The 142,230-nt window shown below is 51.1% G+C and overlaps 3 protein-coding genes across 12 annotated transcripts; 2 read left to right on the top strand and 1 right to left on the bottom strand.

The window, feature by feature from the left end:
* Positions 1–75,635: 75,635 nt before the first annotated feature.
* On the top strand, positions 75,636–78,685 carry NXT1 (nuclear transport factor 2 like export factor 1). 6 transcript variants are annotated; one of them, XM_082361052.1, is made up of 3 exons: positions 75,636–75,972; positions 76,375–76,626; positions 77,820–78,685. In XM_082361052.1, the coding sequence occupies exon 3, from the start codon at positions 77,975–77,977 to the stop codon at positions 78,503–78,505; it is 531 nt and encodes a 176-aa protein (XP_082217178.1). In that variant the 5' UTR covers positions 75,636–75,972; positions 76,375–76,626; positions 77,820–77,974; the 3' UTR covers positions 78,506–78,685. The 6 variants fall into 6 exon arrangements, with proteins under 6 accessions (XP_082217178.1, XP_082217177.1, XP_082217179.1 ...); XM_082361051.1 differs by having other exon boundaries at positions 77,166–78,685; XM_082361056.1 differs by having other exon boundaries at positions 75,637–75,972; positions 78,024–78,685.
* A 9,025-nt stretch (positions 78,686–87,710) lies between these two features.
* On the top strand, positions 87,711–96,104 carry GZF1 (GDNF inducible zinc finger protein 1). 3 transcript variants are annotated; one of them, XM_082361046.1, is made up of 6 exons: positions 87,711–87,861; positions 88,953–90,367; positions 91,518–91,612; positions 93,032–93,199; positions 93,633–93,790; positions 94,111–96,104. In XM_082361046.1, the coding sequence occupies exons 2-6, from the start codon at positions 88,974–88,976 to the stop codon at positions 94,444–94,446; spliced, it is 2,151 nt and encodes a 716-aa protein (XP_082217172.1). In that variant the 5' UTR covers positions 87,711–87,861; positions 88,953–88,973; the 3' UTR covers positions 94,447–96,104. The 3 variants fall into 3 exon arrangements, with proteins under 3 accessions (XP_082217172.1, XP_082217171.1, XP_082217173.1); XM_082361045.1 differs by having other exon boundaries at positions 87,802–88,049; XM_082361047.1 differs by lacking the exon at positions 87,711–87,861 and adding an exon at positions 88,079–88,452.
* A 1,336-nt stretch (positions 96,105–97,440) lies between these two features.
* On the bottom strand, positions 97,441–137,154 carry NAPB (NSF attachment protein beta). Of its 3 annotated transcripts, XM_082361048.1 has the most exons (11): positions 136,956–137,151; positions 120,997–121,076; positions 116,314–116,430; positions 114,632–114,678; positions 114,463–114,540; positions 109,696–109,751; positions 109,438–109,522; positions 102,480–102,584; positions 101,708–101,776; positions 101,323–101,373; positions 97,441–100,380 (listed from the first exon to the last, which is right to left on the bottom strand). In XM_082361048.1, exons 1-11 carry the CDS (start codon positions 137,051–137,053, stop codon positions 100,270–100,272), a joined length of 897 nt encoding a protein of 298 aa, XP_082217174.1. In that variant the 5' UTR covers positions 137,054–137,151; the 3' UTR covers positions 97,441–100,269. The 3 variants fall into 3 exon arrangements, with proteins under 3 accessions (XP_082217174.1, XP_082217175.1, XP_082217176.1); XM_082361049.1 differs by lacking the exon at positions 102,480–102,584 and having other exon boundaries at positions 136,956–137,154; XM_082361050.1 differs by lacking the exon at positions 114,632–114,678 and having other exon boundaries at positions 136,956–137,137.
* Between the last annotated feature and the right edge of the window lie 5,076 nt (positions 137,155–142,230).

The following is a 142,230-nucleotide window of genomic DNA, read 5'->3' as shown; positions in this document are numbered from 1 at the left end:
CCCAAACCAGCTTCTCCCTTTACGTGAAGCACTTGCTCAGGGCACATGCTGTTCTCTCCTACTGCCGTCACCGCGTGTCACCCTCTGACACAGTCCCCCATCCCAGTGCGGGGGGAGGCAGCCTGCACGGGCATCCGTGTGGCTGTCCAGCCTGGGTGGGCTCTGAGGTCACTTAGCTGAGACTGGCTGAAAACAGCAACTCTCAGTCAAAAGCACAGGCTCTTGTGTCACAGATGTCACCCTGACGCCCGTGCCTCCCCGAGGACAGAGTCTTCCTGTGGAGGACAGCCCCCTCTCTCAGCACAGTGCCATGTCAGGTGTGACTAAACGCTTCAGAATTTAGCTTTTGGAGACGTGTCTTGGTTAATAAGCATTAATCATGTCCCTCTTAAGTAAAATAGTTGAGCCAATTTGTGTTTTCAACTAGGAATAAAATTCAAGCATTGGGACATATATACACAGTATTCGGTGATGTTAGATTACTATTTGGAAAAGAAGGGAAAGGAGCTTGTACTTGGGACTTAACTCAGGGCCTTGGGGCAGTGCCTGGGATTTCTCCATGGGGGCAGCATGGAAAGAGCGTTGGGAAGAGACCTCACCAGACTAGCATTCTTACCAGAACCCTTCCAAAGATGGCATCCCAACCCCCAACCAACAGGAGATAAATTATTTGCCCATAGATAGAAAATGCCTTTTCGTGGTAAACTTAAAGTTTATATTAAAATTCAAATTATATTAAAATTTTCATGGACGACCCAAGGAAACACAATGATAATCATAACTACCTCCCAGAAATTGTCTTTTTTAAGAGGTGACATATAAATAACTAACATGGGTAGACTTGCTACCAAGTCCCAGCTCGCTCTGCTTGCTGCACGACAGGCCAATGAATCAGAGACGAGGTGCTGAGGCAAAGGAAGACGACTTTATTTGGAAAGCGGGCAGACAGAGAAGATGGCAGACTAAAGTCTCAAAATAACCATCTTATCAGTGTTTGGATGCCAGTTTCTTTTATAGCACAGAGAGGGGGAGGAGATGAGGAAGTAAAGTAAAAAGGCCCTAAGTTTTGCAAATATCACCGGAATGGCCAGCCTCGGGGAGGGGATGTGTTAGTTTCATCTTTCTTGCAGCGATCCACAGGTGGAACAGGGTCCGAATGTTTGCCTGAACAAAGGCACTTTTGTTCAACATTCAGGCAGAGCGGCAGGGTCCCCCGAGGCAAGCCATTATGTACAGACTGTATCCTTTTAGTGAAAAAAAGCAGTGGAAAGCAAAGGATAAAGTAAAAGAAACTGATCCAACATGCAGTCAGATTTGGCTCTTCCCTGGTACAGGATTTTACCTGTTGCTGCCCGGGCACCATCCGCCTCCAACACGAGCCGTCAAACCATTTTCCAGGTTAAGGGGGTTAATGGCCCTTTCTCTCAGGGAGCAGTTACGATGCAAGCCAAGATGCCTCCCTTATTCGATCACAACGTTCAGAGAAGGAAACAGAGCCCCCCAGCCCCCCAAGCCTGGGCTCCCTCGTGATGACTGGGAACAGGCTGACATCTGTGTTCAAGATAAGCCGTAGTGGACACCAGGCCTTAACCTCCTTTCTCCCTCCTGGGGCCTGAGCAAAGCCTCCCCAGAGCCCCTGCTCCCAGGGCACGGGAGGGGCTGCAGAAACAGCAGGCCGAGGCCCCTCCTCTTCCCAGGAACGAAGCCCTCTTTCCTGAGAAGCCGCTTCCCATCCATAGGCAGCTGCAGCTCTGGGTCAGGATGTACTAGGCGGAAGCTACCGCTGCAGGCAGCCCACCATAGGACCACTCTCCTAGTTAGAGGCGGTCCCATTCAGACAGCTGGGTGTAAGGAGGGGGCATCCCTATGCAGAGGCGGCTGCATGTGTGCACGGCAGTCTGAAGCCAGTGCAGGCTCAAGCACACCTTTGCTGAATTTAAAGGAACTCAGCACACTGTGTGTGGGGTACCTCCACGTCCCCTCGGGGAGAGGCTCTGACTGGGCCCTTCCAAACTCCCAGATGCTGCGAGACAATTGAGTCTAAAAACTAGTCCGTTCGTGACCCGTGGGAAAGGTTTTGGATCAGAGACTGGGTCCTCTGCTCTCCACCACCCAACAGAGGAAAGAGTGAGAAGACTTCTCTTTCCACTTTCACTTCCATCCATCTCCCTAACAGGGGGAGAGGATTTGTTTCCTCGTAAGGGGCTCTTAATACACTGATCATTTCGTCCCCATCACTGGAGTTTTCTGCTGGAGGGAGGCGGGGAAAGAGGTAGGACAGAGATCTTCCCACCACCAGCCAGGATGCGGCAAAGAAACAGCCCTGAGCAAGCAGCCCAGGGCAGGGCAGGCTCGCTGGGGCACCGCTGGTCTCTGAGGGCATGAAAGCCCCATCTGCTCGCTCAAGGGTACCATGAAGATCTCATCAAACAGCATGAGGAGAGCTCACTGCAGGGAGGGGCTCCCCGGAGTACTTTGGGATCAAGTGCCCCGTCACCCCGACCCCAGCCTGTTGCCCGATTTCGTGTCGTTGTGGCCAGGCTGAGTCTGGCAGGAGTCGTACCAAGTGCATCTCAAGGCAACTAACAGTCTGTAGTGACTGGGCACAGCTGGACAGTGTCCTCCTGCCATCACCATTTCCAGATAAACGTTGGTGACTGTTTGATTAAAATATGAAAGCCCGTGCCCCATGCCTGGACCCTAACAAAACCAGAGCAGGAGACGGGTCTAAATCAAGAAATTTCAGAGAAGTAGTTCTATAGCATCAGCAGGAGGGAAATGCAGGTCAAGGGAGCAGTAGGGAAAAGGCCACATCCGCCAAGGCCTCTGAGGACATCGGACGCAGCCGTTCAGGCGTGCACCCCGCTTCCCCGCATCACACCCAGGGAGGATCCACCTCGTACGCCTCCTCGATGGGGAAGACCAAACCCAGGGGCCAGACCCCCTGCACCATCCCCACCCCCAGCTATGTCTCTCTGGGTTTGAAATCAGCTATTGTAATTCTCTACCAGCATGGAAGCAATTCTGGAAAACTTACTTTGTACTGGTGCCAACATCTGGGGATGGTACGTAGCAGTGGTGTCCAAAAAACTGGGGACAAGCACACTGCATGAGTGTCCAAAATTTGCCTTTGGCAATATTTGTATTTTAAAGAAGAAGTGGAATCTGAAAAATGGAAATTACATTTTATTATTTTTTTGCAATGTTTCATTTTAATATCTGAAGCTGGAAGCTATTAAGCTGTCGTTGCATTAAAAGTGACTAAAGCTTGTGTTTGGGGTGATCTATGACCCCTGACTTTGCCCTGGGGACTTTGCCTTTCCGAAGACAAGTGCTGGGATGAGTTATAGGTTCATCGCACCCCATTATTTAAACACCTGAAGCCATTCTTTTCCCTATGAATCAGTGGGGGCGAAGACAAAGAAAAGGGCTTCATGTAACATTTCCCTTCCTCCGCTGGTGACCAGGAAAACAGGAAGGGGGCGAGGCCTGGCTGGAGAAGGGAAATGCAGAGGAAGTGTGGGCCGGGGAGGAGCAGGAGATCCAGGCGAAGCGGCAGCTGAGAAGGAGGCCCCTCCAGGCCCAGGAAAGGGGCGGGGGTCCTGGCCTGGGGACAAAGGGGGAGCCACTCCCAGGGTTGTTTTCCAAGGACAATTTACAGTCCCCATTGTTGGCCTTTCCTCTGGGTAATTAAGCACTAAACGGGAGCCAGGGATGCCCATCCACCTTGTCACTGGGCTTCACTTTCCCCAGCACGCCAGCTCTCAGATGCCGGACAGCTGTGCCGTCCACAAATGCCGGGGAGTTTGTCGATGCTGGTCTGCATTCACCTTGCCCAGAACTCAGCTCTGATCTCACGGGGCTATAGACTTTGGTGCTGAATGCAGCAGATGAGGGAAGGGTATCTCTTTTTATGATTTATTTCTAAAGCAGGCTTCACTGTGAAATTTAAACCAGAGAGGAGACTTCCTTCCTTGGCCTGGGCATCCTGCTTTCTGAAGGTGGCTGGGGCACAGACGTCTTTGCCTAAGAGGGGAGAATAAATGGGTCCGTAAAGGGAATAAAAATGGACCTTAATCCATCTGTTAGACAGAGATGGGTGCTTAATAGAAGACTGAACAGTCGATGAACGTACTCATGTTGTGATGGATAATCTCAGCTGTTTTCTTAAAAGTGAATTTCTGAGATGTGTTTCTGTATTGTGTGTGTGTGTGTGTGTGTGTGTGTGTGTGTGTGTGTCCCAAATATAAACTGGAGCTCCATGTGGTCCAGTCCATACGTGGAGTCACGTTCATAGAAGCACAGCACCAAAACCCAAAGAATGAAAAGTTAGTTGCTGTTTTCGCTCAAGGGTCTGGGGAAATACCAAAGGGCATCCAACTTATGGACCAGGGAAACACTTCTTAAAATTCTCTCTATTTGAGTCTCTTTTTCCTCAGGAATTCTGTAACCTCTCTCTTTTAATGGCACAAACTCTCCTTACTTCCAGCCTTTTCTATTTCAATCCCCTGGGTGCCTTCTATCAGCATTTTACACTGGCTGAAAAGTTGTGCCTCCTCTTTGTCCACTGCCTGAATTCTTCAAAACACAGGGAGGCTTGGAGGCCGACCCCAGAAGCAAGACTCTCCTCCCTTCCTATCCTCCCACCCGAGGCCCATCTTCCTCTCTCTCCTCTCATCAGTTTGGGAGACAGAAACTGGTCCCCCAAAGAGCTGAGGCTGAGATGTAATGCCCAGAATTCTCTTTCTTAGGCCTGTGTCAGGGGGAGAAGGGCAGGGGTGTACAATTTGGAAACCTCATTCCTCATGTGAATTTTTACGCACTTCCCTAGCCAAGCTCTGCAGACTCCTGCACAGAAAAGTGCCAACCAGGGGCATCTTCTACTCATGGTCAAGCCCCTCACAGGCAGAGACACTTTCCCCAGGGGTGGTGTCCCCTCTGGGGCCTCTCTGAGACCCTCTGGAGCTGTACCATCCTGGGGCTTCCTGCACTTTTTCACAGGCCTCAGAGCTGTGCGGTGGGACCCCCCCGCCAGGGTCTCTGCCTGTGAAAACTCATGCAAGAGGCTGTGCCACCGAGGAAGAACCGGCTGGTATGTCACCCCTGCCTTACGCCACCTCCGCTGGCAGGTGGGGATCAGGAAGAGGAACCAGGCGAGGCAGAGGCACAAGATTTCACGACACCCTGGGCCGAAGCAGGGAGCCTCCAAAACCCCCCACCCGCCCAGCTTTCACAATCAGGGACTTACTTTCTGTTCAGATGACAGGGATTCCGACAGAGGGTGAATCCCCCATGACTGTGCGTTTGGATGTTCTTGAGCAATCCCAGCGCACAGGAAGTGTCTGTGCTCCCGTGCGCAGGAGGACAGATCCTCGACCCTGGAGGACAGGCCTCCCTCACCCCCAGGCTGAGAGGACTGTGCCCCAGCTGCTCAGCTCTCTCCCCATTTGCTCCCACACAGGAATTTCCCCTGATAAAATCAGGACACATTGAACCCCCCCCCCCCGTGGCATCTATTTGGCTCAAAGTTGGCACATCGCGGACCCCCGCTGGGCCGGCTAGAGCAAGAGCCCGATAAGCGGACCCCGAGAAATCCTTACACCCTCCATCGTGGAGCCCTTTGCTCGAGGGGCTCACAGCCAGTGCAGAGGAAGCAGAGCAATGTATGCGATGTAATGATAAAAACAGGGAAGGAGCCTTTCTGGAACCAGCACGGCTGTGAGGGGGCTGGGGGGAAGGGGGGCAGCTTCGCAGCAGAAAAGACTTAACTCAGGCCGTGAAGGGCAGGAGGAGGAGTGAGGCCAGGCCATCCCTGCTGAAGGGACAGTTGGCACCGAGGTGTTACCCCGGGAGGAGTGGGGTCAGGCCCTGGCATCTAAACTTCCAGAGGAAGAGGGTCTCGTTGAGCAGCCCCCCAGCCCCTGGAGCTGGTAGGACCCCAACTTTCCTCTGTCTAGCACCCCTTCTTGTTTTCCGTGTACTCATCACGTTTGTAATTTGGCCTAATTGATTCAGTTGTGTGTTGAATGTCCATCTCCCCCTCCAGACAGCATAGCACGTGAGTGAGGCCCTAACATCTCGGTTCAGCCAGTGTCCGGCACTGCGGCCGGCAGGCGTGTCGGAAGGTTCTCAGCAGCATCTGTCAACAGAGACATGAAACACCTTGGCTGCTGCCTCCCTGCCCCCCACCCCGCCCCCGCAGACACGAAGAGGAGGCCGTGTCTCTCCTTGAACTGTCCCGGCCGCCAGCCCCCGAGAGACCGACTTCCAGATGGGTCCTGGCCTTTTCCAGGGACACCAGGGCCTGGGCCAGGACCGATGGTGGAAGCAGCCACAGAGGGGGCACCTGGGCACCCTCTGCTTCAGGGAGGTCTACTTGGGGGACCCCCTCGGGGAGGGATCCACTGCTGTGAATTCCCTCAGGGACCCCCGTGCCTCAGACAGCTCCCACCAGCCACTCCTTCTTTGCAGCTCTCGACAGCCCGAAAGGGTGAGCCTGGAGCAGCAAAGGCCCTGGGAGGCTGCTCTGGGCCTGACTCCCAGATGGGGGGGACCGTGCCCTCTGCTGGCCAGGCCCCGTGGAGCCTGGGAAATCAGCAGCAGGAATCTGGAGCATTCTGTAGGAGAATCTGTAAAGCCGGCTGCCCGAATGGCTTAGAATGATGGGGTTAGAACCCCCGGCTCTCGAGCAGGCATCCCCCTGCCCGGGGCCAGGGCGGGACAGCAGGACGGCCTGCCACGTGTGGACTCACAGCATACACCCCTCATCTTTTCAGTCTGGAATCGCCTCGTTCACAAGCCTCAAAGGAGAAGTGACATTGATCCTTTACGACCAAACTGCCAACCTTTTCCGCAAACAACATTACCCAGCCAGTTTGACACTGCATCATATATGGTGGTTTCCAGCAATATATCCAGCCTTCAAGGATAAAGGCTGGACATTCAAAAGAAGCCACGAATCCGACACCTGGAGCCAAGGGGGCTCTAGAAGCACGGTGACCACCCCCGGCCCCAGGTCCCCACGGACAGCATTGCGGGGAAGGCAGTGATGGTGCCCACGGCCCCAGGTCTCCAGCCTGGGTGGGAGCTGAAAGCCACATCTGTTAGACAGAGCCCCTCAGCAGAGGAGGGGTCCGCCCCCGGGATGCCTGGGGGTGGGGCAGACCACAGGGCTGGTTTGGGGTGGGGAAGCGGCAGTGAGCCTCTTGTCACCGGACCGTGTACAAGAATCTACTCTTCAGTCAACAGAGATTTACTGAGCATCTCGTGTGAGCAGGCTTCCTGCTGTGCTGGGGGTCCAGCCGCAGGCCAGGTGCCGGAGCTCACTCAGAGGAGGGTGTGCTGCACTGAGGTTGGAGGAGGGACGGCATGGCACGGGGGACGGGGCACTCACAAACCCCTGCGTGGGCAGGCGAGGCGGCACAGCCGAGGAGCGGAGAGGAAGGCACTGTGGCTGAAGGGCTGAAAGCAGGCTTAGTCCTGAAAGCCAGGGGAGGCCGTGGACGTCCATTAAGATTGAGGGGGGAATGGTGGGGGGGACATCCATGGTGGTGACGTTGCTTGCAAGCAGAGGGCAGCAGGGCAGACTATAGGTGACGTGAACAGTCCCGGGGACAGTTGGTGACCTGGAATTTGAGCCCCAGAGGCGTGCTCAGTTCTTCTTCCCTCACACCCATGAGGCCCAGCCCGTCTGCTCGTCAGAATCACCGGCAAGCTGTACAGAATGCTGATGCCCAGGTTCCACCCCAGACACTCCGGTTTCTCAGGCCTGGGGAGCAGCCTGGGCTTCTGGATTTAATCCAGACCATCCTGATGAGTAACAAGGTTTGAGGGCGCTTCCCCGAGAACCGTAAGGCTTCCTCTAACCTCCGGGGCTGGTGTAGCTGAACGGTGCAGTGCAGGGGCTGGGGGAACAGGCAGGCTGCACCTGATGGCCCTCACGGCCACGGGGACCCCGGGGCCCCACCATCCGCCATCCGCCATCCGCCATCCGCCATCCGCCATCCGCCATGCATTTGACAGGACTTAGTGTCACCTTGCTTCTCCCTCCCTCCCTCCCTCCCTCCCGCTCTCTGGAGCCTGTCTGGTGGCAGAACAGCAAGAAAGGGAGGGAAAGGAAGTTCAACCAAGCCAGTTCCCAAGTCCATCCTGGGGAGGTGATCTGGCTGGTGAGCGGGGCTCCCGTGCTGGCCCCTCTCCCCGCACAGCGAGGGCCTGGCCGCGAGCTCACACGGCTACCCCAGGGCGCCTGGCCTTACAGAAATGCCTCCTTCCCGGCCTGGTGTCACATTAGGCCAGGGTGAGAGTGCCACTTCCCCTCCCAGGCGAAGGCAGGGCTGCCCGTGGGCCACGCCCTGGGTCAGACACTGGCTGCTCTGAGAGTTTCTTCCCAGGTCTGTCCATCTGGGGCCTTTTCCAGGGAAACGGTATCAGCTGTGAGAAAGAGAGCACACATTCTGGAAATATCGAAAAACAAGTTTATGCCGTTACCCACGTGACCAAAATGCACGACAGCTGTGGTTCGTGGTTTCTCCCTGGCCTGTCCCGCTGCATCTCCCTTCCTCTGTCCCCTCTCAACCTGTGTACCCCCTAACCCACCCTTCTGCCCTGCCCCAGGCCTTTCCCCGCTCTCCTCACTGTGCTCAGCTTCTGAAATTCACGTCTCAGCTGCTTTGGCAGCGCTCTGAGGCTCTGAGGCCAAAGAGGCACAAAACTTCTCATCAGAACCAGCCTGCATGGCCCTCCCTGCGTGAAGCCGGGGCTGCGTCACCTGGCACGTTTCTCTAGCAGCTCCCATCACTCAGGGGTCCTGCACCGCCAGCTCCATCGCGCTCCTGGCACTGACACCCCCGAGGGTCTGGCGGCAAGCGGCCTAAAGCGGCAGGTGAGCTGCGTGCTCAAACCCGACGGCTCAGGAAGAGGCCTGTGTCGGTGCCGCCCACTTGTTTCCTGAAGACCCACAAGTCTGTGTTTAATATATTTTAGAACAATGTCTGGAAACTGCAGTTTACTTTTACAAACATACTTACATGTCTAAACTTCAACAGTGCGGATAATTTTACTCATAACCTAAGGATGCCAGACAGGGGACCTTGAGTGTCGTGGCCATGCCACTGCGGCTGTTCCATCTCTGGGCGCAGGGGGAGCTTTGAGAATCAGAGGCCATATACGTCCGGGCGCTCACAGCCGGCACTACGGTGGGTGCCAGGGTGGAGACACAGAGACAGATCAAGTCCCCGTGCTCAAGGGGCTTGTGTTCTGGGTGGGAGTTGCAGACATCAAACCAACAGCTAAACAGGAAGAGGTGCAGCTCCAGCGCTCACACCAAACAGTTCTGTGACCGTGGCTGGGTGGGGGGCCTCCGTGGCAGGACGACCAGGGAGAGTGGCCTCTGACCCGGCCTCAGGGTGGAGCCGCTGCAAAGACCCTGGGCGGGGCTTTCCGTAGAGTCCGATGGCCCTGGAGCCTGATGAGGCCCGAGTGTGCAAAGAGGTCAGTGTAGCCGAGCGGAGCAGGGCCAGGGCATGACGAAAAGGCCTGGGGACTATGGGCAGAGGCCAGCACAGCTTCCGTCACAGGTGATGGGGACACATCGTGTGCTGACAAGCCACGTCCAAGCAGGCGTGGCAGGACCTGAGTTATGTTGTAAAAGGCCACTCTGGGAACTCCGTGGAGAAGAGGACACAAATGCATCCTTTTGCTTTCTCTTCCTTTAGGCAGTGGGAAGTCACGGGGAGGCCCCAGCAGGGCACCACCAGGTGGGCCACCGTGACCAGGCCACCGCAGGGGTGAGAGGGCACATGGCCAGAAAAGAATGGTGTGTGCTGCCACTCGGGACTTTTGCCTCCACTCCAGTCCTCCTGGGTTTACTTTCTTTTTAAGGAATTTTACTTTAGAAAATGCTAATTGAGAAATGCAAGCAGAGGACAGCTGAACCCCACCCGAGGACCCCTGCCGAGGGCCCATCCTCAGAGGGAGTTTTCTCAGGCCGTCCTCAGTCTGTAAGAAGAGGACACATGGACTCTGGCTGCGGGGCAGCTTCAAGGGAGGTTTGGTTCGGTTTGTGTTTTGTGTTTTCGTGACTATTTCAGCATCCCCATCACTCGGCACGCTGACTCCTCTGAAGGACATGCTGATACACGTAGCCCCGTCCCCTCTCGGCAAAACTCAAGGGCAGCACCTAACAGAGGACCTTCGTGGGGGCAGACTCTCCCCGCACCCCCGGAAGAGGCATTGCAGCCGGACAAAGATCTTCCTGTGGAGCACAGAGCTCTGGACCACAGTCTGCGGTGAGACAAAGCTGACGCGCTCTTTGTGAGATCGTTGAGTCCCTAAACCACAGGAAGTGCCCCAGAAGCAGGGGTCAGAGCGGAAGACACTGAGGACACTGGCTGTCACGGCAAGGACCTCAGACAGCTGGAGGGGGCGAGTTTACTCCGCCCGGGCAGCTAGAACCACGTACCTTAGCTCAGGTGGACCATAAACACAGAAATTTAGGCCTCCCAGCTCTGGAGGCTGCAGGTCCAAGTTCAAGGCACCGCAAATCCAGTTTCTGCTGAGAACCCTCTTCCTGGTTCACAGACGGCCATCTTCTCGCTGTGTCCTCAAGTGGAGGAAGGGACAAGGGAGCTCTCGGGGGTCTCCTTTATATGGGCACTAATCCCCTTTATGACCTAATCACCTCCTAATGCCATCACGCTGGGGGAATAGGTTTCAACATAGGAACTTGGGGGCATGGTCAGCCCATAGCACCCCCATGTCAGCTGCACGAGGCCAGACCTACAAGGACCAGAGAGGGCAGAAGAAGCCAAGGTGGTACGCGCCCAGCAGCCGACCCAAGACAAGGACGTGGGTGTTCGTAGGTTATCTGATCCCAGGACACCAGAGTGGGGAGGTGGAGGTGAGACAGGGACGGGAGTGACCCACACAGCAGTCCTGCTACAGGCAACCAGGGCCCCCCACGGAGGGAGGTTGTGGGGTGCTTCTACCCTCACCCCCATGTGTCACTGGTTGGGGACTGCTCCTTGGAGGTGCTAATTCCCCCCCACTTCCGTCCTGCACACCAGCAGGCCCCATGGCCCAAGTGAGCCCTCGGGCAGAGGCAGGAGGCCCACGTGCCCTGAACGGGGAAGGGCATGGGGCCGCGGCGGACACTGACTGCTCACCAAGTGGCCCATGGATGTCTCATTTCTGATCCGCAGGGTCCCTCTCTCCACACTTACGATATGCTTCACTCTGTCCTCTGTCCGCCTGTGGCCAGGCCCACCCATGACCATGGCACCACTCTCGCTTTGCGTCCCTGCCCACCCTCCGTCGTGAGCACAGTGTCCCAGCCCCCCAGGGCCACGGACAGTGGACGTTTCATCCACGCTCAGCCATATTTTAGCAACTCAGATACTTTAGCAACTAACAAAGACCCAATGTGTCCTCCCAGGGGGGTTCGCTTTATTTTATTTTACAATTAATTTTTCAACTTTAGAGATGCATTATATACATGGAATAAAATAGACCATAAAGGGTACAATTCAATGAGTTTTGACAGACCTCTACTCCTGTGTAACCACCAGCCCAACTAAGATATTGAATATTTCCATAACACCCGAAAGTTCCGCACGTCCCTTCAAAATCACCCGTCACCCCAGACCAGGAAACCACTGATCTGCCTTTTGCCTTACACATTAGTTTCACTTACGCCAAATTTCACAGTTTTCCTTCCGGTCTGGCTCCTTTGGGTGTCGCCTCCCTCGCTAGGTCATTCCTTTTTATTGCTTTTTATTTCGTGTCCCCCTGTACAATGGACCACAGCTGGGTTGTTTGTCCAAAGGCACCCGGGGCTGGTGCAGTCCGGAGTCGTCGTGGAGGAAGCTGCTTTGGACGTTCGAGTTGGGTCTTTGTGTGGCTCTAGGTTGCCGTCTCTCTTAGGTAAGTCCCTCAGAGTGGAATTGCTGGTAAGTTAAAGTTTAACTTTATAAAAAGCTGCCTATCTATTTTCAAAGTGGATGCCCTTTCCATTTATTTTTTTTTTTAACAATTAATACATGAATGATCGTTGTAGAAAAAATAGAAAATACTGAGAACTTTAGAAAAATAAATATCTGAACTACCTCTACCCGGAAATAAGAGTCTTAACCACGTGTTCACAGAGCATTGCCTTGTCAGCAGTCATTTGGGTGCAAAGAATGGAAACTATGTCCAGCACAAAGGAATTTTCTGAGCAGGACACAGAGGCATCTATGGGTGACAAGGGGGAGGGGACACAGCTGAACTCCGTGACGGTGGCCATTCTGGAGCTCTCTCTGTCTCTCTTGCTCGCTCCCAGGGGCCACGGGCCCTCCCTCTCTAGCCCCCGGTCCAGTCTCCATGCAACAGGTGACTCCCTTGGTAGGCTTCTGACCCACATGCCTCCCTCCCCAGTGGTCACATCAACAGCACTTGAGCTCAGAGCTGTCTGCTTTCCAGGACTTGGTTTGTGTTCCCAAAAGAACGAGTCTGGTTGGCTCAGCTTGGTTCAGCCATCCTCTCCCGGTCCCTGACACAAAGCAGGCCACAGGCCACGGGCCACGGGCCATGGGAGGCTCTTCATGGGGAGTTGTGGGTAGGAAAACAGTGATCAGCGTGACTAACGTGGCCCCCCGACCCAAGACTGTTCTAAAGAAAAGGTTCGATAACCTGTATTTTTTAAATGTATAATCTCTTGTGTACACCCTTTCGCGTCATTGAAAATATACCTGCACCATCATTTGAAGAGACCACATCCTGGTACCCTATAAATGGATGAACCTCGACGGATTTAACAAATGCCCTAAACATTCAGATTGTTTCTGATTATTCCCTCTAAGAAACCACTTTTTGGTGAACATTCTTGTACATATTTTATTTTTCTCTTAGGAAGACTTTCCTAGGATATTCTAGAGCCAACATCTAGAGCCACAATTTCATTCCATCTTCACCGTGAAACAGGGAATAACGCATCCACTTTACAGATGTAGAAACGGAGGCAACATGAAAGCAGCCAAACACCCTCAGGTGAGAGAGCTGGGATTCAAAAAGCTCTATCTCCAAGGCTTCCAGGAAGGTCCTCCTCCACCCTCCCCACCTGTGGGCACGAAACCACATTCATGCCTGGATCTGGGCCGGGCGGACAGTAGGTAACAAGCCCAGCACCCTGAAAGAAATGCCTGTTCCACACAGAGCCTGCTTCTGGGAGCAGACAAGAACTTCCACGGTGGGGCTTGGGGTCAGATCTTCCCCTGCACACACCAGAGGTGTCCTCTCCAGAGTAACACCCCGCCCACAGCCAAGAGGAGCAGGGGTCTGGATGAACAACGCCACAGAGGAAGAGACGACAGCCGTGAGCCGTCGGACTCTCTCCAAGGACACAGGAGCCCTCAGAGGTGACGGCCTGAGGCTGTGAGCAGCCCAGGGATGGGAACTGTCACAAGCCAACAACAGGGGATCTGCTCCGTTTTTCCCATTTTATTCTTTCCTTTCCAGATAAAACTGCACTTGGGCTGCTCTAGAGGTGGGGTCCCCAGAGTCTCTGTCCTGGATGTTGGCAGCTGCCTGGACAAACCTTCCAAGGGAGTGGCCAGGTTACTGTGAGGGTCAGAAGACAGGAATAGGACCACAGCAGCTGTGGGAGGATGGTGTGTGGGACTCGGGGAGCGGCCGTCTCCTCCCCGCCTGGCCCCTTCCTCGGTGTCTCTCTCCAGGCCTGGACCACACACTGAGTGCAGCGGCCTCATCACTGCCTTGGAGGTTGGGGGACAGTCCTGCCAAGTGCCATCCTGAAGGTCAGCCGCCCAGGAGACCCAGACCAGGCCCTGCCCTGGACCCGGAGAGCCATCAGGCCCCCGGGAGCTGGGGCAGCCCCTTCGCCTTTTCTGGACGGGAGAGGCCCTTGTTTGCGGAGCCTATCCTGAGGGTGACGGAGGACAACCCCTCATTCCCAGAGGAGGACGATGCAGCAGCTGCAAACAGCTGATGGGGTGGAGAGCTTTCCCAGACCAAACAGGTCCCATGAGCTGTCCCCCGCGCATGTGTTAAAGGAAAAAGGAAAGAGAAAGAAAATGGGATTCCACCCGTGGTCGGTCACCAGGGCCCAGCTCAGGAGGAGGGTTAAACCCCCTCGCGTTTCAGAAGCCAGGTTTGCAGGACGGCTCGCCTCCCCTCCTGCTCGAAATGTCCCTTGAGCTGCCTACTCATGAGGCTGCCCTGACAGCTGTTCTGACCATGCCTGTGCGTCTGGGGTGGCTCGTGGTGACTTGGTGTGGCCCCTCCGCACACTGGGACATTTAAGGAACTCGCCTATTGTGCTGGGTACCAAGAGATGCTTCATGGCTTACTGCCGTTTTTGGTAGCATTGTTATCACTTATAGGGTAAGTATCCTTCACGACAGCCCCTGCTTACCATGCTGAGCTCATGCTCAGAATCTACACAGCACATCCCTTTTCAGTCAAGCTCCATCGCCGTCCTGAAGCTGGGAGGGCGTCTTGCAGGGGGTCTGTGTCTCCAGCATATGCCCGCACACTCGCTGCTTGTCGAGATCCAGCTCGTCTGTGCCACCAGGAGAAAGGACGCGCTCTGCTGCTGGGAGGGTTTCCTGGTCACTGGACTCCTGAAAGGAGCCCAGCCTGGCTGAAGGAGGACGTGAGCAAGTGTGCTCCATGACCCTCTACCAGCCCTCACACGTCCGCTGGCCCGTGTCCCCTCCCCAGGCCCTTCCTCTTCTTCAAAGCCTCCCAGACCAGAAACTCGACTTAACATGTGACTTGCTCCCTTAGTTGTGGTGAAATTATATCACTCAGAGCAGTTTTATAGGCAAAGATTCAGAATGAGGGCACGGCACGAAGAGGGAAGTGTTAGCCACTTGGGTGGGGTCACAAGGGCTATTCATGGCCAGGCTTTGAAGGCTGAACGGGAGTTCAAGCAAAGCAGGAGAGGAGGGAATGATGATGGCAGAGGAGGTAGAGGGGGTGGGAAGGTCCAGGGGAAGGAAACAACGTGGAGCTCAGGGCACTCCCACTGCCCGAGGAGGAGGTGAGGGAGGAGAGGAAGAGCTCCCAGCCTCCAGCCATGCTGGGGGGAGAGCCACGCCGGAGAGAGCCACGCTGGGGGTGCTGGCTCCAGAAGGCCCAGCGGCACCTCAAGATTATAAACCATGATTTTTCCTTCTTAAGAGAAGTGACTTGTTTGATGTATAGCCAAGATATCAGCTCCAGCCCCCAGTTCCACAAGCTCCTCAAGATTTCTGCCTATTCCCCAAGTCTATGATTATGTATACAGAATGCCTGCTGTGTACCAGGCACAGTTCAAGCAGCAACAATGAAACAATAAAGCAGGGGTCCCCAACCCCCAGGCCACGGATGGTACCAGTCTGTGTCCTGTTAGGAACTGGGCCACATAGCAGGAGGTGAGTGGTGGGCAAGCAAGCGAAGCTTCATCTGTATTTACAGCTGCTCCGCATCGCTCACATTACCATCTGAGCTCCGCCTCCTGTCAGTTCAGCGGTGACATTAGATTCTCTCAGGAGCGTGAACCCTACTGTGAACTGCGCATGAGAGGGATCTAGGTTGAGTGCTCCTTATGAGAATCTAATGTCTGATCATCTGAGGTGGTGAGGCTAGCGCTGGGGAGCGGCTGCAAATACAGATAATCATTAGCAGAGAGGTTTGACTGCACAGAAACCATAAGAAATCAATTGCTTGCAGACTCATATCAAAACCCTATCAGTGAGTGGCAAGTGACAAACTGCATCTGGTGGCAGGCTTTATAGTGGCAAGTGAGTTGATGTACTTCAATTGCACAGCTGCATCTGGTGGCAGGCGTTAAGTCAGAATCCAGCACTTATTTTAGTCCGCGAGTAGCCGGCCCATTATTTTATTTACCACTTCCGTCTGCGCCGCTTTCCCGCACTGCGCACTTGTCTCAGTCACAGTTTTGGTAAGCCCACAGGCTAACCCTAGACAAAATGAATAAAAAACAAACGTTGCTGGAGAGCTTCTTTGAAAAAGGGAAATGACCCAATGATGAGATAGCAGAAGACTCTAAGACTGCCAACAAAAAGAAAGCTGCATTTAAAAGAAAATACCAAGAGTCCTACTTAAATTACAGGTTCAATGCAACAGGTGATTCACATTCTCCAAGCCTGCTTTGTGTAATACATGGCGACCAGCTATCCAATGAAGCCATGAAACCTTCAAAACTGCTTGGCCACATGGAGACCAAGCACCCTGCATTAAAAGACAAGTTTTCGGCGTTTTTCAAAAGAAAAAAAACATGAACACAAAGAACAGAAGCAATTATTGAAGGCCACCACTTCATCAAATGTGTCTGCACTGAGAACATCATTCTTAGTGGCTAACCGCATTGCTAAAGCTAAGAAGTCCTTTACTATGGGTGAAGAGTTGATCCTGCCTGCCGCTAAGGACATTTGTCGTGAACTTTTAGGAGAGGCTGCAGTTCAAAAGGTGGCACGTGTTCCTCTTTCGGCTAACACCATAACTAGACAAATTGACGAAATAGCAGAGGATATTGAGGCACAATTGTTAGAGAGTATTAATGAGTCACTGTGGTACGCAATCCAGGTTGACGAGTCTACCGATGTTGACAATGAGGCAACAATGCTTGTTTTTGTGCGATGTATTTTTCAGGAGGATGTGCATGAGGATATGTTATGTGCAATTTTGTTGCCAACCAACAACACAACTGCAGAACTATTCAAGTCTTTGAATGATTACATATCAGGAAACCTGAATTGGTCACTTTGTGTCGGTATATGCATGGACGGAGCGGCTGCTGTGACTGGACGGCTTTCTGGTTTCACTACTTGAGTCAAAGAGTCGCTTCTGAATGAGTCTACGCACTGTGTCATCCATAGAGAAATGCTGGCTAGCCAAAAAATGTCGCCTGAATTTAACAGTGTTTTGCAGGATGTGATTAAAATTATCAGCCACATTAAAGTACATGCCCTTAACTCACATCTGTTCGCTCAGCTCTGTGAGGAGATGGGCACAGAGCACACACGTCTTCTCTCATACACGGAAGTGAGATGGCTTTCTAAAGGTAGATCACTGGCCAGAGTTTTTGAGTTACAAGAGCCACTCCAGAGATTTCTTTTAGAAAAACAGTCACCACTGGCAGCACATTTCAGTGACACAGAATGGGTCGCAAAACTTGCTTACTTGTGTGACACATGCAACCTGCTCAACAAACTCAATCTGTCACTTCAAGGGAGAACAACAACTGTATTCAAGTCGGCAGATAAAGTGGCTGCATTCAAAGACAAACTGGAATTATGGGGGCGACGAGTGAACATTGGGATTTTTGACCTGTTTCAAACATTAGCAGAGATTTTGAAAGAGACTGAGCCAGGGCCTTCTTTCTCCCAGCTGGTGCATGCTCACCTATCTCAGCTTTCAAAAGAGTTTGAGCATTACTTCCCAACCGCAAAAGGCCCCCAAACTGGGAAAGAATGGATCCACGACCCATTTGTGAATAAGCCAGGTGAATCGACTTTGTCTATGCTAGAAGACGATCAAGTGATTGAGATGGCAAATGACGGTGCCCTTAAAAGTATGTTTGAGACAACTTCAAATCGCCATACGTTCTGGATTAAAGTCAAGCCGGAATATCCTGAGATGGCCACAAAAGCACTGAAAAGCCTGCTCTCATTTCCAACATCCTATCTTTGTGAAGCAGGGTTTTCTGCAGTGACAGCAACCAAAGCAAGATTACGGAGGAGACTGGACATAAACAACATACTTTGGGTGTCACTGTCTCCCATCACCCCCAGATGGGACCGTCTAGTTTAGGAAAACAAGCTCAGGGCTCCCACTGATTCTGCATTATGGTGAGTTGTATAATTATTTCATTATATATTACAATGTAATAATAATAGAAATAAAGTGCACAATAAAAGTAATGCACTTGAATCATCCCGAAACCATCACCCACCCACCCCAGTCCGTGGAAAAACTGTCTTCCACGAAACTGGTCCCTGGTGCCGAAAAGGTTGGGGACCACTGCAATAAAGAACATCTGCCCTCATGGGGCTTCAATTCCACTTGGGGCAAAGGAGGTGAGGAGAAACAGATAACAAACAAACAAAGCAGAATGTATTGAAGGTCCCATGGAGATAATTGCCACGAAGAAAAACCAGTGTGAGGCTGAGTAAGAGATGAAGCTCAAAGCCATCCTTCTTCCTCCCTCCCTTCCCCCTCCTCCTTCCTCTCTGTGGATTATGATGCAAAGCTTGTGTTCTCACTTCTCCTTTGCTGCCTTTGTTTCCTCTGGAGATAATGAGCCTACACGCATGTCTTTCCATACCTGGTAGAGCGTTGAGCTCAGCTACTCAGGGGAGCACTCTTGTCTCCCGTTAATTTCCCAAAAATCACCTTCTCTATAAATAACTTGGGCAGTTAAACTGTTTAGAAAACCTAAGGGTTTGCCGAGAACAAACAACATATTGTCCACATGTTAACTGGAAAGTTACCAAATGATTCTTGTTTTCCAATCTGATTGTTAAAACCTGATAAGTCAGCTTATTTTTGTTAACAAAATCGCTGGATTCCTCCTGCTACGTGATGTTCAAGTGAATTAACAGAGATTGGAGGCAAAAATTGGACACGAGGAGTAGCCAGGTTCACAGTGAGTTTCTATTCACAGACTAATTAGAGTGAGCTGTGATGATGTTAGGAAACGTGGGCTCATCTAGGTGTGCAAACAAGGCCTCCTGGCTCATGGAAGAACTAAGAATAGCATGGCAGCCCTTCTCATCACATTGGGCTACTGAGACCTTGTATTGTTCTGCCCTCAGGAGAATATTTTTGTTTTGAAGATTTCTAACCTGCTTTGTCTCTGGGGGGTAATCTTAATAGAAACAGGCTCTTTTCCCCTCTTAACACTTCAAAGTTTCCCCAAATGGTCCGTGTGGAAAATACAATGGCACCAAAGAAGAAAATAACTTTATCACCTCCCTGCCATCTGTGGGCATAAAAAGATCGGTCCCCAAAACTCTGTCCTCTGTGTTGAAAAGCTTGCCTGGAACAAGGTCATGGTGTGGACATGCTTTGGACCGGTCAGCTCCGGAGCAGGCCCTCTATAAATTCTTGGAGATGTTAGGAAAAGTATTTAAAATGTGTTAAAAGGGCCAAAAAGTGGGTGGCACGACCTTCTATGACCACACTGGGTGATGTTTAACAAGACCACCCAAGGATTCTTCAATTATCTGGGGGAACGGAGCCGTACTTGACCTGCCATTTCCTATGATTTGAGGTTAGACACTGTGAAATTACACAGTACATTAGAGACCAAATCTAGAACAGATGCATATAATTTCTGCCCTGTAGGAAAATAATCCCAAATATTACAGTTTTATTGCCCTGTAGGGCATTAACCAGCCATTGTTGGTCCTGAGGCAGTGAACTTATCTCAGGATGGTGTTGGGGAGGCGGGAGGCTGGAACCCTGATCCCATACTCCATTCTGAATTAGCTCCTCCACCTTACTGACTCCCTCACTGATGAGCTAAATGCAATACTGGGCTTGTATTCCTTCTGCATTTGGGTGAGTCTCATTTTTAACTCTTTTAAGACCGGACCTTGACGGGAAGGACAAATTACCAAGGTGATGCTGTCCTGGGTGTTGACTGTGTCGAGCTCCCCTGAGACTGGCAACTCTTTTAAGAACTTGCCCTCCCTCTGTTCCTGGCAGGGGCTCGCTGCAAAGAACCACCCCCCAAGGAACTTAGATGAGACGCACAGATGACCTCCCTGGTCACCTATGACAGGGCCACATACACCACCCAGATGCCCAGGCGTGGCCTCGTAAATGATTAGCTGAGTTGCCTGTCGCCTCTGGACCAACTTGGACAAACACCCGCTCACCTGACTCACCTGAACTACCCAAATTTTACTGTAGCTTCTCCTCATCCCCCACCAGGCCCTTGGACTTTGGCCCAATGCAGCCTGAGCTCATCGGAATGTGGACACCCTTCCCCAACACCCCCCTTTAAGCCCCCTCCTGAGAACTGTGCTGTCAGGATACCTCCCTGTCAGCCCCCCGCCCCTCCCCACTCATAGGTCCTTGCTGGCCTCGCTGACCCACCGTTTCAAAGAAGATGCTCCCCCCCAAGCCTGTCATCAGGGCCCCTTGCAGACCTCATGGTCTGACCATCTCCCTGCTGCAACGGCCCCTCCCTTACTGAGCAGAATGCCCTCCTCGCCTACATGGGGATCTGTTTTGATTCAACCCCACTCTGACCCTGTGAAGAGGAAGGGCCGAGCCTGAGTCTCCCTCACAGCCTATTTGTCCTACCCTACCTGCCTCTCCTCAGGACCCAGATCTAGGGCCGCCCGCTGTCCACACTGCTAGCCATGCGCCTGACCCTGAAGGGGACCAGGCATTTCTAATATTCAGTGGTTTTCTCCAGAATCTTGTTACCCAACATGTGCGCACATCTCCAAGGCATTCAAGCAGCTTGAATTGGTGGACACAAGGGTCAGGGGTCAGGGAGCAGAGGCTGCCCTGGGCCGGGGGGACTTCCTTCCACCTCCACCACTGTTGGGGTCCCTCCTCACAGTAGCTCTCTGTTCAGGTAGAAACTGGGCCACACCTTTGTGTGGTACCGTCACAATAACGTACAGACTCACTTATGTCCGCTACAGGTGAGCAGGGGTCTCTCACCTGTAGTGGGTCTTTTTAGCCCCAGGAAAAGGGGAGAACAGGTGCCACTTGGAAGAAGCAGAGTGCGTGACTCAGAGCTCCGGACCATCATCGAGAGGGCGTGATGTCACCTCCATGCCGGCCACCGGGGGTGGAGGGAGCCAGGTCAGCGGCCGCCTGCCTCTCCAGGCCACCGTCCAGGCTGAGGGTGAGGCCTGGAGCAGGAGGGCAGCTGCCTTGCTCCTTCCAAGCCCTGCAAGCAGCAGACCACCCCAGCCTCAGGGCATCGCCTGACCACGAAGACCCTGGGGCCAGCCTCAGGCCAGGGCCACAAGGCTGGTCAGATACACCCCATAAATTCCCACATTTCTGGAGAGGAAGGCAAGGGGTGCCTGAGGACCAACTCGGGAAGGCGGGCCATCTCAGAGCATCCTGGTCAGTCTGCAGAGGCCCCCGGCAGCATCGCAGGGGCTCCCAGGGCGGGTGATGGCCACACGCTTGGCCCACTGTCCTGCTGACTCAGAACAAAGCAGCGTGTCTTCATGAACCCAAGGGCCTGGCACCCAAAGAATAGATTGTAGAGACTTACTTCAGCTGTCTCAGAATCCTCTGTGGAACAAAGAGAGAGACGAGGAGGGAAAGAGGGCGAGAGGGGCAGAGAGGATGGGGGGGATGGAAGGAGGAAGGAAAGGGAGGGGAGGGGAGGAAAAGACAAGGAGGGAAGAGGATAGCCCCCTTCCTCCCCTCCACCCCCACCACTCCCTCTCAAGTTCAGGAAACATGATGGAAGGATGCAGGGATGCAGGGTTAGGGTGGCCCATGCACGTCCCCTTTCCCTGCGCCCTCCTGCCGGCCGCTCTGCTCTTGTGTTCTTGTCCCTGGTCCCGGCAGGAAGGTGAAATGACCCACTTGCCTGAGGTGCCTGTTGAGCTAACCCGTCATCAGGGCCACCGTGAGACGGATTTCCTGACAGCACACTCTTGTGCAAGCAGGTCCCTGCTCGGCACTTCTCTACAAGGCAAAGACCCTACGGTAGGTGGGAGGTTACATTCCAGCCACAGGCTGAGCTTCCCCGGAAAAAAGGACGTGGTAGGGAGGGGGGCTCAGGACTTGCTGGAAGGGGTCATCTGTCCTGATCGTGAGGCTGCTGAACGTAGCACATAACGGCTTGTTCTGAACCTACTCAGCCTCACCAAACCCTGCCTTTCCCTCCCGGGCCAGGCCCTGCAGGGAGCAGGCCGCCCCAGGCTCTGTGCTGGGTGTGCGGGGTGCAAGCCAGACGCCCCGTGACCATGGCCCTGGGGAGGTGCGGCTGAAGTGATGCGCTGAGCGCCCTTCTGGCTGCAACGCTTTGTGAGTTAGTTTCCTATCGCAGTGGTGATGACAACAGAACACAATAGCAGGACCCCTGAGAGTTTGTGCAAGTTAACTGAGATAATGCACAGTAAGTCCTTTGACCAGTGCCAGGGTTGAAATCAATGAGGAGTTGCTGCTGGATTAACTGCTGTTGTTTGAAATACACGTTTCTCCAAAGAAAGAAGGGCGGGGGGGGGGGGCGGGGGTGTACTTCGGAGGCGTATAAATAAAGCTGTGGACACCAAACCAACATGAGAGTCTGGTGGGGGGTTTTGGGGCCATGGCACCTGCCAAGGGGGCAGCAAGAGGAGTGGGGAGGTTGCCCCGGGGTGGGGGAAGGGCACCGCACCGGACCCGGAAGGTGACTCGGCCTTGAGAGCGGAACCCTGTCAGTGATGGTTGGCAGAAGGGAGGCCCCAGACCTGCCCACTCCACGCTGCCTGGAGAAACCCCAGCCTCTTCCCAGGAAATCTCCTCTCCATTTCAACCGACTCAAGCCGGTCTCCTCTGCCTGCAGGAGAGAAAGGGGTCTGAGGCAAGCTGCCAGCTGCTCTTGTGTGTTTAGGTGCTTCCCTCTCCGTGCCCAATGGCTGACGTGCCGCAGAGACCCTGGTGGTGGTTCCAGCAGAAGCTTCTACACCCCGAACAAGTTTGGAGACCGTCTCCGGGCAACCAGTCTTCACTTGGGAAATCAGGAAGTGGCCCTGCCCTCCCACCAGCTCTAGCGGGCCTGGGTTCTGGGGCTGATGCCAAGTTCTGCCAGCAGTGGACACAGACCCTGTGGGGGATGGAGGACGGGGGCCGGGGCAGGGGGGCCAGAGATGGGGGATGATGGGGCAGAGATCTTGCAGCGCGGACCTCCCTCTAATACCAGCCCCAGAAATTGTATTTAGCCGCTATAATTAACCAATTAACCACTGGAAAAAAATATTTGTAATTTTTCCAGATCTTCTTCCTCTCAGCAGAAATCTAGGATGTGTTTTTCTAGTTCCCTTTCCTTGAAACATGTGTGTTTTGAAGGAAACATAGCCCATATGTTGCTTATTCATGTTTCACACAAAATGCTCTTAGGGAATATTTACTCAAGGTCCAAAACATCTTCCATTTGTTTGTGTTTTTAAAGAAATCTCCTGAACTTAAAAACAGGAAGTCCTTGCTGGCGGAGTATATGAACATAAACTCTACGGGTTTCGTTGGTTTGGGATTAGGGTCCACGATAGGTCAGAGGAGCTCTCAAACCAGAGGAGCTGCATAGGCCCCCGGGGCCTGGTGGAGAAGCCCAGAGCCGACGAGCAGAGACCAGCTCCACGAACTAGCGGCCGAGCCTGCGGATGGCAGTTCTCAGGGGAGGACGAGGAAGGGCCAGGGCCAGGCCTTGTGAAAAATCAGCTCTGACCCACAGCCCCAAAAGGCTTTGGCCCCAAATGCCCGTCGTCCTCCCCCGGCCTTGAGAGGGAAGGGACAGGGCATCTTGGAACCAGCTCCAGCAAGAAGGGCAATGTTTCATTGCAGAAAGAGTTAGAAAACTCTGCCTTGGTAGAGGTGCCCCTCCCACTGCCAAAGGTAAGAGGAGCCAGGCCGCTGACGGGAGGAGGTGAGATGGAGGCCGGGGACTAGTGGACGGGGCATGGGGCGGGGCCACCCTGCCGTTCTCCGCCCTGTGGTCTCAGTCCTACCATCTCTAAGATGGGAATAAATGCACCCACCTAACAAACTCACACGCATCATAAACATGCATCAGAAACACACATCTACGGTTCCCAGCACGTACCTGGTGACCCATCAGCAGACAGCACAGCAGAGTCTGGTGGGAGGATCTGCCCTGACCAGTGTGCCAGGAAGGTTTGGGGTCAGTTTCCAGAGGACACCTGTGCAGGTGCTGGCTCAGGCAATAGAACCTGAAGTTCTTTCCCATCAGCACTAAGCCTAGATCAGGGGTCCCCAGTGTGGACCGTGTGACCCTAAGAGTGTGCGAGACAGTCCAGCGAGACCTGGAAAGGACACCAGGGCTTTCTTTACATTAATGTCACCAGAATGTAAGAAAGAGCGCCTCCCAGTACTTAGTGTAAGGACTGATGCTTGTAGACAAGTGCTACCATCACAAACGTCCACTAGCCATTGGGAAGCCTGGGCAGCCTCAGTGGGGAGAGGCTGGCCTGCGGCCTCTGCCCGATGTGGTGGTTTTCATGTATCTGGTGTGTGGATACAGACACGGGAGGATCTTGGCAGTACTATGACATGAGACGGGGGTGACCTTGTAAAGCTTTACTCCCCTCGGCTGGCGTGGATCTGTGCACTCGGACAAGCAATTCTAGAGACCAGGTGGGCAATTCTCTTTTACAAAAAGGTGGACACTTCTTTAGCTGCACTGTCCTCTGTGGACAAAAGCTAGTCACTGAGAGCAGCCTGGCAAAGTTTCTGAAAAAATAAACCCACTGAAGCTGTCTTTTCAAGGAAAAAGTGGCGTTTTCGCAGAGGAGAAAAAAGGGACTGCTTTCAATAGAAGCTCATCCCACGGAGAGATTGAAAAATGTAGAATGTTTTCCATCCTCATGCGATTTTGTTACTAGAAACGTATAAACACATTGCTTATAAAAACCGTCATATCTGTACACTGAGAAAACTTGCAAACATAATCTGGTGCCTGTGTCTTCAGCCAGAACAGCCAGGGCAGGGTTCTGTAGAACCAGGTCCCAAAGTGCCCTAAACCCAGAAGCTTGAATCACTGCTTCAGAAAGTGTGGTCAGGATTTATAAAACTAATAGTGTATGTTCAATCATTCAATCATATTTATGTTTTCAATACCATTTAGTTAAAAAAAAAAAAAAGAGAGAGAGAGATTGTGTCCACAATAAAAAATAATACAAATTATTTTAAATGTTGTTTATTTCATCTTTGTTCTATTATCTTTTTATTTTGATGGATAGTCTATTATCCAGATAATATACCACTTCAGTGTCATGGGTATAGAATATGTGTGTGTGCACATATACACACGTAATGTGTTAGTATTTTGGGGATGAGTTTTTAGATTTGGGGGGATCGCCCTGGTCCGGATGGTCCCACTGAGTGGAGACCCCACAGAGCCGGGTGATACCAGCCCCAGCCCAAAATCCGACAAAGCCCACCTCTGTCCACCAGCCTTCACCTCACCTGAGAGCTGGCCTTTCTGTTCCTTGTCTGCTCCTGCCCGGCCCCAAAACACCCAGAGCCTGTTTCTTGGCCAATGTAGAAACGGCACCCAAGTGAGATCCTCGGATATGAGCCAAAGCAAACTAGTGCCCGTCCCCAGAAACGTGGCCTGGAAGCGTGACTGCTCTGATGTCTGCGGAGAAAGCACGCCCTGCTGTCGCCTCCCCTCTGTCTCCCCCATACGCTCTCCTGGCTGGGATAGACATTCCATGTGCATGCACCCAGGTGCACGTGCACACCCGTGCACACACGCACACGCATGCAACACTTACCAAGTCTGTTGGCCTCTGATGAGCAGATACTTTTCATAATAGTTTTAATTGCCCAGAGAATTGGCAATGGGATGACCAAGTCATAGAAGAAAAGCAAGAAAAAAACTTGAAACCTGAAAGTTTAAGACTCCAAATGGAGGGAAGAACGCTTTTAGACATCAGGGGCAGCGAGAAGAGGATAAATACTTCTTGGATGAATAAAATAAAATAAAACTGAAACGCAGGCGTACCCCCAGAGCCAGGCCCCAGCAGGCATGTGGTTCAGACCAAAGAATGATGATCCAGGGAACAGGTGACGGGGAGCAGACGCCTGGCTTCCCGCCCCGCTGGGCACTGCTCTGCCAGCCCCACCAGCCCCAGCGGGCCCGGCTCATGAGCACCCCCTCCCCCAGCCCCTCTCACTTCCCCACTTCCTGCTTCCTGGGACCCCCAAGTACACCCCCTGCCCCCATGTCCTGCCATGGCTCTGCTTTCAGGGACCAGATTAGACACAGGGCATCCGTCCAGCGGGCACGGCCTCCCGCCCAGTGGCACCTGCAGTGTGGTCTGAACGACATGTGCATTTCTCATTGTTCAGAAAATCAAAAATCATGCTACCTGTGGCTTCACAGTCACTGGCTCTGCATCTCCTGGGAGCGTGTGCACCAGCGCTGGGGGACCAGGGTTGCCTCCCTGCCACCAGCTCCAGAATGTGCTGGGCGGAAGACGGGTCTGGCCTCGGCAGGAAATGGTCCACCTTCTCCGACAGACGAGCTTCCTGAGCCGGGCACCTACCAAGGCCTGTGGTCTTGGTACCAGGGTTCGTTGCCAGCTGCTGGCACAGAGCCACTCTCCAATCCTGTGAACTACCTCTGACCAGTCCACCCCAGAGGGAGGAGGCCAGGTGGGCGAGCTCTAAGATTCCCGAGCCCCGGGCATCAGCATGTTCGGAGCCTGGACCCCCTGGGTTTGTTCGGTCCACAGCCCAGACACCCTCCATGGCCCCCACTCCCCATTGGTCACCTTCGCCCTTGTGCAGAATCGAAAGGAGGCCTCGGTTGTCATCCTGCGGACTCCGTCCCCATCCCCCCTCTGCTGTTCTTTCCCACCTCGCTCTCCATGACTTGTGACAAGGCCATGAGGCGGTCTGTGTCTGCAGATTCTAACTCCAGAATCTCCACCAGAGCTTCCCCGGAGCCCCCTCCTCCGCACCCTCCCTCACACTCCATGCCAAGGCCTCTCCCTGGTCCCCCCACCCCCCTTTGTGCCAGCGCCCAATCTGCCCATTCCTCCTAAAACAGTGACCCGACAGGCTGCGGAAGGGCCCACACCCTTGTTCTCATAGCACTTTGCTCCTGATGCAAGTAGAGAATTCCCCAGATAGCATGAAGGATTCTGGGCCCAAGCCTAACATAGACTCCCAAGCCTTCCCTGAGGAAGCAAGGGCAGCCTGGGGGTCCTGGAGGCCTTTGAGAGGGTCGCTTTCCCAGCAGTTATCCACACATATGCCTAGCCAAAGGGGAAAGATGGAGACCCAGCTGGGAGGAAGACGTGGCTGTAAACTTGAGACTGGCTTGTTTGTCAGAAGTAAATGAGAGAGAAGTTCGCCAGCCAGACGGCCAGGGTGGTCGGTGGGGTGGGCACCTGGAATTGTGCAGAGGGGTGGATGGGGGCGTGGCAAGGCCAGGTCCCTCGGGAAAGTTGGCCGAAGCCCTTACATGGAAAGCCCTGCACATGGTCAAGCCGGGCAGCTCTTGCAGGAGTTGCCCTGGTCGGGGCAACAGTGATTTCCATGAGGGCACAGAGAATGTCTCACTTCCCACCCCAGGACATGGTGTATAAGTGCTTGTTAATTAATCAATTCACAAGTAAATGAATGACGTCAAGATGGTCATTTAGGTAATTTAGAAAAAAAAAAAAGTGTCTTGTAAAACATTTCCATCAGAATGTCTGGGAAACATTACTTTTTGGTGCCTCTCGGTGCACCCCCTTCCCATCCAGGTCAGTACCATCCCTTTCCTCTCTTTCTCATTGTAAAGCATCCAGAAGAGTACGGGAATGTACATGTATCCGTTAGCTTTTGCCGCATAACAAACTGCCCCAAAGTTTGGAGGCTGTATAAGCTCCCTATTGCTGCTGTAACAAATGACCAGAGATTTAATGGTTAAAATATCACAGATTTATTCTCTTTCAGTTCTGGAAGTCAGAAGTCCAAGATGAGTTGTTATGGGGCTAACATCCAGCCTGGGGTTGGTTCCTTCTGGAGGCTCTGGGGACAATGCATTCCTCACCTCTTCCAGATTCTAGAAGTGCCTGACATTCCTTGCTGTGGCTGCATCCCTCCAATCTCCATGTCTGTTGTCATTGTTATCACACCTCCTCCTCTCTGTCTGACCTTCCTGTATCCCTCTTAAAAGGGCCCTTCTGATTACATCATGTTCACCTGGAGGATCCAGCATAATCTCCCATCTCAAGATCCTTCTCCCTTTGTGGAAGGTAACGTATTCACAGGTTCCAGGGATTAGGACGTGGACATCTTTTTTTGGCAGGTGGGGGGGGTACATGATTCAGAGACCACAGTGGCTCAGAACAACAGGTTGTGCTCTTCTCACCAGCTGGCCAAGCTCACCTGGGCAGTTATCTGATCCCAGCTGGGCCCCCGCCCTGTCTGGGTGAGCCGCTGGCTCAGCTAGAGGCTGGCTGGCCCGGACGGCCTGAGCCTGGACAGTTCACCTCTGCCATAATAGCCTCTCACCCTCCAGAAGGCCAGGATGGACCTGTTTACGTGACTGGTCAGCATTCAGACAGGGAGGGCAGGAGCATGTGAGGCCTCTGGGGGCCTCGTCTCAGAACCGCTCCAGCATTACTTCTGCCTGTTTTATCGGCCAAAGCAAGTCAGTTCAGCTTCAAGAGGAAACAAGTGAACTGCAAAGTCAAATTGCAGAGGTCTGGATACAGGACGGATGCAGGGCTTCAGCCCTTTCTGCAGCAGTAGATGTCTAACCACTGCGGAATCTGTAATTCCCTGTGTACTCATCAAGCACCTACCGTGGGCTCTGCTCACACACAGGCAGGCAGCACCACCCTGGTCCCAGACTGTCAAACACTCCGTGAGAACTCTCTGCTCCTAACTATCACGTGCTCCGAGTGCATTGCACACCCACACCCCTGCCCACCCAGGCGCGCCCACCTGCCTGCCCTCCCCAGTCCTTACTCCCCACCAAACCCAGCCCCCATCGAGGCCAGAGCTATGCCAACATCATGAAGTCCTGTCACGTCCCCGGGGACATTGGCCACCCCCATGACACCTCATAGTCACAGGTCAGCCTTCCCTCCAAGTCCAAGGAGCCCAGCAGGTGTCAGGCAGCTCGGGGCCCACTCCGCACAACTGCAGGTGGACGCGCTGTCTGCAACAGCACCACCGTGTGGCAGGAGGGGAAGGGCAGCGCGGTCCAGGCAGGTGCGGGCCTTGGCCCCCGGGGGTGGGGAGGAAGGAACTCTGTGCCTCCCCCACTTGTCTCTAAGGCCTTCCTGCCTTTAAGGCATTAAGGCAAACAGGACAAGAAGCAGGTCGTGATTGAAAGATAAGTGGCAGGACCCTCCTTGCTCCCCATGTGCTGCAGCCGGTCCTCTGGTTATAGCCTTTGTCCACAGCACACTTCTTTTTTGTAATTTTTACTTTGAAATAATTTCAAACTTAAAAAAAAAGTTTCAAGAATAGTACAAGGAACTCCTCTTCACCTTTTACCCAGATTCATCAGTTATTTATATATTGCCCCATTTCCTTAATCATTCTCTCTCTCTGATACATATAGGTATATATATATGAATTTATATTTTTTTCTGAGCTGTTTGAGAGTTATTAGGAGAAACTGTCTTCTAATTTACTGTTAATTTCAGTGCGTAGTTCCTAAAAACAAGGACAATTTCTTACATACCCATAAAGTTACTATCAAAAGCAGAAAATTTTACATTGATGCAATTCTATTACCTAAAGCATAGTCCATATTTAAATTCCATCAATGGTCCCTATAATACCCTTTAGAGCAATATTTTTTCCAGTCGACTTTTTTAAATCCTTAATGACTAAATACATAAATTCAGTTAAGAGAATGTTAAACGCAGTTGACTAACAAGTCAAACTCGTCCACACTTTTCACTTAGCAGCTCAGGTAGCAGAGACCTTGCCGTGTGATATGGATATGGTCAGGGATAGTGGCAGGTGATTGACCTGCAGGTAAGTCACACGGAGAAAGACTGTGAACTATTTTTTCGGTGTTAAACCCTTCTGCAAGCCTGAAATACCCCCCACCCCCCGCCCCGGAGGGTGTCCCAGGCGGAGGAGGATTCCAGGTAAACTTATGAGAGACACTGTTCCAGATAAACTATACCAGGTAGTGGGGACTATGGGGCCTGAACAAATAGAACTGAGGATGCACCACAATGGAGAGAAAGCAGAGACGGGGGTGACGGCTGCCAGGCTGTGTTTCCAGGACACCTCGGGGGCTGGAGAGCCGGCTTCCCACTCAGTCCAAATTTTACCATTTGCCTTATGATATGAAGTCATTGTTCAGAACAAAAAAAGAGGATGAGTGGGTAGGGTCATGTTTGGCCAGGATGGTGCTGATACCTGGTCGTGACATTCCATCAATTATCCCGCTGATCATGGAAGAATTCAGAAGGCATCTTAGGTGAGATCTTCCAGAAGCTGATTCTAGATTAAGGATCCAAGTGCGAGTTTATTTGGAAGGTGAGCCCAGGAACTCAGGTAGGGGACTGAGAAATTGATTCAAAGAAGGGAAGGCAGCAAATAAAAGTGTCCCATCAAGCAAGATACCATGTGGGCAACTGCAGTGCAGCCTTTGTGGGGAGACAGTGTAGAGCACGCTCTGCAACGGCCCTGAGACGAGAGAGCTGGGGTATTAACACACCCACCCCTCCCTCCAGCCCTGGGTCGAGAGCCCTCCTGGGCTTTTAATTCCCTGGCACTTCCAGCCTGCCATGGGCAACAAAGCTGCATCAGGTGACCGGAGACCAGAGAAAGTGACCAGAGAAAGTCCTCAGACAAAGAAATGTCCAGACAGGCAGCTGGAGACGGTGTGCCCTGACAAGTTAATGGTGAGGTGATTTGGGCACAGCAGCAACAGACTCTGTCACAGTGACATTACCACATGTGACCCGATGCACCATTAAGTCACGAAGTGCAATTAAATCCCAGCACAGACACTAAGTTGCTAATGATGTGTCAAGTAGAAAAGTACATGAAAAGTTAGGGAAATGAAAAGACAGCACCACCAACAGTTATCAGACAGAGTTCCCTGCAGGAGGTGGGTTCAAAACAGGTGTTTGGAGGGAGTTGGAACTGCCCACCCTGCTCATCAGCGGGTCTCCCGTGTTCTCTGTTAGCCTGGTCAGTCCAGGGTCCCTGAGCCAGGTAGAGAGCTCCGTGGGCTGGAACGCCAGGTGAGCCAGCCTTTGCCAGCGGGGTCAGTGTGGACGCAGAGCAGGATGTGGTGCTTCTGAGCTCGTGGGGCAGTGCTGCCTCCCCCAGCGTCCTCTACACGTGCCCATAAGGCTGACCTCAGAAGGTTTCTTCAGGACGCTGAGCAAAAGATGGCCACCTTGTAAAGCTGCTAAAGCCCTGCCAGCCGGATCCCTGGGGAGCAGCCCACACACAACGTCCAAGGGGTGACTGCCAGGCTGTGGCCCACCGAGAGGATCCCTGCCCTCCCCGAGGAAGAAAGAGCCTGGACGAGACCTAAGATTCCCATCCACCCACTGGGAAGGAAACGACGAGCTCTCCACCATCTTCGCTGTTACTAGTCTTACTATTATTATAATGACCATGACTATGTATGCGACATGTGCTCCATGCTGCCTGTTGGTTCCTTTTCTTCTCAAAATGTCATCTCATTTATTCCTTAAGACAAATTCTTTGGGTGTGTCCTATTGATACCCAGCTCAACCAATGCAGAAACTACAGCTTCGGGAACATGGGTTCCCCACTTACAGACACACAGCTGTGACGATTCCAGAATTCCAACCCGTCACCAATCACCCATCGCTGTCTGCCTATGAAATCACCCTCTCATTATGCCATCCTGCCTCCCCCATACCTTATGTGCTCCCCCCCAGGAACGTACATGCTCCCCACCTGAAACACTGCCTGGAACCAGGAAGAAAATTCACCCCCTTCATTTTTCCAAATAAATGTGGGTCAGTTAAGTGACCAACCCGCTTGTTGGAAAGAGCTCCCTGAGTTAAGATTTTCCCAAAGGGTCCCGGGAGCTGCGGGTGAACATTCCCAGAGGCTGGGACGGCAGGGAGGCATCGCCACTGCTGTTGGGCCACCAGACCTGGGATCTCTGACCACGAGCTGCCCACGTCACTCCAGGCGCCTTGTCCCCCGCATCCCCAAGCTTCTCTTGAGTGCCGTCCACCCTTGGCTTCCAGACGGGTTATCATGGCAGTGGAAAGGAAAAGCCAAGTTACGTCAGGAGGTCCCTGCTGGTGAAACAGGCACAGAGGGTGGCCGCACCCTTGCTGACACTCGGGCTGACCTGGCTTCCTTGCCAGGAAGTCCTGTCGGCCACGGTCGCCTTCTGCAAGGAGCAGACATAAGTGGTCAGCCTTCGAGAGCCATTCAGTCTCTGTCACACTGGTCACCAGCAGCCGAGGCGTGAACACAGACGGAAGCAAACACAAGCAGGTGGGCATCTCAGTATACCAAGTAAACGGGGTTTGTGGGCACAGGACTTTGAATTTTCCCATGTCATGCATGCAATATTAATATCCTCTTGTTTTTTTTCCCAACCACCTAAAAATGTAAAAACTGGGAATTCCCTGGCAGTCCAGTAGTTAGGACTCCATGCTTCCACTGCCGGGGGTCAAGTACAATCTCTGGCCGGGGAACTAAGATCCCACAAGCTGCATGACATGGCCAAAAAAAAAAAAAAAAAACTAAAAATGTAAAAACTGTAACCAAGCAGGACCCTGTGGGACCTTCCCCGGGACAGCTCCCACCCCCATATCTTCTGCCTGCCTCTCATTTGTAGAAAAGCTGAAGTCTCCCAGGCCCCCCCGAGTCACAAAAGAGCAGCCTCAAGCAGTTAATAATCAGGACGATAGAATCACAGGACTGCTAGTTCCTCCCTGAAGGACACAGATAACAGTATCTGAGACACATTCCTAAACTGTTTTGCAGATACTATAACCGCCACCAGAGGAAAAAGCTAACTTCATGATGACCAGACTGCAGCCATGACACCAGCTGCCCCACCCTGTGCAGCCCTGAGTTTGTGACCTGCATAATTCCGAGAAGTGGTCTCAAGGAAACGGGGAAAAAACCGACCCTGGAACTGAAGATTAACTGTGCTGAAAACAATCAAGATGACACTGACCAGAACACCACACGACCGAGATGACAATCAAGATGATTGCATAGTTTGGCGTGCTGTTTTGCACGTAGCCCCCGTCATACACCCCTGAAATGTCCCGGTTTTTCCCTATAAAACCCCTTTCCCTCTAACTGACAAAGGGGAGACGGTTTGCGGGATGCTAGTCCGCCATCCCCCCAGGTTTCCGACTTCCTGGATAAAACATCCTTCTCTTTCTACCAGCCCTTGTCTCTAGAACATTGACTTTTGAGCGACGAACAGCCTGAGTTCGGTTTCGGGTCTGGCCAGTAACGAAACCCCTGGCTGTGCACGACCAGGTGGAACCACATTTGTGCCAAAGGTCATAGGCTGCTGACCCCTGTTCTAAATGCCCAGAAAGGTTCTTGGAGCTGACATCACGAGATGCCTCCACGAGGGCTGTGAGTATGAGAGGACCAGCCCTGTAGGAGGAAGAGAAGGAAGAGAGGGAGAAGGTGCAGACTCTCCCCATAGACACCGCCCACCCCTCTGTGGTCAGGCTGGTCATTCGCTGTCCACTCGGTTACAGCGGCTGAAGCTGAAGCATCAGCTCCAACAGCAATGCCTCTCCTGGCTCCTGTGTGGGGGCGCCTCACTGGTCCCCACAAAGGCTGAAGCCACTGCTGTTATCCCATCGTTTGGAGGAGAAAACTGGGGCATGGACGCCAGAAGGAAGCTGCCCAGGACCACACGGACAGCGGGGTGAGCTCAGTGTTGGGCCTGGGCATCTGGTCTCAGCCTTGGTGCCCATTGGTCCCACATCCGGGGTTCTCGTTCAGAATGTGTCGGTGCCCCCTCCTCCACCCAGGGTCCCGAGGTCGGTCCTGTTTCTGCTCTTCTAAGTTCTGCACTCCTCCACCCCCTTCTCCACATCCACAGACCCAGTGAAGCACTTGGAATCCATGCCCAGGCTGTACGGGACTGGAAACCACGGCTGTGGCCTGCTGTCCGAGTGACCACGTGCGCCTACATCCCTGTCCCCTGGTCCCCTTCAGGCTGGGTTGAGCTCCATCTGGGAGATGAGTAGGATGGATGGATGGGGGGATTAGGGGCCTGGCTGGGGCAGCCCTGGGATAGAGGGCGGGGCCGTGGTGCGGACCCTGGAATGCCCCATTCACCACCTCGGCAGCTGCAGCCCCGGTTCTCACCTGCGATCGCCCCTGCCTTCCAGCCGAGCCCGTTTCTATTCCCATCGGTGGAGTCTGAGAATTCCCAGTTCCCCACCTGGTCCCCAAGGCTTGGATTCTTGGACTTTTAACTTTTGTCGCTTTGCCAGCAGTGAACTTGTATCTCATTGTTTTAATTTGCATTGTGCCTCTACCCCCAACCCAGAGGCCCCATCAGCTGTTCTCCCTGCCCCAGGGCCTTTGCACCTGCCATTCCCCCAAGCCTGAGTGCTCCCCCCAGGTGTCCACATGGCGCCTCCCTCTCATCCCTGCCCTCCCCTCACACATCACTTCTGCCCTTGTCCTTATGATAACTGACATGGGAACACAGGGTTTCCCTCCCTGTGGCACCAAGGAAGCCCTCCGGGGCACAGCTTGGCCTCATTTCCCCCTGTCGCACTGCAATGCTTCTGTGAAAACAAAGCACGGTGCTCTCAGCCACAGAGCTACAGGTGGAAGACGAGCCTCATGACCAAGAGACCATTAAGTTAAATTTATGTAGAACCAGGCCAGTCTGTACCAACAGTGACAATAAACACAGGACACGGGATCTCACTTGAGGATCAAAGAGAATGGCCAGAATGCATCTTTCTCTTAGAAGGCACCTCCATGGAAGTTGGAATTCTGATGTATTTGAGTCTTTATTTTGTTGAACTTGGCATTGACCATTTAGACTATGTGTCATTGTTTACAGCTTTCAAAAAATAAGAGTTTTATGCTCCATGGAATTGTTTGGAGTGAAGCAATAGCCAAGTGACCCGGAGGCATAAACCGCCCACGTCTGGGGGGCCAGGAAGGGAGGGGGGCTGAGCCGTCTCTTCACAAAGATAGTCACCCACTTCCCCATCGCTGCCACCTCCCCCCTCGATCAGCCCCGAGGCCTCAATTCTCAGCCTAAATATGTCCCCGACCCGCTCACATTCCCTTTCCCTCAGTCCCAGCCCGAGCCACTGTCTTGCCAGACTTCTGCAGAATCTCCCTCCAGGCTCCCAGGCAGCACGGCCCCCCGAGACCAGACCCCACACCTGCCCGTGGTGTCCAGCTCAGGGACGGGCCCCGAGATGGCCCCGTGGGAGGGAGGGTGGCAACTGATTTCTCTGAATGCCTGTGGTCACTGCTGGTGTGAGTTGGTGGGGCATCCCCCTTACCCGCTGGCCCCTCAGTGGTCAGCCTTAGGTCCTGGGGAGACGCCCACAGTCCCCATTCTCCATCCTGCCCTCGATGTGTGCCCACTGCCCCCTGTCCAGCCCCCGCCCAGGTCACACGTGGCAGAACCAGACTGCAGCAGACCACCAGTCGGCCAAGCCGCCTTGTCCCTATGGAGACCCAGCGTCCTCCCCAAATCCTAACGGGCTTTGAATTAATCAAATGAGAGACAGTGGAATTTGTCCAACAGTGTATATAAGGAGAACTTCTACAATAAGTGATATTAACAGTAGCACGTCTGAGAGATGGGCCGCTACTTTACAGTCCAGAGACAGAGGCCCTTGCCCGTGACCCTGGCACCATGCTGTTAGGTCATTGGTTTTGGGGGTCACCGCTCACGAAGAATTGGAGGAAAGGAATCTTTTCGAAAAGATGAATATGAGAATGAGGAATGTTCCCACACTCCGAGGAGAGTGGACGGTGGCGGAGGACCCACGGCAGGGGCTCCCGCGTAACAGAATCACCAGTTCTCCAGAGCCCTCGGGGAGGGGGCGGGGCTTGGTACGTGGCCCAGTGGCCGGGGCGTGAGCAGTGGGGGCACTCTTGCGGCTGCCTCGTGGCTTGAGGGGCCAGACGACTTTCCGCGAGGCGTCTAGGCAGGGCGGGTCCTTTGAACCATCACTCGCGCTGGAGCTCCGCCAGGACCCTTCAACCCCGCTCCCCTGCCTGCCGCCCCGCATTCGCCCTGAGTCAGTTTGGCTGGTGTTTGCAAAATCAGTCCCAGGGTCACGACCTTCAGCTCGGTCTGGAATTTGGGCTCCACCTTTTGGAAGAGGACTACGGAGGTGGCTTTTGTTCCACCCGCAGGGCGTTCTGCCTCCATGTTTTGAGAAGGATCTGCTGACTCTGCGATGGCCCTCTCCCGCTGACAGCGGCCGCTGCACCAGCGACACTTGGTGCAATCCGTCACGTTCACCGCGACCCACGTACACCCTTTTCCCCAATTTGCTCCAATGCTTATGAGAAACATTTTCTCTCTACGGTTTGCGTTGCAAAGGGTTTTGTTTCCTCAGTCGCTGGAACCACTGGATTCTCAGTGATGGTCACGCTTCTCGTGATGCAGAAGGATGCACAGTGACATGAACCTCGTGTCCCGACCAGACACCTAGCGCGAGGTTCTGGTTTTCAGTAAATCTCCTTGAGCCTGGAAACAAAAGCAGAAATCCTGTCCTACCACCAATATTTCTTTTTTTTTTTTTTTTTAACACTGTTGATTTTTATTATTTATTTATTTATTATTTTTGGCTGTGTTGGGTCTTCGTTTCTGTGCGAGGGCTTTCTCTAGTTGTGGCAAGCGGGGGCCACTCTTCATCGCGGTGCGCGGGCCTCTCACTGTCGTGGCCTCTCTTGTTGCGGAGCACAGGCTCCAGACGCGCAGGCTCAGTAGTTGTGGCTCACGGGCCCAGTTGCTCCGCGGCATGTGGGATCTTCCCAGACCAGGGCTCGAACCCGTGTCCCCTGCATTGGCAGGCAGACTCTCAACCACTGCGCCACCAGGGAAGCCCACCACCAATATTTCTAACACAGCCCGCCTGCATGGAGACCCTACAGGACTTGGGGGTCTCAAGCATAATACTTATAATTTAGCCAAGGCCCCAAAGCAACGTGTCCTTTTATCAGGGCTTTAGTGGTGGATCTGATCCCTGGGAAACCTGGAGTCTGGAGACCTGTGTTTCCTCCAGTGCCGGCCGGTTAAGCAAGAGCAGATTCCTGGGCCAGTTCCTCCTCAGAGGGCGTGACTGTGACCCCGGCCTGGCGGGCTATGGATGCCCAGGGAAGGTTCAGATTTCGAGAAAGTGGATGCCGCTTGGAACCACAGCCGAGTCCAGGGCCCTCACTCTGGACTCAGGCCCGGAGTCCCCTTGGAGTGGCTAAAGCTCCTCATACAGCTTTGTCCAGACTCCTAGCAAGGGACCTACTGGTCTTGGAAACTGTTCCTTCTCACTGCAGCCTGTGGGTCATTGAGTGCCTTTTAAACACGACCGTCCAGCTCTGCTTTGTCCCATCCCCATCTGAGAGGCTTCCGCACACAGAAACTCCAGGCCCCCTGCAATGACCCCAGGAGGCGGGGCAATGAGTGAGGGGGCGATGACCTCCTGGTTCAAACTGTCCACAGGGGGCAGCAGGGGTGGTCATGGTACCCTGTGCACTGCCACGTCCGCCTGGGTCCTGTCAACCTCAGGACGGTCCACCCTGGAGTAACGCGTCTGGCTTGCTCTATTTAAGACCTGCTCAAACCACATGAAGAGTCCAAGCAAATGGCAGAATCTGCAGGGGGTCTGGGTAACGCACAGGCACGTGGTCCCCACCCAGCCCCCAGGCTCATGGCGAGGGTGTGAGAGGGGCGCCCTGACCTCAGGGGAGACAGGGCACCTCCGGTCAGGGATGTGGGGTCTGGATATCCCACAGGTCCCCACAGCCCGTGACACTCCCCCTCTTGCCTGGCCCCGGCCCCTCCCAATGGGCCAGCTTGAGGTCTGCCTAGAACGCGGCCACTCCCAAGGCTCACGGTGCTCGGAAATCAGCCCAGGGTGCTGGTGGTTCCCCGGGCAGCGGCCTCCTTTAAAAATATATTACAGAGAAAATCTATGCCTTTGTAGAAAAATCAGGAAATGAAGAGAAGTGAAACCAAAAAGTGTCTCAGATTATGTACGATCCCACTGTGCACCACTAATGTTTTGATGTTTTCTTTCCCTTATGTATTATACATATGACCACGCATAATTTTTGTTCAAATTTTTGTTCAATAAATTGCTAGGTGAGAAAAATAGATTACAGAATAAACTTGTTCAAAAACAAGTTTATTCTGTAATCTATTTTTCTCACCTAGCAATTTATTGTTTTAAATCAGTACCTGAATACATTACAGAAGAGTCAAGCAATGTGAAAATACAGAGAGTCCCTCCTCGTGAGTCCCCTCCCCATGAACCAGCCCCCCCATTCAGCCCCTGCGACCTGAGCTCCTGTCTGGTGACAACACCGCCCTGATCATCTTCCTCCACTGCCAACGTGCACTTGTTTCTCTAGAGTGACACGGAGCAGTGGAATCGCTGAGTCAAAATCCGTGCTTATTCTTTATTGTAATAAATACATCAAATTGTTCTCAAAATAGCTGTACGGATTTGCTCTCCCCAAATCAGAACAGCTGTCTTCCCACCTCTGCTAACATTTGAAATCATCACACACATCTTAATGTTTGCCAGTCTGATAGGTGAAAAGTATTATCTCATGGTTGTTTTAGTTTGGATTTCCCTGAACAGTGGTGATGTTTACATTGGCTGGTGAGCTTCCTCTGAATAACCTGGTCATATCCTGGCCTCAACGTTGTTAGCCTTTTAAAATGATTTTAGAACTTCTTTCTGTGGTCTGGTATTAAATCTTTATATGTATATATGATACATATATAATATGTATGATGTTTTTCTCCCAGGTTTTTCCTGTGCCTTAAAACTTTGCTTATGATGTCTTTTATCGTAGAGAAGATTTTGAAACTTATTTTTATGTAATCCAACCTTTCAATTTTTTATAATAATTTTGTAGATTTTGCCTTATTACATGAATGTTATATGCATACCAACTACAGATTGGTTTTTATATTTACTTCTTTCTCAAAAATACATTCTACAAATACTAATGATATTAGAAAGGGATCTAATTTTGTTCCAAAGTTATATCCAAGTATCATAATTGAATCCAAGTATCATTATTGAATATACCAAAATTCCCCTCATAATTGGAAAGCTGCTTCCTCATACGGGGTTATCACTGGTACCACTTTGCACCTGTGCTGAAATCACATTCTGTTTGCTGTGTTTTCTCGAGTGTCATTTCCATTTGTTGAGTCCAATGCCTGTCTTCTGTGGCTCTGACTTGTCATCTGTGTATTTGAGAATCCTTCCCAGCTGCTTTGAGGAGGTATGAAGCTTCTGAGGGTCACAGTGGGCCAGACAAGGGAGCACTAAACTCAGGTGGTTCCTTCTGACTTCTTGGGCCTAGAGGGCTTATTTTTGTCACCTGGGACATCCTTCTAGCCCACTAAAAACTTTCAGAAGGGCCTAGGGTGCCGTGTCTGGCTTGTCCTGGTCACACCTCGGGCACTTGTTCAGTGAATGACACCGCCTTGGGGGCATCGTAAGGACGTTGCAGAGCCATCAATTTCTCATCACCAATGTTGTATTTGAATTTCTGACAACTTCTATATTTGCTAGTAGAGCGTGCCCAGGGGAATAGCTACTGATCAAAGGGAAGGGACATGTATTTACTGGGGAAGAGCTATGCGATCCAGGTGCAACTTTGTGAGGATGTGTAGAGAATGGATCCAGTAATGTGATGTGTTTTGACGACTCAAAGTGAGAGAAACATAATCTGAGATAATAAAAATCCTCACTGAGGAATTGCTCTTTACGATTCCATCCTGAATTGGTGGTCAGGGGGGATATTTTTTAGCTGATCTATTTGTTTCTTGATAAATTCCATTCTCTGCAAAAACAGACACTGTGTTGGCAAAGGAGCCTTGCTTTTTACCATAAATAGATGTCTAACATTTTGCTAAATAAATTCTATTCTGAGTGTCCCAAGAAAGGTTGCTCTTTGAAGGTCTCATCCCATAAAACATGTATATGGTGTCTGGATGAGGTGGTTGACCTGTAACTGGGAATAAAAGGTAATAGGTCTGTGAACAGAATCAGTACCACGTAAGTCTCAACAGACTAAAAAGATGGGCCAAAGCAACTTGACAGTATTTAACAGGAACTTAGCAGTGGATGCGGGAGGGCTTGAAGCAGCAGGAAGCGTACCTTGGAGAAGAGAAAATGCAAGGAGGGGGCGGGTTGGGGGCAGCCCTTTCTCTGAATGGTCTCTGGGAGCTTTAGCATCTGTCCCCAGGGGCGACAAGGCCTCATGAAGGGAGGGTCTGAAAATAACCTTATGCCAAGAAGGTAACTTTAATTTCATGTGGGCAACGAGAGAAAACTGAAAGGAAGGCTGGGATCTGAGAGCAGGTGGCAGGACAAAGGTGCAGGAGGACAGCGTCCGATCTGCACGCTGCCCAGACCCTGCACGGAGACCGGTGGGCTGGCAGGGAGCGTGGAATGGATGGAAGAGAGAGACACCGGGGAATGAGGGAGGGAGGGAGAGAGGGAGGGAGAAAGGGAGGGAAGGAAATACCTCCTTTGAGGGGAATCAGTATATTATGAGACATAAGACTAAATCAGCTTTGCCCTAAAGAAAAAGAATCTTTGAAGAAATGCTCCAACACCCACTGGTTCGAAACCCGTTCCTTACTTTCTCATTCATCCTTCACAAACCCCTAAAAGCACAGTCTCATCACCCCAGTTCTTCAATGTGGCCCCAGAAACACTTCACAGGCTGCCCAGGTCACACACCCAGCTCCCCCTCCCAGCCCCACCCCCGGAGCTGAGTCCAGTGGGGAGACACAGGGAACCTCAACTCAGCAGCCATCTGTGAATGCTAAGCCCTTGGGGTAAAATAAGCAAACAGGAAAGGGGAGGGGAGTGGGGTGGTGCAATTTAAAGTAGGAGGACAGGATAATACATGCAGATATTTCCCTGGGGGGTGGGGGGCGGTGAGGACCCCCTTCTCCCTGTTGAGGCTGAGGTGGACTCAGTATGGAAAGGGAAGCCTGGTCACTTGACAGTAGGAACCTGGCAGATGCCACCTCCACCAACACAGTCAGGGGGTGTCACATGACCCCAAGTTCTCTGATGAGAAGGCACTAAACCCCTGTGGAGTTCTCCCCAGCAAGTAGTCAGGAGGAAACATCAGAGAAGCCAGATTGGGGTATTCTATGGAGTTCAGAATGGACTTGGGGTCTGGAGCTGGCACGGGCTGCCCTCAGATATTAAATCACAGATGCTGGTGACCTGGCTCCCACCCGGCCTGGGATGGGTTGAGTGGGATCCCGGGACCTGGAGTCCCTCAGAGAACAGGCTCACAGACCTCCCCCCGCCACCTGTCTGAAGAAGGTGGCACCCTCGGGAGAAGCGGCTGCGGGGCTGGTCCCAGCTCTGCCCCTCGAAGGCCGCACGCAGGCCCCCCGGGATGACACTCAGAGCCTCTGACACCGGGTCCAGGAAGCTCCCTCCCTTCCGAGGAAGGGGCGGAAGGCCTCACCCTCCCAGCCTCGCAGGAAAGGCAGCCAAGCAGCAACCAGAGCCAAAGGCAGGTGTCGCTGGAAGGAAAGAGTCCATCCGATGTGACCCCACAGGCAGGCGGTCTGACAGGTCATCTCCAGAGAGTGCTGAGTGTATGGGTTCGTGTCCCAGGGCTGCCGTGAGAAGTCACCACGAATGTATTGATAGATAGGGCCTAAAACAACAGAAATCATTCTCTCAGAGTCCTGAGGCCACAAGTCCAAGCCAAGGCCACGCTCCCTCCCACGCCCCCTCCGAGGCTCCAGGGAGGGTCCTTCCTGTCTCTTCCAGCTTCTACCCCAGTGGTCTTGGGCTGGTGGCATCATCTCTCCAACCTCTGCCCCATCATCCCACGGTCTCCTCTCTGCACGTCTCTCTCTGTGTCTCTTCTTATGAAGACACCAGCCATACTGGATTCAGGGTCAGCCCTCCCCCGGGATGGCACCCTCTTAACTAATTACAGGGCAGTGACTCTGAGATGTGACCTTCTTTTTTAGTCACAGTCACAGAGGTTCCGAGGTTCCAGGGGCGGGAGGGAGGGTGGGGACATGAATCGGGAGGGATGCTGTCAGCCCAGGAGAGCCTGGAACTCAGTCCGATGTGAAAGCAGCACACGAGGTCACACAAGGTCACAAAAGGAGCCATGGCTCTCAGTGGGAGGTGACCGAGAAGTCTCTGCTCAAAGTGAAACAGTGAGGACCCTGGGTCCGACCCCCAGCTTCCAACCTCAGTCCGGCCACTTGGCAACTACTGTCTGACTTTGTCAACTCCCCTTCAATCCCTCTAAACCTTGGTTTCCTCACCTTGAAATGAAGACGCCATTCGTCATGCATAGAAAACGGTGAGCACGGTAAGTGCTCGATCCCTGGTGACGGACTGTCCTCTCCAGGCCCAGCACGGGGAAGGGTTTTGCAGAAAATTCCCAGGAACCTGTACCTTATTCTGCATTTGCCATTAGTAACAGCAACTTGGGAAAACGAATTTGAGAGTTTAAGCCTGGAAGGCTTATTCCAGACATTTCCAGCCTACTCCTTCAAACTGTTCTCTGTCCGTGCGCCCCCCACCCCCCGCCGTCTCCCATTGTCACTCATCGCTGATGGTACCTGGAAGGCATTGCTGACCCTGGGGGCACAGACTTCGTGGATACAGAAACAGAGGTCTCTGCCACCAGTGAAACGGGGCAGCGATGGAAGAGGACATGGGTCCAGCCCCTCCTGTTTCCTCCAGACCCGGCCCTCCCTCCTGGCCAGAGCAAAGTGCACACCACGCCCACTCCCGGGGGAAGAAGCTCGTTTCCACACTGGGCTCCAAGACATGCCTTTCTCCCTTCCCCACGAGGCAAGGGTCCCAGTGTCAGTCCCAGGAAATGCTGGGCACTCCTTCCCAACAGCAAAAGTGAAAAGTCCTGTCACTTAACGTGGGCAGAAAACGCACCTGGCTACCTAAGTGAACAGGCTTCCCATGGGGACAGCCATCCTCGTGTCCACGTGGCCACCAGCAAGGGTTGCTTCACAGTTTCTAAAATGCTTAGCAGACACCATACTCCCCCTTGGTTCTCACAGAGCTCCGTGACCCTAAATAGGCCACATTTTCACCCCTGACCTACAGATGGAAAATCTGAGGCTCGGAGCAGCTGACCAGGGAGGCCCCACTAAGTGCCGGAGCCTGGACTCAGATCCATCCCTTCATCTGGGCTCGGCACCCCTTCAAGTGGCCCATGCCACCTAAGGAGCAGTTTCTATGCTGCGGGGTTTGGTCTGAAGTGGACATGGCCCTTCTTCCCTGCAGAAATGTCCCACCAGCATGCTCCCCTCCTAAGGATCACCTCACAGGTTCCCATAGCTTTTCTCATATGTCAGCACATACATTTGCATCTGAGGATCGGGGGCAGTGTGGCCCAGTGGTGAGAGATGGGGGATTGGATCGAAAAAGACCCGGACGTGAGTCTGATCTCTGCTGGGTTGCGGTGATGTGGCTCCGTTCATCTTAGCTGGGGTGGAGGGGCGGGTAGTGTCCAGCATCCTGGTGCAGGGGGGAAAGTACAACACTGCTGCGGCCCCACGCCATTCCTCTCGGTAAGCAGCAGCCTTATTACCCATCAAACACCAAAAGCCTTTCTTCAGAGCAGAAAAGACCACATCCTTGATGAGACAAAGGTTGGCCTGAATTCAAGGCAACTCTCCATCTGTGAGAAGCTGCAGTGCCTGATGACTGATGAATCCAAGATGCCAGCTGACAGAATCCCATCCAGCCAGCCTGTTCCTGACTCCACTGCTCAGTCCGGAGCCCTCGCTTAGGCTGCGAGGATGGAGCTGGGCCAGCCCGGAGTAGATCCCCACCAGCCTGCCCGTCTTTCAGCAGCTCCTCCGTCAGCACAATTGAGTGTCATCGGAGCCTGGGTGTTGTCTTGGCTTCTGTGAAGCCATTATTACTATAAATACGTGGAAAGTTCAGTTGCAAGCACAGCATTTTTGACAGTTTGTGATTTGCACCGGGAAGTGACTCAACTTCCTCAAGGACCCAGGCGGTCACCGCGCAAAGGTGACAACTCAATCAGCCAGGAGCGGGGCAGCGGCCAGCTGCATCACAGGCACATACTCGTGGAACAAGCGCTGCTGGTCTGGCTCAGACACGGCCACAGGACAGGGAATTCCAGACCCAGGGAGCGCTCGCTCCATCCGAGAGACTGACATGGAGGACGGACGCGGACCCACGCCAAAAGCCCCTGCACATCCTGGGGAGAAACCATAAGGGTTTACACCACAACCAGGGTCACGTGGCATCCACTGCTCCACCACCACTCCAGAAGCTGGAGCGGAAATCAACACCTTCTCAATTCTGAAAGTAAATAGTTTCCAACTGAGAATTCTATACCTAGCCAATTGCTTAAGGATGAGGGTAGAGTACAGACATTTTCAAATGTGCACAACCTCAGTAATTTCCTTCCCTTCTCTCTTTCCCAAAAGCTACTGAAGTCTGTGCTTCACAGCATGGAATCAAAGAAATGGAGCCTGGAATCCAAGAAGCAGAAAGTCCAACACGGGGTGGGTGTCCCAGGAGAAATGTCAGATGAAGGTGCTGGGTGGAGCTTTGCACCAGATCCAGACCTCAGTCTGGGTTGGGGGGTTGGGGGGGAAATTTTAGCATCTAAAATGGATAGGTAATCTGGGATGCATTTGGACAATGGAACATTATTCAGTGACAAAAAGAAATGAGCTATCAAGCCACGAAATTCATGGACGGACCTTAAATGCAGATTTCTAACTGAAAGAAGCCAGTCTGAAAAGGCTACTGTGATTGCGACTCTATGGCACTCTGAATGAGGCGGACTCACGGAGACAGAAAAGAGATTGGTGGTTGCCAGGGGTTAAGAGGGAGGGAGGGATGAACAGCAGAGAACAGAGGATTTTTAGGGCACGTGGTAGGTAGAACAAGCAGTTAAGACAGGTAGCAGGTAGGGCACGTAGTAAACAGAGGGTAATAGATATGGCAGGTGGTAGGTAGGACAAGTAGCGGGTAGAGCAGATAATAGGACAGGTAGCTGATATGGCAGGTAGGAGGTAAGATAGATTGCAGGTAGGGCAGGTTACAGGTAGGGGAGGTTGCAGGTAGGGCAGGTTACAGGTAGGGGAGGTTGCAGGTAGGGCAGGTTGCAGGTAGGGCAGGTTGCAGGTAGGGCAGGTTACAGGTAGGGGAGGTTGCAGGTAGGGCAGGTAGTAGACAAAGCAGGTGGCTGGTAGGGCAAGAAGCCCCGCCTACATTTTAAGATGGTAAGTGACTCGCCAGTCCCCCAACCTGGGAGTGATGAGGCCCAGAGGTAAACTCTGCCCTTCTGACCTTTGATCCTGTAGCATCGCGCTCACACTTGTCAAAGGTTTCCCTGCCCACCCCACCCTTACCCCGCCACCATTTCATCCTGTTGGTGAAATCAGAGACACCCTACTTTCTAAAACCCGACACATTCCTTCGGACTCTGTTTACAGGAAGGAAATTCTACTTTTTCGTTTCCTGTGAGTTTCCTGGGTTGCAGTGGGCTTGGACTGAGCTTTGTTCTATTCCTGTCTGTGTCTCCAGGGTTTATCTCTTCACACAACACGCGTGCCTGCTCATGGGTTAACCACCGCCCAGCGCCAGGCTGTTCTGGAAGGCTCTCCTTCCCGGCAGCCCCCCGAACCTTGGAGGTGAGGGTGTGTGAGCGAGATGGGCCTGACTCAGCCACCATGGCAGGCGCTCTCTGCAGACGGGGGCTTGGTGGCCGCACCCGACGGCAGGACCGGCGTCAGGAACACCCCCAGGGGTATAGTGAGCGTAGCCGCTGCATCTGCCCTGAAAGTGCGAGAACTCACCCACGGCCACCGCCGGCCGAGGGGCTCCAATCAGGCCCGCTTCCTCTCCCCCAGCCCCCCTCCTACCTCAAGTGGCCAGTCGCCCACGTTTGGGGAAGAGTTCCTACCCACAGGCTCCGGCCGCCCGGACCCTTTCAAGGCCACCGACTCCGGGACAGAAGGGAGGTGTCCTGCCTGTGTAGACGGCATCTGGACGTCCAGGGGTCCCGGAGCCAGGCCGGCCCCCACCCAGGGAGCAGCCTCCCCCTCTGGGCTCACCTCCTGCTTCCCTGGGCAGCAACCATGGCCAGGGGACCAAGTGGTCCTCAGAGATCTGCAGTCGCTTTGCAGCCGGGACCCAGACCGGCACAAGTGACGCGTGTAGGAGGCTGGTGTCTTCAGTACTCCACGGCAGAACTGCCCAGCAGGAGCAGCTGTGCACCTGTCGCGGCCCGGCTGGTTCCACCCAGGTGTCAGTGAGTGTCCAGCCTCACGTCGTCCACGGTCTCGGCTCTGACCTCGCCGACCTTTGGCGGAGGGGACAAGTCACACCAGCAGGCCTGTTGCAGAGCAGCCCTGAGCTGTCCCTGAGCAGGACTGCGGCTTCTCGAAAAGCTGGGCCTGAGACGTGCCTGAGCTGAGGTCGTGCCGTCCAGGGCAAGGGACGACGTGATGGGCTGGAGGGCAGGGTACCCTGCTCAGCGGGACGGGTGAGGCGATGAGGACGCTGGCCCGGGCTGGGCTGGGTGAGCTGCCCCTTGGGTGCTCACTATCTAAGCACTGCAAACCCTGAGCGCTCTGGAAGCGCTCAGGCGCCCCCGGCCCAGCCCCCTGTAGCATACGCGCAGGCACTGGGGCTGGGGGGGACTCCTGATCTGTCCCCGACGGGGTCCCCAAGCACCGGTCAGCAGCCCGCACGCCTGACACAATGAACAAGGGGCAGAACACCCATTAAGGGACCACAGTGCGGTTACATCCCAAATCCAGTTTACTTAAAATCTGTTCTTAAATGTTTGTAAGAGAAAGAGGCGGAGGCCTGCTACGAAAATGGTGTGTGTGAAAATAAAATCAGGGGAAAGTGATTAGGAAAGTAATCCTCCGGGAGGGGCTGGGACGGGGCCCAGGGTCAGGGGCAGAGGTGCCTGAAGCTCTGGGATGGGGGGAGGGGTCGAGGGACCATCGGGGAGGAGACCAGGTAATGGGCCTCGAGCAGGGGGAGGGCAGGCCTTGTGTGGCGCTAACCAGCCTGCCTTGGGGTCCCTCAGAGGCTGTGTTTGGAGTAAGAAAGCCATGTGTGTTTTCCACCCTTGCTTTTCTCTTCCTCCTGAGGCGGATTGAGAAAACATCTCCCCACTCTCCAGCTGAGGGGTAACTGTGGGGTTGAGAGAGGGTGGGAAGGAGGGACACCGTGTATTCTGTGCCGTTTCCAGGCTGCAGACCTTCTGCTAATACTGTCAAGAGATTTAGGGAAACAAAACACACCAACCTGGAAGCCTGGGATACACAGCAGGGGCCCCGGGGCTCCATCCTGAAGCCTAACCCTGTTCCCAGATGTTTCCCACGCAGTGTGGCACTGCTTGGAGAAGGGGCCCTGGAGAGAGTGGGCACCCAGGGGTTCATTCTCGGGTTTGCTTTGAAGCATCACGTGCTTCCCTGATATCAGGACTGAGCACCTTTATCAGCAGGAAAACATTTCTGCAACAACAGCAGGGTCGGGTGACATCATGTCTTCATTCCAGAGGCGTGAGGTGCTGGGTGACCCCCCGCCCCCCCTGGTGCCCTGGGACGTTCTTCCAGGCCCGGCAGCCACTCGAAGTCACTGATGGTGGTGCCCAGCTGTCAGCTCTGCCCAACGTGGCGTCATCACCATGGGAGCATCAGGAAGGGCGCGGAGCAGGCCACCAAGATGAGACACAACTGTCTCACTGGACCAACCTATCCCGGACGGAGAGATGGATTCAACAGGATACGGGCCTACACACTGGGATTCAGGCTTTCTGCTTCTTTCGACCTGTTTCCTCCCTTCACAGATGTCTCATCACTTAATTCCTATCCCGAATCTCTCTCCCCGGCTACCAACTCAGTTTTTAATACATGAAGTGTCAGCAGTAAAGCCTAATGCGGCAGAGCTTTTCTTTGCGGAAGATGTTTGATTACAGATTCAATCATCTTACTATTTATAGGTCTATTCAAATGTTCTGTGTCTTGGGTTCATGCCTGGTAGGTTTGTTTTTCCAGAGTTTGTCCATCTCATCTAGATTATCCAATTTGTTGATGTTCAAATGTTCATAATACTGTCTTATAATCCTTTTCATGCCATAGAATCAGTAGTAATGTCCCCACATTAACTTCGATTTTAGTAATTTGAGTCTTGTCTTTTTCTTAATCAATCCAGGTAAATGTTTGTCAATTTTGTTGATCTTTTCAAAGAACCAGCTCTTGGTTTTGTTGATTTTCTCCATTGTTTTTCTTTGCTTTGCTTCATTTCTCTCTACTCTAATTTTTATCAGAACTGAGAGACAATACCTTTCTGTTGTTTGAGTGCCAGTCTGCAGTCTTTTGTTTCCACAGCCCCAGCAGACACACACTGATACATTTACTTCCAAGGAGAGTTACCCGGGCAGGGTATCGGGATGTCGGGATGTCGGCAAGGGCAGGGAGCAGCTGGCGGGTACCTGGTCTCATGAACCCAACAGCGGAGTGTGGACAACGAGCCTCCTGTACCCCACGTGAGGGACCCAAGGCATACAGAGGTTAGAAAGTCCCCAAGGTCACAGGTGGTCCAAGGTCACAGGGTGGTGAGCAGAGTAATGTCTCAGACCTGCGCTGGGCAGTTGCAGGGCTCGTGCTGAGCTGTGAGAGGAACTTTTCAACATCTTCATCCCATCCAAACGTGCTTGCACGTTTCCCGCTGAAATGAAGAAAAAAAAAAGATGAGACGTTTCATTGAAGCTGGAGGAGGATCTGGAAATCTCCACTCCCCATCCTCACCACTAGCAGAGATCGGGCGTTCACACATGCGGTCCCCTCTGAGGGCCTGTTGGGATTTTCGACGGACTCTTCTGGCATGACTGATCCAGAGTCCAAGATCTTAGAGAGTCTGAGTAAGATGCCCAAACTCCTATGGAGGTGAACCCTCCAGAGGGGAGTAGCGTGAGCACCTTAGGGAGGGCGGACAGGACAGAAGTGGGAGGAGCCCCGCACACTGGGCGTGGTCCCGCTTCAGCTGACCCGCAGGGGACCGCTCTCAGAGTTCCGAGCACTCGGCAACGGCACCGGAGGCAGCGGGAGGGCTGGGAACCAGGGAACAGAGTGAACCTGCAGGCGGAGGTTCTGAACATCGGGGCAGGGGGAGCCCCGGCTGGGGGAGGGGAGGGGGAGCCCGGGCTGGGGGAGGGGAGGGGAGCCCGGCCTGAGGGAGGGGAGGGGAGGGGAGGGGAGGGGGAGCCCGGGCTGGGGGAGGGGAGGCCTCCAGGGATCCCAGCGCTGCTCACAGCCTCTTAGTTTGAACCCTTGTTCCAAAGAAGGAATTCCGACTCCATCAAAAGATGGTGAATGGGGCTGGCTCCCCACCACTGCACCCAAGCCCCAGGTCAATAGGACACGGTGACCCCCCCAGCCAGGCTCAGCCCCAAAGCCCCAGCCAGAGAAGCCAGGACCGACAAGAGTCCCACCTGGTGTCCCAGAGCTGAGACCCCTGGCAGGACGCCTCCGACTCACCCTTGAACCCATCTTGCTGCCGACATGCCTGCACCCCGCCCTGTCTCGGGGGTCCCTCCCTGGAAAGGCAGCTTGGAATGGAAGAAAGGGACCCACATTAATTATTCTCCCCGCCAAGTGGCCTTTCTCTTATGAGCAAAATAGATAATTTCCCTACTTCACAGGGATGTGTGACTACAGGAGATGGCACAGGGAAAGCACCTAGCCCACAGGAAACACCATTATGAATTCTAGTCCTTACCATCACTCCCCTGTCCTGGGAGAGAAAGCCTCGCAGGCCAGGCCTGGTACCAGTCACTGATGGGTGGAGCCCCACCTGCCTTCCCCCATTCTTCTCCGGATCCCAGCACAACCTGCTGCAAACTGGTCCCCAGGCCCAGACCCCCTGCCGCTGCCTCCCTACCAGACCCAGACCTCTGCCCTCTCCCCGCTCCCAGGCCCTCTGGCCTCTTCATCCCCGACCCTCCTCAGCGAGGACTGATTCAGATTATCCAGCAGGCCTTGACAGCCCTCTGCTTTCTTGGTTCTGTTGCCTCTGATCAGGACCATTTTGTTGCCTTCACAGCCCTGGGCTGTCTCTCAACTTGCAACCAAAGAACAGCAATGCTGTCTGTGGAAAAGGAAGTTGAATGGCAGGGGCCTGTGGAGCTGGGAGGGACGCTGGCCCCAGTAGGGTGGTTTCCATCAGTGTTAGGGGAGGACAAGTTTAAGCCATGAGGCAGAGACAAATGCCCCAGACCCCAGGGCCTCACACGGAGGGCACGTACCTCCAGCTGCTCCTCCCACAGCCTTGCGGGTGGCTGTCCTCCAGCAGTGAGCCGACGACTCAGGGGAGTGTTTCTGTGGCCCCGCTATCCACAGCCTCCCTCGTGGTTGCCATGGCTGCAGCAAAAGATGGGAAGGTGGGGACTTCCCTGGCGGTCCAGTAGTTAAGACTCCGCGCTTCCACTGCAGGGGTTGCGGGTTTGATCCCTGGTCAGGGAACTAAGATCCTGCATGCCACGCGGCACTGTCAACAAATTAAAAAAAAAAAAAAAAAAAAAAAGATGGGAGGGTGGGGCAGGATTCAACAACCGGGGATAACTTGCCTCTACACCCACACGCTGTTACCTGGAAGAAAAGGAGAACTGGCTGTCAAACGATGAAGCATTTGCTTTCCCCCAAATTAACCTTTGCATAGAACCCAAAACTGGGTGCTTCTCTGTTTTAAGGGGGAAGGGGGAGAGGCCTCTTGAGAGCCCACCCCCTCCATGAAGGACCAGCCTCAGCCTTCTGTCCATGGAGTAGACGGGGCAACCCGGTGACAGGGTCTACATCCCACCCCCGTTTGGCACATTCAGAAAAGACCAGCAAAGCCAGGGGTTCCTGGCCAACACACAGCTTGTCATTGGCAGGGAGCCATCCCAGAGACTTCTTGCTCTCGGACTGACCAGACTGACCGACAGCACTTCTTAAAGGACAACACAGTGGATGAAGTCGCCCCCATCATGGACTTGGAACAAAATCCTACCCAGTGTAATTGCACAATCCTATTTAAACCATGATGCAGGTGAGGAAAGGGAATATTGCAATACACCCACATCTGGAGAAGACTTTGCACTACCCGAGAAAGTTTAGAAATTCATCTGACCTTAGAAAATGTCAGAGGAAGGTGCCTGATAGCAAAGGCCAGGATGTTAAGTAAAGAGACAGGAATTAATCTCCATTCATTAATAGGAATCTAACGTGACCTTTAAATTAAATCGAAGTTGCATCATTGAGGAGAAGTTCAGGCGAAGTTCCCTCCCACCCACGGCACCCGCCCTCTCCTTTGCTGATGGGGCCTAACTGACGTCTTCCCTCTGCCTCCGTCCCTCCTCCAGCTGAGGACGTGGTACGTATCTGGAGGAAGCCACTCATCTGTGCCGACTGGGTCACCCTCCACGGAGCCAAATCGAGACCCACCCCCACCCTCTCAATGGTCTGCTTCCAGGAAAAGCACCGCGTCCCCCATGCACCTGTCTCTCCAACGCTGCCCTGCCCCTCCCGGCCCACCTGCTCTGCGCCTGCCCCTTGATCAGACCTATCCTGCCCCCTCCTCCCCGAGGTCTCGAGACCTGGGCTGGCTGGGTTGCCCAGGAGCCTCCAGCGTGGTCTCCCAGCACCAGCCTCAACCTGCACACACAGCTGCTGCCGGATCCGGGGCTCCCTCTCACTTCTGTAGCCCCGCGGCCCTGCCCACCCTTCCCGTTAGGCCCCGCGCCTCAGGTTGTGTTTTATGAGCATTCCTTCCACTCCGCTTTGTATCCTGGTAACTCCCTGGGCTCAGGGATTTGTCCTCATAATCCTGCCTCCTACGGAGATGGTTGCTAAATACTCACACACATGCACATATTATATATACGTACACGCACATACATACACAGGTGCATGCACACGCCCACATACACATGCATGTACCCACATATACGCACACGCACATACACACACACAGAACCCCACCCCAGCACATCCCCTTGGCCCTCCACGTGGAGAAGCCTCTAGCAATGTGTTTCCAACCAGGAAAGAAGCAGAAAGCTGATGGGAGACTCGGCCAGCAGAGATGAACCTCACATCATTGTGAAGTGTCCTCTCCAAGGCTGGGCTGTGCTGTCCAGCATGGTCCCCTGGACACACATTCTACCTGTAGACACTACTCCAGCATGAGATGTGCCTTCCTGTAAAGCACACGCCAGGTTTTGAGGACTGTGCTGGAGAAGGGTGTGAGATATCTCATTTTCAGTGACTACGTGTTGAAATGATAATACTTGAGGTGTACTGGGTTAAGTAAAATACATTATTAGAATTAATTCCACTTCTTTCTTTTTGCTTTTAAAGTGCCTACTGGAAAGGGTACCATTACATGGATGGCTCGTATTATCTTCCTACTGAATAGCACCTCCCTAGGAGCAGGAGACAGCAATACAGCCATGACCGGAAGCCCCTTGCTGGACCACAGCCCTGGCCTCGCACTTGCTGCAGGTCCGAAGATGTATCACCCAGAGCGGAGCTGAGTCCTTGTGATGAGACCAGCAGCCTGCAAAGCCGAAAATACTGACTTCCAGCTTTTTAAGAAACAGCTGACCTGCTCTAGAGTTAGACAGTGGATGAGTGGGCTGTGCTGCTTGGGGGAACATAACAAAACTTCATCTATCCGCCATCCACGAGGCTGCGACAAATTCAATCTAGTTAACCGAAAACTCTAGAAAATCTGGGTAAAATTTGTTAGAACTGCCCCAGTAATTCAAAAGTACATTTCTCAGAGTCTGAAAAATAATGTGCGTGTGTGTATAACTGAATCGCCGTGCTCTACACCGGAAACTAACACAACACTGTAAATCAACTATACTTCAATAAAAAAACATATATAAAATAAAAAAAAATGTTTTAAAGTACACTTCCCTGATAAGTCAATTATCAAATACGAGAATAATTCAATTATGGATGATCGCTGTTAGAAAGTGTGAGATCCTGGGTGGACTCCGCTTCTAACTTTGGGAGAATTTTGTTTCTGGCAGCGTTTTGGTAACTGACAAAGAGGGGGCGCTGGCATTTCGTGGCACCTGCAGCAGGCAGGACTCTGAGTCAGGGGCTGGACAGATATTCTTTCTCTTCTTCGAATTTCTGGTTTTTGAAATCGAGTGGCTTCGACTTAGTCTCGGTTTTTACTAATAGGCAGCATAACTCCTTTGGGTCCTGTTATAGGCTCCGTGAGACTCCAGGATGGGCTGCACCTTGGGGGAGGAAGGCAGTGTGGGTCCTCCTGGCCTCCTCTCAGGAGAGACCCTGAAACCAGCCACAAGGTCCCCCTCATCAAGGAGAACTGGTCACCCCCCAGCCAGAAGGTTCTTTGGTGAGGTAGCTCCACGGACTGAGACCTGTCAGGTCTGTGTCCCCTCAGGCTCCTCCCGGGCCGAAGGAGCACTGTGGGAACTTAGGGAAGGTGGGGACGGACCGTGACGAGAGGGAACGCCACCAGGCCAGCAGGGAGACCAGGGACCCTTGGCCTTACAGGTCGCTCACTTCCAGAAAGTCCTTGGCGAGAGACGGTGCCGCGTGCTAAACACTGCTGCAGGCTAGTGTTGAGCTGAGGAAACTCTCTGTTCCTGACTCTGGCCAACAAGTGCTGACATGAAAGTGAGACACGGCCGCCCCCGGTGTCAGGCTGGCTGCAAGCACCCACCCGCCCAACCCCAGGTCCAGCCAGCCGCTCGACCTCCTGTCTCCCGACTGTGGGAGGGGAAGGCTTGTCATGAAGCCACATTGCGTCTTCTGCACATTTCTCCCCACCCTGCTCCGCACCCCATAGAACACTTCCCAACCCACAGGGTTAGCTGTGACCCACAAAAAAAAAAAAAAAAAGAAGAAGAAGAAGAAGTCTGTTCTTTGGCAAATGTCTAGGGAGCGTGGGGTGGGAGGGACACTCATGTGTCCCAGAGGGACGCGGCCTGGGCAGTGTGCCCAAGCGTCCCCTCCGCCCCGTGGACACATAATGCTGTGTTGGAAGCAAACAAGCTCCTTTTGCCCTGGCCTCCCCAGCCTCATCCCAGCCGCCACCACCGTCCCCGTCCCCCTACAGAGCTGCCCCCACCGGAGGTGGCATCCTTGCTCCCGTGAGATTTCTAATGTCTGATGGTCTCCAGGACCTCAGCCAGGAGGCTGGGGCCTCCAGGGCTGAGCGGATGGAAGGCAGCAGGATGTTCTCCAAACCACCAACAAATGACTTGACTTTCCCAAGAAGAGGAAGCTGACAAGTCCTGGAAAGGCCTCATCCTGGGCAGAATCCCAGCCTTTCCTAGGAAGTGGTGAGGAGGGGCCATTCTGGCCCCAGCCAGACAACTCACGTGGCCCAGCAGCCCTCGTGGAGTTCTTCTACTTCCCTTCAGCTCCGAACAACCCAAAGGTGGACAAGCTGAGTGGGCACGCGGGCCTCCTCCTGCAGCCCATGGCCAACCTGCCCCTCCCAGCGCCCTCGCCGTTGCTGTGTGCCCACCGCCCTCTCACTCTCCCTGCGTCACGGCCCAGGCTCAGGCTCCAGGCCTCTGTGTCCACCCTCCCGCCCAGACAGCTCCCCAATGCCCCCTGTGCCCGGTGAGCTCTGCATAGCTTCCACCTGCCCCTCGGTGTCTGTGTCCCTGAGTGGCTCACACACGCCTCGCCTACGTCCCTCTTTGTTGTCTGTCCCTCCTCCCCGCCTGCACTCAGATGTTAGCACCCAGCTCCACACCGGCAGATGGGGGCCGGGGACCAGTGTGGAGAGTCATTCAACAAGACGTTTCCTCCCGGGTTCCTGCAGGAACCCTCCTGCTAAGGGGTTCTGCCCCCAAGGAGCTGAGAGACACTTGGATTTTATGTACACCCCATAACTATGATTGAATGTTGCCCATTTTGTGTGTAAGGCACAGTGTCATGTGCTGCAAACACAAAAAAGGAAAGGAAAGGGCTTCCCAAAGGTGCTCTGGTAGCTGCTTCCAGCAGGCATTTGAAAGGCCCAGCCTTCGTGTGGTTGGTTCACATCTTACGCCCAGAAACTTGCACGTGAAAAAAAGTCATATTTCTTTATTTTCGTTTTAACTTTAATTGCATTGATCTTTTCATAGGTGATGCATTTATATGGCAGAACATTCAAAAAGCTACACAGTGAAAATTCCCTCTCCAGCTCCCCAACACCCAAGTCCTTTCCTTGGAGACGACCTGTTTTCTGTCTGTCCTCTGAGGTATTTCTACTCAGCTACAAACTAATACAGAGGCTTTATTTTCTCAAATATTTATAAGTCTGACTCCAGCCCCCACCTCTCTTAGCCAGGCACAAAGTTCCCTTCAATGGTACTAGGCTCACCGGCCACTCCGGGGTCACAGGAAAACCAGGTGGCTCAGGCTTCCCTGCTGGCGCAGTGGTTAAGAATCCGCCTGCCAATGCAGGGGACACAGGTTCGAGCCCCTGTCCGGGAAGATCCCACATGCCGCGGAGCAACTAAGCCCGTGCACCACAACTACTGAGCCTGCGCTCTAGAGCCTGGAAGCCACAACTACTGAGCCCATGTGCCACAACTACTGAAACCCGCGTGCCTAGAGCCCATGCTCCGCAACAAGAGAAGCCACCGCAATGAGAAGCCCGCGCACCGCAACGAAGAGCAGCCCCCGCTCGCCACAACTAGAGAAAGCCTGCACGCAGCAACGAAGACCCAACGCAGCCATAAATAAATAAATAAATAAATAAATAAATAAATAAATAAATAAAAATAAAGTTCCCTTTAAAAAAAGAAAAAAAAAAAAAAAACAGGTGGCTCACGCTAGGCCCAAAACATGGACCTGGCCGACCCTCATCTGCACTGTGGCCATGTCTCCCGGTCCTGGGGCACCACGGCCACCTTTCTTCTCTGAGGAGCTCTTCCCAGCTGGGGAAGTGTGGAGAGTGGGGTGCTACTGATCATCAGAGCCAGGCTGGGCCGAGGGTGCAAAGTGGGAGGAGGCCCCCCTGCGGTGGTGCCGTGGCCCGGCCTGTGAGCTGGAGCTGTCTCAGCGGGCATGTGGAGGAACTTCATTGCGGTTTAACTGCATTTCCCCAAGGTCTGAGGAAAGCAAGCACCTCTTCATGTGCTTGTGGACCATTTCTGTAGTCTTTGGACAAAATTTTAGAGGACTCTGAAACGGTTTGGGGCCTAAGCGCTCGCACCCAGGGGTTGTCTCCCAGGCCCTCCCACCTGGCCCTCCCTTTACCCCCTCATCCCACCCTCCCAGACTCCTTTCCCTTGCTGAGAAGTCTTAGAACCAGCAGACCCCCAGGCCTTGGGGAAGGGGACTAATATCCTGCACCCAATTCCAGCGTGCGGGTTTCTTCCTAACACACCCCAGCGATTCTCTGATGTCAGCTGGGTGTCCTACAATTCAACTCCATTCTGACGCCACCTACCTCGAGATGGCATCAGATCCCACAGAGTAGGTCAGTCCCCCAGGACGCTCCCCACTCCCCACCATCCGCCCCTGCTTCTACCTCAGGTCCTCACCTGTGCTTCTCACCAACCAGCTATAGATAACAGGTTCCCACAACCCCCTCCTGTGTTTGATTAATTTGTTAGAGTGGCTCACAGAAGTCAGGGAAGCATTTCACCTACTAGGTGACCAGTTTATTATAAAAGGGTGTAACTCAGGAACAGCCGGTGGACAAGATGCACAGGGCCGGGGGTTGGGAAGGGGTGCCGAGCCCCCGTGACCCCTCCAGGCTCAACACCCTCCCCAAATCTCCACGTGTTCACCAACCCAGAAACCCTCTGAGCCTGTCCTTCTGGGTTTTTATGGAGGATTCATTATGTAGTCATGATTGGTTAAGTCACTGGGCATCAGTGATGGATTCAACCTCCAGCCCCTCTTCCCTCCCTGAGGTCAGAGGTCAGGACCCAATCACGTGGTTGGGTCCCCATCCTTAGGTGTTTCCAAAAATCACCTCATTAACATGGCGAGACACCTGTATCTCTCTCATCTCTTAGGAAATTCCAGGGGTTTAGGAGCTCTGGGCCAGGAGGGGGATGAAGAGCAAACGTGTATTTCTTATGATAAATCACAGTACCACAGGGCCAGAGGTGGTTTCAGCCTTGATTCAAGCATTTCCTCCACAAAGAACATTCTTCCCTACAGGGACTCTGCTGCCAACCACGAGGACCCATCATGGCCACGATGTCACGTGTCACTGTGTCACGTGTCCCCCTCACTCCTCGGAGGAACCTGGTGAAACAGGATCTGAGAGCCCAAGTCCCCTTCCCAGGGGACCCTGGAGGACAAGGCAAGGTTCCCTGTTTCTGGGACAGGTTAGGGCTGGGCCTGCTGTCAGCCAGCTTCCCTTCCTGATTGTACATCCATCCAGCCCCGAATCCCACCAGCCCCCTGCTCCCTGCTGGGCGCTGCCTCCCGCCTTGGACCCTAACCCAGCCCGGCCCAGCCCTATAGCAGCGAGAGCAGTAGAACAGCTTCCCCACTGGCGCTCTGCACCCAGGACAGCACACGTTGTAGAGGAGAAGCCACTCTACAAAACAAGAACTCTCTCTCTCTCTCTCTGTCGCTTTCAATCCTTCTCCCAGAACCTCCCTGCCAGCAAACTGGCAGACTTGTGGCGTTGCCTCCATCGTTGGAGCTGGATCTTTGGGCAACGATTCACCCACACGATGAAAGGAGCCGGACCAGGTGAGGAGAGGCCAGGCCTGGTCTCCGTGTGCCGCTAAGGGGCCACCCTGGGCAGGAAGGGCCCCACCAGGACGGGGAGGCCCCCTCGATCAGGGCCCAACTGGAGAAGTCAGGGCAGCCACAGGGGGTTGTCAGAGCCCCAGAGGAGGAACAGCAAGGAGGGGCCGGGAGCGGTCCGGTTTCCGGCCCCTGCACATCTTTTCGGATGGGTCATGCAGCCAGGAGACGGGCCCCAACCTGGGTGACCATCCCTGAGGCTGTCCTGGAACGCTTGGCTTGAATCCTCCAGCAGCTCTGCCCCTGAGTCAGATTGGCCTCCATGCGGGGTCACCAAGGTTCTACCCGCTCCCTTCCCACCACCCCTCAGAGAAACTCCCCAGCAAAGAATCAGAGGGGGCAAGCCTGGGGCAGCTGTTGGCCTGGTGGACGAGGAAGCTGGGAGTGATGGCAGCCAGAGGAAAGGCTCTTTGTTCTGGGAGAGCTGGAGCTGGGCTGCCCACACACAGGCCTCAGCCCGGCCCTTCCACCCTGGGCTGCAGGGCAGTGGAGACAGAAGGAAGGGGGGCCCCTGAGCCGTGCAGAGAGGATCCAGGTGTCGGGGCGCCGGCGCAGAGGGAGTTCTCTTGGTGGAGACAGACATGGTGGTGACGGGGCTCGGAGGCCAGCCAGGCTCCGAGGAAATAATGATTTCTTCCTTCAGAAGCAGGTAGCTTTTGGAAGCATATACTGGAAAAAAAAAAAAAAAATCTGTGATGAAACCCACTTTTTAAGTCCCTGAAAGATGAGGTGTGTTTAAGCTAACGCAGACCTGCAATGAGCCCCCAGTCAGATGTGGAGGGCGTGACCTCTGGACCACTCATGCCCCGGGAGTCACGGAGCTTCCCCTGACAGGTAGCATCTGAACAGGAACTTTCCAGAGTTCCACTCTCTTCCCTGGAAAAGGACCCCAGTGTCTGTCCAATGCGCCCCACCAAATGACGTCTGAGTCCCTGGGGACCACTGGGAGGGTGGGGGAAGGAGCCCTCCATTGTGCTTTACTTTGAGGGAAGCTGTGTAAACCCTATTTCTCTGAATCAAAAATACCTGCCCGATTATGATTTCAAGTGGTTTCTGTCACTTTCTCTGACACGTTTCCATAGCAAGAGGCCTGTCTTGGATGCCAACTGCCTCTCATTCTAATCATGCAAAATGTGCATAATGTACCTAAAGCCTGCCTAAAACGTACTTAAATGCATGCCGCCGTCTGTGGGTCCAGCAGCCCAGAGTCCAGGGAGGGGGACCAGACCCCACTTCTCACTGGAAAGAGCAGCAGAGTGTCCAGCCGTCTCTAATCAGCCACACGAGCTTTGCATGTTCTGTGCGTCTGTGCTGTGTCGTAAGTGTTGCTGTTGGCAGAAAACGACAGAAAGACAGCGAGGTCAGAGGAGACGGGAGGAATCCACTCCCACCACGAGGACAGGCTCTCCACGCTCGGGACCTAAAAGGGGCCGGCCCCCAGGGGCACAGAGGGACAGCTATTTTAAGGGAAAGGTCCAGGGACATGAACTACGCTTGAAGAAACTTGATGAGCTAAGATATAGCCTCATGGAAACACTGTTAAACAGGAATGGACCACAGAAGTGGTGGAAGAGCCAGAAACCCCTACAGTCTGGCCGCGTCCAGGAACTCTCACTAACAAGAACTGCACCACCTCCAGGCGTGTCCAGGGATTCCGGTGCCTTGCTCAGTCCATGTGTTTTGCACACTCTTGCCTTCATGAAAGACAACAGCGAGGTGGGCGCTCACCCACCTGCTCTGCCTGAACCGGCCCACCCTCGTGTGGGCAAGGCTGCCACACTGGGTCCTGCCTGTCTCAGAGCCAAGGTGTTGGTGTGACAATCAGCTGGCCAGAGCCTTCCCGGCGAGCAAACACCACCATGACCCTGGGGCTCATCTTCCAACAGACGTTAAGGCCCTTCCTCCCAAGATTAGGGCTGGGAGTCAGCACACTCCAGCGAGCTGACCCACCCGGGCAGCAGCACCACGTTTGGACAAAATACCTGGAGGACCTCTGATTCCTTACCCTACAGATTTTACCTTAAAAGAACAAAATAGCACAAATCATGTGGCGGATGATGCAGAGTTTGAAGGGAGAAGGAAGGAGGAGAGTTTTCCCAACAGGAAGTGGCAGCTAAGACCTCAGGGTCCCTGCAAAGGCCATCTCCCGGGGGCCACGTCTGCAGTCCAACAGGGTGAGGAGAAGCCGTGTTTACGGCTCTGCTGAGAAGCAGGTTTGCAGGACTGTGAGGACCTCAAGGCGAGGCAAGGAAAGGGGTCCATGTCCCCAAGCCTCCCGCCTTTCATGGGTGTCAGAGCCACGTTGCACAGGCCCCCTCAGTCCCGTCTCCTCTACAGACAAGTTGCTCCCCAATCTTGGCATCTGCTTCCTGAGCTGACGCACGACCCATGTTCACCTTGAGCATCTCTAACTGCAGAAGCTCACAAGGAAGCCTGTTCCGCTTTGACGTGATGAAAAGAGCTTTCTTATCGCCTGATTGCAGTGCTGGCAGAAAGCAGACTTCCACATGGACGGTTCAGATGGAACCTTTAGTGGAGGGAGACGCATGTAGGGGTGAGGAAACAAACTAGGGCCGATGAGGCACCTGATGCTCCCCCAACCAACCTGAAGCTCTTTACGCCCTAAGCCTGAAGGAGGGACTGTGGTCCTGCAGCCCCATGGGACTGGAGCCACAAGGGTGCAGCCACTATGCAGCGTGGTACCAGGCAGGGAGGGGGCATGGGCTGCAGTCTGCTGGGCACTGGGCAGGACGGGGATGGACAGCAGGGGCGAGCAGAGAGCAGCATCCAAGCACCAAATTGCCACGTCCCTTCCTTGGTGCCCACTTGTGGGTTCCCTGGCGTCTCCCTTGCTGCCGTTCTCATTCTGTATCCGACCCATGATTCCCCCAATAGCTCCTCTCACGTTTCAGCCTAATACTCACTATCACACTTTCCCCGTCGGCTCTGGGTTCACGCTCCAGTTCTCGTGACGGAGCACAGGGGTCTCCACCTAACACTCCTCACCGGGGCCCCTCATGCCATCAGCTGAAGCCAGACGGAGGGTGTGGCACCAACGGGGACCCTGAACTCATGTCCCTACACACACACTTTATCTTGAGTGGAAACCCTTGGCCGCCTGAAAATGTTTACCAAACCACAGAACCCTGTGGACTCTTGTTGACAGCTGCTGATTCCAGAAGTCAGGGACCACCCGAGCCCGCCTCATTCTACTGACTGTTTGCGGTTAAAACTAGTTTTCCAGCTGACCGTGGCCCTCCCCACGCCAAGCCTCCAGATCCCTGGCGATCACTGCATATCCACTCAATGCCTTGAAACCAGAGCCAGAGTCCAAGGAAATTTCACCACCACTGCAAAATATATTAAAAATATGCAAAATATCTGAAACATACAAAGATCTAAATTTACTCAACAAATCCCAAGGGAGTCGGTTGCTTCACTATTGTATTTTATGCGGGGTAGCCACGTGACCCATCAGGCCTGGATTTTTATCGGCAGTAGCAGCTTCACTGATGCACACTGATCCAAACACGGTGCCCTAGCTCTGTCACGTAAAAGCCAAGGAGCTGTGATACAGGGTAGAAAAAGGGACCCCCTTTATCAGCACGACACCCCAGACTGTGTGACTCTTACACGGGAGAATCTGGGCTTAAAAGTACGGCAAGCTTTTTATTCTGAAAACCGTATAACCACAACATTACAGAAAGTATTGAAAAATGACAAAAGACTTTGCTTTTTAGCGGTATCCTCTGACAGGTCTTTTCCAGACACGCATTTGCTACAGAAGGAAAGAACACTCCAAATCAGCCATCTAACCCCACCCTGAGAGTGACATGGGTTTTCCAGGAGCCGAGGACCAGTGAGTGAAAATCCAAGTGTCCCCACCCCAGGCAACACATACCCGAAACTCCCATGGACCCTGCAGAGATGCATGCTCTCTCTCTCGTTCTCGCTCTCACTCTTTCTGTGTCTCTGTCTCTCTACCTCTTTCTGTCTCTCTTTCTCTCCCTCTCAATCTCTCTCCCCACCCAACTTCCTGGGTGGAGGGCAGACGATCAGCAAGCATCTCCGAGCTCCAACCCCACCCACCGCCCCTCCAGCCTCCTCCCTGTGCCCCCTCACTGCCCCGCCCTTCCCTGCCCTCTCTGCCAGAAGGCCCCGCTTCCCAGGCCCAGCGCTGTCCCCCTCAGTCTGCAGGTCCGTCTGCAGCTGGTTATGTCGTTTCCAGACTCGGCATCCCTGCAGCCGTGGTCCCACAGCCGGATGTGGTCCAGCATCCCAATCAGAGACAACACCTCGGATGGGAGGCCTGAGGGGGCCTCTGCCTCTTCACCCATCTCCCTGGGGGTCATTATGATGACAAGGAAGTGACTTCTAGAAAGAAGTCTCCCCCTGGGATGCTCTCCATGCCACAACTTCAACCGCATCTGAGTCTAATTCGGGTCCCCCAGCCTGGACGGCCACCCCTCTCCTCCAGCTTATTTGCTCCATCAGTTGGAGCTTCAGCCAGATGCCAGCCGCCCTTCACCCTCCTCGCCCCGAACACTCTTTCTTACCCCTTGAAATTCCCACTACAGACAAGCTAGTCTACTTCTGTGAATGGGAATAACCCTGTTAACCATGAGAACTCAGGGCCGATTTCTCCCCCAACCTCCAGTTTTCATTGTCTGACTGCCTCGGGACCGCCCACCTGGGCGCCCCGTGGACCTCACGCTCCAAACGGGCTCAGATGGGGCTCCCGCTTCCTCCAAAGCAGAGACCCTGAGTCCTCCCTATTCTGGCCCATCAGGAAGTCCTGATCCCCAAATGCACCTCATCCATGGCCCCTTGTCCCTGTTTTCACTGCCACGGACTCCCCCAGACACTGTGACCTCTTTCCTCAGCTACTTCAAACGTCTCCAAGTTGGGTCACCTGCCTTGGGTCAAGCATTGAGCTCCAGCCTGAGAAACAGGAGTGACCAAGACACACCGCTGCTCTCCAAGAACTTGCCTGTACGTGGAGTTGGCATTGCCCGCAGGGTTGGCAAGGGCAACGAGGGTGGAGGCGGAGGGGAGGGCTTCAGAAAACTCCATCTGGGGTGGAGGTTCGTGACGTCAGGGTTGGGCAGACGGGGAATAGGGTTAAGCGGACCACCCAGCCTCTCGGCACCAGGACTGACATCTGCAGGAACCCTCGCCTCTGTCAGGGTCTCTCACCTTCTCTCTGCAGAGCACTCAGCGGAGACGCAGTCTTATTTGTTGTTATGTCCCCTCTTCACAAGAACCTGGGGAGAGCTTTCCTCCAGCACGGTCCCCCAAGCATCTGTGAGGAGAAACCCAGCCGGGACCCGGGGCAGGTGTGAGGGCACGAAGGTGAGGATGCCACCACCTCGCAGGTCCAAGAACCGAGCAGCCCTGGAGGCTAAGGCCTCCTTCACGCAGAGTTTAGTGGGAACGCCAGAGTGGTTGTTGGGTGAGTTTCTCTTCTACCTTTGTCCTTCCTCCTAAACTCCAGCCTACGGCACCTTCACAGGGCACACACTCCCAGGAGATGGAGAGGACATTCGGGGAGTGTAGCCCCCAAATCACAATAACCTTCTCATCATCATCACGTTTAGCAGATGTTCACAAACTCTTGAAAAACGATTTTAATGATTGTGATAACTGTAGAATATGCAGTGGAGTCTTTTCTTAAATAATTGCTAAATATATAAAGCAACGCCCAGATGTCATGATATGTCACCCCCAAATACTTGGCATGAAGACATGTCAACAACTGATTCCGGTAAAAATAAATTCTTCATTGTCATCCTTGGTTCAGAAAGAACATGTGAAAGGAACTGGAGTTTTGGTCCAAAACTTTTAAGTTTAAAAAAACTAAAAACTATCGAGTGTTGATATGGAGAGTGAATTTCACAAGTTGGGTAATTCTGTTTAAAGGTAGACTGTGGTTTATTCACCTGTGATCAATATACAACAACTGATGCCACATTCAAAGTACAAAAAATGACCACATGGAACCTTCCAGCTTCTCTCCAGAAAGACAGTCAAGTGTGTATCTTTTTCTGCTGTGTAACAAACCAAGCCAGTACTTTGTGGCTTAAAATAACAGTGCTTTGTTATTTCTCCCAACGCGTGGACTCACCTGCGAGGCTCCATCCAGCTGACACTTGACTGGTCGGCACATGGTGCTGGCCGTCGGCCGGGGCAACTCAGCCTCCTCGACACGGCCTCTCTGGACCAGGCGTCCTCCCACCCTGGAGGCCTCAGGGCTCCAGGAGAGCAACAGCCAGAGCTGTCAGGGTCCTTGAGGCTCCAGAACTTACCCAGTGTCACGTCCTCCACGTTCGACTGGTCCAAGCAGATCACAGCGACCCAGACTGAGGGGACAGAGAAACAGGGCCCTACCTTGAGGGGAGGAGGAGCAGTGCCACATCCCAAAGGGGCGTGGACGCAAGGCGGCAACTCACCGAGATTGACTGGGCCCTCATCGTAACCACCTCTCTCGTGTCAAGCAGAGCACAGAGCACATGTGGCGCTCTGCTGGAGGTTTATAGGAAGGCAGATGTCCCCAGAGAGGGTTCCAGTGCCCAGGGGATGGGCTGCTACACCTTGGAGGGGAGCCTGGCCCAATGTCAAAGCCACACCTTTGCCCCACGTCTCACAGGCGTGTTAGCGGCTCCTTCAAACTCCTGAGCAAAGGGCCAGAGGGGCACCTCCCGTGGCTTCGCCCAAGACTCCATAGCTCAGAAGTGCGCTTGCAAACGCATTGGTCCAGGAGACTCGGCCCAGCCAGGGGGTGTCAGGCCCCTGCCCAGTGAACGGGTCTATGAGAAAGCGCGCTTTCCTGGCCTGGCTCTGGGGTGAAGGTCAGATCATTCCCTGCTATTTGGGGGGAGAACGGGGCCGCCCCAGGCTCCTGCGGACCCTGGCTGATCCACTCAAACACGCTGTTCTTGGCGCACCAAAAACTCCTACCTCTGCAGATTATTCTCTATAGTGAGCGTTTTCACGCTCTGGTTCCAGGCTCGGTCCACTGGAGAAATTGCTCAAGATTCTTGAGCAAACTTGCAGAAGAGCCCGAGGTCTGACCAGCACAGACTCGCCCCTCCTGACCACTCGTGCCACCTGGCGAGGCAGTGAGAAGCAGCATCCATCGCCACCTCTGAGCCCCAGCCAGACAGTTCTATGGGATCGGGGACCTCGCCCCGCTTCCCAGGGAGGCTTGCCAAAGCCCGCAGCACCCTGCGAGTCACAGATGGACTCCTCATTCACTGCGGTTCCCCGGCCGGACCTCCGCGCCGCCAGCCCCTGGTCCCACGCCAGCCGAGCCCGCGCACCCCCGCTCCCTCCCGGGCCCTCCCTGCCACTGGAAACAGTCAGGGGTCTGGTTTGCAAGCAACAGAATCTGAAGCCGGACAAATTAGGCGAAAGGGGAGATTTTGTGGAAGGCTACCAGAGCTCAAGGAACAGATGGGAAGCGGAGAACGGCGGTCTCACCCGCTACTCTCAGGACCACCTGGCGGCTGAGAGGCTCAGGGAAGCTTCCCAGTTAATGATCCCAGAACCGAGACCTGAGGATGAACCTGAGTGGCCTGCCCACTAGCCCTGCCCACTAGCGCCCCGAAACTGGACTTTGTAACAAGAGAAAACCAGCCTGCAGGCCTAAAAGTGACTTCGGTGGCCTAGTTTGCTCTCATTGGGGGGGAGAGTGGACGGGGGTGGGTGCGGGGAAGAGCTCCCTTTGGGGCCAGGAGGTGGGGATTTTTGTCTGGGTTGCCCGGGAATGACACCACGTAGCTCTGGGCCCCAGTTCCCTCCGTGTAAGGGAGCAACTCTTCCTGACGACTCTGAAGGTCCTGTCTTACGTCCTATTTGGCTGCAGAGAATCCAGGCTCTCCGAGCTCTGATGTCAGCTTCGTAGGATCACGGCCAGGTTTTGCAGAGCAGTCGTCATGGCAGCTCCTGTTTCCCGAGCATTTACAAGGCCCGGCTCCTGCCTAATGATCTCAACACTGAGGCTCTGAGTCCCCCAGCGATCATGAGCCAGTAGCCCCGGACTCCCATTAACCTGTCCCCAAAGTCTCTGGGCTTCGAAGCTCTCAGGGTACCAACGTACCAATGTGCCAGTAGAAGGGCTCAACTACCCCGCAACACACACACAAACACACACACACACACAGCAGACAGCCCCACGTGGCCCACAGGCCATGGGGCACAGCATCTGCCCACTATGCCCCTCGTCCCCTCTGTGGCTATTCCTGGTCTCTTTCTGCTGTTCACAAACCACCTGCCACTCGGGAAGAGCCCTGGCCAGCACCCCACAGTCCACTCCAGGTCTCCCGCACTATTTGGATGCCGGAGCAGCCCTGGGCGCCCGTGCTGTGAGGCGCCCCTCTCTCCAACCATATCCCACATGCGGTCACTTGGCCCCCGAAGCAGCTGGGCCTTTGCCCACAGTCCGTACAGGTTCCTCTCTTGAAGAGCATCCCTGGCCTCTGGCTTTGCTCAAGCCCATCCACGGCGCTGAGTTCAGATGCCATGCCCTTCTCTCTCCGGGCCCCAGGCCCAATCCAATCCCTTCTTCCTCCACTGGTAGGAAAACCAAAGCCCCAGGCAGAATGGTTACGTGATCTGCTGGGTCCAGTGCAGGCTGAAAACCCGGGGTCCCCTGCTCAGAAGTTGTTAAGATTCTAAGACACAACCACAAAGCATGGAACCAAGCTCAGGGCCCTTCTGAGCACAGGGCCCTGTGTGACAGCCCAGGTCACACACCAGGAAGCTGACCGTAGCCCCAGCACCTGGATGGGCGTCCACTGGTGGCGAAGAGGCCACCCGGGCAGCGTCGGGTGCCACCCAGATGGGGAAACCAAGGCCCTACCTGTCTGTGCACCTGCCTGCTTTCTTCCACTCACCCCTCAAAAGTGCTCAGGAAGTAGAATTGACATTTGAAGGAGGGAGGGAGGGAGGAGTCAAGAGATAAAGAATCAGAACTGGGGCTGGGCTTTTCTGGCTCCTTCTGCGTTTCTACTCTTCCCAATGCAAAGCCGCATTGCGGGCATTGTTTTCCCCAAGGAAAATGTTCCATACTTATCATATAACGAAGCTGGAGGCACCCTCCTCTCCTAGCCTTGCCAGGAGCTCGGGCCCCACCCTCTCGACTGACCTTCCGAAAATACTTTGCGAGTGTCCCCGGGTTCCCCAGACCTCCCTGTGCTCGCTGGATGCCGGACAGGCCTTGGGCAGGTCTGGAGCAGACCAGGCTCTCGGGGGCCAGGCCCTGCCTGCAGATGAGGACCTAAAGCAAACCTGCACGTCTGTCCCTGCACCCGACCTGAACGGTGTCTCTGGACGGCCTGTGACGGCCCTACAGTGTTTCTGCTTGTGTTCCGAGCCCAGTGTGAAAACCCGCTTACATCACCTGCCCGAGCCTCCCTGGGAAGCCGCGAAAGCCCATCGCACGGGCGCCTGGCAGGGGCCACTCACAGTGGGCTTGTTCTGCAAACTGCTTGTATCTGAACTCACTCCACTCCCATCCTCTCCTCTCTTTCGTCTGCCCCATTCCTCTAAACGCACGACTCGTAAGCTAACAACGAGGGGGAGAATGGAACCAAAGAAGATGCTTTATATTTTATATAAATTATAAATTTATTTAAATGTAAATAATATTCATATATTATTCAACCATAAAAAAAGAAGGACATCCTGCCATTTTCCACAACATGGCTGAACCCTGAGAGCATTACGCTGTCAGGCAAAGACCAATATCGTATAATGCCACTTACATATGGAATTTCAAAAAGCCAAACTCACCTCTATGGTAATAGAATCTTAAAAAGAGTGGATATATGGATATGGATAACTGATTCACTTTGCTGTACAGCAGAAGCTAACACAACATTGTAAAGCAACTCTACTCCAATAAAAATTAATTTAAAAATAAATAAAATAAAAGAATTCAAAGACTTTTTAAAGAAAAATAGATAAATAAATAAAAAGCCAAACTCACGGAAACAGAGAGTGAATGATGATGAACCAGAGATTGGACGTGGGGCAGGGATGGGGAGACGCTGGCCTAGGGCACCAATTTCCAGTTGTAAGTTGGATAAGTTCTGGGGATCTAATGTGTAGCGTGGCGACCGTAGTTAATACTGTGTTGTGCACTGGAAAATTGCTAAAAGAGTAGCTCTTAAGTGGTCTCAGCCATCCCTCCACAACTGGGAGAAATAGATTTCTGTTGTTTAAGTCCATCCAGCCCATGGTACTTTGTTACAGCGGCCAAGCTGACTGGTACCTCACCCTCCCAGCCTGCGTTTCCTCCTCTATAAAATGGAAATAGTCATGAAACCTCCCTCACAGAACTGTTGCGGAGCTTTCTGGATAAAGTCATACACAGATGGAAGTAGTTATTCTTTGGGACAGTAAAAACAGCTTCTCACTCAGAATCTTGAAAATCAGTTTTCGGTGTGGAGCACCCGTTTGCCTCCCCCCTCTACCCCTCCCACCCCACCACCCCCAAAATCTCTGCAATTTGGGAGCAGTGAGTGACGATAAGTTTGCAATCCTTCTGCACAGCTCTTTAAAGTAAAGCATCATCTGATCTGACTTCCAAATTGCAAGGTTCGTTCCTAAGCAACGAGCACAGGTTTCAAGAAAAACTGACGAGAACAGAGAGAATCCCGGGCTGTGGGAAGATCTCTGGCGCAGGGCTTGTGCCGGTGACAATAAGCCGTGGCCCAGTGTGCCGGCCACTGTCTACCATCAGGCCCTCTCCCTTGGGGACACCTTTTCCTCTTTCTCTGGGAGGCAGCAGACCCCAGCCCTGGTGGACCACTTGCTTGATCTCACCTCATGGGACCGGCTCTGCAGCTCCAGGAGGGCACAGGGCATCCGCTTTCCCAAAGGCTCTCAACACTTCCTCCCCGTAAAGAAAAACCCAAAGCCCCTCGGCACACCCACTGCCAAGCCACAAGAGATAGTCTTGGGCTTTGCCACATTTTCCCGGGTTTGATCTGGGAAAAACAGAGCTGCTTTGTCCTCGCAGCCCTGGAGCAGCTGAGCTGAGCAGACGTGCGTGCAGAAGCTCTTTCCAAAGTCTGGACCACACTCTTGTGGCCATTGCTTGAATAGCAGCTCAGAATCCAAGGGCAGGAAAGTCCAGACAGCGTCAAAGGTGGGGAAACCACGTACGTAGTCAGGTCTGAACTAACTGCCAGGGGAGTGGAAAGTAATGCCCGATTTAAGATGCTAAAATCACGAGAATCCCAGGTGTGGGCTGCAGGGTTACTTCCATCAGCAGAATCTAGGAAGCCTCCACTTCAAGGGGCTTTTCTCCCAGCCCTCACCCTGCAGCCCCTCAGAGCCCATCCCCAGACACTGTCCTCTGGTCAGGGCTGTGGTTCTCCCTGTGGTCCTGGACCAGCACTGGCGGCTCCAGCGAGCCCTGGGACTTAGTTAGAAATGCAACCCCTAGAAATGCAACCCCAGGCCTCACTCCGTCCTCCTGAGGCAGAAACCGAGGCAAAGGCTCCAGCCTCTGTGAGTTAACAAGCCCTCCAGAGGGTCCTGATGCTTGTGGTCTGTTAGGTATGTTTGGGTTTATTTCTGTTTATTGCTGTTGCTGCAACATACCTGGTAGCCAAGGTACTGACCCTGCAAGGTGCCAGGAGGACCCCCTGGAGACTCCCCAGGACATCTGATGTTGAGACAGTCTTGTCTTCTCTCTCACTGCTGAGGCTGGGTTCCCCCAGCAGTGACCCCAACAATCATTCCCATGCGAGTGGGGCAATGCGGAGGTGGCCTCAGGACGCACGTGCTGGGCGTGGGAAGGTTGAGGGCAGGCCGGCTCCAAGGGCGACTGGGGACGGTGCGGGCATCCTCAGAGACGCCCCTCCCGGGGCTCAGGAGCTGGGCTATCTATCCTCCAGCCCCCATCTGTCACTGTTGAGGGCAGCTCTGGGGTGTTGACCCCCGGGGTGTCCTGCTTCGCCCTGGGTGAGGCTGGGTTCTGTGGCCAGAGGACCCTCATCCAGGAAGGAGAGCGTGGAGACCCCTACTGTCGGCTCTATGTAGCTTCCCCAGGTTGCCAGGGGGAAGGAAAGTTCTAAGACTCTGGTTCCTTATTCACTTCCTCGGCATTGGTCCCGTCTTCCCTGGACACCTCGGCCTCTCGAGGTGGAGCGCTGCCTCTCTAGACACACGTCTCCGTGGACTCTGGGCCATGCTGTGGGTGCGGGTGTGAAGTGGGGCCCCAGGGGACAGGCAGTTTTACGAGGCCACCTCTCCCTGAGGACCTCACGCTGACGGTCAGCTCACTGAAGGCAGGGACCAGGAAATGCTCTGCTCTTCCCAGGGTGGTCAGCTCGGAGCAGTCATGGCTTAAGGAGGGACACAGCACACTCGGCTGGGCGTTTGGGGGCGATAACACTGGCACCAGTCACCCCACAGGTCCACCCCGTGCCCGCAAGGGGTGGCCAATGAGGGACACTGGGCATGGGGGTCCCCATCCCTTACAACGCCTGCCTTAGCCCGTGGTACCAGGAAATGATGCCCTCCCCGCAGCCCTTGACCCTCAGGAGTTGGGTGCAGACAACTCAACTCTATCTCCCTCTCTGGCCTCCAGGTGGGATTGTTACCTGAAAAACTGGGTCCGCCTCTTGGTGGGTATCAAGCCAAAAGACACAACCAAGCCAAAGGGCAGGAGAAAGGGGGATGTATTGCTTGCAGGAAGTAAAGAGAACACGGAGGATCTTTCCCAAAGGAGTGTCTCCCCATCAGCAAGACTGGGGAAGTGTTAAGCTAAGGGTATATGCATGTTCATGAAGGGGCCTGGGCAGGAGACCTCGGCATAGAATTAGGGCAAAGGTGGACAGACTCCAAGCTTTAGCTGATTGAAGTCACAAGGGTCAGAAAAGGTCAACATTATCATCCCTGAGGTTCACTGAAGTGGGAGTCTTCACAACTGGCGTCCGACAGTTCAACACAATTCTATCTACCTGGAGATGGTGTCGGGTCCCGCAGGCTGAGGGCTCAGTCCCACAAGACCCCCCCCCCCCCACTTCAGATGCCAGTCACAAGTCCAGGTCGTCACCTGGGCTTCTGGCCAACTGGCTGTAGATCAGAGGTTCCCATGACCCCCTCCTCAGGTTTGATTCACTGGAGCGGCTCACAGAACTCCGGGAAGCACTTTACTTACTAGATCACTGGTTTGTTATAAAAGGTTGTAACTCAGGAACAGTCAGATGGAAGAGATGCACAGGGCAGGGTGTGGAGAAAGGGCGTGGAGTTTCCATGCCCCCTCCAGGCTCACCACCCTCCCAGCCTCCTCCTTCTGGGTGTTCTTCAACCCAGAAGCTCTCAGAACCCCCTCCTTTTGGGTTGTTTTTTTAAAAATTTAATTAATTAATTAATTAATTTATTTATTTATTTTTTAACTTTGGTGTATAGATTTTTATAGTTTCTAATTTTTTTTTTTTTTTTTTTGGCTGTGTTGGGTCTTCGTTTCTGTGCGAGGGCTTTCTCTAGTTGCAGCAAGCGGGGGCCACTCTTCATCGCGATGCACGGGCCTCTCACTATCGCGGCCTCTCTTGTCGCGAAGCACAGGCTCCAGAAGCGCAGGCTCAGTAGTTGTGGCTCACGGGCGTAGTTGCTCCGCGGCATGTGGGATCTTCCCAGACCAGGGCTCGAACCCGTGTCCCCTGCATCGGCAGGCAGACTCTCAACCACTGCGCCACCAGGGAAGCCCTAATTTATTTATTTTTACACAGTAGGTTCTTATTAGTTATCTATTTTATACATATTAGTGTATATATGTCAATCCCAATCTCTCAATTCATCCCACCACCACCACCCCCCGTTTCCCCCCTTGGTGTCCATACGTTTGTTCTCTACATCTGTGTCTCTATTTCTGCCTTGCAAACTGGTTCATCTGTACCATTTTTCTAGGTTCCACATACATGCGTTACCTTTTGGGTTTTTCTGGAGGCTTCATTACACAGGCACAATTGGTTAATCTTTGGTCATTGGTGATTGAACTCAACCTCCAAGCCCCTCGCCTCCTCAGAGATCCAGGCATGGGTCTGAAAGTTCTACCTTTAATCCTCTCATCACCCGGTTGGTTCTTCTGCAAACCAGCCCCACCCTTAGGTGTGGTCCCCAAAGTCACCTCATTAACACAACAAAAGACAACTTTATTGCTCTTATCACTTAGGAAATTCCAAGGGTTTTCGGAGTTCTATGCCAGGAAGGGGATGAAGAGCAAATCTGTACCTTTTATTGTAAATCGCAGTATCATACCCGCCCTGTCTCAATGCCCCTCTTCCCCAGCAGTGCTCCCACACCTCCCAAACCTACAGTCTGCATTGAATCCCTGCTCTGGATCTACCACACAACAGCAATTCATACGCAACATTCAGGAGTGCTGCCGAGAAGGAGAGAAATCAGACAGCCCTGAGAGTTCGGTCAGCGAGACACTGACTGGAGCAGACAGGGGCCACGTCATCCTGAAGAGAAACGAGGCTCGGGCCAGCCGGCTATGATCTATCAGCCAAGTGGGAAACACTGAAGCAGGGTGGGAAGCTCACAGGGCAAATGTGGGTGGTGCTGCTGGAAGGAGCTGTGCTCACGGGACTCTGTCTGGTCCCCCTGGTGACACTTTCCCTGCTGGGAACGCAGACCCCTGGGATCATATCATCCACTGCCTCTTCTTGTTCTAGTCACTGCTCCAGAGCCAGCGCACCCCACCCACACCATCCACGTTGCCGTGGCTCCCACCTACCCTGCTCACACGGAGAACGTGCTAGTCTCAAAGGGGGGAGGGGTGCTCCAGTCCCCGGGACGCTAGTTCTGGCTGCAGATGAACAAACCTCCCTCTCAGGGCTTGATTTTAGAGATGAGGAGGGAGCCGGCCTCGGACTGTGGGCAGCTCCGCGAGGCCGTGTCGCCATGGAAGACCTGGTGGGGTCTTCAGGGTCCCTTTAACAGCAAGTGGCCCACCCAGGCCATACAGGTGTAAGTTAAAAAGGGAGGTGCTGGGCTGGAGGCTCTCCTGGGGCCTTAGGACAGGGCCTCAGCGGGGCTCCGAGGGTGCTGCACAACAGACCACACGAGCCTCGGTGCATAACCAGGTAACGACCATTTATTTGCTCGGGAATCTGAGATCCATCGGGGCAGGGCTTGGCAGGGAGGCTCATTTCTGCCCTGAGCCACACCAGCACGGGCAGCCCGACCAGGACTGGAGGGTCTATTTCCAAGGCAGCCCCTCCCCCACTGCTGGCTATTGGGGAAGCTCAGCTGCTTCCTCTCTGGGGTGTGTGTACGTGCATGTGTGAGTGTGTGTGTGTGAGTGTGTAGGTGTGTGCACACGTACCTCACTCCAGCTGCCCTTCTCCGTCCCTCCCTCTCTCTTGCTCACATCTCCCCTCTGGGCTCCGGCCACAGCTCAGCTCCTAAGCTAATGAGCCTCCATTCTCCCTGCCTTCCCAGAATCTCCCTAAAAGTCTCATCCCAAGTGACCTTCCAGAAATGCAGCCCCAGCTCACCCTGGTCCAGCAGCAGCTCAGATGATTTCTCTAAGGCAGGGGAAAAAACAACACATGATTATTTTGGAGGCAACGTGTTGGAGGGACAACTGCCCAGCCATCACCGTAGACCCCCGGAGATCAGCTCCAAGTCACGCAGCCTCTCGCAGCAAACAAATGTCATCAGATCCTGCACCAGAGAACTACGCTGACAACTCGGAAAGCTCGGCCCTGTGTTTACAGACCCAAAGATCCCAGCCTGTCTTCAGAGCTGCCAGCAGCTCAGCGTGTCTGACCAGCTGTGTCCTTCCTCCCTGGACAGACTCCACGAGGCAAATGGGCCATTGGTTCCACGGCTGCTCAAGCCAGGCTCATCTTCCAGAAGGCGCCCATGTGATTTGGTGACAAATCCTACCACTTTGTCAGTACACTTGTCCCAAGTTTAAAAGCCATTTGTTGGAAGGATTGCTGGCAAATAAGGAAGTTGCTGCCGATGCAAAATGTCAAAATACACCAACGTTTCCTGGATGCTTGCTTTGTGCTCGGCCCTGGGCTAAGCGCTGACCACAGCCTCCTCCATTAGCTCCTCACATCAACCCGAGGAAATGATGGCATTACTGTCCCTCTTCTACAGGTGAGGCACTGAGCCTCAGGTAGGTTAACTCATTTGCACAATCACTCTGCTAGTACACTAATTAACTTACAAATACGTTTGTTAATGCCCAATTTTTAATAGTATTAAAAAATAAAGGGAGGGCTTCCCTGGTGGCGCAGTGGTTGAGAATCTGCCTGCTAATGCAGGGGACACGGTTTCGAGCCCTGGTCTGGGAAGATCCCACATGCCGCGGAGCAACTAGGCCCGTGAGCCACAACTACTGAGCCTGCGCGTCTGGAGCCTGTGCTCCGTAACAAAAGAGGCCACGATAGTGAGGCCCGCGCACCGCGATGAAGAGCGGCCCCCGCTTGCCGCAACTGGAGAAAGCCCTCGCACAGAAACGAAGACCCAACACAGCCAAAAAATAAATTAAAAAAAAAAATAAATAAATAAAAATAAAGGGAATTTACTGGCTCTTGAAATTAGAAAGTCTAAACTTCAGAGTTGATTTGGTTCCCAACAGTCATCAAACTCTTGATTTCTCCCCATCTCTCCGGTCTGCCTCATGATACAAGGGCGCCCCCCTCAGCGTGGCAAGATGGCTGCAGCAGCACACATCACATGTCCGGAAGGAGAAGGACAAACATCATCTTTTCCAAAATCCCCTGGCAAACTCCTTCTCTAGGCTCAGTGGCCCTAACCAGGCATCCCACCACTCCAGAATTGTGCCCTTGGAGCCAGCGGTGTCTCTAACCTCCCAAACTCAAGGACCACAGGGGGAGTAAAAAACAGGCTTGCTTCCAAGAGCAACGGATTAAATGTTAGAGAGGAGTCATCACAACTAGAATGTTGTGGAGCAATGAATCGAACCCAGCCCTGTCTGTTCATTCAAACAGTATTTATCGCGCCCTTGCTGTGGGTCAGGCACAATTTAGATGCTGGAGACACAAATCTGAAAGCTTCCTGCCCTCCCATCCTCCCGCTGCTGGCTCTGCTGCCTCTCAGGCTTAAAGCCTTGTGTTTTCACCAGAACTTAGTGCTGGATTAATGTCCTCCTAACCAGCTTTTCGAGGACTGAAGTGGCTCTGTGACTCCAGGCTGTCATTTAATTTCTGTCTCTCGGCCTCCTCGTCTATAAAATCAGGAATAATGATACCTCCCCCGAAACTATGAGAATGAAATGACAGGAGCTTACATGGGAAACATAAGGAAACTTAAAAGCAGTGCGACATCCAACCCAGTGGACATGCAGGTCAACTCTCATTTTCATTCTAGGGATTCGGAGTTTTGTACATTAAACTCCAATTTCACTGGCTCGGGCTTTGTGAAGTGTGAATACGGCTCCAAAGATGCGAGTTCAATTCACCTTTCTACTTAGCCTGCAACTTATTTGTTTATAATCCACACTTTTCATTGGGGGCGGAGGGGTCGCCTATATGGAAGAGCCCACCCAGTTTCTAAACTTGTCCTGAACACTGAGAGCAAGCTTCCCCTTAGGAAAGCAGGCAAAGGTGCGCCCTAGCGTAGCCAAGGTGGGGGGTACGCACACACTCTGAAAACGCAGCGGCATCAATAAACTTCTCATGCCCGGCGGCTTTCGCGCAGCCGCGAGACAGCCCCGCCCCGAGAGTCGGGGACGGGACTTGCGGAGCTTCGTCCAATCAGAGGCCCCACCTAAAGTCGGGCCGGAGTCTGTGACCCAGATTGACCAATGAAGACTCGAGCGCGGATTTGCCGTGGTCTTCTGGGAAAGTGTCTCTCCCGGAAGCCCCTCCTCGCCTCTGCCACACCTGGGCGGGGCTAGCCTGCGGTCCGCCGTCCCACTGGCTGGCACAGCTGCCCGTCACGGGGCGGGGGCGGAGGCCGGGGACTCGCGTCTGCGCGGAGCTGGCGGGCCGCGCGCGGGAACCCGCGGAGGCGCCGACCGGACCAGGCGGGTCCTGGAAGGAAGGGGTTCGTTGGAGGCCGCTCTTCCTGCGCCGCCTCGGGCGAGCAGCGGAGGAGCGCGGAGCCTCGGCGGACCCGGCCCAAAAGTCCGTTGTGCCGCGGCCCGCGTGACCGGAGCCGCCCACGCCGGCCTTCGCCTACCCGGCTCGTTTCGCCCACGCCTACCCGGCTGACTGAGGCCCACGCTGTCCGGCGCTGACTAGGGCTGCCACCCCGCTGTCACTCCCGCGAAGGTAGGTGCCCCACGCAGGTCGGTGCCCCCCACTCAGGTAGGTGCCGCCCACCCAGCGCAGGTAGGTGCCGTCCGGGCAGGTAGGTAATCCCGTGCAGGTGAGTACCTCCTGCTCAAGTAGGTGATCACCGCGCAGATGGATGACCCCCGCGTAGGTAGGTGACCCCCGCAGGTCGGTGCCCCCGACTCAGTTAAGTGATCCCCTCCCAGCGCAGGTAGGTGATCTCTGCGCAGGTAGGTGACCCCGTGCAGGTAAGTGCCCCCTGCTCAAGTAGGTGACCCCCGCGTAGGTCGGTACCCCTCAGCTCAGGTAGGTGGCCCCCGCGTGGTGGGGATGCCGGCTGGTCCCGCAGCGGGTCTTGGGCCGGTCGCAGCCCCGCAGGAACGACCTCCCTCCCTGCAGACGCCCGGGCGGGCAGCTGGGTGAGCTGCGTTTGCAAGGCGGAGGCCCGAGGTGCTGGGGAATCGAGTGGACGCCGGTTGATGGGGAGTCCAGCGAGGGAGACAGGCCCGCAGGGGGAAATGACAAACTGGCTGTCCCGGAACCTTGAGCCCCAGACTGGACCCCAGAAGGGCAGGAGCCAGTGAGAGGACCGCGTCGTCCCGGCAACAAGTTCTTGTAGTGACAGATCAGGGGTGTGACCTCCGTCCACACGTGAGTTTTCTTTTCTCATTAGCGAAGTTGTTACAGTAACACCCTCATTTGGTCTCGGTGACCATTAAAGGACGTGGTGTACGAATGTAAAGCGCTAGGAAATAGGAGCTTGGAGTGAGTGTTTGCGAGGCTGGACTTGAGGTCCCCGAGGGGGTGGCAGGACCCCGCATCAGCGCTCGGTACCCAGCGCTGCTTTCTAGGTGGGAGCTCCTGCCCAGCCTGGCTAGTTCTCTCCTGGAGGCTCAGGCCTACACCTTCCTCCGCCCTGAAAAGAGTGCCTGACTCCTTCCCAACCCTGCCTGGGATTTTTTATCTCTTTCATAAGATTTTTTTTTTTTTAAGGTTGTTGAAATTTAAAAAAATATTCAGTATTTAAGTTTGTAAATCTAAACCTATCCACTGTTTTAGTAATGTTGTCCTCTGTTGGATTTTTGTTAAGTGAAATATTTTAATCGTGCAAAAAAGAATACAGCTATAATAGTTGTACCATACCCTGAAAAAAGATAATTTTTCTTTGTGCTTTTGGACCTTTTTTTAAGGAAATGTGACATTTCGGCTACAGCTGAAATTCTTCCTTGCTGCCACAATCCTGCACCCCATAGAAATTCTTCCATCTGGCCTGTCTTTCCGCGGCTCACGGGGCTCCCCTGTGCTCCCAGGAGCTTGGCACCAGCTTAGCTTCTTAGAGCCCGTCATGAGGACTGTGGCCACCATGTTGGTCCCGTCCTGTCCTCATGGCATTTGTTCTCTTACTCTCTTAGGAAACCTGCCTTCTCCCTCCCAGACCCTGTAGGTGAGCGGAGGATAGACTGATTGGCCTTTGTTGGGCCACTGTTCCCTTCCCCAGGGTGCAGCATCTTTACCTGCTTCTACTAATTTTTTTTTTTGGCCGTACCACGCAGCATGTGGGATTTTAGTTCCCCGACCGGGGATTGAACCCGTGCCCCCTGCAGTGGAAGCTTGGAGCCCTAACCACTGGACCGCCAGGAAGGTCCCTTTACCCCCTTCTCTAGGGCAGTCACAGCTGTTCCATGCTTCCAGGAAAAAGCGGCCTCCCACTATCAGATGTACTACAGCTTATAAAACGAAACCGTTAAAATTCATAGTAATAGCTACCATTGCGGACCATGTGGGTCTCAGGCTTTTTAACTAAGCACGTGGTGTACACGGCTTCTTTTCATCCAACATTGCAGTTATGCACAGCTGGGGATGGTCCCGTTTAAAGTGAGCGAACTGAGGCCTAGTCAGACCAGGCGTCAGCAACAGTGTGCGCCTAGAATCATCTCTCCACCATGTGTAGTCGTTCTGCCACCAACAGAGGAGGAGGAGTATTCATTTGTCCGGCAGGATGGACAATGGCATTCACACAGGGTCTCTTCCACCTTGCCGCCCCACAGCCCAGCTCCCCCAGGTACAGGAAGCACCTGGGTGGAGGCCTTCCTCAGCGGGGCCAGAGATGGCGTCCGTGGACTTCAAGACCTATGTGGACCAGGCCTGCCGCGCCGCTGAGGAGTTCGTGAACGTGTACTACACCACCATGGACAAGAGGCGGCGGCTGCTGTCCCGCCTGTACATGGGCACGGCCACCTTGGTGTGGAACGGCAACGCCGTTTCGGGACAAGAGTCCTTGAGTGAGTTTTTTGAGATGCTGCCTTCTAGTGAGTTCCAAATCAACGTGGTAGACTGCCAGCCTGTTCACGATGAAGCCACCCCGAGCCAGACCACGGTCCTCGTGGTGATCTGTGGGACGGTGAAGTTTGAGGGCAACAAACAGCGGGACTTCAACCAGAACTTCATCCTGACAGCCCAGGCCTCGCCCAGCAACACAGTGTGGAAGATTGCCAGCGACTGCTTCCGCTTCCAGGACTGGGCCTGCTAGTGGCATGGGGAGACACCCCCAGACTGAACTCTGTGCTCCCTCGAGTCCCAGGGGCCCTTTTCGCGGCGTACACTTGTCATAGCTGCCTTTTCAAAGTAGTAAAATTCTCTATTTTTCTACTTGCCCAGTAGAGACCCTGTCTCTGGAAATTCTGATGAATAAAATGATAATATGAATGTTGCTTCTTTTCCCTCACCTGATGTGTTTGGTAGGTTTTGGAGAGGGGGAGCAAGAGAAGGAGGGTTAAAGGCAACAAGCTCAGCAGAAGGCACTGCAGGGGCTGAGGTCCAGGGCCGAGCACCTGCCCCAGGCACAGGTGTGCACACAGGTGTACGGGAGCCGGGCTCACAGCCTGTGCACACAGGAATCCGTTGGGACACTTCGAAAACTCACCAGGCTGCACATCCCGGACCAACTACTTCTGAATATCTGAGGGTGGGGCTGGCATTGGCATTTTACAAAAACAACCTAGCTGTCCATTAAGACACTTTACAGCACATCAGAATCCCCTAACGAGGTGCTGGGCCCTCCCTTAGCACCTGTGCTGGGAGTTACATGGATGAGAACAGGTGAGATACCTGGAGTTGCTTGTAAATGAAGCAGCTACATTGACCTACTCCCTTACAAAGAGAAGGAGGAGAACTGCTTTTAAGAGGAAGAAGTACTGAGGTGGGGCTGGGGGGGCATCAGAATTGGATGCTGGTTTTATTGACCCTGAGGACCAACTCTAACTGCATTTCTCCAAGTAAAGAGAAGAAAACTAGACGTTTCCATCATCCTTTGATTAATAGATGAGATCTTGTGGACACGTGGCTTCCCCAGGTAAATCTGTGACAAAAGGTCTGGCTAGGGGTGTGGGTCAGGATTAGGAAAGGGGGAATTTGATGTGTAGGCTGCACAGGTAGCAGGGACCTCTAGCCTGGGGCTGTGGCGTCCACTGGGGATGGCTGGGCAAGGCGGGCATTGCTGCTGTGTCGGGAAGGATCTCACTCCCCTCTGATAGAGCAAAGGGGCCTGACCCTGGGGATTGGACGGAGAGCTGGTGGGACAGGAACAGGGCAGGAGGCAGGACAGAGGCTGCTGTACGGGGGGCAGCTTGTACTTAAGGGCAAGCCCTGGTCAGTTTCCCTGGCTGAGATGCAGGCCTGAGCCCGGAGCCCTGCCTGGGGATTGTCTCGGGCACTGGGTGATTGGGCCCCTGGGAGAGGCCAAGAGGAAGGCGGACATGGTCCTCAGGGTTCATAGAGTTGCTAGGGGAGCAAAAGCCCCCCAGAGCAGGAGGTCCGTTCTCCAAGGCCAGATCTCGGCAGTGTTGGGGGCCTCAGAAAACCCACTCAAGTGCCCCAGGAGAGAAGAGATCCCAGGTTCAGAGACAGCCAACTCCTCTTACAGAATGCTCCCCTCCAAAGGCTCATGACTGAGAAACTCAGGGGTGATGGAGGTGGGCACAGGGGGCCAGAGGGGCTCCAGCCCGGCTGAGGGGGCGCAGGCACAGAGCCTTCTAACACTTGAGGCCTCGGGGGGATTTAGGTGAATGCAGGACCGTCCTATCTACAAGTGAGCACCACGTGTCATCAGGGTGTCCCCACCGAAGGGCACGAACTGCCCTCTGACCCCATCCCACTGAGAGCTCGGTCGGACATCACTTGCTCTGTGGGTGGACCGAGCACCCTGGTTTGCCCAGGACTGGGGCTTCCCAGATGAGGCTGTCAATGCTATGATCAGGAAAGTCCCAGGAAAACTGGAACTAGTTGGTTACCCTACCCTCAGCCCAATTTCTGCCACAGACTAGTAAACTCTAAACAGTACGGTGGCCTCTAGAAATAGGCGAGGAGTGGAGTGGGGTGGCCCCATTAGTGCTGGGAGCAGGAGGGCGTCAGGCTGTCCCACTGGGCCTGGTGAGCGGACATGTCCCCCAGCCACTCGAAATGTGGCTCGTGTGACTGGGGCACTGGGTTTATACTTTATTCCAGTTAATTTCAACTTGGATAGCCATGGTGCTTGGTCCCTACTGTACCGGTGCAGAGATAAAGAGGAATGCTGGTCCGGAGACAGGTGGCTGAGAACCCGGAAATGAGTGTGGCCGGGGCCTAGGCACAGGCCCAGGCGACAGAGGGGACATGTGCCCCTTCTTAGCTGGAATGGGCCTCAGAACTGACCAGGTTGATATGAAGCACAGACCCTCGCTGCTGTCTCCTAAGGAGAGAATTTTGTCCTGCCCATCAGGAGGCGAGGCCAGAAAGACCTTGTTCCTCGACTTCCCAAGCACATCAGTGCTACTGAACTCAGCTCCAGATGCTCAATGCTTCAAAATCAATACTCGAGAGGGAAGTGTTGGGAGAAATGGAAAATGTTGTTTTGATCAGAAAGATGGCAATCTTGGGAGAAGGCAGACTTGTGTCCTTGAAATCCACCTCTAAAGATGCTGCTCTGCCATGAAAGGTTTTTTTTTTTAATTCTTTTTTAAAAATTAATTTATTTTTTATTTACTTATTTTGTTGGCTGCGTTGGGTCTTCGTTGCTGTGCGTGGGCTTTCTCTAGTTGCAGCGAGCGGGGGCTACTCTTCGTTGCGGTGCACGGGCTTCTCATCACGGTGGCTTCTCTTGTTGCGGAGCACGGGCTCTACGTGCACGGGCTTCAGTAGTTGTGGCACGTGGGCTCAGTAGTTGTATCACGCCAGCTCTAGAGTGCAGGCTCAGTAGTTGTGGCACATGGGCTTAGTTGCTCTGCAGCATGTGGGATCTTCCTGGACCAGGGATCAAACCCGTGTCCCCTGCATTGGCAGGCGGATTCTTAACCACTGCACCACCAGGGAATTCCCTGCCATGAAAGTTTTAAAGGGAAAAGGGGAAGTAATGTCAGTTAATCTTGGAGCTAGGGTATCAGGCTCGTAGCCATCTCCCACAGTGTGCAGGCTTGTCAACTCCTCATGATCTTTTTTATTTAAAAAAATTTTTTTGGCTGCACCATGCAGCTGGCAGGATCTTAGCTCCTCGACCAGGGATGTAACCCAGGCCCCGGCAGTGAAAGTGCTAAGTCCTAACCACTGGACCACCAGGGAATTCCCAATGTGATCTTTTCTTTAGATGTTGTCTTGTTCACAGTTTATTTGTGCCATTACTGAGGGGAAGTTAGGGAATAGATCTGTACACCTGTTAATTATTCTTCATTTTTATTTCTTTGATCTACGGAAAGAACCAACAGGTTAGGCAAGGTACTGTGTGATCAAAATTCGATAGGTGTGCTAGAGCAGGAGATGAGTAGAGCATGGGGGCGCCTAGTTTAAGGTTAGTGACAATATAGCTTTGCTAAAGTGACAAGACAAAAGGGTGCCCCTTCGGAGAGCTCTTTCCTGCCAAAAGCTGCTTACATCAGGATCTCACCTGTTTCCTCCTTGAAATGAGGCACAAGATGGGCTTGAAACTTCTCCCGGAAAACCACCCTGAAGTAAATATAGATGCAACTTGGATCCAGACATGAAGACACTCTCTGCCTGTCCTCTGCCGCCGTCCTGCTTGCAGCCTCGCAATTACTGTTGAGTTGTCGCCTCCCGGTTCGGAGAGGCAGGTGTGACAGGGGATGGGTCAGTCGGCTTATTTACCGTGACTTGTATGAAGTGTGAACATTGCCTTCTAACTAAGGCCAGGTGGGAGGGGAAAGGACAAGGCTTTAACCTGAATCTCCTGCTTTAACCTGAAGATGAGCTATTTCACGGTCTCTCTAAGGAATGGTGTGCACGTATGTGTGTGTGCACGCCTGCTGCAGCTCTTCTTGCTCTCCTCTCCTGCAGGCCCAGCCAAGGCAACTCGGCCCTCCCCTCCCACCAGGTGTCCCCTCCCTCAAACACTCCCCGAGCCAACCCCAAACACACAAGCCTGTTGTGGCTTTATTCAGAATTTCAGAACCAGGGCCTTCTATAGGGCAAAGAAAAAGATTGTTAAAAGCTAGCATTCAGGCCTGCACTTCAACACAGCGGGGGCTCGCAGCCCCTCAGAAGGGGGCTTGAAAAGAAGAGGCAAACCTGTCCGTGATACGAATATGAAACAATCTTTGAGTTTCTTTGGTAGTCAGAAAACGAAGTTCAAACACTTTGTGGAATATTGACAACAGTTGTCACAGGCAGCTTCGTGGAATATTGACAACAGTTGTCACAGGCAGGGAGAACAACATCCCAAGAACTGCTCAAGGTACTTCGCACCATTTTCAATCTCATTTTACAGATGAGGAAACTGCTTTGTGTTTAAAAAAAAAAAAAAAAAATTCCATATAGGCTTGCTCTGTTTGCACGGACCTTCTGGAAGGATTGGCAAAAACGTAAGGACAGCTGTCCTTAAGGATTGGGTTCTAGAGTTTTAACGTGGAGACAAGGCATTTGCTGCCGAATGTCCTTGGACTTCATTTTTTATACAGTGCGCCCATCTTATTTTTTAAATTAAAAGCTCACTTAAGAATCAGGACTCTGTTTCCGCAGCCAGAAGTAAGGGGTATTCAAGTTGCGGGCACCTCGAGGAGTGGCCTTTTCCCCCCCGAGAGCGGCCGACCTGTTCCTGACCTGACCAGTGAAGTCTCCAAGTAGATGCTGCTTTGAAACATCCTGAGTTCTCGCAAAAATGGATGTTTTAAACATTTAAAAATCCCCACCTAGGCCTGTGAGAAGTTAGTGTGAAGTCCGGATATTTGCCCAAATTGAAGGCAGGTGAAGACGTGCCCAAACTCAGACTCTTGATGGAGCCCCAGCTGCCCTAATACGCTTGGCCTGACCCACCGGAACCTGACCTCGCAGTGGACCGCACAGCCGAGACCGCGCAAGAAAACCTCGCCCGACCTGCCGCCGCGACGCCGCCCAGAGGGCTGGAGGGAAGCCCGAGCTGACCTACCCAAATCGCGCGACCACCAGCCCGAGGCCTGGACGCAGGAGCTGCCTCCGCGCGTCCGCCGGCCACCAAGGCACGCTTCCGGGCACACGCAAGGCGGCCGACATCATCATCAGGCGACGGCCCAGGACCAATCGGAAGATTGACTGTGACAATCTGAGATTATGACAGCCAGTGGGCGGTGAGTGCCTCGGAATCTCAGGCCCCAGCCCCGCCTCTCCTCAGCGTCGGGTGGGCGGCCGCACAGCTTCTCCGCCCCTCCCTGGGCAGTTTAGAATTTGATGTGGCGAGTTCCTTCCGGTCTGGTTCTATAGATTTGCTTTTAAATCAGATCATTTCCTGGGTAAAATAGCGTACCTTCTTTATTCATTATAACATAGTGAGCATTGCATCAAACAATTCAACATTTTTTCAGCTTTAAGTATAATTGACAAATTATCTTTAAAGTGTACATGATGATTTGATAAACATACATTGTGGAATGATTACCACAAGTTCCATTAAACATTTTTTAAAATGTGCATGGATATATTATAAATTATTCAGTTGTCTCCTTTTGGGCGAGTAGATGGTTTCCAAATTTTCACTAACGTAATTACCTGAAAGTTGTTCACTCCACTTCCTCAGGATGGCTACAGGGCGTTACTTGGAGATAAACATCTATTCCAACTGCCCCTGAGATTGCATTTCCCATGCAAACTTATGCGACATCACAGGTTATGTTTAACTTCCGGTCAATTTGTTGTATTCATTGGTTTATCATTGCTTTTTATAGTATTCTCTTGTCTCTGCCATGGTTGTCTTTGTTAGTTTTGCATTGGGCTGTTGGTGTTTTTTTCCTTGTTTTCCAAAGCTTCTTTGAATAGCCTGATGTACTTCCTACCTTGGAACCTGATCAGGTAGCATTTCTAAAGGGAACTGAAGATAAAACTTATAATAATCATATCCAGTTCCTTCACTTGGTCAATCACTAAAGCTATTATGACCCTAAATAAAGAAGTCCTTTCAGCACTGAACGCTAACTAACTTGGGCAGAACACAGAATCCTGGCTGCTCTTTTCCACATATGCTGCTTCTACGTCTACTTGGACTTCTAACACATTCTAAATACTTCATGTGCTCTTTTAAACACTTAGACAGGATCCTTGTTAGTGACAAAGTAAGACTGCAGTGGTGTTACGTTTTATATGAAATTGTCCTATAAAAAGCGGTGCATCACCTATTTTGACATTCTGTGTTGAAGCAAAGTTGATTTCAAAGCATTTGTGGCCAGATTAAGTTTATCCAAATGTGATGCTCATGATAAGAGGATATATGTATTTTTAAAACATATATGTTTTAGTGGAATTTGAACTCTTTCCAAAAATAAGGTGCTATTTGTTCGTATGTTTCCCATCTCCTATCATGAATTATCATATAGGCTTTTCTTAGAGGAGACATTTTATTTGGGCTCACATCCTGAAGACTGAGGACCATTTTTTGAAACTATTTAGGGTTTTAATAAATAGAATATCATGCTGAAGACACCGTGTATGTGTAAAAATCCCTTGCTTAAAATTGTTTCAGTCCATCTGTGAGGACGTGGAGAAGTTGGAACCCTTGTGCACTGCTGGTGGGAATGGAAAATGGTGCAGCTGCCATGGAAAACAGATATGGTAAACACAGAATTACCATATGATCCAGCAATTTTACTTCTAGATACATATCCAAAAGAAATGAAAGCAGGGACTCAGATACTTGTACACCAGTATTCATAGCGGCCACTGGCAGACCCATGCCCAGGCCCAGGCCCCGGAGAGCTCGGAGGTGAGAGATGGAAGTGATGCGGCCAGGCAGGCAGTAGGCCTAGATCCCTGGGCTTTTGTGAGAAGTTCTCCCATGTCCCCCCAGCATCTTAGAGCATAGTGCCCTCTCTCCCCAGGTCTGAGAGTATGGGGCTCTGCTTCAGTACTGCCCCACGGCAGCCACGGCCTCTTTTTTCTGTTTTTGTTGTTTTGTTTTTAACAACTGTACTTTGCACACATGAAAAAAAAAAAAAAACACATCTTCTCAGTGTTCACTTTTGGACTCATGCAAACCAGACATGGAATTTCTAGGATGCTATTTAATCACACCCTCTCTAGTTCCCTTTTGACGTTTACCTGATCTGACAGGAGACAGCTCTGTTTTGCTGTAGCTGCAGAGGCATGTGGTCTGCGCAGAGCTGAGCTGTGGAGGTTGTACCCTGGCTCTGTCTTGCTCTCTGTGTGATCTTGGGTAAGTTGGCTAACATCCCTGTGCCTCAGTCTCCTCATCTGTATAATGGGGGTAATAATACTAACCCCCCTCACAGAGTTTTGTGAGAAGTGACTAATACCAGTAACTGGGGGTGGGTAGTAGTGACCCACCTTCTGTAACCATCAAGCACATTCTGTTCTTATTATCCTGAGACTTGGGACCAGTTTGGGGGAAGTTGCAGGGAGGAGATCCATTTGCAGGAGGAAGTCGGGGCCCCAAGTGAGGGAGGGCAGGAGAGTCCTAGGCTGGAGAAAGACTAAACTCAGCGTGTGCACCTGGAGCTGAGCCCGGCCTCCAGGAACTGGGATGGCTTCTGGAAATCCTCCTGAGATGGGGAGCGACAGCAGGATCCACTTCTGGGTGCACCTGGAGGTAGGAAGAGCCCGTAGGTGTGTGAGGAGGGCAGGGCTGTTCTGGAACCAGCAGAGTTCTGCCGTGTTTTTTAGCTGCAGCAGAAAGTAGAGATTGTATGGGTTTGTACAAATCAGAAGCTAGAAAGTAGGGCGGGAAAGATGGTAGAACTGCTTTGTCCTGTTTGGGCTCCACTGTGAACAGCGGCCGACCCACTTCCCCAAGGTCTGGCTTGTGCGCTGACTACACCCAGGGAGGTCAGGTGGGCACAGTGCCAGGTGTCACCGTAGGTGGCAGGGAGGGCGGGTGGCATGTGACCTGCGTGGAGGAGGAGCCAGGCCCAGGCAAGCTGAGCACCATCCTCTGCCACACGGCCTCCAGGCTTCCTGGCCCCGGGCTCCTTCTACCAGTGACACTGGGTCCATCAGGGCAAGGCCTCCCACTCTGTGGAAGCGCTTATAGCCCTAAACACAGACGCTGAAGGATGGTAAGTACAGTTATTTTCAAATGCTCCCTTTCCTCCCCTCCTGACAGCATGGAAAAGAGGCTGCTGTCCGAGACCTCCTTCCCTGGACCCTCTCACCCCGGCCCTGCTCCCCGTGTCCACACTGCATTCCAGCCGCTTCAGGCAGATGCTTTGCAGGCTATGACAGAGATAGTAAGAGAGGGGTTGTTCTAGATCAGGGGTCCCTAACCCCCGGGCCGTGGACCACTACCGGTCCACGGCCTGTTAGGAACCTGGCCGCACAGCAGGTGAGTGGCGGGCAAAGCTTCATATGCAGCTCCCCATCGCTCACATTACTGCCTGAACCGTCACCCCCCCCACCACCAAAAAAAACTGTCTTCCACGAAACCGGTCCCTGGTGCCAAAAGGGTTGGGGACCGCTGTTCCAGATGATGACTGCGCAGAGGATCTGTCTCATTTCTGGATGTTGTCTACACTGCATAAACTGAACCGGAAGACACCGGATGAGAGATCGGCCCAGGGTTCGCTGGGCGTTTGGGAGAAATGAGGACAAACGGAGGCTCGGAGTAGCGGCGTGAAGCCTCTGGGACGCGAGGGCTGGTACCCTGGGGTCGCCGGCGAACGGCCGACGGCGTGCACACACCCGGGAGTGGCGGCCGGAGCCCGAGGCTCGGAGGCTCTCGGAGCACAGACGGCCTCTGGTTCAGCTCCTGACTGCCCGCCCGCCTGCCGCGTGCCCAGAACGAACTCAGCCGCCCACTCTGCAAGGCTCCGCTGGGGATCCAACAACCGCTTCTTGCGGCACGTGGAGGCGCCGCGCCCTCTCCCCAAGCCGCGCCCACTCCTGCAACCTCCTCCCGCCGCCCCGCCCCCTCCTGCCTCCTCCAGCGCCCCGCCCCTCCACCTCCCTGCCCTCTCTCTCCGCCCGGCTCCTCCAGGGGCTCCACCCAATCCGGCGGACCCGCCTACCTGCTGTACTGCCCATGGGCTGGAGCCGGGGAGGGACCCACGCGAGACGGCGTGCGTGCCCCGCAGGTCACGTGACTTTCGGGGTGGGCCGGCCCTGCCCCCGCCGCGTAGCGAGAAGCGCAGAGCCGCCGGCACAGTGTTCTGCGCAGGCGCAGACCGTGGTTCGCGGCGGGTGACGCAATCCTGCGAAGCCGGCCGGGCGTACGGCGGCAGCGTGAGTCGAATCACGTAATTTCCCGAATGGGCTCCGCAGTGGGACGTGCATGCGCAGGTCCTCCTCTACCCGCGACGGACGGGGCCAGGCCCACCACGGCCAATCGACGTCGCCCTCGCCGGCGCCGCGCCCCGCCCCCGTCCGTCGGGCAGTCTGCTGGTCCCGGGGCCTAGTCCTCGGAAGCTCGTCGGCGGCGGCCGGTCGGTACGTGCGCGGCCCGCGGGGCGGAGGGCGCTAGGCCTGGGCTCCGAGTCGGGCTCGGGGGCCAGGCGCGGGCCGGGAGGCCGCCGGGGAGTCGGGGCTGGCCTGGCTGTCGGCGGACGAGGGCAGAGGCGGCCACCTGCGGCCATTGCCCCGCCGACCGGCGGGCGCTGAGGAGCTGGACCGGGCAGGTGAGGCCGGCCTCAGGGACCCGGACGAGCCTGGAGGCGGGCGGCAGATGCGGGAGCTAAAGGCGGGTGCGCCGGGGGGAGCGTCCGCGCCGGGTCCGGGAGGACGGATCCCCGGGCGGTCCGGGCCTGGCGGCGGGAAGGTGGTGCACCGGGAGGCCCGAGTCCGCCCCGGCCGCCCTGTGACCTTGTCAGGGCCTCCCCCGTGACGCCTGCTCGAGGGTCGCCGGGACGGCCGGCGCGGCTGCAGCCCTCACGACGGCCTGTCAGTCTCCAGCACGGGAGCCACTGCGGCTCGGAGGGGTTGAGGGCCCTGCTCGGGGTAGCGCAGCTGTGCCCCCCCGGCGCAGTGCCCCGCATCGCTTCTGTGCAGTGACGGTGACTCCACTAGGAGAGACTTAACGAGGTTGGAGAATGACTGTGAATTGTGGGCTACTTTCCATGAAATTTTCTTCTTATAAAGTAGTTTAGTTGGTTGTTTTCAAAGGTAGACAAGGTTTGCTCTCAGACCGTGGCCGCCATGTATTATATTTTGTTTTATTTGGTTTCCTGATCAAAGTAGTAGACATTATTTATTGTTGCTATAAATTCTGTTAGTTTGGGGGTCTGGGTCTGTAAGTAAATTACAAAATGACCTAGAGAAGCCAATTACTGCTTTAATGTGTTTCATTAATCATCACTTTAGGGCAGTCTTAGTCTGTTTTCATGCAAATATCTCATGAAGGTGCATCAGGGCTTCAGAAAAATGCTAAGAAGTGGCGCGTGACTTGAATCTGTACATGAAAAAAGTTAGGTTTAGGTCATTAATCAGTTTATTTCCTCTAAAGAACTGATATAATCCTCATAATTTTTAATCCTTCTACTTCAGAGGTTCATGCATGAATAATTCTTGATTTGTTTTCAAAGCTGTTCCTGGGAAGAAGAAACATGGAGAGTGGTGCAGTTCTGCTGGAATCCAAGTCCTCCCCGCTTAACCTTCTGCATGAAATGCACCAGCTCCGCCTGCTGGGTCACCTGTGCGACGTGACTGTCAGCGTGGAGTACCAGGGCGTCCGGGAGGAATTCATGGCCCACAAGGCGGTGCTGGCAGCCACCAGCAAGTTTTTTAAGGAAGTGTTTCTTAATGAGAAGACTGCGGACGGCACGAGGACTAATGTCTACTTAGACGAAGTGCAGGTGGCTGACTTCGCTTCTTTTCTTGAGTTCGTCTACACTGCAAAGGTCCAGGTGGAGGAAGATCGGGTGCAGCGAATGCTGGAAATGGCAGAAAAGCTGAAATGTTTGGACTTATCTGAAACCTGTTTTCAGTTGAAGAAACAGATGTTAGAGTCGGTACTTTTGGAGTTGCAGAATTTCTCGGAGTCTCAGGAGGCAGAAGGGAGCAGCGGCTCCCAGGTCGCTGCTGCTGTCACCCCTGATGCTCGGGCAGGTGTGGCCGCAGACAGCCCTCTGGCCAACGGCGTCGCGGGTTCCTTGGATCCCCCAGCGGCAAGAATCGGCAACAGCCTGTTGCCAGATCTGCCCTCGAGGAAGTCCAGGGAGAAGCCAGAAAAGAGAAAAGAGACCGCTAAGTCCCCCTACCCCAAGTTCAGAAGGGCTAGCGGGAGGCTGGCTGGGCGGAAGGTGTTCGTGGAAATCCCTAAAAAGAAGTACACTCGACGACTCCGAGAGCAGCAGAAGAGTGCCGAGCAGGACACCGGGGACCGTGGGGGCCCCCGGGAGCCCAGCCCAGACGCCGGGGGAACGGTGAAGGAGCTGGTCACAGTCGCAAAAGACGAGGAGGACGGCGGGGCTGGGGCCGAGGCGGAGGCAGTGCTGCCGAAGGCGGGGCAGGGGGAGGAGGAGGAGGAGGACGAGGACGAGGGGGAGGAGGGGGAGGAGGGGGCGGGGAGGCGGAGGAGCAACTTCCAGTGCACGCGCTGCGAGAAGGCCTTTCTGTACGAGAAGAGCTTCCTGAAGCACGTCCGGCACCACCACGGCGTGGCCACCGAGGTGGTCCACCGCTGCGACACCTGCGGCCAGACTTTTGCCAACCGCTGCAACCTGAAGGGCCACCAGCGCCATGTGCACAGCAGCGAGCGCCACTTCCCGTGCGAGTTGTGCGGCAAGAAGTTCAAGAGGAAGAAGGACGTGAAGCGGCACGTGGTGCAGGTGCACGAGGGCGGCGGCGAGCGGCACCAGTGCCAGCAGTGCGGCAAGGGCCTGAGCTCCAAAACGGCGCTGCGGCTGCACGAGCGCACGCACACGGGCCACAAGCCCTACGGCTGCACCGAGTGCCCGGCCACCTTCTCGCAGCCCTCGGCCCTCAAGACCCACCTGAGGTAGGCACGGGCCGCCTCGAACCCCAGAGCGCACGTGGAGACGTGGGGGGCGTGCCAGGAGGCGGCCGGTGTGGCTGCCTCGCGGGATGGGTCACTTCAGTTCGCTCCCTCGCAAAGTCGGGGGCTGCTTTGAGCCTCTGGATTCTCTCTCGAGGCAGAGATGCGGGCATGGCGCTCCCTGGGCGCGGGCCCGGCTGATGGGGACCCACGCCTCCCGTTCAGGCGCAGGGGCCTCTCCCACTCCTGGTGCTGAGGCCTCCCACCACCCTTGCCGAATGGGGCCAACGACCCCATCCCCCTTCCTGACCCTTCATTTGGGACTCAGTCCTGTGACCGGCTGGGTGGCGAGTCCCACTGAAGACCTCAGCAGGGCGACACTTCTCTGGGCTTGGAGAGTGCCTGCCACCAGTCAGTCTAAGCTCCAGGATTAGGACGGACAGGGATTCCAGTTACTGATTTTTGAAATGTAGGTGGGTGACATTCAGTTTTTAAATAAATTCCCTTCCAGTGCTCAGTACTTATGCTTGAAATCCAGACATAGCAGTTTTCTACTCTCCCCAGATCTGCCGTCATCCTGGGCCAGTCTAGGGGTGGGAGCTGCGTGTTCCTTGTCCTTTTACTGTCATTTATAGCCTGGCTCGGGAAGGGCTCAGTAAACATGGTGACAGCCACTCCATCCTTGCCCTGAAATGCAGTGCTTACGCATGCGCCCCAGGGACCGGCTGGCTTCATGTGTTGATAACAGTTCTTCCTAGACTGTTACGTCAAACTAGGAAAGGATGGTAAACATTTTGATCGCGTGGTACTTTTGTCAGCCATGGTTCCTAAGGTGTCTGTGGGTGACTATTTTCAATGAGGGAGCTTTATAAATACCACACGGTGCTGTTTGGTGTCATAAACAGCCTGCAGAGGCACAGCCTGTGCCTGCACCTGGGGGCAGCACGTGGGGGGACTCGGCGTCTGGCGGGGATGTGGCGGTCTTGACTCGGGCAGAGACTGACTTGGGGGTGAGAGTCCTGGGCCTCGCCACCTTTCAGTCCTTCGCATTCGGGCTCCTGGAGCGAAGTGTCTCCCCAGGTGAGGGAGGAGATGGTAATGCAGAGTGAGCTTTGATACATCCTGAGTTACCCTCTGAATGTTGTGCTTTCAGAATTCACACGGGGGAAAAACCTTTCGTCTGTGATGAATGTGGTGCAAGATTCACTCAGAACCACATGCTGATTTATCATAAAAGGTGTCACACAGGTAAATACTCCGTCATGATTGAATGTCTTTCCTGGCTGTAGGAGGAAAACTGCAGTTTTCTTAATTTAGAAGTTGGCATCTGCCAAGTGGTTTAGGTTAAAGCCCTGATACGCTCTTCCGTCTCATAAGTGAGCATAAGTAAATGCATAAAATACGCCCGCTGCCTCCAGTGCTGTGTGCTTGTGGCCATGACCTCTGAAAGAAATTGCTCAGAATATGGGAAAAGCTATATGCTTATTATCCCGCTTCCTGCCATTTCTAAGAACAGAGCATTAGAAAAAACCTGACTGTCCAACCCCAGGGAAGTGGTTCAGTAAATGGGTACATCCACCCTGTCCCGTCCCAGGCCCTTTTGACTAAGGTCTCTGAATATTAGGAAAAACGCCTGTTTGGCTGTCGACTTGAAAAATGCACAACTGAGCATACAGTGAATCCCAGCTTTATTGAAAACCTGCAGAAATATAAAGTAGTTACATGATGTGTTAAGGTGGTGGAATTATGGGGTTTTCAGAATTTTTGTGGTACGATTTCATCAGGTGAGGGAGAACATTTAAGCTCTTTATTCTGATTCTGTGCAGTGCTCCTGGGGTTCAGAGCCCTGGGGCGCGTGGAGTCTAGCTGTCGGGTACTGGGCTTATCACGCTAACCCAGTTCTTTCCTACTCCCGTTTAAAAATTTTTACTTCTTTGACTGTCCTGTGAGCCTCAAGTTCAAATGGTGCGATAGGTGAACCACTTAATGACGTGAATTAATAGACTAAAATGAGCAGAATTGGTGTCTGATGGAAGACTGGGGTCGGGGGAGGTCAGACCACACCGAAGGATTAAGTTAGAATCGGTCATTTGATTGAACATGCTAATATATTTGGATTTTATTAAAGCCAGTAGTTTTGTTTTGATGTTTGAGAAATCGGGGCACACCTGACAGGAGTCTGGTTTGTGGGCCCTGAGGGCCCCAACTGCGCAGCGTGAAGGGTGGACGCCCTCCTTGCCCTGACCCCACCCCGGGCGGCTGGGAGCTGCTCCAGGACCGCCCCACGTGTCCACCGCACAATCCTCTCCCTTCACGAGGGGCTTCTGTTCTGATAGAGACCCACAGAAGCCCTGTGAACAAGTCCAGCTGTTCCACCAAACCCGTTGTCGAACTGTTTTTCTTGTTTGGGATGACTGAATTTCCAAAACGTGAGCTGGTTGAATACGCTCTTTAATTCTAATCTACTGGAATCTTTCTTGGGATTTCCAGGGACATTTTACACCAACTTTCAGCAGGTAGCGAGCACTGGACACAAAGAGATTTTATGACAGTTTTAACTAGAAAAGAACGCGCTGCCTGCCAGGGCACTTGGGAGGGTGGACCCCATCCTCTGCGTGTTCTAGCGCCCGTGTCACTTCTAACTTCGTGTCTCATGTCTCCGTGTAGGTGAGAGGCCTTTCATGTGTGAAACGTGTGGCAAGAGTTTCGCTTCCAAGGAGTATTTAAAACATCACAACAGGATCCACACTGGGTCCAAACCCTTTAAATGTGAAGTTTGTTTCAGGACTTTTGCTCAGCGGAATTCGCTTTACCAGCATATCAAAGTCCACACAGGTATGGCCGGAATGTCGCCAGAGAAGGGAGGTCAGTGTGGCAAGAAAATATCCCGAAGGTTTTAGATTTTCTGGAAAATTATTTGGAATTTAGCTTTAAGTCGTGCGTCCTAATAGCATTTAAACATTTTTGAGTGTCTAGTTTCTGGCTCTGACAAACTGGAAAGGTATGAATGTGTGAACCTGGATGTGGACGTGTGAACCTTTGAACACCTTGAGATTAGAATTAGGGGTGATGATCTGCACATGCTAGTGAACACCCCCACCAGCGCAGGGTCACTTACGACTGGAAAGCTGTGGGTGAGGTCACGGACCCCTGGGGCTCCTGCACGGTCAGCTGCTCGTGCCCGTGTCGCCCTCCCCGTGGCGGCTCGGGACGCGGGGCGGCCCAGAGCAGCCGGTAGCTCTCGTGTCCTCCGTCCCTTCCCTCCCAGGGGAGCGGCCCTACTGTTGCGACCAGTGTGGCAAGCAGTTCACGCAGCTCAACGCGCTCCAGCGCCATCACCGGATCCACACGGGGGAGAAGCCGTTCATGTGCAACGCGTGCGGGCGGACGTTCACCGACAAGTCCACGCTCCGGCGGCACACCTCGGTGAGCGGCCAGGGTGGCCCCCAGGGACGGTCGCTGGACGGCATAGCCGCCCACCCTCCCTTCCCTGAGGCCCTCGATCCGGAAGGGGGTCCCAGGGGAAGGCGGGGCTCTCCCTCCCCTGCAGCAAGAGCAGCCAAGCGGGGTGAAGCAGGGCCCGGGGCATGCTGAGTCCTTTCTGGCAGGGACCGCAGTGGCAGACACGTGTCTGACGGTTGGAGAAGGCTGTTGTACCTGGTAACCAGTGGCTGCGAATTGGGGGCTCTGCAGATCCTGGTTAGGGACATAGTGGGTGATCTCTCTGTTCTGCGTTTGGTCCGCAGATCCACGATAAGACAACTCCATGGAAGTCTTTCCTCGTCATCGTGGACGGCTCTCCCAAGAATGGCGATGGGCACAAGACTGAGCAGCCCGATGAAGAGTACACGCCGTCCAAACTCTCTGATAAATTGCTGTCTTTCGCAGAAAATGGCCATTTTCACAACCTGGCCACCGTGCAGGGCAGCATGCCTGCCGTGCACGATGACAGTCCTGCGGACCCGGCCTGTAAGTCGGACGGCCCAGTGGGGTCCCAGGACACGCTGCTGGCCACCACCATCAACGAGCTGAGCGAGCTGACGCCGCAGACGGACCCGGGCCCACACAGCTCCACTCTCTGACTCACGCAGACTAGAGCGCGGGGTCACCTGCCCCGCGGTCCCAGCCTTGCACCCGCGCCTGCGTGCGTGAGGGCTGGACGCGAGCGTTCGTCAGGGGTCAAGAACTGTGGGCAAAGAAGTGGGCAAGGATGGCTTCCGCAGTTTCTTGAATTTCTGCTAACTTGCACGTCTCTGTCAAACCATTTCTCATGCTTTCCCTTAGAAATCCTGATCCGCGTGGTCTCAGCCACGCTTCATCAGCAAACAAGGCAGTTAACATAACCTCACTTAATTCTGGTGGAATCATCCTAATGCTTGATGACCTTGACATTCCTGAGGCTCCTGAGGCTGGGGTTACTGCTCAGCTTCCTCATGGAAGTTTATTTCTGATACTTTAAAGCTATTTTTCTGCCAAGCTGAAATAAAACTGGGAGCATGTATTTATTTTCAGCTGTTTCTTTGCTGTTGAACTGAAGCCAGTCAGAGGTGCTCTGGGACCCTGGAATGGGGCTAAAGAGACAGATGACTGCACTTGTCCCCGTCTGCCCCCCCCCCCCCGTTCGTAGGCACTAAACTGAACACTTGTAAAGTAGCTGCTCACAGCACACATGCAGCTAGGAAGTTTGTCATAAAATGACCTGAGATGTGGCTACAGGTTTCATTTCTAAAAATCCAATTTAAAAAAGCTGTCCTACCAAAGACTAGCAGAAAACAGCGTAGTAGTTTTTGCAAAGAGGTGTGAAAAATTAAGCCAGGGGCTTGAGATCACTTGAAACATAGTGTAGTTACTTTATCCACAAGTAGCAGTGAGGTGGTGGTAGCCAATCTAAGAACACAGAGTACTGGTAGTTTTGCTAGGTTTTTTTGACGATTTCTGTGATTTTCAGAAACCCAGCATTTCTCATTAACATGTCTAGACGCTGACACAGGCAAGTCACTGGCACGCACGTTCCCCTGGGAGCATGAGCGAATTGGGCAAAAGGGACCAAAAGCCTCTGTACACTCCTCTGATTAGCCTCAAGAGTGGACCATGGAACCGCCAACCTTGTCTTAAATGCACCTCTGTCTCATGCTGGCCTTTGGTAATTCCGCTGTCCTTACCCAGCCTGGCTCTTGATCCAGTGGTGAGGGCAGGTCGCCACGTGCACAGTGCTTTGACTCACGTGTGACCCAGGTAAAAAGAGAAAGGGAATTGTCACTAGTTGCTCTTTTTCTTACATTTAATTTATTACGCTTGCTGTGAAAACAGTCATTTTCTAAGAGGAAGGGTACTTTATGCAAGTCCGGGATGAAGACACAGCTGCACGAGATGCCAGAAAAAGACCGAGGATGCTTTCTTCCCCGTGAGACGGTGACGTCAACACTGAAGGTGCCGAAGGCGTCCCAGGTGCTGACACAGGCTGCAGGCAGCAGTACCGAATCCACCTCCAGCTGTGACAGCGTCGCCCACTTGTGTTCACAGAGCAAAACAGTGACTCTCACACACATTTTACTCTCGAAAGGAGAACGAACCTGCCCGGCTAATGAACTGTTTCTTGGGGTAAAGTCATCTTAATGATGAGAAGAAATTTAAGTAATAGATTATTTTGTTACCTCTCGGAATAATTTTTGTCTTGAATTTGTTTCTTTAGAAATTCTACAGAAAACTTTAATGTGTTAATAAATGTTTTGTAAAAATAGTTTTGCAAGTCTAAGTTTATTTCCATTATTAGAATTTAGGTTCTACAGAAATAAGATTCCTGATTCATACAGGCAGCTTCCTTAATTCCCTGGTCCTTGGAGTCTCGCCACCTCCGTGCACCGCACGTGTGTTCCTGACACGTGACAGGCCTGGCCCCGCATGCGCTCGGCCTCGGTAGCTGGTGCCAGGCGGCGCGGAGGGGCCCAGCCTCATCGCGGCCATGGTGACTGCGCCTCAGAGGCTCCTCCATCTACGGTCACTTCCCTGCTTCCCGGGAGGGGACAGGAGGGCTGCCGCCCCAAACCCTGCCGAAGATGCATCTCATCTCGGGGGTTTGTGGGGCGTCTCCGTTTCTCCCCATCCAGGTGCTGTGCTGCCACGTGACTGTCAGCCCCAGACGCTCAGGTCAGGCCACCAAGGCGGCGATTTCGCGCCTTCCAACCATTGTGTGGGAGACGCTCTCAGCCCAGACTCCAAAGCTCCCTTGCCTCTGCTTTTAACCAAAATTTGTTGTACAGAGTTTGAAAACAAAATTGGCCAGGTGGTGGGGTAAAACCTTTATTAAAGGTGATCTTCACAGAAATGTGGTTTTGCCAAAGGTGATCATCTAAACTGACCAATTTGAGTGTAAGTTATCATTTAATTCTAACCTGTTGTATATCTTGCCACAGCAGGGACATTTTTTGAGACCAAGCAAGTGTCTTCTGTCCCCTTAACTGAACTTGATGGTGTTCCTGTCACTCTAAGTAACATTATTTCAGGCGAAAGTCCATTTGTCCACAGGCACCAAGACGGGCAGATGAATGCGGGCACAGGGCCGCCTGGCACATCCGTCACCCCCCAGCTGAGCCCCAGGAACTGCCCACTTCCCTCCACCAGTTTGCACGGGCCTCTGGGACCCTCACCGAGGCTGGCAAAACCCACCACGGGAGCTTCTGTTAGGAAGCAGAAGAGACATTTGAATGAGAAAGTAACCTTGAATATCAACAACTTGGCAGAATTCCTAGATGGGACGGCCTGTTCGACCATTCATTTTGAATTTGCCTCAAATGATCTTTGAGGGACCTGAACAAGGCCCTCTGACAGCGCCAAGTCAATGTGGCTCCACCAAGGGAGACGGGGCTTCGGGCCCCCGGCCTCCCCCTCCGAGGTCTCCTAGGGGCCATTCCTCCTTCAAGCCTGCCAGTGAGATCCCTGACCAGGCAGCAGGAGGGATGGGAACGGGGAGCCTGCAGAGCCCGGACGGCTGCTGCCCACTGCCCTGAACCCCGGGGGCCACCTTCCAGGACAGGAAGCCACTCCCGACCTGTGCAAACCAACCAGGAAACTCACCATACCGTTCACAACTTCGACTTTATTTACTGTACAGGTTCACATGAAACACACGGACTCTTTGCGAAGGTGGATTTATCATCACAGGATGAGTTCTCATAATACACCCTCCCCAACAGCGCGGGGGAGGAGGGGCCATGCCAGGCCGGGGCCCCGGGAGGCAGGCTGCGTGCCACAGGCCCCGAGAAAGCCATGGGGGTTGCCTCTGGGCATCTTAAATGCACGGTATCAGAGGAAACAATAAATGTTTACAGGGACATCATCACACAGGGTCACGACTGCAAGAATACTGCTTTCAAATCATTAAATAAAAAAGGAATTCACATAAGCTATAAAAACGCTGCCACAAAAAGCAAAGCTTTCCTGTAAGAAATTTTAACTCATTCTGACAATGAACTAAACACCATCTGCTAAAACACAAGGACTGTAACATAAATAGTCATTATACTTTGTTCATAAATAACGATCTATAAATCCTGGAAACCTGACCCGGGCTCTGAGTTACAGCACTGCCCACTTTGATGGAACATTTCAAGGGAGAAAGTCTGGATACTGTTAATGGGACTTTTTTCTGCTCCTTTTCCTGTTACGTTCTGGCAGGTCTGCTCTAGCCATTACAATTACAGTTTACTCTTTTTCACGTGAAATATTAAAAACAAAAACATCTTAACCCAGGCACTGATCCCAGTGTTCATTTCAACACAAACAACTCTGATGTGACAAAACACTGCCAATACTATTTCTCAAAACCACAGGTCTTCTGTCAGGGGTGCAGTATGAAAAGCTAATAAACAAACTGCCTTAAAAGACATCATTTGCTTTTTACTTTACGTGGTCAGACCAGGTTCCTTTAACAAGTGGGAACAAACCTTCCAGACTAACGACAGAGCGCACACGCTGGCGGCGAGGTTTACAGCCCCTCAGGTGGGACAGACCTGCAGCTGGAGGACACAGGCCCCACGCTCATCTCACCCAAGTGCTTCTGGCCGGTTGGCACTGGATTAGGTAGAGCAACAAAACCCCACTTTTCTCTCTCAGCGTTTTTTCATAGTTCCAACAGGAAGTGAAGAAGTACCAAGCGGCTCCATCCCAAAATGTCCCGAAACTGACAGCCAGCTTTCTTTTGAGAATCCCAGACCTCTGAAGGAAGGAAGGAATCCTCATCGGATGCCAGGGCCCAAGGTCAGAGCGCCCGCATCTCCTGGTCCGTTCCCGCTGCCCTCAGCCAACACTGTGACATCACTGCCCTGCCTCTCCACCAGCACAGCCTGCACAAGCGACCCCGCAACTACGGCCACCGAATCCTCACGGCCGCCCACAGGGCTGCTCCGTGACCGGGTCCCAGCCGGCCCTTCTCAGCCTCCTTTCCTGCCACTTTCTGCTTCATCCCAGACGGACCTGTTCCCCATCCCCAAGCCTTCCTCCCCGCTCAGCCCTCAGCCTGGGCACACGCTCTATTTCTGCCCAACAGCAGCTACCAATCCCAGTCGAGGACCGTCCAAAAATGCAAACACCATTCAAATACCAGCTAACACTGACAGGACACAGGAAATTCCACTTACCTGTCAACACTGTCATTACCTGGCAATTAACACACATCAAACATAAATCATTTGTGCCTAAAAATATGCACACAGGAGATTCAGGAAACAAGACCACGTCTAAAGTACGATGTCGGCACATAACATTATGCGCAGGGATCAAGTTCACAAGTCAAAAGAGCACATATATAAGCCAAAATAATAGGACAGAATTCAAACACACAAGTTAAAACAACTCCATCAGCTAAGCGCAAGGTCCCCTCAGAAGCTAGTTGGGGTTCTTTTCCCAACTGAGCACAGTAAACCTCTGTACCGTATTCAGCCTACCAAGCCCATCACATCCAATTAATGGATAAAATGAATATGACACACAATTAAAAATTAAAATTAATGACACACAAGCTTCGACTGAGATAACCTCCCAGCCCTGATAAGCATGTACATGAGAGGGCACACGAGGTGCCCTCTCAACGTGGAAAAGTGTGTGAACACGGAAGTAAAGGGATGTGCCAGTTCAAACACCTTTCTATGAAGATGAAGCAAGGGTCCTGCCCAACTAAAAGTGGACACCATCTCCAGGAAAGGAAAACGCCCAAGGCTTCCAGATCCTGTATGTGTGTGCACTTGTACGTGAGATCAGGCCCACCTCCACACGCGTCCACACACATTACCAGGCAGTGCCGGGAAGCTCCCTCTTTTCCCACTGTAAGCGGCTGGCAGGCCCGGCTGATCTGAATTCTCACATGCATATTAGCTACAGAACGATATAAAAAGCAAAGAAACTGGTCACTAGCACCATCAAAAGAATCACAAGATAACAAAAAGGATAAATAATTTCTCACAAGGAAAGTCATAAACGCATTCCTAACAACGATCCTACACTAAACACACACATTTAGAGAATCCATCCGGGTGCAAGTTCACGGAGAACGTGCAAAGCATCTGTTAGAACTGGGTTGGGTACTCAAGTCCAGGAAAAAGGACATAAAAATATGTGGCAAAATTAAACAGGAGCTCTGCACGTATCAAAATAACAGGAGTAAGATTCGGAAGCAGTTCTCGGAAAACTCTGGGGACTGACAAGCGGGAAACAGCCTGTCACGCGCGCAGTACACACAGGAGCCGCCCACCCGTCCGCTGCATGGTGACACACATGGCGGCTTAAACACACACACATCATCAGGCTCACGTGCAACAAAATGAAGCCACTGAATGGGCATCCCATAATGATCACTGGCCCTAACACGAAACTAAAGAGGACTCAGCGGCATGCCACAGAGACACAGCGCTTCACTTGAGGTCTCCGTCTCCTTCCCCGTCCCCCTGGATGGACTTCTTGATGCGCAGCAGCATGGTGGTGAGCCACTGGTCCAGGCGGGATATCGAGTCAAATTCCTTCACCTGGTTTAAGGAAAGAGGAACAGGAATCATTCCATGGAAATACAATCAAACACAGAACTACACTGCCCCACACTGCTTAAACATTTACAGATCCACTAACTTTCTTCATTTAAAATCATTCATTCCAGTTTACAACTTTCTTCATTAGAAACTTTTTTTATATTGCTCTTATGCTAACAGGCAATGGCAAAACTCCATAACAGCCTTTATAACTGGACGAAGAGCACGTTTAGCGTGACAAAGGACACGAGACCCTGCATAAGAACAAGGGGACATGGAAAATTAATGTGGCTCCAGTATCCACTGAACACAAACAAACGTATTTGCAGCGAGGGAACATGTGGAAGCAGAATTCCTTTAACTCATTTCCACAAGTTATCGAAGAATGGACTTTCATAGGATGAAAAGGGTTTGGCAACAAAAGTTAAAGGGGAAACCTCGCCTTCCCACTATTGCTTCAAAGCCAGGATGAATGAATTAATGAAGGACACTAAGAAATTCGCTTGATTATAAACATAAGATGGAAAAAGATGGGAAAACAGGAAATTGATGAATGTAAAAATAATTTTCCCATTTACTTTATGCCAAGAATAACAAACTCTCATTGCTTTGTTTTTATGTTTTAAATTTAAGTGATTAGATTTCACTGATTTTACTTGACACTTATTTATGGATCAGATTATTTTCCATAGAAAACATCCAAACAACAAGTCATAACATCATGTGATATGTATTTGCCTCATAGCTAAATTCAGCACAGCTCATAGAACTGTCTAATTGTGAAGGCTGGTGGGATCTAAAAACATGCCTTTTGGAAAACACAACGTAGGTGTAGTGCAATAATGTCCAAATAAATGTTCAGCATTTACACGATGAAAAGGAGAAGTTGTTTCTGTAATGTAAACTTTCAGAGAACATGCTAAATCCCAAAACCGAACGTACTGCTTCCGTGTAAGCTTCACTGTTCTGCTCTTCGTGAGCTTCTAGAAGTTTCTGGGAACATAAATACAGAAAAATTAGTTTGGTAAGCTAAAAAGTTCCATCTATGAATGGATACTTTAAATATGAAATAGCCTTCGCATCACACTAACTGATGTTGCCAAATGACTTACAAAAATGGGGAAATTTTCAAATACAAGTCAAGAGTTACCCCGAGTCAGGGATCCAGCCTTGTGCTAACGTGCCTGACCCGCCAGGTTAAGAGCAGTGCGCGCCTGACCCTAACGGCACCTGAGGCCTAGTGTGCAAGAGCAGGAAGGCACGGGGCTGCTCAGTGAGCAGATTCACTGGATGAAAACGTCACTGTATCCCAGCCCCACCTACTTACTTTCAATAACTTGCATTCTCTCGAATCAGTGAACGCCGGAAACATTTCCTCGTATTTCTCCAGAGCAAGCTGGGAAAGAAAACCACTCGTTAACATCTGAGTCACTGAACCAGGAAACGAAGCTTTGACATTCTACTAACTTCAGTACGATTTATTTACATCCTACTTAATTATCAGACTCAACATCAAAATCAACCTGTGTTGATCAAACCTGTTTATTGTGAATTTCAATTTCAGTTAAGAATAAACTTATAAACCAGTTTTTCCAAATGAGGTTGCTGTGGGGAAGACCACGTGAGCCAGATCCAATGTTCGGACCTCCCAGAGCAGGCATCTTATTTTCACGCGCTGGAGGAGGCTCTGCCCAGAGCCCGGGGCCCTAACCCCGACCCCGAGGACACCAAGGCTGCCCTGTCCCTGCCTCCACCTCCAGCTCTCTCTTTGCTTTTCTCCCAACCCTCACCCCAACTCCATTTCTGAGTTTAAAAAAAGACACGATTCTGCTTTTACTGTCTCCCCTCAGCCCCTAATTTCTTTAAACCAAAACTACTGAAGGAAGTGTGGCCCCCAGGGGGCGTTCACTTAAGAGAAGAGCCTCAGCAGCTGTCACTCCAGCTGCGGTACTACAGCCAGGACAGGTCAGAGTGTCACCCTCCATGTTGCTTTTCAAGTACGCAGCACAGTCTTGCTCCGAGCGGGTATCACAGACAGCGGCTGAGCACCTGTGCTTAGGGGTGAAGCACATCAGAACCCACGCCGCAGGGGCCCTCACCTTGGCATTCAGCTCATCCACTATGAAGTGACAGAGGGCAGCTTTAAAGAAGTAATCCTTTGCACTGTACTTCAACAAAGGGTTATCCATGGTGTTGGCCCCAACCTAGGCACAGAAAGTGGGGTCAGAGTGAAAAGGTTTGCCCTCCTACACTAGGCATGCTGACCCTCATCTACTCTTTAGCAAGTACTCTGCATCTTACGTTAGTTAAGCTATGAAATCCATTCTTTTAACAACCCAAAGCCATGTACCAGAAATGTTACTAGACAAAAAACCAGTATTTAAGACATAAAGTGCTGACCTGTTAAAAAAGACTCAGCAGAATTCCACATCCAGGAGGATAGAACAGACGTGCTGTCCTCTGTCCCTCCTGCTAAGTACAACTAAAAGCCCTGGATCTTTTATATGAAACTAACGTAGGGAGACTGAAAGGTGGAGAGAGGAGCAGACCAGCCAGGGACACAGGGCAAACACGGCAGGGAGTTCCCTGGTTTTTCTTTTTCTTGCATAAATCCCTGACTTGGAACAGAAAAAGCCAGCAACCCATAAATGCCGGTGGGTGCAGCAAAAGAAAGAGAGAATAGATGAAAGCCTGCTTTCTCCAGCCAGAGGACCAGGAGAGGGGCAGCTAGCAAGACAGAAAATGTTTAGATGACACCTGCTCTGATCCACCCCACTCACAGCAGCAAAAGCCAAAGAGGAAGACAAGATGCCCATCCTCCTGGGAGAGCCCCACTCTCCTGCCAAGGAGGCCAGAGCAGGAGCCAGCCTGCGCCCCCATCACAGAGGCACTGGAGACCACGTGGGGCCTGCGTCACCTCCTCCCAGTGGGAAAGAGGCCCCCTCATCTCCCAGCTGGCATGGATTCACCTTTACCTGCTGGTAACCAGGCGGTCGGGTGGGGAGCTTGAACCCTACCTCCACCTGGCAGGAGTGAGGCCACACCCCTTCAGTGCCAAAGAAAACCAGCTGAGAGAGGAGGTATAACACAATGTAAGAATATTCAGTTTTTAATTAAAACTCACTTGCAATACTGAGAAAAGGGAACATCTCAAGTTGAATGAAAAAAAGACAACGAATCAGAGTGAAGTAAGTCAGAAAGAGAAAAATAAATATCGCATATTAACGCATATATGTGGAACCTAGAAAAATGGTACAGATGAACTGGTTTGCAGGGCAGAAATTGAGACACAGATGTAGAGAACAAACGTATGGACACTAAGTGGGGAAAGCGGTGGGGGGTGGTGGTGTGATGAATTGGGCGATTGGGATTGACATGTATACACTGATGTGTATAAAATGGATGACTAATAAGGACCTGCTGTATAAAAAAATTAAATTCAAAAAACCAAAAAGACAACTAATAAACGACAGCTCTCACATAGCAGAGATGTGAGACTTATCTAACAGATTTTAAAGGGGCCTTCCTAAAATGCTTCCACAAGCCATTAGAAAATTCCTTGAGACCAGAGGAAAACCAAAGCATCAACGAAGAAAAATTCTCAGCAAGAAACCCCAGAAGATACAAAGAAGAAATGAGTGGACACTTCAGAACTGAAATACACAATAACTGACATAAAAAGTGGATGGGTTCAACAGCAGATCCCATGGAACAGAGGAAGGACTCAGTGAACTGATGGTAGAACATTAGAAATTACTCAGTCTGAACAACAGAGAGCAGACAGACCCAGAAAAGAGGAGCAGAGCATCGGGACATATAGGATGATAAAACAAGGCATAATATCTGGGCTGTCTGAGCCACAGAAGGGGAGAGAAAGAGGGAGTGGCTAAAAAAGCACTTGAAGAAATAACAGCTGAAAATTTCCTAAATTTGGCAAGAAACAAACATAAACCTACAGATTCCAGAATTTTACTGAAATCCAAACAGCATAAAAGCAAAGATACCCATGCTAAGCCACATAAACTTCTGAAAACTGAAGACAAAGGAAAAACTTTTTGAAAGTAGCAGAAAGAAACACCACCTCACCTACAGGGAAAACAGCTTGAATGACAGCAAACTTCTCATTAGAAATCACGCTGGTCATAAGGGCACATTTTTCAAGCACTGAAAGAAAAGAGCTGTCAACCCAGAATTGTATACCCAGGGAAGATATGCTTTAGGAATGAAGGGGAAATCAAAACATTCCCAGATGAACGAACACCAAGAGAATGTTTCGCCAGCAGACCTACCCTAAAAGATTAGCAAAAGGTTGTTCTCTAAGTAGAACAAAATACAGGAAGGAATCCTGGAACATCAGGAAGAAAGAACACATTAAGCAAAATATGGGAAAATACAATGGGCTTTTCTCCTCCTCCTGAGTTTTCTAAATTAAGTTGGATGATTGAAGTAAAAATTGTAACAGTGACTGATGTGTTTCTAAAAGTGTGTAGAGGAATTAAAGACAATTATATATTGGATGGGGGAGGATAAAGGAACAGAAAGTAAGGTAAGATTTCTGTATTTCACTGGAACTGAAAAAATGATGACATCATTAGCCTGTGATACTTTATGTAAATATAATACCTATAGCAATCACTACAAAAGCTATTTAAAGAGATACACCCAAAAACACTATAGGTAATCAAAAACCCCCTGGAAGGTAGGAAAAAGGAAACAGAAAAACAAAAAGCAGAGGATAAATAGAAAACAAAAAAATAAAATGGCAGACTTTAGTTCTAATACATCAATAATTACATTAAATGTGAATGGTCTAAACATACCAATTAAAAGACAGAAACTGGCAGAGTAGATTAAAAATATGACCTAACTCTATGCTGTTTACAAAAAACGTACTTCAATTATAACAATATAGGCAGGCTGAAAGAAAAAGGATGTATAAAGATATATCATGTAAACATCAATCAAAAGAAAGCTGGAGAGGCTATATTAGTATCAGATAGACTTCAGAGCAAAGAAAATAACCAGAGACAGAGGGGGACACTATATAATGATAAAAGGGTCAGCCCAACAAGAAGACACAGCAATCCTAAATATATATGCACCAAACAGAGCTGCAAAATATTGTGAAGCAAAGACTGACAGAAATGAGAAATAAACAAATCCACAGTGATAGTTAGAGACTGTAACACTCCACTCTCAACAACAGAAATGGACAGAAAATCAGCAAGTATACAGAAGAACTCAACAACACCATCAACCAAGAGGAGCTAATCAACATTTATAGAACATATCACCCAGCAACAGCAGAACCACAGAATATATGCCAAGACCATATTCTGGGCCATAAAACAAACTTCTAAGAATTGAAATCACACAGAGTGTATTTTCCAGCCACAACAGAATCGAACTAGAAATCAACAACAGACAGATAACAGGAACACCTCCAAACACTTGGGAATTAAACAAAACACTGATAAATAATCCATGGAAATCAATAAATAAAATAAATAAAAATAAAACAATGTAACAGAACTGTGAGACACAGTAAAAGCAGCACTTAGAGGGAAATTGAGAGCACTAAAAATGCCCACACAACAAAGAGGAAAATCAATTAGCTAAGCTTCTACCCTCAGTGCCGTAAAAAAGAAGAGCAAAATAAATCTGAAAATAGGATAGAAATCAGGATAACAATAGGAATCAATGAAACTGAAAACAGAACGATAGAGCAAAATCACTGAATTCTACCAAATGTCTAAAGAATTAACACCAATCCTTTACAAACGCTTCCAGAAAAGGAAGAGGAAGGAACACTTTCTAACTCATTCTGAGGCCAGTATTACCTGGCTACCAAAGCCAGACAGACATTACAAGGGAAAATTAAAGGTCAATATCCCTTACGAATACAGATGCAAAATCCTGAACAAAACACTAGCAAACTAATTCCAGCAACTTACAAAAAGGATTACACACCATAACTATGTAGTAAAGGATTAATTTTGTCCAAAGTGCCTTTGCCCATGATTCCTGGTAGAAAATCCCTAAGCCTCTGGAATGTCCTGCCTGAAAGAGTGTTTTTGTTTACCCAGGGGTCTTAGACCATGTAGTTTAGCTCAACCTATGGAGGGACTGCAGAATAAGGCCAACCATGTTCAGGTGAGTTTCTTCCCCGGTGGCAATACCCTACACACGCTTTCACACATCGCTGTTGGGAGAGGTCAGTGCTGTCTGCACAGTTGCACAGTTCCACAGTCCCAGTCTGGGCAGGACAACAGGAAGCTCACACTCAGGGCTCTGCTGACCTCCTCTCTGCACCTCTTCCTTTGGCTGATTTGGGTCAGCATCCTTCAGCTATAATAAACCATAACTGCGATATAGCAGCTTTCACTGCGTTCTGTGAGTCCTTCCAAAGAATTATCAAACCTGAAGGTGCTCTTGGAGACCCTGAAACTTTTCAACAACCAAGCAGGATCTATCCCAGGGATGGAAGGTTGGGCCAACAGATAAAAATCAAGCAATGAAAGACACCATGCTAACAGAATAAAGGACAAAAACCACATGATCATCTCAAAAGATGCAGAAAAAGCACCTGACAAAAACCAATATGCTTTGATGATAAAAACAACAAACTGGGAGAAGGAAACTTCCTCAAACTGATAAAAGGCATCTGCAAAAACCCACAGCTGACATACACTCAATGGTGGAAGACTGAATGCATTCCTTCTAAGACAGGAACAAAACAAGGATGTCTGCTCTTACTACTTCTACTGATCATCGTTCTGGAGGATCAAGCCAGAGCAAATGACAGGAAAATGAAGTAAAAGGCACGCAGATCAGAGAAGTAAAACTATCGCTACTTGCAGAGGACATGATTTTGTATAAAGAAAATTTAAGGAATCCATAAAAACTCATTAGAGCTAGTAAACAAGTTCAGCAAAGTTGCAGTAAATAAAATTAGCAATTAAAATCAGAAAAGAAAATTGAGAAAACAATTTCATTTACATAGCATCAAAAAGAATAAAATACTTAAGAGGAGTACATTTAACCAAAGATATGCCAGACTTGCACACTATAAAACTCTAAAACATTGTTGAACAAAATTAAAGTTGATCTAAATAAATGCAAAAGCACCCTGAGTTCACAAATTATAAGACTTAATGTTAAAATGACAATACTTTCATCAAAATCCCAGCTGACTTTTTAGCAGAGATTGACAAGCTGATCCTAAAATTCATGTGGAAATGCAAGGGACCCCAAATAGCCAAAACAATCTTGAAAAAGAAGGACCAAGTTGAGGACTCACATCTCCTGATTTTAAAACCTACCACACAAAGCCACAGTAATCAAAACAGTGTGGTACTGGCATAAAGACAGAAAACCAGTAGAATAGAATAGAGAGCACAGAAATAAACCCTCATTTATATGGCCACATGACTTTCAACAAGGGTGCCAAGACCCTTCAACGGCAAAAGGACAGTGTATTCAACAAACAGCGCTGGGAAAACTGGACGTGCACACACAAAAGAATGAAGTTGGACCTTTTACCTTCACCACGTACAAAAATTAACTCAAAATGGATGAAAAACATAAACCTAAGAACTAAAATTATAAAACTCTTAAAATGAAACATGGGGAAACGCTTCAGGACATTGGATTTGGTAATGATTTCTTGGATCTGACATGAAAAACACAGGCAACAAAAGAAAAAGCAGACAAATTGGACTTCATCAGGACTTAAAACTTTATGCATCAAGGGACATTAATAACAGAGTAAAAAGGCAACCCACAGAATGGGAGAAAGTATTTGCAAATCACATATCTAATAAGAAATTAATATCCAGAATATATGAAGAACTTCTAAAACTCAACAGAAAAAAACAACCCAATTCAAAAAGGGACAAAGAGGGACTTCCCTGGTGGCACAGTGGTTAAGAATCCGTCTGCCAATGCAGGGGACACGGGTTCGAGCCCTGGTCCGGGAAGATCCCACATGCCGCGGAGCAGCTGAGCCCGTGCGTCACAACTACTGAAGCCCGTGTGCCTAGAGCCCGTGCTCTGCTACAAGAGAAGCCACCACAATGAGAAGCCCGTGCACCACAACAAAGAGCAGCCCCCACTCGCCGCAGCTAGAGAAAGCCTGAGTGCAGCAATGAAGATCCAATGCAGCCAAAAATAAATAAATAAATAAATTTTAAAAAAAGGACAAAGAAACTCAACAAATATTTCTACAATGAAGGTATACAAATGACCAATAAGCACATGAAAAGATTCCCAACATCACTAATCACTAGAGAAATAGATATCGAAAACACAGTGGGATATCACTTCACACATTAGGGTAGCTATTGTTAAAACAGAAAACAAGTGTTTGTGAAGCGTGGAGAGCTGGAACATGTGCACACTGACAGAGGGAATGTAAAATGGTGCAATCTGGCAGTTCCTCAGATAGTTAAAAAGGGACTTGCCGCATGACCCAACAATCCCAATTCTAGGTATATAAACTAGAGAACCGCAAACATGCCCCCCAAACCTGAACACAAATATTCTTAGCTGCATTATTCATAATACCCCCAAATGCAAACAGCCCAGATGTCCATTAACTGACAAATGGTTAAACAAACTATGGAGTATTACAGTCACCCCTCGGTATCCAGTTTGGAGTGACCCCTCCAAACTGTGGAGTATTACTGTTCCCCCTCGGTATCCAAGGGGGACTGGTTCCAGGACCACTGAGATACCAGTGTCCACGGATGCTCAAATCCCACAGTCGGCCCCCCATATCCGAGGTTCCACGTCCACGGACTCACACACCACGGGACTGGGAGGAGGGGAGGATGGGATTTTTTTGTGCGATGATGGAAGTATTCTAGAACCAGGCAGTGGTGCTGACTACACAACTTTGTGAATATATGCAAACTCACTGATGCGTACTCTTTAAGAGGCTGAATTACATGATACGTGAATTATATCTCAATAAAAATCATTACTAAATAAAAAGCTGAATTTAAAAAGAAGATTCAGAATGCCTTCTGCCGGAAGCTGCGCAGACTGCAGCCTCACCTGCTCGAAGATCTCGATGGCCTTCTGGTACTGCTCCAGCTGGGCGGCGTACGCGGCCACTTTCAGCAGACATTTGTTAGCCGAGCTGAAACCGAGAACCAGAGCAGAAAGAAAACACTCCCGAAGAGAAATGACAAAAGACATCTCAGTGCACCTTCACGTGGTATGATGCAAGGGGCTCCCAGAGCAGAGTGAAGGTCTGTCTTTTATTACATGTAACAAAACCCACTGAATTATATCAAGAAAAATAATACTTGCCTATTGGATTCTTCCCCTTTGTAATAATCAGCTGATTGTTCGTAATGGGCGATAGCCTGCAAACACACACACGTTTTATTCAAACTATTTGTTTGAAGAGTTGCATTTAAAAACTACATTTGCACAGATATTTTTCCTATAAATAAACCTTTTCCAGCAACAAATCTTTCACAACCCGGCCTGCTTTATTTTGGGAACACAAGAAAGCATGCGCTTCCCAGCAGATGGCTTGCTGTCCATCAAAATCTCTTCTTCCCTACCTCCCACCCGACAAATGCCCTGCCACCCCGTCTCCCCAGGCCTGCTGCAGTTAGGCGCAGCCAGGTGACCTGTCCTTCCCAATGGGATGTAAGCAGACACGCTGTGGGCCACCTCCAGACGTGGCCCACACATCTGACTCTGCAGCCTTCTCCGGGCCTGTCCCCTTCCCGTGAGCTGGAAAGGCAAGGGCCACGTCTAGTGATGCTGGAAGCCGCAAACTGAACATGGCAGCCCTTCTGTCAGCCTGGTTCCCAAGTGATGTCCCCACCACCGCCAAACCCCAAGCAGTGACAGTGGACTGTTATTTCAGAGACGTGTGAGGCCCTATTCCATTCAGATCTATGGCTTGCTGCAGCAGCACAGACGTTCCTCACGGATACCTAAGGGTCATCCAGAATAAAGGTGTTGCCTTCCACCTAAGATGGGGGGAGCTGTGAACAATCAAGTGGAGAGGAAACAGGCTGCAGCCTGGAAAGCTAGAAGCCCTGGTCATGCTGCGGCTTAAGACTTAGTAAAATCGGGCTTCCCTGGTGGCGCAGTGGTTGCGAATCTGCCTGCCAATGCAGGGAACACGGGTTCGAGCCCTGGTCTGGGAGGATCCCACATGCCGCGGAACAGCTAGGCCCGTGAGCCACAACTACTGAGCCTGCGCGTCTGGAGCCTGTGCTCCGCAACAAGAGAGGCCGCGACAGTGAGAGGCCCGCGCACTGCGATGAAGAGTGGCCCCCGCTCGCCACAACTAGAGAAAGGCCTCGCACAGAAACGAAGACCCAACACAGCCAAAAATAAAAATTAATTAATTAATTAATTAATTTTTTAAAAAAATCACATTCTAAAGTATTTAGGAAAAAAAAAAAAAAGACTTAGTAAAATCAAGCACCTGACAGCTCAGAAAGCAGAACCGTGCCTGCTGGAGCAGTGACCCCATGGTTAAACATAATGGGCTACCCGGCTAAGATGAAGAATAACGATACAAAGTATCAGTACGAAAGTTCTTCATGAAATGGTAAATAAAAACAGTCAGAAAAGAGTATATACAAATACAGACACGTGGAGGAAACACCTGGAATCCACCCTTCTGGAGCACAGTCAGAGCCCTCTCTCTCTCTCTCACACACACACACACACACACACACACACACACACACACACGCACACACACGTGCGCGCATGCTTTACTCTCCCACTACACCATTAGCTCTGAGGGCAGGCAGGCCCACGCGGCTTTGCTCTCAAGCCCAGTGCGACGCCTGTCACACAGCGGGTGCTCAGCAAACGGGTGCTGAGGGGACGTGGGCAGCTGCATTTCACAGGCGGTCCGGATTACACTACCAGCACCATCATGACCGATGGGAATGCCTACCAAAGAAAGGTTTCCCATGAATTTCTGATTAATCAAACATTATCTCTGAACTGTCCTCATTCTCTGAAATACTTTGCACCCTTTCCCATCGTAATAATGGGGTAAGTATGGGAAACAATACCAAATCACTGTGTAAAGAGTATCAGGCTGTATAACCTCTTCCCAGGGAGGGAGCATACGTACTACTCACCTTCCTGGCTCTTACCGCCCAGAACTCAGGGAACAGTGCTGGGCTGAACCATGTGGAACTGCTGTTTTGGAGGGTAAAAAAAAAGGCCAAGTGCAGATGACATGGTTTAACCTGACACTTAGTAAATAATGACACTGGTTCATCAAGATGTTATAGCTCTAAACTACAGCTAGATTTATCATAGTAAAAGAAAAATTCTGTTTGGTTTCTAATAATTAATAATGCTAATTAAACCACTAATCAAATTTCATGGTATTCCCAAGTTTTGACAGAAACTAGTTGAAAAAAAACTTACCTAGCGCTTAACAGAGAAGTTTCAGAGAAAAGAGGTTGGGCACGGGTTATCTTTGGATGTTCACACTAGTGTGGAATTTTAACATGTAGTGACATTAATCAGGCACAAGTCGACCCTTACACGTTAGAAATCAGCCCAGAGTATCTTACAATCTCAAGGATGATAATAAATATCAAAAGTAGAACACAGCCGCCAATAACAACAGCACACATTAACAATAAATCCAGACACAAAAATCAGTTATTATCCTGTAATTTGGGCAGCATGCCAAAGGAATCACAATACTCCTCCTTGGGGAGTCTGGTAAGCGTCACGGTGCTGGAGAACACTGGGCCCTGAAGGCAGAGACTGGGCTCTAGGACTGCGGTCACCACCAGAGTCTTAAGGCAAACGCAACAGCTAAGGGTCAAGCTCAAGAGTCCACTTCGTAGGTGAAACAGCCTTAAACAGCCTTCAGATGGGATCATTCTTTCAGAACCTACGCCCTGAGAACCTGCCATAGACACTTACCCTACACTGTAACAGACAACACGAAATCACCTTCTCCAGGGGCTGAGACGGACACGAGCCAGAGCTCCTCTGGGTCACTGATTATTACTGATTATTATTATATTAATGTTTTACTTGGAAGTCAAAGGAGTAACGTGAGTTTATGGAACTTCACATTTCCTTGTTCACCAGCTAAAATCTGAGTGAACCAGGGAACACATCGTGGCCACATTAACAGGGAAGAAACATAATGAATCAGACGTAAGATGCCTCAGTGTAACTGATTTTTCAAACAAACATCATGCGCCTCCAACACAACCTGGGGAGTCCCGCCATGGAGGCGAGGGTGAGGACATTTCTAGACACAGGAGCCCAAACATGAGGGAACAAGACGAGCTGACCCCACGCGTGCGCTGAGTGGTGTGGTCCTTACGACGCACCGTGACACGCCCCACGTAAGTGCCAGGAGGTGCTGCCCATGGGCAACCTGCAGAATGGCAGGAACACCCTGGGTGACAGGCTGCAGAAGCTCCCGTGACAAGCTGTCAACTTTGTTCAAGAAGAAGGAAAACAAGAGTTCGCCACAGGTCGTTTAACCGCCCTGAATCTTCTGGAGACGCATGTAGTAAAGAGGCTGCCCAAGACCACCCCGGAAGACAGAGGACTGACCACCGAGGACAGGAGCGGACGCAGCGGCCTCGGCTGCAGAAACACTCTGCCCCCCAGCGCTCATCCCCTCAAGGTGGTTCAGCTCAGTAAAGACGTGGAGCCCACCCCAGCCACCCAGACTCAGCTCCTCCTGCTCTGCCATCGACTCTGCACCAGGGAACAAAGGAGGGCGCAGGTCTGGGGCTCATCACCTCCTCCTGGGTCTGCAGAAGACCTCCCCCCAGAGACGGGGCATATGGCCCTGACGTAGTCAAGGTCTAAGGGCAGCCTCAGAAGAGCATGGCACAGCAGGACAAAAATGGCTCAAAGCGAAGTCCATGAAACGAGCCAGAGAGTTCTGAGCTGCGTGACCACAAGGGGCATCAGCATGAAGTCAAAGGGCGACGTTAACAAGGCCTGTCTGACTGCAGCACTGAGAGGGCCTCCCCACCCGAGACTCCGGCTGCTCTGGCAGGTGCAGCCTGACAGTGAGGGCATCCTCTGCTCACTCATCAGAGCCTGGGCTCTCGGACACACCGGTAAACCACAGGAAGGTTCGGGCTGACGTGGGGCACCCACTCCAGTGGAGGGAGACGGCAACACAGGGATGGTGAGCAGGCCATCACAGCGCCTGTAAGGGGGCCACCGAGGTGGGGGAGGCGTCCGGGTGTGTCCCCGTGAGGGCTGAGGTCCCTGTGTTAACTAGGTGGCTGTGATAGTGCTCATCCCAGTTACAAATGAGCAAAGCTCTGAAGGACAACTGACGTGCGGGAGAAGAGCTCAGGGCAAAGGGACAAGCAGCGCCAAGACCCTGAGGCGGAGCACACCTGTGCGAGAGTCAGCAGAGGTCAGGGTGGCTGCTGCAGGGGGAGCAGGAGAGCAAGGCGGGAGGAGGAGGAGGGGAGCCTGAAAGGCGCTGGGTGAGGGGCCAATCCGTGGGGCGCAGGAGGCCACCTGCAAGGCTGGAAGCAGCGGAGAAACAATCTGATCTCCTGCGAACGAGGATGGCGAGTTACCAGTGTACACGGGACACTTCAAGCTGCGATGCTGCGTGAGCACAGACAGGACCACGGGAGCGAGCACAGTGAGAGCGGATGAGGGCCCAGCCCCGAGGGGAGAGAGGAGGAACCAGCCAAGGGTGGGGGGCAAAGAACCAAGCAGGGGCCGTGCTCCAGAGGCCGAGGGAAGAGGTAAAACAGGAGAGGAAGAGAGACAAGAGTGACAACGGTCCAGCGCGAGCAGCAAGCACGGGGTGAAGGGTGACCTCTGAGAGCTCAGCGTCCGCCCCAGACAGTGCAAGCCGTTCCTCCCCGACTCGCGCCTGCTTCCCACGGCGCTCGGTTTTATATAAACGCCGTCCCCAGTTGGAGGGAGGCAGCCTGGGGAGCTGGCAGGGCTTTCCCTCCCGCCCCAGCCCAAGGTCTCCACATGACCCTGTCTGCGCGCGCACCCCTCTGCCCTCACGAGTCCACTGCAGGGGGGCCTGGGGTCCCTGCCCGCCCCCCACCCCCGTCCGCACACCTTCTCGATGTCCACCAGCTCCGTCTCGTAGATCTCCGCGATGGTGATGTGGTGCTTGGCCGCGATCGTGAACCTTCCCTGGGGAGGAAACAAAGCAGTCACATCCCGGTTAACCGTGAGCTATCTCGAGGGTTCCACCCCACGGCCGCTCAAGCAAGGCATGTCTTACCATGTCTGTGTAAATGTCGATGGCTGCATTTAAGCAGTTGATAGCCTCTGAAGCGAAGGCATTCAAGAAAAACAATGAAAAATCCATTCAGTCAGAGGGTTTGCTGAGCCTGTCTTCCTGGCTGCTTCTACACGGCTAAGGGGCCCCGCTGGGGCGGGGCGGGGCGGGGCAGGGTGGTTGGCGAGAAGCAAACACACGTCCAGCCCCTCGGGGAGCCTGTCCACGGAGTGTCATCGCCACCTGTCAATCTATCCACTAAAGCCTAAGTGCAGCGCACCCCTCGCTGGCATCACGTGTACGTATTAATTTTGAAAGACAGTACTTTTTGTACAGTGTTAAAAGACGCTAACTTTCGGTGTACTAACAAATACCAATAGGAAGAAAAAATCTAATAAACGAGAGTGCTAATGACACTCATTTTCTGAAACAGTGAGCCGACAGCTCCCCACCACACGGTGGCATTTACAACGCTGGCAAGCGGTTGGCGGCTCCAAGTTTACTGCTTTTGCTCTAAAGAGGCAGCAGAGCAAAAAGGCCTGACCGAAGGATCAGAAAGATAAGTAGATGAGTGTAAATAAAAGCAATTTCCCCCTAAGCTGCATAAGAAATGTGGATTGTTATGCCTTTAAAAATACAGAAAAATAGAAAAGCTACCCACAAAACCCACTCAAACCCCCCTCTAGGAATTTGATGCACTTTTCCTCCCTGTGTTTTCTGGATGCATTTCTATGAGCACTGACGTATTGTGAATTTCAGATTTCAGCTCTCCATGGTTCCTCAGCTGCCGTGAGAACATTTCCCAGGTCCGTGAGACACCCTGAAGCCAGGGGTTCAGTGCCTGCAGCACACTCTGAAATACTGATGTGAGGTGATTCTACTGTGCACTTAGGCTGTGCCCAGTTTTTCCCCTTTGGAAAATAAACTGTGGCTAATCCTTATACCACAGCCCTTGAAATAGCTTATTTCAGTGTGATATATTCACAAGAGCTGGGATTTCTGTGTTAAACGGGCTGCTGAAACAAGGAGGGAGGTTCCACAGCCCTTGAAGTAGCTTATTTCAGTGTGATATATTCACAAGAGCTGGGATTTCTGTGTTAAACGGGCTGCTGAAACAAGGAGGGAGGTTCCACAACCACCAGTGCACGTGTGGAGGGAGGAGATGAGGCCTTCAGGCGCTAAGTGTGCACTCCTCTAACTGAAAAAGAAAGAACGTCTGCAAAACTTCACCTCTTCGAATACCCAAGATCATTCTTTCCTCAAAACCTGAAGTGTCTGAAAAACACTTTTTAAAGAAGTCACATGAATGCCGTGTGAATAAGCTGTTTTCAACTACAGGATTTTACGACCTCCCATTAACTGGATCTCCACACACACTATTCGGGAGCGAGGGAACACTCGTTTGCTTTAGTGAGCGATGTACACACTCACACAATTAAGATAAGACTTAGATAAAATTAACGCTAATTTCCAAAAAACTGTCCACAATGCAACTCCACAATGGAGTTCAAGAAAATGGTGTTGAGCACTAAGCTGGATAAATTTAACAGATTTTCTCCTCATAAAAGCTTCAGATGATTGCAGTTAAAAATCCCCAAATCTCCACCATCCTGAAGCGCGAGCATCTCGCTCTAGCAGCACAACCTGCGGGAGGTCCGGCGGGCACGGGACAGAGCGCGGCTCACCTTGGGGGTCTGCCTTCTTGTAGGCGTTCCCAGCATCCACAAAGCTGGTGGCGGAGTCGTGTTTGCTCTGCAGCTGCATATGGAGCTTGGCTGCCTGACAAAACGCATTTCCTGCAGCTGAAGAAGACAAATGACTAAGTTAACACAGAGGAGCAAGCACCCTGCAGAGCGGCCCTGCTCCAGGAGCCGGGCCCACGCCTGCCTGGGGAAGGCCCCATCCCTGACAGCAGCACACGGGCCTGTGACCCAGTGCACCTCGGGTGGCCACAAAGACGCCCAGGACCCAGGGGGACAGCAACAAGGGCGCCTCTCAGCCCCAGGCCTCCTTCCACACTGACCGCCCGGCGGCGAGTGTTCAGCTCTGTCCCCGGCACAGGCCCCGCACCAACAGGGCGTCTCCGCGGAGGCGTGAGGCTGGGAGGGCCCGCAGGCGAGGATGCGCACCGCCCATCTCTCTGTGTCCACTGGCTCTGCTGGCATCACCGGAGAAACAGCGACAAAGGCTCCCAGATAGAGCAGGCTCTCAAGGAGTGAGGATGAGGCCCACAATTTCGAAAGTCAAAGCTCTTTCCTAAGTTTACGACAAAGTCTGACAGAGACCCATGAGGTTGAACTGTGCATGTCCCACTTGGTGTGGAACTGGCACACTTCCCCGCAGTCACACGGGTACTGCCCGGGGGCACAGCGTGAGAGGTTCACGCAGTCAGCTTTTCCAGAAAAGGTTCTGGATCAGGAAACGTGGCTTCTGGTGGGGCTGAAATGGAGGAACAAAGGAGGAAGGACCGGGCTGGGGCGGAAGAGGTCAGGCCCGCCCAGGAGGCTGTGAAGGTCAGCATGGGACCTGGACGAGGATGAACCCACTTCACCATGAGGTCCTCAAGCGCAGGGGAGAACCAGGACTGGGGGCGGCTCGTGAGGGTCTGGAGTCGGAAGTCAGGACTAGCAGGGATGGAGAAAGAGCTCGCCCCGTTAGGAGAGGCACCACCAAGAGTATCACAAAACCTCCTGGTACTTAAAAAAAATTTTCAGTCGTAAACGTTTCAAAGACATTCAGAAAAGTATAAAAAATAGTGACAGACGCCTAAGAACCCTGATGGTATTAAACATTTACTTTAAATTTCTTTTCAGAAACAGAACAGTCAATTCCACTGAAGCTTCAGTGGCTCTCCGTGTCCCAACCACACTCCCAGAGGAAACTACATAATTCCCACTGGGGTTTCTGGACCGTCACCCAAGGGAGAAGAGGCAGCACAACCCCTGAGCCAGGCTGCCCAGATTCAAGTCTTGCTCTGTGCAAGACAGAAGAGCGCCCAGGCACTTCTGAAAATATTTACCCACCAGCGTGGCCTGGGTCCTGCCAGTCCAAGCAGACACTGGCCTGAGGCTGGAGCTGGGACTGCAGAAGCCTGCCTGCCAGGCCTTGACCCCTACCTTGGTGGACCGTGAACTCAGAGGCCCAGAGGAGGGGCCAAGCCACTGCCAGGGTGGTGGGCAGGCACCCAGGTCCTCCGGGCAGCTGTGAACTTCCCGGTGGCAGTTCAGGAACGTAGCGGCCAAACAGTGGCTCTGATGGGCTCAGCCTCAGAAGCGTGTAGCCATCACTCGGACCTTCTAGGCAAAACGCTCAGAACAGCCTGGCCCCAGGCACGTGCACGCGTGTTGGCCACTGTCATTATCACACGTAAATCTGTCCTTAGAGAACACCTGTGCTTTGCTGTGTTTAAATGTCATCGCTTCTTTTACAACCGAATCCTCCCTCTCCCACCAATAATTTAATTTTTCACAGTTTATTTGTGCTGGCCGTCCCAGAACCAATCGTGGTCCATCCTTCCCAGGCTGAGGGTAACAGCACGGCATCCAGGCTCTGCCGTGTTGGCTCCACTTCCCCGGATGATTTTTTTTCTTTTAATAAATTTACTGATTGATTGATTGATTTTTTGGCCGCGTTGGGTCTTCGTTGTTGCGCGCGGGCTTTTCTCTAGTTGCGGTGAGCAGGGGCTACTCTTCGTTGCGGTGTGCGGGCTTCTCATTGTGGTGGCTTCTCTTTGTTGCGGAGCACGGGCTCTAGGCGTGCGAGCTTCAGTAGTTGTGGCACGCAGGCTCAGGAGTTGTGGCGCACAGGCTTAGTTGCTCTGCGGTACGTGGGATCTTCCCGGACCAGGGCTCGAACCCGTGTTCCCTGCACTGGCAGGCGGATTCTTAACCACTGCGTCACCAGGGAAGTCCTCCCCAGACAATATTAAGAACTTTGATTTTACAATTTCACGCTCCCACCTTCCAAGACTAGATGCTGGCTCACTTTTTCAGTCTGAGTACTCACTCCAACCACCGCTAACAAACGCCAGCTCCATCTCTCCAAACTCGGAAGTGGTTTAATACATGCTCCTTTAAAGACAAAGTTACACACTTTCTCAGGCCCAATTTCCTCAACTGTAAACATCTAACACCTGCCAGGATGACCTCTCAAAACTGGAGTAGCAGATGAATTAGTTTACAAAAGAACTTCTAAAACTATAAACAAATGCAGTGGTGTCACGATCACCACCACTAGGACATGGAAGTAATTTCAAAGAACCAGATTTTTTTTCAGTTTCTTATTTCATTTTTTAACCATTTTTTAAATTGAAGTAGAGTTGATTTACAATGCTCTGTTAGTTTCAGGTGTACAGCAAAGTGTTTCAGTTATATATATATATATATTCATTTTCAGATTCTTTTCCATTATAGGTTATTACAAAAGATTGAGTATAGTTTCCTGTGCTATACAATAGGTCCTTGTTGTTTATCTATTTCATGTATAGTGGTGTGTATCTGTTAATCCCAAATTCAAAGAACCTAATACTTATTAATTCACTACACAAATATGCTGAGTATCTATCATGTTGCACATACTGGTCCAGGGCCTGTAGGTAGAGCAGAGATAAAGCCCAGAAACACCCTGGCTTTCTAAGGTTTATGTTCTAGTGAGGGACAGCTCACTAGAACATAATCAAAGCACGGACAATACAACTGAACAAATGTACTTCATTTATTTTTGCTAGATGGTGGTAAGGGCATCGGAGAAAAGGGAACAGGGCTTCCCCGAAGAGAGGACTGCTATCTTTAAAAGCGACGGCCAGGGAAGACCTCACTAAGACGACGATGACATTTGTAGAAGGACCTGGAAAAAACAGGGACTGGCCACGCCCTACTGTAGGGAAGAGGGTGCCAGAGGGAGGGCACAGCACAGGCAGAGGCTCAGAGGAAAGAGCCGGGGAAGGAGGGAGTGGGCAGGAGAAGCGTCCAGAGTCGGGAGGGGATGGGAGATCGAGTAGATCCTGAAGGGCACCATGAAGGACTGTAGCTCTGATGTGAAATAACATGACCTGACTTAAGATTTAACGGGATTACTTTGTTTTCTTCATTAAAACACACTAGGAAAGTAAAGAAGCAGGGAGGTAACAGTCCAGGCAAGAGATCACTGGGGTCGGGGTGAGGAGTGCACACACGTCCCCCTCGGTTACATAACCCGTAATGCCCCTCTGAAAGGAATTTCCAAAGTTTAGAACATCTGGTCACCAGATAAAATAAATAAAGGGTCTTTTTAGATAAGATCACTTTTTACGTATGATTACAGGACCTGAACCAAACAGAAGATGTGAATACTAATACTCTTTTCTCCTCCATTTTAACATACATTACAATTCAGGTGTAAATGCACTTTGGAAACAGAACATACGTTTTTAACCTACAACTAAACCTATAAAAAGAATTTTACAGCCAGAAAGGACCTTTTAGGGTCATCTACTTCAACAGCATTTTCTTCACTGAAATGATTTTAAAGTGTCAGCCTTAGAAGCAAGGGGGAAAATCGTCACACCGCACACCTCACGCTTACATGATGCGATGTGTCACTGACATCTCGATCAAGCTGGGAAAGCACACGGGGAAACACACTTAGAGAGGGCAAGGCCCCGCCTCAGGTCATCCGCAGGTGCGAGGGGGCTGGAGACCCACGTCCTGCCCCGTCAAAGGCTCTCTCCACCTGCACTACAGAAAAACCCCAGCACAGAACTTCTTTCTCCAGGGGTAGAGGATAAATTTGTTTCTCAAATCAGTGTTAGAAAGAGCCATCCCCTCTCAGAACAATGAAAAGAATTCTGATTTTATTTTGTGTCATTTCCCCCGGTAGAAAGCATTATGTTAGAAACTGACGAGTCTGTCAGGGTTTATAGAAATAACACCTCCCACTGCTGCATTTCTCAGTGGACCACAATCAGTTATCAGAGTAAGGAACGGTTAGAAATTCTCCACCAAGGTTTAGGTAAACAAAAGCAGACTCTCCTGTTTATCCTACTTGTTTTCAATATGTTTTACTACAGCTTTCATTCCTTGTGGTACTGAATTTATTTAAGCACATTAATAAAAAGCAAAGATTACTATTCTTAACTCCAAGTAACTTTAAGTCTTTTTAATCACCACATGCCCACTGTATGAAGTGGTTTATAGACACTAAAACAGACACAGCCTCTATGCTTAAACTTCAGCCAGGATTTCAAGCTTTGTTCCCTCAGATCAAGGCCCCCCTCTCCCGGTCCACAGCCAGCAGTTTTTCTAAGGGGAAGGCAGACAGTCATTTCCTCCTTCAAAGTGATTTTAAAGTTATTTGCCTAAAAAGCAAACAAACAAAAACTTTATACATACCACTCCAATTCTTAGCCATCTTGAACATATTTGCAGCTCTGGTATACATTTCACAAGCTTCTTCTATTCTTGTGTTTCCTCTGAGAAAAATTTTAAAATGAGGTTAAGTTTTACTATAACAACCATCCACATCCCTAATCCTCCCCTCCTCCTTCAAATAATAAACATTTAATGAGCAGTTACTATGCGCCAGACCAGCATCAGAGAACCTTAACAGCTGTTCAAAGGAGTTACTCTAATTATCCCTCTTGTCCAGATGAGGAAACTGAGGCATTAAGAAAGTAGCCACACAGCAAGGATGTCACAGAACTGAGACTCAAATACAGATGTGGCAGGACCCAGGGCTTACACCCTCAACCAGAGTCTTTTCCATGCATGAAAACTGAAGTTTTACTCATTCTGAGAAATGAGAAGTATAGTTTTCAAAGGAAATTAGGATAAAGACATCTTGACACTTTTAACATCGAAGAGTTCAGCACTATGTTTATTCAGACTTAAAAGTAAAAAGAAAACCCAGGGCTTCCCTGGTGGCCCAGTGGTTAAGAATCCGCCTGCCAATGCAGGGGACACGGGCTCGAGCCCTGGTCCGGGAAGATCCCACGTGCCGCAGAACAACTAAGCCCATGCGCCACAACTACTGAACCTGCGCTCTAGAGCCCATGCTCTGCAACAAGAGAAGCCACCGCAATGAGACGCCCGTGCACCACAACAAAGAGTAGCCCCCGCTTGCCACAACTAGAGAAAGTCAGCACGTGGCAACGAAGACTCAACGCAGCCAAAAATATAAATAAATAAATGAATGAATGAATGAATGATACTCAACATCATCAGCCATCAGAGAAATGCAAATCAAACCACAAACGAGATATCACTTCACTCCCACTAGGCTGGCTAGAATCAAAAGACAGATCTAACAAGTGTTAGGGAGGATGTATGGAAACTGGAACCCTCATAAACTGCCGGTCCAAGTGGCAAATTGTATAAAAAGCCACTTTGGATAACAGTTTGGCAGCTGCTCAAAAGGTTAAACATAGTTACTATATGACCCAGAAATTCTACTCCTAGGTACATACCCAAGAGAAATGAAAACATTAGTCCACACAAAGACTTGTACACAAATGTTCACAGCAGCATTATTCATGACAGACAAAAATGGAAACAACCCAAACATCCATCAAATGATAAAGGAGGTACACACACAATGGAGGAGACCAGACAATAAAAAGGAATGAAGTACTGATCATACTACAACGTAGACGAGCCTCCAAAAAACATCATGTGAAGTGAAGAGCCAGTCCCAGAGGAGCACACCATTCACATGAAAGGTCTACAACAGGCCAGTCTACAAAGACAGAAAGCAGACTGGTGGTTGCCGAGAGCTGGAAGTGCTAGAGAGAAATGAGGGGGGGAGGGTAAAGAGTTTCTTTCTGGGGTGATGAAAATGTTCTAAAACTGCTTGTTGTGATAGTTGCAAAGCTTGGTGAATATGCTTAAAACTACTCAACTGGACACTTTAAACGGGTGAATTGTATGGTATGTGCATTATATCTCAATAAAGCTGTTCCCCTTCCCTCTAAAAAAAAACCCTTTGGAAGCTATGTCACACAGCCAATGATAGGATGGCAACAAACCACACCAAAAATGAAGCGTCAGAATAGGCAAAGCCTTCTCTCACTCACACTTTCATGTTCCTTTTTCTCTACTTCAAAGCTACATTAAAAAAAAAAAAAAAAAAAAAAGCTAATTATCCCAGTGGAAAATTCCCAACTTGAGAAAGCTTTCAATCTTGGCCACAGCTCCTTGGAGCTAACAAAGGCTTGCCACTTTCTGTGTCTTATTTTTCTAACATGTACCAGGAATCACGAACTGTAATTATAGTGCAATCATTCTTTTTTTTTTTTTTTAATTTATTTTTGGCTGTGTTGGGTCTTCGTTGCTACTCGCAGGCTTTCTCTAGTTGTGGCGAGCAGGGGCTACTCTTCATTGCGGTGCGCGGGCTTCTCATTGCAGTGGCTTCTCTTGTTGCAGAGCACGGGCTCTAGGCACGTGGGCTGCAGGAGTTGTGGCACGTGGGCTCAGTACTTGTGGCACGTGGGCTCAGTAGTTGTGGCTCACGGGCTCTAGAGCGCAGGCTCAGTAGTTGTGGCTCATGGGCTTAGTTGCTCCCCAGCACGTGGGATCTTCCTGGACCAGGGCTCAAACCCGTGTCCCCTGCACTGGCAGGCAGATTCTTAACCACTGCACCACCAGGGAAGTCCAGTGCAATCGTTCTTATTAAAGGTTTCCAAATAAAACTAGCTTAATTAAAATGTACTTTATCCTATTATTTTCAGAAGCAGGTTCAGCTAGGAATAATAGAACACCTACATTATGCTAGGTTTTATGCTGCATATTTCCACATGCCTTACGTCATCTTCATTATTACAACGACCACAAAAGATCTCCATGTTACAGAAGAGAAAACTGTACCTGGAGGTCAATGGCTTGCCCAAGGTCATCCAGCCAAGGTCAGTGGTGGAGCTGACACCTGATAACAGGTTCAGCGATGTTTATAAAAATAATGAATGAACCCTGCCTCACCTCTCCTAAAACAGAATCACCAGAAAAAATCTCATGTTAAAAGCACCAGAGAACTCATGTGTCATAAACAGACATAACTTAAAGAATTCATGAAAAAAATATACTTTTAAGTCACTCCAAATGCCTACTGTGTTCTACACCCATGAACGTTGATTTTTATAAGTTTTAAGGACAAATATTCAGAATTCACATTCAAATAATTCAACTGATCATTACCCAGAGCCCCTATAAGTGAGGTAGAAGATCCTCAAAAACAGAAACAAGTTTCATTGAGGGAGTCTACATTATAAAGTGATATAGTACAGTACATGGCACTGACCTGCCAGAAATCACGAAGAAAACAAAGTCCTTACCCAGGAGGAGGTGAGAATGCCAAGAAGAGTATTTAACTTCAGTGCTGGAGAAGTCTGAGAGCGTCTAACATCCCCACCCCAGGTTCCAAGGAGATGGGGTGAGAGTCACACGCCTCCCCCAGCCCCCAGGAGCGGCAGAGCTGGGCCCGAGCCTGCCTCCAAGCCCCTGCCTCTCTTCACTACCTCCCCCCGGCCCCCACCTGTTCCCATTTTAATGTTTAGGAGGAAAAAAAATCAGCCTGGGAAAAATCACAGCCCGTTATTCCAAAGAGCTCCGATGACATCTACATGCAGACAAGCCTATTAATCCTCCACTCATCCGAAGTCTTGCATTTTCCTCACGGTGAGTGAGAGCTACCTGGGGGCAGCGGGAAACTGCAACTGAGCACGTGCGCAGGTGGGGGCCAGAGACACCAAATCAAGAGCCATGGGGACCAACGACACACACCAAGAGATATGCCCCAGAGAAGCGGGGCAACTGCTGAGGCGGAAAGAACGCTGCTCTTAACCCACGAGATCTGGAGCAGAAGTGTCCTACCGCGTGACAATCACAGAGCTGTAATGATGCCAAAGCAGGACTAGAGACAAAATTCAGCTTCATCACCAGAACACCCTGAAGGGCTGTCAAACCGTGTGGAAAGACTGAACACAGGGATCACTTTGAGTTTCCCGGGCCTGGGAGAGGCTCCTCCTCCTCGTTCACTAGTGACACCACTCCAGCCACCAGGCCGATGCCGGGACAGGGTCCAGCACAGGGCCTGGCTCACAGGCCTCAGTCACGAGGCTGAAGACCCAGCGTCTGCATGGAAGAAACAGCCCACATCACAGATTTGCAAGTTTTCCCACGTGTCCCTCAAAACAACAAGCAAATACAGAAAGCCTCCCGAAAAGAAGTGAAAAATTCAAAGTCTGTTTAAAATATCTCTACCATTAAAGGAAACAGTTTCTCTATTCACAACACTTCTGACACCAAACGTGGGTTTTCTATGCCAAGCAACTCTCCAATTCCCTGCGGCCACCAGCGGGATGTCCTGTGATTCAATTCAGTTCTGCACAGACCTCACAGGTTGAGCACCCGCACTTCAGATGCCCGTTGCAAGTGCTGGGCCCCCCGTTCTTCTGACCGACCAGCTACAATCAGGGGTTCCCACAACCTCCTCCTCAAATTCGATAGTTTGCTGGAAGGGTTCACAGAACTCAGAGAAACACATTCCTATCGCTGGTTTCTTATCAAGGACACAGCTGAGAAACAGCAAAACGGGAGAGAGGCACAGGGCAGGCGTGTTGGGAGGGTGCCCGGAGCCCCCTCTCCCCGGGAGCCCCCCTCCCCCCAGGAGCACCCTCTCCCCTGGAGCAGCACCTCCACGTGTCTCCAACCCGGAAGCTCTCTGAGCCCTGTCGTGTAGGGTTTTTACAAGGCTCATGGCAGAGAGACTGACTACCCTGGTGACTGACTCAATCCCCTCGGGGGTGGGACTGAAAGTTCCAGCCCTCTAATCACTGGCTGCTTCCTCTGACAACCAGCCCCCATCCTGAAGCCATCAAGGACCCACCCTGAGTCACCTCGTTAGCATAACCCAGGTAGGGTTGAAAGGGGCTTATTATGAATAACAAGACGCCCCTCTCACCCTCACCACTTAGGGTCTTGCAAGCCTTTACCAGCTCTGTCCCAGGAACCCAGGGTGGAGAACAAATATATATTTCATGTATCACAACATCACAGCCATATACAACTATTTATTCTACTTTTTACCCTCCAACAAGCAATTTACTTTCATCTGATACTTCATATCTGTTATCTCCACAGATTCTAAAACTTGGGAGTTTTCCTACATAAACTTAACCCTTTCAGGGTTATTTTAGTTCTGGGTTTAATATGACTGTAAACAGTCCAGCTTCCTCCATGTGATGAGGAAGCAGAGTGCCTGCAGCAGGTGGAATGCAGAGGCCCCAGGGAGATACTTTTCTTAGAGCTCATTTGAATTCTTATACCAAACTCCTGTACCTGCTTGACTGAAGTCCTCTGCTTTTTCACAAACCAGTAACAGGAGGAGTAGTGGCAAGCACGCAGGCTTTGGAGTGGACTGCCTACCAACAAACGCAGGCATCTATCTGCTTCCCTCCCTCCCCCCACAAGAGCAGACACAGCTCCAAGCCCCAGAGCACCGCCCCCAGAGCAGCTGGCAGAAGACAAGCTGGGGCCTCAAACTTGACAGGTGGCCTCAGTGCTTTGCCCTGGACCCTGGGATTCCATCTTCTGAGAACATCTCACTTTATTTCCATTTATGTAAGAAAAAATAATCACAGATTCTCAGACACAGGAAACAATCTGAGACATTTAAAGACTGTCTGACAAAAGTATCTGCATTTAAGCATAACTTGCTAAAATAAAGTTACAAGAACAGGTACAGCAAAGAAAGCTACTTGGACTTTCTTTGGTAATAGTCCCAATGCCTTGACTTGATATGAGGAGTCATCTCCCTTGAAGAGGGGAGATATGTATAGACTGGACCTTTTAGTAAAACAAACCAAGATACTTAAATATTACAAGGAAGCCAAAAATAGGAATTACTGGATAAACTCAGAAATGACACACACAACATGACTTGCCAAGAGAAGTTTTTATATTTAATTTCAATCTTTATAAAAATTCAATTTTTAAACTGAATTTAATCTTTCAGACTTGTGATTCCCATAGGACAATGATGGCTGCCTAAATACAAGCACGTCCTCACATCCTCCAGAACCACACAGATCAACAAGGAGCAGATACAACCACCCGTAATACACTCACAGCAAAACTAGCAGACAGAATTCAACAAGACTTCATTTAAATAAAGCTGGGGAAATAAAGACCCTGAACTAGCAGAGCTAGGGACACAGCCCCTGCTAGAAATCAGGAGGGGACGGCTGGACTCAAGAGGGGGTGCGGCAGGGTCCCAGCAACAGCAGCTCACAGACCACAAGATCCTGGCAAGGGGGTGCCGCAGAGTGGGGTCAAGGAGGCAGGTATGAGACCTGGAGCACCTGGGGGGCTGGAAGGGTGGCCTGGCTAGAGGCGGCAGACTCCAGATGATGTGCTTCTGCGGGAGGGAGGGGGAGAGGAGGCTTGGCAGTGAAGGGAAAGAAAGCGGAAGTGGAAATAAACTCAGGGTCTTAGGAAACGGGAGGAGGCAGAACTGGAGTGGCAGCAAGCCCCAACCCACCCCCATGACCCTAGTCATCAAAGAAGCCGCACTAACGTACTGATAGAAGGCGGAGCGTACAGGAGAAACCAGCCTTCGAATTTTGATCCTTCCCCAAGTTAGCGATATGCAGTAGACCCTCTCTTGTGATGGGTCTGGCAGGGACACCAGCTGCACTCACAGTCAGCCATGTGATCACCGACACACTCACAACCATTCTGGACCCAGATGCCCACTCTGCTTTTCACTTGCAGTACCTATTCAATGAATAGCAAGAGACATTCAACACTATTATAAAATAGGCTTTGTGCTAGATTGTTTTGCCCAACTGTAGGCTAATGGAAGTGTTCTGAGCATGTTTAAGGAAGGCCAGGCTAAGCTATCATGTTCGGTAGGTTAGGTGTATTAAATACATTTTCAACTTATGAGGGGTTTATCAGAACATAACCCCACTGTAAGCGGAGGAAGAATAACTGAACCTCTCCGATACACACACACCCTGGATAAAGGGGTAAGTAGAACACCCTCTCTGAGTGGCACATAGGTAGGTAATGGATTTTTTCCAGGGCAGACAAAATACTAGATGCCTAAGTAAGGAAACCGAGCGAAGGGTATTAAAAAAGATTCATAGCATAAAGGTAGCCAGTAAAATAAAATTACAAAATTTCCTAAATAAAAAGCAAAGGAAAGAGATCACGTGAAGAAAAACTGCAAATAAAACATAATACGGTTGACCCTTGAACAGTGCGGGAGGTTGGTGCGCTGACCCTGGTGCAGCCAGCCCTCCAAACACGCAGTCCCCCGCCCGCACCCTCATATTCCACAGATCGGGCAGCACCGCAGTACCTACTACTGAAAAAAACCTGCGTGTAAGTGGACCCACGCAGTTCCAACCCATGTTGTTCAAGGGTCAGCTGTCCATAACAAATATAACAAAATGACAGAATTAAAAATCATCCATATGCCAGTCATACCAATAATGTAAATGTGCTGAAGATTTTTAGATTTGCTCACAAATCTAAACAAACAAAGCCCAACTCTGTGCTCAATATGACAGACACAACTAAAATAAAGCTATTCTGAAAGCCTCAAGATAAAGAGCTGGTCGGGAGTTTGCCAAATATGTCGACCTGCGTTTGTTAGAGTTGTTGCAACAAGAAATATCCCCCAGTCTTCCCAAAGCTTCTCTCTCTCTCACTCTACCTTGTGCTGGTTGTGACTCTGCTGGCTCTTTCTCTGTGGGTCTTCTCTCTGTTCTGGAATGTGGCCCCCATCGGGTGTACTCCTCTCATGACGGAAGCACAGATGACCCCTGCAGCTTCTGCTCTCACTTCCTACCTCAAAGTCAGTCCCGGCCACCTTGCCTGGACTCAGGCCACTGCGCCTGGACTCAACGGGGAGGGGAGGTGCCCTCTCCCTGGGGCGAGGCAGCACAGGCCACATGGCAACAGGCATCAGGTATAATCCTCTTACCTAACACAGCTCTAAAACAGGCAAACGCAAGTAACAAGAAAGCAGGGATTGCTGGCATCAGACAAGGTAGAATTTGGGCTCAAAAGTATCAAATGAAATAAAGAAATTCACTTCATAATGCTAAAGATACAATTCAAATGAAATTATATTAATTGTGAATATCTATGTACCAAAACCTGGCAGCCACCTTTCTACAGCAGAAATTACAGTAATCCTAAAAGCCAAAACAATCTTGAGAAGGAAAAACAAAACTGGAGGGCTCATACTTCCTGATTTCAAAACTTACTACAAAGCTACAGTACTCAAAACAATGTGGTAGAGGCATAAAAAAAGACATATAGACCAACAGACTAGAGAACCCATGAATAAATCTTTGCATATATGGACAAATGATTTTTGACAAGGGTGCCAAAATATTCAACAGGGGAAAGACAGTCTTTACAACAAACGGTGCTGGGAAAACCGGATACTGACTTGCAAAAGAATAAAGTTGGACCCTTACCTATCACCTTACACAAAAATTAACTCAAAATGGATCAAGGACCTAAATGTGATACTTAAAAAACAACAAAAAAGTCTTAGAAGAAAATAGCAAAAGCTTCATGACACTGGATTTGTCAATGATATCTTGGATATGACACTAAAGGCACAGGTTAGAAAAGAAAAATAGACAAATTGCATTTCATGAAAATTAAGAAAATTTTATGCATCACAGACACTATTCACAGAGTAAAAAGGCACCATACAGAACGGGAGAAAATATGTGCAAATCACATACCTGATAAAGGATTAATATCCAGAATATAAAGAGAACTCCTAAAACTCAACAATAACAAAAAAACAAACCAATTCAAAAATGGGCAAAGGACTTGAATAGACATTTCTCCAAAAAAGATATATGAATGGCCAACAGGCATATGAAAAGATGCTCAACATCACTAATCATTAGGGAAATGCAAATCAAAGCCACAATGAGATATCATCTCACACCTGTTAGAATGGCCATTAATTTAAAAAACAACAAACAGAAAATAACAAGTGCTGACAAGCATGTTCAGAAATTAGAACCTGTGTGCACTGTTGGTGGGAATGTAAAATGGTACAGCTACTGTGGAAAAACAGTATGGCAGTTCCTCAAAAAATTAAAAGTAGAATTACCATATAATCCAGCAATTTCATTTTGGGGTATATACCCAAGAGAATGAAAAGCGGGGTCTTGAAGAGATATTTGTACAATCATGTTCATAGCAGCATTATTCACAATAGCTAAAACGTGGAGGCAATCCTAGTGTTCATTAATGAATGAATGGATTAGCAAAATGTGGTATATGCATACGACAGAATATTATTCAGCCTTATAAAGGAAAGAAATTCTGAAATATGCTACAATATGGATGAATCTTGAGGACATTATGCTAGGTGAAATAAGCCAATCACAAAAACACAAATACTGTATGATTCCACTTATATGAGGTACTCAGCACAGCTGAAATCATGAAGAAAGTATACGGTGGCTTCCAGGGGCTGGGGGAGCAGAGAATGGGGAGTTATTAATGCATATAGAGTTTCAGTTTTACAAGATGACAAGAGTTATGGGATGGTGGTGATGGCTGCACAACAATATGAATGTACTTTAATACTACTGAACTCTACACTTAAAAATGGCTAAGATGGTAAATGTTATGAGTATTTTACAATAAAAAAAAGAAAAAAAATTACAATAGATCCAAGAAGACAGAAATACACTCATAAAAGGAGATATTAATATACCCCTTTTAGTCCAAAACAGGTCAAGTGGACAAAAAATATAGATATGAAAGACCTAGAAAACATAATCAGTAACCAGACCTCAGGGATCTCTAGCAAGTCATACACTCTGAAAAGAGAAAACCCACTTCTTCTTAAGGGCACATGGACCACGCATGAACACCAATCACACATTAGGTGGCAAAGAAAACCTCAGTACGTTCTCTAATCATAATGAAATGAAGCTAGAAATTAATAATATACAAAAAAGGTCCTTCTACCTGGAACAAAACCCTCAAAGAACTCCTGGGTCAAAGATGAAACAAATTAAAATAAAACCACTATATACCAGTATCTATGGGATGCAATTAAAACAGTAATACAGTTTTAAAGGAAAATTCATCCATGAATAGTTGGATCCATATAAATAAAATAGAAATAATGAATTAAATACCACCCCTCACCCCCCAAAAAAGCCAAGGGAAAAGAACGAAAGAAAGTAATAAAGGCAAGAGAGAAATTAATAAGGTAGAAAACAGGAAACTAGTAAAACTCATAAGTCAAAATATCAGTTGTTTAAAGAAAAAGAATCAAGACAAAAAAGGGACAAGCACTAACACATAAGAAGTAAAAAGAGGGAAATAACTGCTGCAATAACATTTTAAAAGTCATAAAAGACTACTTTGCACAACTCTGCAAATAAATTTTAAAACTTGGATGAAATGAATAATTTCTTTGTAAAATACAATTTACCAAAACTGACCTCAGCAGAGATAGAAAGTTTAAACATTATAAATTCCAGAGGGAGAAAAGAGAAAGTTATCAAAGAAATACCCACCAAAAAGCCCAAGATGATTTCACTGTAAGAGGATTCTATTTAAAAATCCAAAGACCAGAGCATGGGAAAAAAGAAAAACTTACAAATTCTTTTTATGAGAGTACCTGTGACATGAGTGCCTGTGACATCAATACTTCAATCTGAGAAAAACTATACACAAAAGAATTGTAAATAAAAGAATTTGATGTAAAATATTTAAAAACAGAATCCCACAGTAAAAATAATACATTATAATCCAGAGGGGTTATTCAAGGGATGCAAGCAGAGTTCAGTATGAGGCTATCCATTAGTTAATATACTAATAACTAAGAAAAAAAGTCACGCTTACCTGACAGTTATTGAAAAGGCCCTCATTCAATCCCTAATGAAAACACCCATTAAAACCGAATTGGAAGATACTTCCTTACTGTGAAAAACATATTTTAACCCAAGAAAGAATTAATCTATTATTTGTTAGATTTTAATTAAATTACCATTACTTACGATAAGCTCTATTCAAATACAGACGTGATTAACACTCTGAGATTCTATTTTCAAAGTCTCCTTACTGTGCACTCACAAGCATCACTAACTGAAAATTCTTAAGGTACGGAAGTTTTACCCATTTTATCATCTAATCAAATAAATGTAAAGTGAAAGCATAAAAATAGATTACAGAGTCGCCTTTAACTAGGATGATCCTCCGTCCTGGTTGCGGGGACACTCCTAGGTTATACCCGTTTTCTTGGCAACTCAAAAATATCCCAGTTTGGACATGATACTCACGGCCACTCTGTAACTCACAGAAATAGGGAAATATCTGAAAAATTTTTAAAGCAGAATTATAAATTTAAATGTTACTTACATATAAAAGATAATATTTGGAGATTGAGAATTAACTAAAAACAAGAGGTGAAGGAGAAAATGCACTGCCACATAAGCTATGTGGCAGGATCGACAAATATTATCTAAAATTAATAAATCTGGTAGTAGAAGTATTCTAAAATTACTTAGACTTATGGCAATAACCATCAAAAGAATCAAAAAGAAAGTTAAATGGTTACTTCTGCTGAGTAAGATTTAGGAGAGTGAGGACTCAGGGAAAATTTTACTTTTCAACTGAAACCCTTCTGTACTCCTTGCATTTTCCTACCATATATGGATTTACTACAAACACATAGTCAAGAAAACAGAAGAAAGTGACGTGAACTCCCCCGCTCTTTGTTACCTTTGCTCTTGAAACTACACAAAAGAGTACAAGAAAACAAATCAACATCTGTATCTGCATTCACCATAGTCCACGCGCGCCTGCCATAGCCACATGCTGCGCGAAGCGCTGGGCCAAAGCCACCAACTAAGGCAGACGCCCCAGGACCTTACATCCTAGAGCCACAGGCCACCACAGTCCTCCCTACTTCTTGTAAAGGACTCTGCACCTCGCAGGGCTCACAAGAATGAGAGAATATATGGTGAACACTGCAAAAATGCAGACAGAAAAAGGCCTATCTTGTGAGAGTTTATCACTTGATATGCAAACTGTAACTTGACATTGACACTCAAATTAGGAAACCAAATGATTATAAGTAACAGTAATATAGCTCTGTGCAGCTTAATAAGCATTCTGATACCTCATTCAATCCTTACAACTCTGACAAGTAAATTCTTTCCCTCTGCCCATTCAAAAGCCGAAAAAACAGAAGCTCTGAATATGATTTACCTGGCCAGGATCACCAAGCTAGTAAACTAGAATCTATATTTGGTCTTCTTACATATAATAGTATATATTATTATGGCTCATACATAATATACCTTATATAATATATAATTATTCAATATATAGGTTATTCTGTTTTTTTCTTTTTTTGGGGCTGTGTTGGGTCGTCGTTGCTGCGCACAGGCTTTCTCTAGTTGCGGCGAGCGGGGGCTACTCTTCGTTTGCGTGTGTGGGCTTCTCATTGTGGTGGCTTCTCTTGTTGCAGAGCATGGGCTCTAAGTGCGTGGGCTTCAGTAGTTGTGGCGTGCGGGCTCAGTAGTTGTGGCTTGAGGGCCCTAGAGCACAGCACAGGCTCAGTAGTTGTGGCACATGGGCTTAGTTGCTCCGCGGCGTGTGGGATCTTCCCGGACCAGGGCTCGAACCCGTGTCCCCTGCATTGGCAGGCGGATTCTTCACCACTGTGCCACCAGGGAAGTCCTCTATTTCTTATTACATAGGAAATAAAGAGTAAATATACATATATATTTCTTATACTATACTACCTGTCTCTGAGTAAATCTGAGCTTAATGTTTTTTTTAAAAGTTTAATCTGCATTTGAATATCTACTGTAACTGAGGCAGACCTAAATGCTTTATAAATACTTTCACAGGCCCCCACCATATTTTGGCAAAATTTAAACACAATCTTTGCCAAAATAAAGCTGAGTGAAGAATACTGATAATGGCCTATAATGGCTTAAGAAATATTCCCAATTTTCACAACTAGCTAAGAAATTATAAACTTATAGTTATTTCAAGATAACTCTACAGGGCCTTTCATTAAATTTACTTCAGCACTGCCAGATTTACAGCTCCTTATAAGCTTTGAGACTGGGGAACATTCAAGAGCCCGAGAAGGAAGCATTAACCATCCAGAACATCTTCCCACGGTCAGTCTTAAGCCACTCTCTCCATGTGCACTGGGCAGTGTACCCAGTGTGGTCTCCTATAACAAGAGAAATGCAAAGCTATCTTGCTGTCAGACCCAGGTCAGCTAACCATCATACCAGTAGTTAAGATGCTAAATTAAAATTTGAAATTAACTACAAAGTTCAATAGCTCATCTCTGGAAACAAATGAAACCAAAACACAACTCTTTCGGTGGTAATTTTGCTATACTAAGCTCAGTCAGCAAAAGAAGAAGTTTTAATTTCATTCCACAACTACAAAAACACATCACTGTTTAACTGGCAGTCAAACAGAAAGACAGACCACCACGACAGTGGCTTCTTGTGATGGCTGCATCCCTCAGCAGCTCCCTTCCTGCAGGGGGACGCGGGGAAGGAACACTGACATCTTGCAGACAAGCCTAGACTTGTGCCTTACACACAGAAGAATGCATGACTGACTTTTTCTCGGGAATACACAATGCATATTTTCATCTAATTTTACTGAAAGCAACAAAAAAGGAAGAGCTACAGAACAGTAGTGAGAATACAGCATTGCCACAAAACCAGCGTGGGTGGTGGATCAACACTGAGTGAAGGGGACCCACTTCTAACAGGTTTTAACCTGCAGCTGGGATAATGAGTCCGTGGTGTGACACATCTGCAGTAAAGTACACTGAGCACCTTGTAATGGCTGCCACAGCCCCAAACAGCATCACCCTGCCCCCTTTAAAGCACTGTCAGCCCTTAAACAGATGGGCTCGGTGATACTGGTGATACTCATGCAGGTATGTTTTGTTAATTAAGGAGCCTGACATGAAGATAGATTACACTGTGGTTTAAATAAAGGAAAACAAGTAGATGGGAAAATTCTCTGGCTAAGGGAGTGGGGGCAGGTGGAGTAACATACATCCTGGCTTAGAAGGGTGATGACAGGTGCAAGTGATGCTAGATGTAACATCAGATTCTGAACGACTGAAACTGATACAGAATTTGTCTTCCCACTGTCACTGAGAGAGAAACTAGGCCTGGTTTTTGGCTTCAAAGAATTATGTAACGCTATTAAACCTCACAGAACTCTGAGTACCCTCTCCCCCAAGTTTTTCTGGAGCCAAGTATTACTAAAAACACAGTCTTCCACAGTATAAATAACCCTTACATGGTGCAAAGCTCTTTCAAATACTTTATTTCATTAAAAAACCAATGATACAGTCCAAAAGGTCTTTGGGTCCGAAATCCTGCTTTGATCTGTCTGGCTGCTTCCTTGATAAATAACTGGGCCTGAAAATTTTGATGAAGATACTAATTAATATTTCATAATCCCCATCTTCAATGACTCTAAATGTTTTACAAGCATATACTCAAAAAACCCTCACTCACTATGAGATATACTTCTCTCACCCTCGTTTCATAGCCGAGGAAACTGAGGCACAGAGGGGCTAAGGAACTTGCCCGAGGTCCCAAAGCGAGGATAATAAACTGACCTACTGGATCCACGTCAGACCTAGGATGCAATGACTTTCAAGCAAACTGAGTGTGAATGGTGAGGATGAAGTCTTCCTATAGAGCCTGCCAATGAAACAGGTGATCAACAGCCAAGGAGAAGAAAGGCAAAAGGCCTTTTTAAAATCCCTTAAGGATTACTGATTCAAGACCTGGCCTACTTTCACGAAAACAATAACGCAACACCTCTTCACAGAAAGGAGCACGCCCCTGAGAAGCATCAAGTGCTCTCCGGCTTTTTTCCTCTGCCAATTACAGATTCTCTTCCAGGGAAGCACATCTGGACTTGAAACGCTGTGCCATTACGATCACCTCCCAGCTTGAGGTGCTATGACATTACATTTTATATAAATAAACTGTAATTGTTTTGCGAACAACCAGAGAAAGGAGCTGTTGTTTGGTGTTAGCATCAAGTATTAGGCAGTGCTCCTTATGTATTGCCATAACTTTTAAAGGGGAACAAATTTATAATTCACTGCTACAATGCAGACCACACATCACATGAGAAATTTAGAAACCAGCTGGGATAAGTGCCCCGAGAGATTTTTGAGGACAGGGACCCTTACCTTTCTGCATCTTTGCACCCTACACTACGTGCACTGCATGAAACCTGCATAGGAGCATTTCCTGGAGATTATCAACAACGGTAAAGTATTACCAAAAGACCGAAGGTGGCAAGACTAGCAAATTCCAAACCGATTTTGTACAGAAATAAAACTGCGTCTAATAATGCAACAGTTAAATACGGATCCCCGGTCCTTCTCAGAATAAAAACATGCTCTGGGTGTTGGCCGAGGACCTTTCACTTCCAAAAGGAAAAAGAGTAAACCACCACGAACTTTCTGCCTCTCTCATCCTAAACAGCTGAATCATTCACATATTCAACCGCCCAGAATTCTTCCAAGGACTGTCAATGCAGGCTCTGCTTTTTGGGAAGTCCGAATTTAAGACCTTCCCTAGGAGAGCACAGAAGAATTATAGGAAATGAACGGGATTCCCAAATGACGCAGACTTAGAGGAGTTGCGTTATCCCTAATCCAACAGGAGGCCCTGGGTATCACATCAATCTCCAGTGAAGGAAAGACACCAGTTTGAGAAAACGTACTCATTCCTCCCACGGATATTTATTAAACCTGTACTTGGCGCAAGGCGCACGGGCACCGGGTGGTGGAATGCGGCTGCCGCGGCCCCACCGCCAGCCCGACGCCCCCGACAGACCGCGGGCCAGGCGCTGGGGCTGGGGATCTGGGACCCGCCGCTCCCCGGTGCCTCACGCCTGCACGGGTCTCCCGAGCTACGTCGGTTCACTCGTGGCGAAATAACAAACCGGTGTGGCCGCCGCGGGGAGGGTCACGCACACCAGCGCGGCCGGTGGGACCCCGCACCCGCGCGGGGGGGGAGCCTCCGAGGGTCCTAAGGGATCCCTGGAGGGCGCATGGGGGCCCCTGGAGCGCCGTGGGGTTCCAGGGGGTGCGTGGGGAGCGCTCCGGGGGTTCCAGGAGATCCCTGGAGGGCAGGTGGGGGACTCCGGGGGGGTCCTAGGAGGTCCCTGGAGAGGGGAGGGGGGGCCCTGGGGCGTTCTGGGGGGCCCCGAGGGAAGTGGGGGGGGCGCCGGCCAAGGACGGAGACCCCCGCTCAGGGCACGCGCGGTCCGGCGCTCACCCAAAGAGCCCTCGGAGAAAGGAGTGGGAGGCCTTGACTCGCTTCTCGGCCTCCGCCATTAGTTGCACCGCCTCTCGCTCCTTCCCCGCGTTGTCCATGTCGCCAGCCGCGACCGCCGCCACAAGCTCCTCTCCGGGTCGGACGCGCCTCCCGCGCCTCCCGGTCCTCTCGCAGCAGCGGGGCGCGCAGCCTGTCGGGAGTTGCAGTCCAGGCCGCGCCTGGGCCGTCCTCTCGCAGCGGCGGGGCGCGGAGGCGCGCCGTGCAGTCTGTCGGGAGTTGTAGTCCAGGCCGCACTCCGGCGGCGGGAGCGAACGAGGCGTCCACTACCATACCCAGAAGGCCGCAGAGCCCGTGGGCGTCGAGGGCCTGGAGGCGGGGGTTCGGGCCCTCTGTAGGGCCCTCTGCGAAGGGGAACGTTAATCTTTTAAGGATGTGGGGAACGGAAAAGAGCCCGTGGCTTCCAGAGAAGACCGCCTCAAACTCAAGCATCACGTTGGATCAGGAGTCTCTGCCCAGCACGACCGTGGCCAGGGGATGGACAGGGACGCGGGGACAACGGGGTGGATGAGGACACGGCGGGTGGCAGGCTGGAAAACTTCACTGCCCGCGAATTCCGCGAGCGTGATGTAAGGCGGCCAGGGACGCAGCTGCAATAACCTTGCGATGCTCCGCCCAACCACCCTCCAGCTCCAGCAGCAGGAGGAACCACGTTTATCTTCAGAGCAAGGCATTTAAGAAGGAAACGTTTGCCCCAATATAAATTCAGAGTTGAGGCTTCCCTGGTGGTGCAGTGGTTAAGAATCTGCCAGCCAATGCAGGGGACACGGTTTCAAGCCCTGGTCTGGGAAGATCCCACATGCTGTGGAGCAACTAAACCTGTGGACCACAACTACTGAGCCTGTGCTCTAGAGCCCGCGAGCCACAACTACTGGAGCCCGCGCGCCTAGAGCCCATGCTCCGCAACAAGAGAAGCCACCGCAATGTGAAGCCCGTGCACCACAAGGAAGAGTAGCCCCCACTAGCCGCAACTAGAGAAAGCCTGCGTGCAGCAAAGAAGACCCAAAGCAGCCAAAAATAAATAAATAAATTTATTTTTTTAAAAAATTCAGAGTTGTTTTTCAGTCTCCGCATATTGTAACTTTCTGTCGGTCCTCTTCCTTGGTTAAAGAAGACTTGCATATATGGGATATGTGCATAATCCTCTGTTTTTATTGACTGAATTCTTTTCAATGGATGTGAGCCATTGAGCTCTCTTATTCTTTACATAATGCTGGCCATAGTGTGGAGTGGGTCTCCTGGGACACAGTTCTGCCTGTCAGGAATTTATAATCTCCTAGGAGAAGTATCCGTAGACAGACGCTACCCTGTGCCAACGATTTCCAGGCCTGTCCTGGAAGGTCAGAGGGAGTTATTTTTTAATGCACAGTCTAGACCATTTACATTTGGCAATGCTAAAGCAGAGGTGGTGAAGCAAATATGAAAATCGCTGCCAAATGAGAACTTGAGACAGTTTCAAACTATTAATAAATACACTGTGGGCACTGGCACACAAAATACATCTAAGCAAATGAAGCCTGAACTGGGAGAGCAAGGCAAGAAGGGCCAAACTCCTAATAAGAAAGGTCACTAAAGCGTATGTCACAGAGTCCCTGAAGTGCAGCCACTCTAGAGACGGAAGGAAGCCTCAGATCCTCAGGCAGAGTTTATTTTACTACATGCATTATTCTAACTTCAAAAAGTTAATCTGGAGCAGTATTGGTGAAGAAGGAAGCAGGAAATTAGAGGAAGTAAATGCAGGAGTAAAGAGAAAAACTGCAAAAAGTGGACATGAGCAGTCGAGAAGCAGAGCAGTCTGTGGGGATTTGGTGGAGGGTGCAACTCGAAAACTCCCAGTGCAGCGTGAGTGTGTTGATTAAAGCAGTTCCCAAAGGATGTTCAAGAAATACTGATCCCTAAGCCCCTCGCTCTTTGTATTGGCATCTTGTGGAGCTGGAGTCTAGGAAGTGTACGTTTAAGAAAGAACACCACTATTCTGAAGCATGCAATTCTAGATTCTCAAATCTGTAGTCAGCAGAGAAGGAGGCAGGATGGACCGCCTCCTCTAAACCAGAACTTGCCGTGATGGGTGGCAGGGGGACATCTGGACAGTTTTGATGTTTCTGGGTATTTCACTCAGTCTCTTCTTTCTCACGGGCACTCCCAGCCTTCCCCCCAGACCACAGCCCTGTGGGAAAAAACTTCAAACCTTCATTGTTGTGTCAAGTGCGTGTTTTCTTTTCCCGGCGGCAGGGCAGAGGGACAGACGTCTCAGAATGAGCACTGACCAGAGGGACGGAGGCGGGATCCTCAAAGCAGGAGGGAGGAGCTGTAGTGGACCAAGGAGGCGGCGAGGCCCTGGAGTAGATCCGAAGGAGCCGTGGCCCGCACCTGTGCCAGCCAGGATGGTGGCCACTTAAATTTAGATCAGATGATATGAAATGAAATGTAAATTTCACCCCTCAGTCAGGCCACATTTCAACTGCTGAACAGCCACATGTAGCTAGTGGCTGCCATTTTATCACTGCACAGAGTTCTAGTGGACAACACTGGCCTGTGCATACCTTGCCTTTCGGCAGCTCTGCACACTTTGAAGAAAAGAGGAAGATGGCTTCAGAGCTTCTGAGAAGATGGAGCTGGAAAAGAGGAGCTTCACCCCGAACGAGACGGAACCGGGCAGAAGCTGCAGGCCTATCCCTGTGAGCAGGTCAGGTGACAGACACACAGGAGTAGATGGAATGTCATGTCCACCCACCCACCTGAGAGGTGGTCTGCAAAGGCAGACACAGGTCCTGTGACAGCTGCAGCTCTAGGAAAGGCGGGTCAGGACGTGACCCACGTGGGAATCTAGGTGTGGTGTCTGCATGTGCTCGCAGAGGGGCTGCAGCATGGGGGTCCCGTGTGGAGCCAGCAGCTGTGGGGGCAGCAGGCGCCCTTGCGGCCTGCCTCAGGGTGCCTCTGACTGCTCAGTGGCCAGGCGGCAGCTGCCAGGTACAGCTCACCTAGTGTCACCCTCTGTTCCAAAGTCAGTAGGAAACTTCTGACGGTGACTAGCACTTAATCTTCCTGTGCCTGCAGCTCCCACCTGCCAGCACCTGCAATTCTCCTGATGGTTCTCTCTGGCCTTCCAGCCTGCTCTGATTGGATGCTGCGGGAGGCAAGGGGGAGGTAATTAACCTCATGAACAGGGGAATTCATGCCCCTTTGCCTCCTGGGAGCAGCCCTCAATCAACGACTGTTAGAAGTTGGAGGATAAATACCGCTCTGGTGGGACAGCTGAGGAATGTTCTACACTCTCCCCCCGAGGCGCTCAGTGGGAATGAGCCCCTGTTGCCAAAAGGAGAAGGTAGCTTGTTCGGTGCCCTGCATTGGCTTCCTTCCCCGCCCCTCCCCACACCCCTACTGGCGCTGCCTAGTGGTGTCACCTCCCCACAAACTGCTCTCACTAGAATCCTTGTCTCGAGGTCTGCTTCTGGGAGGACACCAGTCTGGACGGGGAGAGTGTGTGCTGAGGACCAGTAGGTGCGTTCCGGCCCCCGTGCTCATTGCAAGTTCATCAGCCGAGCTTCTCACCTGTGGGTCACTGCAGACGCAGGGCTCTGGTTCCCACTTCCAACGTGGTATAAAACCACAACAGCCATTTGTCACTGTCATCCCCCGTGGTCGAGGCGCTGCCTGGGATGTCTGGCGTCTCACTCGGGGTCTCTCAGTGAGGGTGTAGCTGGAGCTGGGGTTGACTCTTCCCACTCACCTGGTGCCGGGGGTGGGAAGACTCATGTGGCCCCTCGCAGGCTCTCTCTGGACTCACGTGGTGGCCAAAGAGCCAAAGGTGCTGGGGGCTGGGACCCAGGCAGCAGCCCCATCACCTTTAACCTAGTCTCCAAAGTTTCCAGGCATCACTTCCGTTTCCCGGAAGGAAATCACTCACCCGTGTTCAAGGGGAGGGTCTCAAAGGCTTTGCAGACATGTTAAAACCTCCACAGTTAGGTTTCAGGGAGCCAGCCCCCACCCTGGTCCACTCTGGTTGTGCTGACAAAGCCGGGAAGCGGGAGCCCCCAAGCTGGGAGCCGCCCTTGCCTCCAAGGGCCCTGGAGCCCTGACAGGCTCTGCCCCGTCTTCAGCTGCCTCCTCCAAGGACATCTCGGCCTCGCTTCCATCTGCAGCATGAGTGGCTCAGAGGCAGCCAGTCAAAGCCAGGCCCCATCCACTGCTCCCCTTTAGAAAGAGGGAAAAAGGAAGCCATTCCAGAAGGCCCTTCATCCAAAAGCATCCAAGTAACGAAATCAGGACAACGGATGTTCTCCGTTCTTGTTGATGAGGTTGGGCTTCTGTACTTTTTGCAGCATTAAGGATAGAATTTAATTACTTTATTTCCAGTGGTTCTTTTCATTTTCCTCAAGGACTTGCAAAACGCAAGAGCAATTGAATGGGGAGCTTCAGAGGAATCATTGGATCTGTGTTTTTTTATTACAATTGTTTTTACTTTTCAAAACAACATTTGGGTATGTGTATGTTTGAGACATTTCACACCATGTCAAAATTTCTAGAAATATTCCCAAAGGCGGCTTTGTTAATATTATTTAACATTTCCTTAAGAAATTATTTTATAAAATTTAGAACAAGGAATTAGAAAAGGTAAAATTAATTTAATACACAATATCTGTTATAGGAAACATAGAAAATCTTAAAATAAATACTCATGAAAAAATAGTATTGTTGTTAATGTTATTCTTCTAATTAATCTATATGAAACTCTAAAACGTGTTTTGAAATTAGCTTGATGCTTTTAAATATGGTAAATAGGCATAAAAACAAAGATGACACAACTTTTATTCATATGATATGTTCAAAGACCTCTCTTCTTTCAGCTTAATATAATTCTTTTCAAAGTTATGGTTCTGAGCTACAGGTACAATGGCTTAAAGGGAAAAAATAGTTTATTTCCTGGACTGTTCTGATATCCTTTCACGTTATCTTTTTAATGGAATTTGTTTATTTTAATATTTATTTATTTATTTATTTATTTGGCTGCACTGAGTCTTAGTTCCCTGACCAGGGATCGAACCCGTGACCCCTGCATTGGGCGTACAGAGTCTTAACCACTGGACCACCAGGGAAGTCCCTCCTTTCACATTATTATTTAATGCCACATTAAATGAAATTTTAGGAAAAAAATTTTCACCCATATTTCTACCTACCTGAGACTTTCTTTTTCACAAATATGTTTTCCTATCAAATC

The sequence above is a fragment of the Balaenoptera borealis genome (assembly GCF_965194805.1).
Source record: "Balaenoptera borealis genome assembly, chromosome: 16".
NCBI lineage: Eukaryota > Metazoa > Chordata > Mammalia > Artiodactyla > Balaenopteridae > Balaenoptera > Balaenoptera borealis.
The sequence above is the reverse complement of the archived record's forward strand: the minus strand, read 5'-3'. Positions and strand labels throughout refer to the sequence as shown.

Excerpts from the sequence above, each read along its gene's own strand:
- NXT1 (XM_082361053.1), top strand. The coding sequence starts at position 77,975 with ATGGACAATGGCATTCACACAGGGTCTCTTCCACCTTGCCGCCCCACA.
- GZF1 (XM_082361046.1), top strand. The coding sequence starts at position 88,974 with ATGGAGAGTGGTGCAGTTCTGCTGGAATCCAAGTCCTCCCCGCTTAAC. Across the intron at positions 91,613-93,031 it reads TCATAAAAGGTGTCACACAG|GTGAGAGGCCTTTCATGTGT; the intron begins GTAAATACTCCG and ends GTCTCCGTGTAG. Across the intron at positions 93,200-93,632 it reads GCATATCAAAGTCCACACAG|GGGAGCGGCCCTACTGTTGC; the intron begins GTATGGCCGGAA and ends CTTCCCTCCCAG.
- NAPB (XM_082361048.1), bottom strand. The coding sequence starts at position 137,053 with ATGGACAACGCGGGGAAGGAGCGAGAGGCGGTGCAACTAATGGCGGAG. Across the intron at positions 121,077-136,955 it reads TTTCTCCGAGGGCTCTTTGG|AGGAAACACAAGAATAGAAG; the intron begins GTGAGCGCCGGA and ends AATTTTTCTCAG. Across the intron at positions 114,541-114,631 it reads TCGACATTTACACAGACATG|GGAAGGTTCACGATCGCGGC; the intron begins GTAAGACATGCC and ends TTTCCTCCCCAG.